The following is a 130,761-nucleotide window of genomic DNA, read 5'->3' as shown; positions in this document are numbered from 1 at the left end:
GATACTTCCATCTCTGAGGTGTAGAGGAAATCCACCAGTTTACGCAATGTCCCAATCTTTAGCCCCCGGAGCTCCAGCATCACCTTATGTCCCTTGGGGGGCATTTCTCGTTCCAAGCGCTCTGTGAAGAAGGGGCTGCAGGCTGACAAGATGCAACAGTGAGCTGGAACAGTTTCCCCTGCAAAAAAAACCCCACCATAATTAGCAGATATCATCTCAAATGTAATTGGGGCCTTCAAAACCCCTTAACAAGGGTTGTTCCCCATGAGCTGTCTCTGAGGTGCTCTAGCCCCCAATAAATTTTCGGATTGTATTTCTGACATTTTTCTCTTAATATGTATACTAGAGGGATGCTAACAAAATGACTTTACTACATAGTGTGGGCTACAACTTTTCTCAAGAGACACATACACTCATCAAAACTTTCCCTGGGTAAGTATGATCTTGTGTATTTCAATGGGGCATGCTTTAGAACAGGGGTATCCAAAGTTTTTGGAAGGAGGGCCACATCGACTCTCTGACACTGTGTCGGGGGAAAAAAAGAATTAATTTCCATTAAAATTTGAATAAATTTACATACGTTTACATAAATGAATATATTAAAGATGAACTTATATGAATGAATGAAGGTCTTGCAATAGCTCAAGGCCTATAAAAGGCCTTGCACAAAGCAAGGCTGGCCTTTCCTTTTCTGCCTCTACTGCACCACAGACATGAAACAGCAAGCAGTGGAGGGAGCCCTCATCCTACAGCTCACGCGAGAGGTCAAACAGTGGCATCTTAGAAGAATCACTTTGTGGCATCTTAGAAGAATGCTTTGTCAAGTGGTCAGAAGATTGACGTCAATTGGCGAAACATTCTTCTAAGATAAGAAAAGACAGAAGGGGGGAGTAGATGAAGCATAGTTTAAACCAGGGGTGTCCAAAGTTTTTGGCAGGAGGGCCACATCATCTCTCTGACACTGGGTCGGGGAGGAAAAAAGAATTTATATTTAAAATTTGAATAAATTTATATGTTTACATAAATGTGTATATTAAAGATGAACTTATATGAATGAATGAAGGTCTTGCAATAGCTCAAGGCCTATAAAAGGCCTTGCACAAAGCAAGACTGGCCTTTCCTTCGCTGCTGCTACTGCATCACAAATATGAAACAGCAAGCAGTGGAGGGAGCCCTCATACCACAGCTCATGCAAGAGGTCAAACAGTCGCCCTCATGCTGAGAGCAGTTGCGTCGGGCCAGTGTGGGCTCCAGCACATGACCTGAGGGCCAGAGGCTCATCAGAGACTAGGGGCTCCCTGAGGGCCGCATTGGGAGTCCTCAAGGGCCGCAAGTGGCCCCAGGGCCGGGGTTTGGGCACCCCTGCTTTAGAACAATTCACAACAGAATGGAATTCATATTTCTTCATGGATAGGCATGTTACAAGCCAAGAAATTCCATTAATATTATATTCATTAGACTATGCAAGACACATGAGCCAGCCAAAGCCAAGTACTGTGAAGCCCCATTTTATATTTCATGGGAGAACTAACAATACATTTAAATCTTTTCAATGAAATCAAGATTTCAAAATGCTTGACTTTGACTGGATTGTGCCTCATGTCCACTACATACTGCTCTAAAAGCATCAACATTCAGTACAATAAGACATATCGCAGCTCAAAAGAACGTTAAAAGAGCTCTGCTGGATTAGGCCAAGGGCCCATCCTGCTTCCCAAGTCCAGCTTGCATCTGGCATTCAGAGATAGGCTACTTCTAAAACCTGGAGGCTGCAGAAAATCATCATGAATTGTAACCCGTGACGAACTTTGTCCTCCATAAATCTGTCCAATCCCCTTTTAAGAGGTATCTAGGCCAAGTTCATGCCTACCTAGAAGTCACCTCCTCTGCCTTTTAAGCCTTTCCTCCGAATTTCAGATGATTGGAGACATGTTGTGGTTATTCAGTGGTAAGAACACTGCATGTGCACTTCACTACTTCAGATGTCGTAAAGCTGAACCATGGCCCTGAGAGTAGGTTGTGGGGTTAAGTGTGCACTTTAAAGCACTGATCACACCCTATGCAAGCCACCATAGGAACCTGAAACACAGCCACTTTTGGTAACTATGCACAGCCAAGGTACTAGTCAGGATTGGAAGAATATTTGGAATGCTTAAAGCTGTCATTAGAATTGTAGGTGCCAGCCTGTTACAGAACTGAACAAATACTTTTAAAGTCATGAGCACTGGCATAGAATTTTTAGGCACTCAGGTGGTCATACACCTAGGATTTTTCAGCCCTGGTATCAGTCAACACATCCTTATCCTAATCCCTTGCAATTCTACAATTACCTTCTGCTTGAAGGACAACATCACAAAATAAATCAGCCCTCTGCTGTCGATGGAGTTGCAGGAATACCATGCGGAGCAAGCGGGAATTCCTATATAGAATCTTGGAATGTGCAGCAGGAGGACCCATAGCAGCAGAACCCTCTCTTCACTAGGTACCAGATTTCTGTAAAGTGAACACAGTTTGGGAATGTAGTTGCCTTTCTCTAGTATTGCTCTTCACAGTTGTGCAGTGAATGCCTTGGCCTGCTTACTCAAAAGCCTCAAATTCAATACTCCCAAGTAAGTATTCCTAAGACTACAGACTTAGCTGTATGTTATAATTTTAGCTTCTAGGGAGCACATTTGGGCATGTTTATTTCAGTTAACTCTGCCAAGATATGCCTTAACCCTCCCACCCATACAGTCAATGACTCCCAAAAGCTATTTTAGTTTTACTATAGTGAATAAATGCATTTTGGTTGTGATGTTCATAAATGCCTCAACGGTCTGGAAGGAAGTTCAAGATACTGTGAGCTGTTAGTATTAGCATTTTTCACTCTCCTGCAATACCAAACATAGTAGTGGCTTAAATGATAAAGGCAAATATGGCAATATTCCTTTCCAAAGTACAAGACCTCAAACATTCTGGTTTCAGTCAGGGCTCAGAGAAAGATTACAGAAATTGAGTCTGAATAATACTTGCAACCAATCCAAAGATTTAGGAAACAAGACAGCCCCAAAATCAGAATTAGTAGATTTTAAATCTAGAAAAAGGTTAGGAAGCCCAAATCTCCTGAATAGTAAATTAAGCTTGCCAGTATTCCGTTCAAAGCATCACAGCACTACAGAACATATCTATATTATTTAGAACCTTACCGCTCCATAGCATATACATGAAATACACCATGCATCACTTACTGTGAAACATTCAAGTTTTGATTTTTTTAAGTAGGAGATGTAAGATTCAGGAATAATTTAAAAAGCGTTCTGAAGTACCGTACTTCTATGTTTACAGTGGAGGAAAAAAAATCAAAGCAAAACACTCACCATGTTCAGGACATCAACATTCAAGCTGGTGCAAGAAAGAGCTCTGAGGATGCTATCAACTGAACAACCAGCCTTCTTTGCCAGATTCAATCAAATAAGCTGAGTTTGGCTAAGAAGTCCACCCCATCCTCAAAGGCCAATAATTTAAGAGGGGCAAATAGGGAGCACATAATCAACATTCTTTAAAAACAGGCACAAGAGAAAAAGGAAATATGTATGTGAGTATTTCAACAAGAATCTGGAGGTTTCTAAAAGACCCACAGAAACTTATTTTGGTTTGATTTTCCTCTGACAGTCACCTGGACAACAAAATGTTCAGCTTGATATAATAAATGAGTAACATGCCAGGCTGGCTCTTAATCAAATACAGCAGTTGTTATGTATCTGCATTGATTCTGCTGAGACATGCATCTCAACAGATGCTCATAATTATTTAGAAAATATGATAAAGCACATTTAAGTACAGATTCAGCTGGCAGATTCTAAGAACATAAGAAGAGCCCTGCTGGATCAGGCCAAAGGCACATCTAGTCCAGCTTCCTGTATCTCACAGTAGCCCACTGTTTATTCTGTTTATGCACCTAAGGTTCACAGGCTGACACATTAAAGAAAATAAAGCTTTCCTTATTTTTCTGGTGGGATATTCATGGGAAATAGGGTAAGTTGCTTTTATCCTATCTGAGGCACTTTCAGATGGCAGGATTTGCATTTCCTGACACACTGAATCAGCATGCTGACACCACCAACTCCTGAACTTTTAGTCTGCATAAGCATAGAATTCTTCTCTCAGTGAGACCCTTCAGTCACTAGCATGAAACATCAGCAGAAACCGATCTAAAGCCACCTTTTACCAACCCCGATAGTGAGAACCAGAGAGTGGTTAAAGGATGTGAAGAAGCCACCAATCCATATTAACATAATTCTATGCAAGTCTACTCAGAAGCAAGTCCACTGTTTTCAATAGGGCTTACTCCTAGATAAGTATATTTAGGACTGCAGCATACTTGATCTCAAAGAGGAGTCTTAAATCAATGTTCTATGATCCCTGTCTTTAGTGGCACTGCAGGTCAAAATTGAAGAGAGGACACATCTATCAGTAATTTTCAGTCCAAGGGTAAAAGCACTGACAGCAGCGGTACAGCATAGTTTTGGGTTTAAAGCCTCACCCACACCAAAAACAGAGCAGACACCAAAGGAGGAAACAATAGCTCAATTTCTACCCATGTATTCAGTTACTAAAAAGCACAACTGTTTACAGTATTTTTATATATTTTTAAAGTTGGAGGTGTTTTGTTTTATTGTAATTCTACAGTGTTTTAAACAATTTTCATCCACCTTACCATCAAAGTATGCTCCACACCAGCAATTTTCAACCAGTGTACCACAGCACATTGGTGTGCCATGAGTGGTCTGCAGGTGTTTGGAAAAGGGTAGTTTATATTAGTAGGCCATTGGGGGATAGAGAGCCCCCCCCAAGGCATGGTGTGCCTTGCCAATAATAAAAACAAAACTGATGGGGTGCCTTGACAATTTTAGCACCTTGTCTCTGTTTAAAATTGCAAATCCTGCCATCTGAAAGTGTGTCAGATAGGATAAAAGCAACTCTACCCTATTTCCCATGAATATCCCACCAGAAAAATAAGGAAAGCTTTATTTTCTTTTATGTGCCAGCTTGTAAACCTTAGATGCATAAACAGAACCTGCCAGCTGAACCTGTACTTATTTTAAAAGATTTAAAAGGTTGAAAATCATTGCTTTGCAGATTTCACATCCAAGTGTTTTAAATTGTTCTCGTGCACCCTTGTGTACAACAATCATGTGCACTATTTTGGAGAAAGTGTGTATAATACACACACCCAAAATTGGGAAACAAAATGCAACCTACAAAACTCTATTAGCTGCTGCCTGTGTGCTTGATAAGCCCTTAGAGGCTGAAACTCTAAAGAGGCTTACCTGAAGGGAAACCCCACTGAATACAGTGGCACTTACTTCTGTGTAAACATGCTTGGGATTCTGCTGAAATAAAGTGAATGGAGTAGAGAGCCTGCACTAAGAGAAAGCTCATGGCCTTCTACCTCTGCTGCTCCATTGCTGCATGCAACAAGCTACCCTCCCTTAACGTCCTTCCCTTTCACCCCTTCCTCCCACAAACTCCATCCCTTTAAAGTGCCTGCCTCCACCCCTACAGCACCTGCCCCTGAAGCACACCTGCCCTGGACGGCCTCCCAGGTGAACAGCCCCAGCTGCAGCGCGTGCAGGGACTCTGCCCTCCCGCAGGCATGCGCGCGCGCCCCGCGCACACGACCTTCCCAGCCACCGAGGAGGAACAAGTACCGGCACGCGCGCCCCGCGCTTCTCCCGGAGCCCGGTCTCAGAAACAGCCTCCCCATTGGCTGTGGCCCCAGCAAATAACAGAGGGTGCTCGTTTTGGGCGGGAAGCACAATTGCTGCTTGGAAAAGAGTGGGAGGAATGCGTGGGCTTGCAAGGCGCCTTGCAGTTGGCGCTCCCTTTGGGAGCAGAGCACAAAAGCGTTAAGGCTTCAAGCCTATCCACACTTACCTTGGAGTAAGCCCCATTGATTTAAATGGGACTTACTTCAGAGCAGGCATGCATAGGCTTGGGCTCTAAAACACATTTTCCTCCACCTTAAAGGCACCTGCCCTCATCCCTTTTCTCATCCCTTATAGCAGGGATGGCTAAGGCTGCAATCCTATCCACACTTACCTGGGAGTAAGCCCCATTGACTACAGTGGCACTTACTTCTGAGTAGATCTGCACTGGATCAGACTCTAAAATTGCATTCGATAACCTTCAGATATTTGAGAGCCACAATATTTCAGGAGCATAAAATTCTTAAATATATTTTGCCATCATGAATTGTTTGGTTCATTTCCAGATTCAGGAATGGAAAGTGAACTTGGGTCTTAATCCAGTGGATCAGTTTATACCTGATAAAGAGTTACAAAGCTTGAAAATGTCTTATTCCCCTTTAATGCAGAAAGGAGCTCAGCCAGCATATTTCCAAGAGCTGCATATTACATGTCAAAGAGCTGCATATTTGACCTTGTTGGCATCCTTCAGTCTCAGAAGACTATGGTATAGCACTCTGAATAGTGGTTCTGGAACAGTGTCCTCTCCAGTGCGCGAAGCCTGGGTATAGTAGGTATGGAGGATTGGCTGTTACCCATGCAGCAAATCCCCCCTCTCCACGTCACTGAAATGGTCCAATGGAAAGGCAGAGGCCAATATGGTTGGTTCCAGCAGGAGTTGCCAGAACGTGACTGTGTTCAGCCATGAACTGCCTCAGGGACTCCGGCTCCGGATTTTGCCTTGACGTTGACTCCTGAAGCCTTTTCCATAACTGGATGTAGCCACAAGGCAGTGGAAGTTTGGGATCAGAGTTTTCTTTCTCTCAGATGAGCTGCCTTCCCAGGCTAAGGAGTCCCACCTACCTGTTTAGTAGGTTTACCTAGGCTGTTTAGTCGCCTCTTGCGACAAGTACATTTGATCACCCTTGGTTTATACTCTTCTTTTGCTCTCTCTCTCTCTCTCTCTCTCTCTCTTTGCAAAGCTGTCAAAAATGTCTGCTTTTAGCAAGGAGTCCGAGAAGTTGAGCTGACCACAGGTTGCCCAGAGAGTATCACTCAAGAGGCTGGAACAGTGTTTCTCAAACTGTGGGGATGGACCCACTAGGTGGGTTGCAAGCCAAGTTCAGGTGGGTCCCCTTTCATTTCAATGTGTATTTTATTTTTACTATATTAGACTTGATGCCAGGATGATAAGTGACTGCATTTGGGAAAATGTTACAGATCTGTACTTTTAACTATAGTGTTCTGAGACTGAAGGTTGCCAACAGTGTGTACTGTATATGTTTTTAACAGTGATAGTCAGTGGGGTTTACTCCTGTGTAAGCATGAAAAGGATTGCAGCATATGGGATGTTCGGGGTTCTTTTTAAAACAGATTAGCATCTGCTTGTGAGTGTTAGGCAGCTTCTTTATTTTAAATAATTTTTTAAACTTATATTTATTGTAAACTTTTAATTTACTTACTTGATTTGATTTTGTTTTAAGAGGGGGTGCTAAAAATTTTCCTGCTTAATTATGTCACTTCTGGCCAAGACATCACTTCCAGGTTAATAACATCACTTCCAGTGGGTCCCAACAGATTGTCATTCAAAAAAGTGGGTCTTGTTGCTAAAAAGTTTGAGAACCACTGGGCTAGATTAGAAGATTATTCTCTCATATGTAAAGTTATTTGTAGGATGAATATCTTTTAAATCTATTTTGTGTGGACCTGGGATTTTCAGATATACACTGACAGCCCAATCCTATCCAATTTTCCAGTGCCGGTGCTGCTGTGCCTATGGGGTATGCACTGCTTCCTGTGTTGGGGGTGCAGTCACAGAGGCCTCCTTAAGGTTTGGAGATATTTGTTCCCTTAGCCCGGGGCTGCATTGCAGTTGCACAGGTGCTGGAAAGTTGGATAGGATTGGGCTGTGAGCCTATATTCAGTGACCTTGAATACTCTCAGTCATACCAGTCTGGAGGTATGGCTACCTTTACAAAGTAAGAGATTTGAATTTTCTTCGTCTTATCAGCGTGGTGTTGTTTGTTGAGGATTAACCTTGCCCACATCTTATTGGTGGATGAAATATGACACACAGGTAAGAGAACAGTATATCCTGAGCTGCCACCTCCTTTTCTTCTTTAAACAAATAGCAGACAATAGACCTTCTTAACTGAGCATATGTTTAGTGCTTCTTTTTAAAACACTTTGTTTTTTAATTCTTGCTCCCTATTGACCCAGCTATGAGGCAACCTGAAGCAGTTTATGTCAGTGATGGAGGAAAAGAGGGTGGCAGATTTGGAGTGCCCTTCACCCTGAATCTGCTGCTGCCATCTACCTCCAGTCTGCCACAGATGCAAGTTGCAGCACCCTGTTTTCCTGAGCTAGAAATGGATCATCCCTGCATCTCCCTGGTGTTCCTAATGCATTTTTCATAAACTCGGCACTGTGGGACTTCCAGATTTATTTGTGGATTTATACCCTGCCTTTCAGTTAACATTATTCCGGAGATGGCTCACATCAATAGTATAAAACATACCAGGAACTGATCCTCTAACTCAGTGGTTCTCAAACTTTTTAGCATCTGGACTCACTCTTTAAAATGCCACACCATCAGGACTCACCTAACTTTACTAGACTTTTTTTTTAACGGTGGTTTTGAAAAAAATTATTTATTTGCAATTGATATTTAGGGCACAATCCTAACCAGGTCTACTCAGAAGTAAGTCCTAGTTTGTTCAATGGGGCTTACTCTCAGGAGAGTGTGGCTAGAATTGCAGCCTTAATTTATTTGCTCAGAACTTGATCCACTTCTCGTAATGAAGCAGCCCTAATGAATAGCCTCAAGGCTTGATGAGTTTAGGGCCCAATCCTATCCAATTTTCCATGCCATGCCAATGGGATGTGTGCTGCATCCTTTGGTGGGGAGGCAGTCACAGAGGCCTACTCAAGGAAAGGTAACATTTGTTCCCTTACCTCAGGGCTGCATTGTGGCTGCACTGGTGCTAGAAAGTTGGATAGGATCGGGCCCTTAGTTATGTGACCCAGCCTTCCCCTGCCCCCACTTCCTGCCACTGATGGACTTGGGGGGAAAAACAGGAAAAAGGTGCTAAACCATTGATCTTTCTATATTTTCACAAGTTTGCAAACTGCAGGAGCTCAGCTGTTTGCAGGGCAGTTAGCAGCTATCTGATTTTTGAATAGCCTCAGGGCTTGAAGCAATTATCTAATCTTTGTATCAGCTGTGTTTTCATTGGAGGCTCTGCAGGGACCCACAGTTTGAGAAACACTGATCGAACTGAACTGGTGGAGGCCCAGGCAATGTTATAAGGGGAGCAAAGTTCTTGTCAGGTGGGGAAGGGAAAGCAAGCTTCTTGCACCTGCTTCATACTCTGGCCAGTGGTGGGTTCAAGCTGATCTTCCCTCTACTATGATGTTCATCCAGGGAAGCAGGGTGCAACCTCCCTTAATTTAGTTTAATCTTAACATTTTGATAGTGCTTTCTGAGTGTGCAAGGCTGTATTATCTTGATGGTTTTCTTACCACACCCTGGTAAGGTGAGATTGCAATCCTACACTTACCTGGGAGAAAGTCCCATTGACCTCAGTGAGACTTACTGCTGAGTAGGCATGCATAGAATTGTGTTGTAAGTATTGTTCTTCCTGTACTTCAGGTGAGGGTGAAAGGGAGTGGCTGGCCTAAGGCCACTTGCAGCTTAACCTTAGGCATATCTGCTCAGAACTAAGTGCAGTTGTTTTCAGTGGAAACAGTACCTCTGAGGAAAGTGCATAAAAGTTTGCAGCACTAGTGAGCTCATGGCAGAGGTAGTACTGGAACCAGTTCAGTCTCTTAGCTGCAAGGCTTAACAAGCTCATGAATGTTACAGTGTCTGTTATACTGTTTTCATTTATTGTTATGCTGCTTTTGAACTTGAATGCTTTTTACAGAAAGGTGAGAAATGCTGAAAATATATATTCCTTTCTTCCTCATCTGCTCCCAAAATATCCTCCAATTTCATCATGGGATTTTATTATTATTATTATTAACAACAGTATTTATATACGCTTTTCAACTAAATGTTCACAAAGCGGTTTACAGAGAAAAATCAAATAACTAAATGGCTCCCTGTCCCAAAAGGGCTCATAAATCTAAAAAGATGCAAAAGAATACCTGCAGACAGCCACCAGAACAGACACTGCTGGGGTGAGATGGGCCAGTTACTTTCCCCCTGCTAAAAAAAAAAAAAGAGCACCCATGTGAAAAAGTGCCTCTTACCCAGTTAGCAGGGGTTATTTTATGCCTTTTCTGCTAAATAAGCAGGTGATGCTTATTGCATTGAGCTAGTTTCCAGATAAGCACCTGACTCAGACTGAAACCTAACTTCCAAGTGGAAAAAAAATTGAGGCTAAATTGCCCATCATGCTTGAGGATATTTATGGAAACTTTTTTCCTTTTATCTATGTACTTATGTAAAATATTGTGAGATTTGTTGGAGCCAATTAGAAGCAGTATTAGAGCAGAACAAGTAGCATTCTGAACAGGGAGGTGCTGATCAATGCATTTTCCTCAGACAAATTAAGTATGAAGTGTGTTTAGGCAGCTGTTAACCTACAACTTGTCATCACAGGGAGAGAGAGAGAGATTTATGAGTGCTTATGTGACATGCTATCTCAAGAACTACCAGTCCCAGAGTTCTGTGTGCATAGGTGGGCGGGGTGGATTAGAGACATTGATCCCAGGAACTTTGGAATCCAGTACTGCTCCTAGGATTTTTGGATTCAAAATATTCAGTGGTTCTCAAACTTTTTAGAGGCCCTAGAGGCTGCTGTCTGATTTATAAATGCCAAGGAGTGCGGCTATAATGGTGATTGGGCTGCAGTGCAACCCCTCTCCAAAAGCAACTTGTTCATTTATTTATTTACAGTAGAACCTCCAAAGTTGCCCCCCTCTCTCTATTGACCGCCTTCTTAAGTTGACCTAATTTGCACAGTATGGACTGACACTGCATATACACTATGGGAGACCAACCTCTCTGTATTGACCACCTCCATAAGTTGTATCTTGACCACTTCGACCATTGCACAGAGTATTAATTTACCCTCCGTAAGCTGCCCACTAAATGCGATACTGTGGGCCTATGTTTTGTTTGGTTTGTCCCATCTTGGAAAAGCAAGAAGCCATATGACAATCCCTCCCCTATGCCTGCTAGCATGTGTGCGAAGGGGTTTTTATAGGTGGGCACACTGCACATAGCCGACAGACCTGTGCCGGCTGCCGATTGTACCTGGACATGTACCAAGTTGTGAGGGACATGAGGTTGCTTGTACATAGTGAAGCCGCTGTCCTTTCACTTTGGTTCCCATCACCAGTGCATTACTTTACACTGATATTGAAACACAACTGCTATTTTGCTGCCTATTCTCCCAGTTTGGAGAGATCCTTCTGGAGCACTTCACAGTCCCTTCTGGTCTTCACCACTCAGAAAAGTTTACTATCATCCACAAACTTGTCCACCTCCCTGCTTATCCCTGTTTCCAGGTCATTTATGAAGATGTTGAAAAGCACCAGTCCCAGGACAGATCCTTGAGGCACTCCACTTTCCACCTCTCTCCACTTTTTTTGTCAATTGCTCATTGACACCCACTCTCTGTTTCCTGGTCCTCAACCAGTTCCCAATCCATGAGAGGACCTGTCCTCTTATTCCCTGACTGTGGAGTTTTCTCAACAGCTTTTAGGGACCGTATCAAACACCTTCTGGCATTTAGTGAATCTGAGGAGACCCAGTGGAGGCCAGGCAGCCTAAGCAAAAAAGTTTTTTTTTTTTTTTTTTTTAGCTGTTGGGGCTATGTAACATGCTACATGCTATGGGCTGGCAAGGGATAGCATTGGTCTGCCTGTCTGCTATGAAACCAAGTATTTTTTTTTAACTTACAATTTTTTTTTAAGCTTATGAATTTTCAGGGTTTTTTTTTTTACACTGATTGTGAGCTGTTTATTCTCTGTCTCTTGATAGAGATATAGATGATATAAATAGTAAGCATCACAAGAGGATCAATTCTCATTGATATTTGCAATAAAACTTTTTAAAAATCCACTCCAAATAATAACTTGGCCTTGCATTTGTTGTCCTGGGAGCTAAACATAATAATTAAACGCCTTTTTTTGTATGTTGACCACCTCCCTATGTTGACCATTTTCCTCCAGTCTCTTGGGTGGTCAACTTAAAGAGGTTCTACTGTATTTTTTACATTTTTATATCGCCCTTCCTCCAAAGAGCTCAGAGCGGAGCAGTACACAGCTGCTCCCCCTCCTTTTGTCCTCACAACAACCCTGTGAGGTAGGTGAGGCTGAGAGAAAGTGACTGGCCCAAAGTCACCCAGGAAGCTACATGGCTGAGGGGAGATTTGAACCTGGATCTTCCAGGTCTAAGTCCACCTCCTTTAACCCTTGATACATATAACCCAATCTGCCCTGTCAGTTTCACATACCACTAAGTACTTGCCCTGCCACTTTCCAAAATATACTCCCTCAAGGCATAAAGAACATTTACCTAGTTCCAAAGACGACTGTTGCAATGGTTCAAACAGCTGGCTGCCTACATCAACCAAATCTTGTGATGACTCTTCCAATGCAGAAGGTACTGTCTGTGGGGAGGAAAATCCTCCAGGATGATAGCAGTCTCTTCCTCACCTCCCACTTGTGGCATGGCAGTACACTTCCTCTGCTGCACCATCCTGTGGCACTCATACAGGATGTGACTAGTGTTCCTACTAAGCTGCACAGCCATGTTACTGAAAAGCTTTAAGCCAAGCTCTGTGCAGCATGACACTCAGCAACCCGGAAGTTCAGCCATGATGCATGATATCATCACAGAGCACCCAGTGACAGTGTAGTGACACAGTTGCGGGATCACACTGGAAGACAAGGGGTCCATGCACTGGTGCAAACATCTTACTGAGAATATATGATATGACCAATCCCATGATCCATGCAAAGGATCTGGTCAAGGATGTCAAAGAAGGGCATGCTCATCTTGGAGCGCCCAGAAAATACCAATCAAATGAGTTTTCCAACCACATGATTAGGAATTTACAGATTAATAAATGAGAAGTTACTTGGCTTGTTTCATGGGGGAAGGGGGAAACTGATGGATAAGGAAATCCATAGGGGTTCTGCATCCAAATGTGCGGTTGTTCAATAGGAAATGCTTATTTTCACATGGTTTTTTGTATTTTTGGTCTGGGTTTTAGTGGGGATGGCTGCCTAATTGGGTTAAATGAAAGAACTTCTAGTGCAGTCCTGTACGGGATTCACAGGGCTGAATCTCAATGTATTCAGTGGGGCTTTTTTTGGGGGGGGGGTAATATAGAGACTTCAGCCTGAAACTAATTCAGTAGACTTTTGGCTTTAGGGCAGGCCGATTGTTGGTGGGCTTTTGCAAGACAGTATTACAGTATTTGGTTATGTTGCACTGTGCAGTTTGATAGTCATCCAACAGTCAATCATTATAATAAATAAATAATAAAACTTTATTTTTATCCTGCCCTTCTCCCTAACGGGACCCAGGGCGGCTAACAACATATTAAAAAACAGATTTTAAAAACATTAATACATAGCAAATAAAAACATTTAAAACACATTACAGAGGCCATAAAAACAGTAGTCAGATTAAAAGACAGAATAAAAGAGCAAGTCACCGAGGAATCAAGCCTGTAAAAAACGAAAAGATGTATAAAAATGTTAAGAAGGCCAGAAATCAGAAGGCTTGTTTAAACAACAGTGTTTTCAGGCCTCGCTAAAAACTCTCAAGAGAGGGAGCCATTCTCAAATCAAGGGGAAGGGAGTTCCATAATGTTGGTGCCACTACCGAGAAGGCCCTATTTCTTGCAGCTGCCCCCCGGACCTCCTTGGTGGCGGCACTTGCAAAAAGGCCTTCTCTGATTACCTGAGATGGTGAGCCGGATTATACGGGAGTAGGCGGTCTCTAAGATATCCTGGCCCAGAGCAGTATAGGGCTTTAAAGGTCAAAACCAGCACCTTGAATTGGGCCCGGAAACGAATGGGCAGCCAACGTAGCCCCCGGAGAAGCAGACTGACAGAGTCAAACCGCCTGGGTCCGGTGACCACACGGGCCGCTGCATTCTGTACTAATTGTAGTTTCCGAACCATCTTCAGGGGCAGCCCCACATAGAGCACGTTACAGTAATCTAACCTTGATATCACCGTGGCCAGGTCTGCAAGATCCAAGTACGGTCGCAGCTGGCGCACCAGCCGAAGCTGAGCAAAGGCCCCCCTAGCCACAGCCGCCACATTATCCTCATTTATTACCTTTTATGTTTTTTATATTGGTTGCTTTGTCAATTTTACTTTTATTTAGTGTCTTTATTTGCTGCATTATCATATGTACTTTGCTTTCTGCCATAAATCAGTAAACTGGTGTATTTCAGGTACAACTGTGATATATGGCCTTTTCTACTTTAGTTCAGCTTTAGACCTTTGGGATGTAAAATGAACCTGACTGTCAAGTGCTGCCCACAATTTCCCATGCTCCATAGTCTTAAGGGCCAGATAAAATCTTGTCAGGCACTGGATGTCAGCCATAGGCCACCAGTGGTCCATCATCAATGATAGCAAAGAAATGTGGCAGATCAGTATTAAAATCTTTCCATCCATAATGAAATCAGGATGGCTAAAGCAATGCAAGCATATTTCTATAACCAAAATGAGCATCATTATATTTTGATACCTTTTCTTCAGGTGACATTTTAGTTGTTTCCAACTCTGTGATTCAAATTATATGCTGCGTGTGCCCGACTTCTTAGTCTGCTTCTGTATAAAGAATGCAACCCTGGGGTCCTATTCAGGAGTCCAATGAAGTCAGTCCAATTCTTCAGTTGCGCTAAAGGACTTTGGATCAAGACCTCACTGGACAAACATGCCATTACAAGCAACAGAGAATGCATTATTCCCCTACTCTGTCATTGCAGTCAAGCTGTTAGGTCATGGTTGGCAACTAGTTACTCAAAGCAAATAAGGCTCAGTCACTACCCTCCCCCTGCCTGCTTTTCAAACACTGTAAACTGTCCTATGCCTTTGAGATGGAGCAGGGAATCCAGTTAGATAAAGAATTTTCTTTCAATCTCATTTTTCAATACAAGCAACAACACTGTGGCCCTAAAAAGTGCTGCAGACACAAGTCCTTTTCATTTCTGTGGAATCTGCACTGCCATTGCACTGGGAAGATTAACTCAAAAATAGTTCATTCAGTGGACAAATTAATTCTTGTCCCAGGCTCCAACCTTCCTGCTTTTGCATTATTCCAAAGTTGGGATCTGCTTCCAGGATCCTCCTTACCTGGCCAGTTAAGAAGTGGTAGGCAGCAGAGATGGAGGAGGTAGTGAGTGTGGGGAGGGGGAGCAATGGGGCATGCACACACCAATGCATGCAACCCCCCCCCCCCCAAAAAAAAAGAAGAGTGGTGCCACTTCAGCCACCTATACAGCTTTGGCCAGGCCTGTAACAGCTTCTTAACATGCAGACATTTGCTGCTGCTTATTTATCTTTCTGAATTTAATTTGTTTAAAAAATTTTTTATTGTATTTGCTATTTGTATACACTGCCTTGTGAGCCCAATCCTATCCCACACCATCTTAAGCCATGCTGCCAGAGTGTGCGCTGCATGCTATGGTGGAAGGGGGTACAATTAGATGGCCAGTGAGAGGCAAGTAAAAAAAAATTTTTACTTACTTCCCAGTTGGCCACCTGATCACCTATGGATCTTCTTGGACCCCTGCTAGTTGTTTTGCTGGTGTAAAGTCTAAGGAGAGGAATGGGGTGGGAAAGGTGGTAACAGGGATAGGATCTGGCATGTGCTTTTGCTGCTGAGATACATTCCCTCCAGCCCAGTCCATGCCCCCCTGGCCTCCCCTCTCCTTGCCCCAGACCACTCACAAACCACCCTCTCCACCACCTTACTTAGGTCAGCAGAGCATCTGGGAAAGTCTGGCATGCATGTAGAGCCATTGGCCATTATTGCTAATGGTTCTGTTGTGCACAATGGTGGCATGATATTTGTGCTGTCACAGGGCCATTTAAGTCAGTAAATCAATAGATCTGCTGTTGTAAAAGGACCATAGGATTGGGCCAAAAGGCATCTTGTAGGAAAAATAGGGCTTATATTTCTCATACTACTGCTAATAAAGTTATTATAGTAATATTGCTGATTATTACAAAGTAATAATACCAGTGCTGTGAAAACTTTCACCTACTGGTTCCTGCTCATTAAAGGCACAAGACTAGGCCATGTCATTTTTCTAGTCTGTTGGCAATCCTAGATATGGCCATAGCTGGAAAGTATCATCAAATGAATATAGTACACATTATTTTCTCAGCCTTTCTTTGCTCATCTCTTCCCAGCAAAGTGTCCAGTCTACAAATCTATGCCAGGTGTTTGCGGAAAATCTAATTATACTTCTGTCTTGGCATATCTGCACTAAAGAGCACATTCCAAATGTTCCTAAAGCTTTAACTGAAATACTCACCAGTTCCAAAGGTTAAGTATGGATAAACCTGATATCCAACAAAGGAAGGGAAAGTCATGTGCTGAAATAGTACAGACACACCAACAGGTGGCACACTTCCTCATTCAGACCCTGATTTGTGATTCATGTTATATATATGGTCTAAGTGTTTTTCAACCAGTGGTATGAGTACCACTGATGGTACTTGAGGGAGTGTCTGGTGGTACGTGCAGGACCCCTGAACATCTGCTACTCGGCAGTGAGACTAGCAACACAATGTGACAAACAGCAGTAGGAGGATTGGCTCAGTGGGCAGAGATCTTAAGCATGCTTTTCTGCTCTTGAAAAAGTCCCCCTGTCCACTCTAAGCCTCTTACTGGTGTGTGTCATGACATATCTCGCCTCCAAACTCAAAAGTAACTGGCTATGATGTCACTTCCAGTGGTACTTCCAATAGGTGGATCACGCAAAGTTGGTACAACAGAGGACAAACATTAAGAAACGCTGATCTAATAACAGGTAGAGCAGAAGATGGGAATCTAGACTAGACAGTTTAAATTCTGTGAAAATAATCCCCAAACATAAAGAGTTGATAAACTAGTCAGTGTGACAGTATTATAGAATAAACTACCTGTTGACTACTATGACTGTGACTGTTTTTACTATGTGTAGCTGCTGGGAAGTGAGTCTATATACAGCATGCAGCCACGTAGGAAGCCAGACTTCAGCATCTGGCCATGTGATTGACAGCCCAATCTAACGTTCTAGCCTTTCTAGTACTGATGGTGTCTTAATGTAGCCCTGAGGTAAGGGAACAAACATTCTCTTATCTTGAGGCGCCTCTGTGACTACCCACACAATCACAGCAGGATGCAGCACATGTTCCGTTGGCATGGCTGCGTCCTACTGGAAAGTTAATTAGGATTTGGCTGTAAGTTAATTTTACCAAAACGCTGGTACTGTGCACTTCCAGTTGGTTTCAAGGGTCTGGAAAAACATTAACAGTGAATGGACAGAGACCAGAGATGACAGGCTTATGTGACTAGTCCTTTGTACAAAGGTCCTTTGTAGGCAGACTGCATTAAACTGTGTTCAGATTTTATTTTTAATGCCAAACATCAGCTTCAAAGTATGTGAATAATTACAAACACCAACAATTATGATATCCAAAATGTGGCTAGAAGCTGGAAGCCATAAATTCATGTGATCAGTGAATAATAATAATAATAATAATAATAATAATAATAATAATAAATAATAAATGTATTTATATATCGCCTTTCTCGGTCGTCAGATTTCTCCTCAGACTTTATTCAAGGCGGTTTACATGGGCAGGCTGTTCTAAATCCCCGTAGGGATTTTTACAATCGAAGAAAGGCTCTATCTTTCAAGAAGCACAACATTTCAGATGGATCTTTTTGATCTGGTATCACATTGTGGCCTCCGATTTCCTCCCACGCAAGCTGACAAGCAGCTCCTTCATCTCTCACATGGAGGGCAGCCATCTCTCACATGGAGGGTGTGAGCTTCTTTGCTCACAGCAAAGAGCAGATGGAATAACTTGGCACAGCATGTCAGCTGCTTCAAGGTCTCACCATTCACGTGCCGGTGGCCTCGAACTGGCGACCTGCAGATGTTATCTTCAGGCAAACAGAGGCTCTACCCTCTAGACCAGACCTCCTGCCTCCAGGAATGCAATATTCTGAAGAAATCAAACAAGGTGCAAACTACAGACGTAGTCAGCAGTAAAGCAGGGATGACTTGCTGCTGGTTTAGTTCCATCTTTTGGATTTCTCCCCCTTTGTAGATCTAGAAGGACCCACCCTCTTTGGTGTGTTCCTACAGGCTTTCAGAGAAGTGCTCTTCGCAACCCTTGGAGGATAGAACACTGCTTGGGAAGAGGACCCTTCTTTGTGTGAGACATATTGCCTAATGAGCAGCATGTCCCCGAAGTTTCAAGGCATATGCATGACATTACATGTTCCCTTTTACTATATCTGTTTTTGTGCCATACTTGTTTTTGTCTGTGTCTGTACAAATTACTGTGAATATGGGTCCTAAATAACAAAAGGAGATGGAAAAACTCATGGGAAAAGTGGAAAAACAGGTTAAATGTAAGATAATTTATCATAGTTTTCAACTAAAGCTTGAGGTGCTAAACATTATGGGATGCTAGAAATTCTGAAACATTTGCATCATCGACTTTAATTATTGAAGCTATACAATGTTGTTATTAAATGTTATTTATTCTATTTTAACTATTTCCTTATGGTATTTAGCATTTAGGATGGTTTTGGGGTGAACTTGGCTTTGGAAATCATTAGTTTTTGCCTTGGAATTAATGTAATAACTACTCGTTATTCAGATTTTCACTATAAGGGCTGTTTTCAGGAATAGATTAGTTACATATAAAGATGGAAAGGTGTACTGACAAAATATTACAATAGGATATATCAATTATTGGTAGACAATAATGAGAAAAAATGTACCAGTAATAAATATGTAAACCACTTTGTGAACTTTTTGTTGAAAGTATATAAATATTCTTAATAATAGTAATATAGCAGTGCTTCATATATATTATAAAAACAAGTCAAAAAGTGATTTGATACCAAAGATTCTCAGTAAGTACTTGCCAATATGAATATAGTACCTAATTTTCTGTCTACCCCTAGAACTATATGTAAATAATTTAAAATACACACATTTCTACCTATATTTTTTCCCAAATGCAAAGTTGTGCTTTAGACATGGCACCTTACTAAAAAGTTGCTTGATTACATCTAAGGACCCGAAACAAGAGAAAACACCAAAACAGTTTGAAAAATGTTTTTCCACAATATAACTATATCCAGTTGCACTGAAAAAAGATTACCATCATTAATAAATAATGCCTCTAAGTATCTGTAGAGCATATTTTTCTCATGACTAAGCAATTACAAAAGACAGCACTTGGATGTCAGAAGTTCCAAAAGGTCTGCAGCCTAATACTGTATACCTATTATTTAAAACTTAAAACAGTGATATGAGGCTTGATTCAGCATGAGTAAGTCTGGCATTGAATGTGTATGAGAAACCTCATTAACGCTGAATCATGGTTTCCAGCACAGCTGAGCACAGCACAAGAACTATGAGAGCAAAGTGGCTTACATCATCATTTTATGTCCATCTTCTTTTTATTATGGAAAAATTGGAGAGGTGCCCAGGGGTTTGAATTTCCCCTCTATTCATGACCAGACTGATTGCATAAGCAATCCAAGCAGTTGTTCGAAGGCACAGTTCTTTTCAGGGGCACTAGTTAGGCTCTGTGTGTGTTGCAAACTACCAGTGAATCTTAATGTCTGTGTGTCAGACTGCTGTTGAAAAAGGTTGCAAGAAACAGACATCTCTCTGAGAATGTTGAAATTCTGTTCCCTGGAATGGCCGGGCTAGCGGTATTTTCATTTTTGCCAAGAGTGAAAGCAATGACATTGTTTTTGGTTCTGTAATCATGAGGGAATGTCCATCATGTACCGATCTGTGGGAATTTCTAATTGCCTCATCTCTGGGAACAAGACAGGCTCACACTCTGCTCAGAAGCATATGACTGTCAGTTAATTTAAGAGTCATATTGTCTGTATCACAATCTTAGTTACAAACAATATTGAGTACAGACAAAAAGTCTTATGTTTGCAGACATCTTTTGCTCCTATGGTATCCAGTCAGAGCTGGAGGGGTGAGTGTGGAGAGAGCAGTGAAAACATATAGCATTGTCTGCAGTGAGATGCAAATTCTTCTATCAAAGAATAAGTTCTGCCACCCACCCACCCACCCAGTAAAAGACAGACACCTTTCTAATTATACTAGAAAGCCGGCTGATTCAAAGCCAAGGTCAGTGGTAAAAATAAATCTGTCTACATTTGTCTGCCTGGCAAATGTCTGTAGGCAGCAATTAAAATCTAAAGTGGACACATTGTAATAATGCCAGGAATATATTAATGAGTGTTAGTAGTAGTTGTAGATGTCACCAAGAGACATTTCAGTATAATGTATGAGTCTAAATTATTTATGTTATACCGTTATGATTTATGAGGGCATTGATTACGTGTGAATAGTTTTATTTTAGAAAGAACACAAGTTGCATATTATGTATTTGCGATACTTTCTATTTGTCTTATATGCCTAATATATTAAACAAAAATATGACTGGCTGACTGATTCCAACCAAAGTTTTAATTCAGGTTGTCACAATTTTGTGCTGTGACATTATTTATCTTCATAATCAGCACTAAATTCCATTGGACTTTTTTTTTTCCTTTGTACCTTGTTACAGATTTAGGCCCAAATCCTAACCAACTTTCCAGCCCTGACACAGCTGTGCCAATGGGGCATGTGCTGCATCCTGCAGTTGGGTGGCAGTCACAGAGGCCTCCTCAAGGTAAGGGAATGTTTGTTCCCTTACCTCGGAGCTGCATTGCCCTTACCTCAGTGCTGGAAAATTGGTTAGGACTGGGTCCTTAAGCTGATTAATTTATGCCATTGAGGACAGTGTTTCGCTAATGTCATTCTTCTCTTGAAAGTAATAGAGCTGCTTGAGTTTTTCATTTTGCATAGGTAGGGGGAGATCGAGGTCAAGATGGCTGCAGTGATAAGTAGCTAGTGACCAGTACCTACCTCCCTGCTCCTGATCACCCGTTTTACTAGGTAGACTGGAAATGAACTGGGAAAAGATAGTTTGCTGTCACTACCCAAAGCTTCGCCACTTTTGGAGGAACCTCCCTCTCAGTAAGGCAGAGACCTCCAAAAGTTAAAATCAGACAGTAAAGGAACACAGGCAATCTTGAAGACATTGTAACCTGCTTCATTCCAAGAGAACTGATACTAGGAAAGCGTGACAGAAAATGTACAAGAAGTTTATGAAAAGTCTGCAAAATATCAAAGGATATAAAACAAGAAACTGATAATCCAACAGTAACAGAGAAAGGGAGTGGGGCAAACAAAGGTTGGCAAGGATGTTATAATACAAGTGGCATATAAAAACAAAACCAGATACTTTCCTTATTTACTCAGGCTGTTCCAAGTTCTTGGTCTTTGCACCTACTCTTTAGCAGGATGGGCAGGCGAGCCCCCATGCAGTATCAGATGCTTCCACAGGACCTGGGCAAATGAACAAAGGGGGATAAATGACCTCACCTTTTAAAGCCTGTTGGGATTCATTTATGGGAGGGTGGGTCACTCTTGGAAATCTGTTCATAGAATCAGAGAGTTGGAAGATTATTGACTCCAAGATTGACTCATCCCAACACAGGTAGTCCACAACTGCAACATTCCATGGCAATCTAATCTCTGCTTAAAGATTTCCAGAGATTGAGTGTTTACTACCTTTGGAGGCAAACTGTTCTACTGCCAAGTAGTTCTTACCATCAGAAAATTCTTCCTAATATTTTTTTGAAATCTGCCTTGCTGTAATTTGAACTAATTTGTCCTGGTTCTACCCCCCCAGTGCAACTGAGGCTTCTCAGTCTAATAAAGTGACTCAAAGTCAGGTTTACTGGTCAGTTGAGGAGGAAGAAGATGCTGAAACAATAAGCAACACAATAGGACAAACATGGCTACTGTTTTTCAATGATTCAGCAACCCCTTTAGGATGCGGAGGCATCACAGAAGCCTCTGAACCAGAACAGGATTGTGATTGCCAAAGAGAGCTGTTTGGAGCAGTGGGAAGGCCTGGGCTTCAAGCGCTCTGCACTCTCCAGATGGCCAGTGCTAGCCCCCAGGTTTAAAGCCCCTTGATCATGGTGGCAATAGCACCACAGTCAATTCTTGGCCACACACCTTAAGGGGGAACGGCTTCCTTCCGGTTCCCCTGGTGGGGTCATGACCCACCAGTTTGGGAACCACTCCCTAATCATTCCCTAATGACTGACAATTTGTATGTAGCCACAACACTATTTCCTAGATTCCTTTAAAACTAAATGAATCTACGAAATAGTGTTGTGGCTACATACAAGTGGCTACATACAAGTTGTCAGTCAAGTGGGCAGGAGTTCTGGTCTAGAAGGTTGAGCCTCCATTTGCCTGAAGATAACATCCGAAGGTTGCCAGTTCGAGGCCACCGGCACCGTGAGACCTTGAAGCAGCTGACAAGCTGAGCCGAGTTATTCCATCTGCTATGAGCGTAGGAGGATGGAGGCCAGAATATGCGACCAGATCAAGAAAGAAACATCTGAATGTTGTGGTTTCTTGAAAGATAGAACCTTCTTTCAAATTGTAAAAATCTCTACAGGGATTTAAATTGCCTGCCTATGTAAACCGCCTTGAATAAAGTCCGAGGAGAAATCTGAGGACCAAGAAAGGCAGTATAGAAATACCTGTATTATTATTATTATTATTATTATTATTACTACTACTACTACTACTACTACTACTACTAAGGAATTCTGTCAAACAAACATCCCTGACCAAATATAATAGTTCTCTGGACAGCCAGTTAATTAAAATGTCACCTTAAAATGTAGATATACCTATACCTCCTTTATCATAAAATGTAGCTAGACCTATACCTCCTTTATCATACTAATCAGGGGCTGCCCTAGACCTGAAGTGCCTGAAGTGCTGGGTGACCAGATACAAAGGAGGACAGAAGAAGAAGAAGAAGAACTTTATTACGGTCATAAGACCAGCCACATGCAATATATTATGCATGCAATATATTATGATTAAGTTTAAAATGATAAAACAGTTTATAATTATGTTTAAAACAGTTCTGAGGTAACCAACAACAGCTTCCAGCCATCTCCCCTAAAGCAATTCCAATATATCTAGCAGACTATGCTCTAACTACAGAGGTTCATCCATATTTAAGATCCTTTTCCTAATGCCCATTGCAGCAGTAAAAAATTTAGCGACACTATATGTAAACATAGGATTGGAATCAGATAACAGTACATACATACATTGTTGCTCTGTGCAACCGAAAAATCGGCCAATCAAAGGAGAAATAAGTTCTTTACGTATTTTCTTGTAATATATACACCGCAACAGAATGTGTTCGGTTGTTTCTATCTGTTCCATTCCGCATGGGCAAAGGTGCTCTGCCCAGGGGATCTTTTTATACCGTCCCTCCTGCACTGCTGAGGGTAGTGCATTAAGCCGGGTCAGAGTAAACGCCCTTCTATGTCTAGGCTGCTCCAGCTGGGCAAAATAAGGTGCTATTGCAACCTTATATAATCTATCCTCGCTAAGAAAAAATTCTGGGGCACTGCTTAAGTCATATTGTCTCTCGTTATCCTCAATATACTGCTTAATGATTTTCTTTGCCTGTTCCATTCCCATGGTTAACAGAGTCGATCTAGAGAGACCCAAGGAGGCAATTTTTTGGACCCATTTCGACTTAAAAGTGTCTTGCAGGATCAATGGTACAAGACCAATGGGAAGGTAGAGCCTTCTTAGCCAGTACATGAGAGTTGCGATCCATATCCTGGCCTCGATTTTAATTTGGCCAGTTTCCAGTCTTAGTTTTACGTTGGCGACATCTCTGGGGACTCCTAATATTGCCCTCAGGAACTTTGATTGAACACGTTCTAGAGTTGCAATATTAGGAAAGGAGCCCAATAGGGAGCCATACATTAGTTGAGCTACTGCTTTTGCATGAAACAATTTTATGGCTGAAGGGATATAATGCCCCCCCCCCCCCCCCCGTTCTCATAAATGGTGATATTGCAGCAGAACTTCTCTGGGCATTTAATGCAACATAATCACCATGCGCTTTCCTAGAGCAATTAGATTGAAAGACAACCCCTAAATATTTAAATTGGTGGATCTGATCGATTCTATGCTGGTTAATCATCCATGTTCGCATTATTGGCCTTTTAGCAAAAGACATGATTTTGGTTTTTTGAAAGTTAATTATCAGATCTTCTTGCTCACAATATAAACAGCCTTCACAATGCTCTTCTAAGCCCAACTGGAGTCCTAGAGATGATTGCTGCATCATCAGCATACAATAGTGTTGTTATATGTCTTCCTGCGATTTTTGGAGGATGAAAGTTAATATCTTTTAACTGGTCCACCATAGAGTCAATAAAAAAGTTAAACAAAAGTGGAGCCAGAAGACAACCTTGTTTGACTCCTTTTTGAGTTTGGATGGTTTTTGTAAGATGGCCGCGAGCACTGCATCTTACCTTAAGTGAGGTATTTCTATAGAGAGCCTGAATGAGTTGAAGGAGCCGTCTGTCAATACTAGAAGCCTCTAATTTCCTCCATAATTTGACCCTTGATATTGAGTCAAAGGCTGACCTGAGATCTATAAAAGCTACATGGAGTGAGGTTGCTTTGTCAGAGGCATATTTTTCAACAAGAAATTGTAATATCAAGCAATGGTCAATGGTAGAATATCCCTCTCTAAAGCCTGCCTGCTCTTCTGCAAGTATCTTCTCCTCCTCCAGCCAATCTTTAAATTTCTCATACAAATGCCTGGTATATAATTTAGAAATAGTATTAAGTAAACTAATGGGCCGTAGTTTGCAGGATCATCTCTATTTCCCTTCTTAAAAAGGAGGTCAGAGTGCCTGCCTCCATTCTGGTCAGGGGCAGGAGTGGGTGAATCAAGTTCGGGAGGGGGCGAGATCAGCGGCAGCCACATGTGCAGTATGCTATTCCCCTTCCCAGGCCCAATCTGCCAACACAGATCCACTTGGCTTGTGCCAGCTATTTAGCTCATGCAGGTCTGAGTAGACCAATTGAGCAGGCTGCAGTTTAGCTGGGGCAAAGGTACAAATATCCCCTTGCCTTGAGGAGCACACCAGCCTTCCAGCTTCCCCCTTAGGATGCAGTGTGGCCCGTGCTGGCTTCACTGCATTGGCGTGAGTGGGGGTGGATAGCACTGGGATTTAGGACTGTTAATTTAGGAATGTTAATTGCACATTGTCAGACTATTCAGGTAGTCATGTTGTTTAATCCATTTAAACTAGTTAAATTTTAAATTAGTTTAATTCTTAATGAAAATTAAACCTCTTAAGATGGCACTGATTTGGTTGAATTCATTTAGAAATTGATTTGTTTAAATTCTTACACTGTTTATTCCCAGGCCAAACTGCCAGTCATATTGGTGATCCCCTGATACTCCAACTGCACAGCAGAGTTTATTACAGTATTTGAGGGAGAACTAGAACAGTGGATTAGAACATAAAGAACAGTCTGGGCACTAATTACATTAGAAGAAACCCTATTTTTCTATGCTGCATCTTCATCAACATTTTTTATTCTAAGGGCGCAACCCTAACTATCAGTTAGGCCGGCGCACAAACATGGTTTAAAGCACGTTTGCACCTCCTTGTGTGTTGGCTGGGCTGGCACAGTGAGGTGCGCCAGCTCACAGAGGCTGCATTCAGTTGACACGGAGAAGGGAGGCTGCGCCAGCTGAGCTTGGCCAACCCAGGGGTCTGGGGAGGGCGGGGAGGAGGCAGAAGGGAGGCGTTCTGGGGCAGGGGGATGGCAGATCAAGGGTGTTCCAGGGCAAGCGGGAGGCGGAGCTGGGACCCAGCAGTTATGCCAGATCCCAGCCCCGTTTCCTGAGCAGCACAGAGCAGCTCTAAGCTGCTCTGTTCTCAGATTTGCATGATCTCCTGAGGTGGCTCAGGTACAAGGAGACTCATTGGGGCTGTGGTGGCTTACCCAGGGGTAAGGCTTTCCCTTACCTCCGGCTGAGCCAATTCTGGCCCCAATCGTGTGCTGGATGCAGCGCAGGCCTCCTGCCCTGCCTGTTCCAGTGCAAGATAGGGTTGTGCTGCACGTTAATTAACATGGATTAACTACTGTAACTACAGTCACAGAAGTTCTGTCCATATGTACTCAGTGGAATCCTCAGTATCACAAATTTGCCTAGGAATAGGAGGGAGCTCTCTTTTGAATTACTCTTTCACCAACTGGATGTTGTTTACAATAAGGTATCAGAAATGTGTACTAAGTGTATTCAGAGTTCCTGTTCTTGCCCCAAAGGGAGCAATTTTTTTTAAAGTACTGGATGTCAAAACACCTCTGAACACAAGTATTCTACCTTTGTTTTGTGAAGAAACCACCATCCTTATCCAATGATGGTCTAGCCGTGCCATGCAATGCAACTCTAGGAGTGCTTCCTTGAAGGTAATTCCCACTGTGTGCAGTGGCACTTACTCCCTAGTAATTCGTTATTCCCTAGTAGGTAATGCAGCTGTCTCACAATACAAGCCTGAAGTAAGCATCATTAAAGTGAATAGAACTTAATTTCAGGTAAGTGCATATAGGATTGCAGCCTAAGATAATCTGGTGATTTTACAGATGTCACTCTGGCTGAACAACCATATGAGATGAGATCGCAGAGAGTTACTATGGGGACAGACTTCAGTTTTGCTCTGGGCTCTCTGATTTGTGTGCAAGACAGGACCTAGAAGGCCAATCCTGATGAATGTCCCCTGCTATATGGCATTTGTCATACCTCCACTCCCTTCTTGTAACGTGACAGATCTCCATGGGCTTGCGCAGTAGATGTGATCCAATTCACAGCACAAACTTGGCATCTCCTGCATGCTTTCTGATGGTGCATTTGGGTGTTATTGATGTCAGTGATACTGAGGATAGGCACTGACATGTGTGGATAATGCATAATGCTACAGTGAACATTAAATGTTCATGCATGTGCCTTAATAATTATGGTTCATCAGAAATTTTTCTAATTTTGTTTGCTCCAGGTCTGGTAATTGGTCAAGAGGATAAAATTCTGGCCAGGGATGTGCCCACTGATAATAGGGATGTGCCAGAGTCACTGCACCCGAATCGCAAGTCTCTGCTTCCTTGACTTGACTAGCTTGTGAGTCATAATGGGCGGCTGATGCAACTTGTTCTGAGCCTTTTTAAGAGTCATTTTGACTCGAGTCTTTACAAGAAACAAGTAAAAGTGCAAGTCAGGTGCAGCTCTGCAGAAAATACAAAGGTGCTTGAGGGATGTTTGTGTGTCAGATGCCCTGACACAGTGGCATCGCTAGGGGGTGCGGGCTGCACCGGGTGACGCGCCGGGGGGGGATGCGCCCTGGGGGGAGGATGCGGTAAAATCACTGCTTCAGGAGCTACCCTGTCATGCCATACACCATTGGATGCGGAATTCCCAGCGGAGTGCAATGCAAAAAACAGAATTGAAATAGCTCCTTTCCTTCAAAAGTTATGGCCAAAAAACCGGAAAGAAAAAATGCATGGGGCCCTCTGGAAAGTGAAAGTGAGCTGTATCGCGTGTTTACTCGTGAGTAGGCGTACTTGCCATAGTCCGTCGGAAAGGGCAGGCTGAGAGGAATCCAAGGATGTCGAATGGTCCTGATCCAATGAATGCAGCCCCCAAAAACACCCGAGAAGGAGGTCCCTCCCTCCCAGTCTATGGAGCCCTATGGAAAGCAAAGCAGCCTCACGGTTGTGTTTACTCGCAAGTAGGCAGACATGCCTTGGCTGGTGGTCAGGGCAGGCAAAGGGGAATGTGAGGACACCAGAATGGTCCCGATCCAATGGAGCTGGAGTGCAACAAATGCTGCAGAAGGCATCCTCTCCCCTCCCCCACTAAAAAGGACAAAAAAGAGACTTGAATGGTAAAGGGAATGTTTCTATTTTGCACTTGCAAAGCCAGGTGGGTCTATCTTGATATTCTTGAAAGAAGAACTTTAAACTGGGCACTGGGGAGGGCTGGAAATCTCACTGATTCTTTTAGGGGGGTTGTTATTGCAGGCAGACTACAGAGCAGTGATTTTCAACCTTTTTCATCTCGCTGCACACTGGCAAGGCACTAAAATGGTCAAGGCACACCATCAGCTTTTTATAACTGACAAGGCACACTGTGCTGTCGTTGGGGGCTCAGGTCCCCCAATGGTCCTATTGATAAATAACCCTCTCCCAAATTCCCATGGCACATCTGGGGACCATTCATGGTTGAAAATGGCTGCTACAGAGTAAGCTCCATTGACCAGAGCAGAAATGCATAGGCTTGAGCTCACAGGCTGCAATTCTACCCACACTTTCCTGAGAGTAAGCCCCATTGACCACAATAAGACTTACTTCAGAGTAGATTGACTTGGAGGAACAGGACTGGCTCCCCCTTATTTATTTCTTTTATTTTAATTTAATTATTTATAATTATTTATTTTAATTTTCTTGATGATGTCACTTCTGGCCATGACATCACTTCCAATGGGTCCTGGACAGATTGTCATTCTAAAAAGTGGGTCCCAGTGCTAAATGTTTGAGAACTGCTGCAATAAGGTGTTAGTAAGTTGATGGGGGGGGGGGTGACTCTACAAGTATTCAAAATCACTAAAATCACAGTTTGTAAGAATAATACCATCATGTTATATATCAATCAATGTGTAATTTCATGCAGAATGCAATGAAACAAACCACATTGAAATATCTGTGTTCTAACAAAAGGTACAGCCAAAAAACCAGTAGGGGCGGGGTGATGGTACATCACCACCCCCACCACCTGGGGTGTTGCCCTCCCCACTGCATGGGGTGACACGCAGGCCTCCCGCACCTGGTGATGCAAATCCTAGTGATGCTACTGCCCTGACATTACCATCCCATCTGCATTCAGTGATGTGTTGAAGTCCTTCATTTCAGCCACCATTTTAATTTCATTTATATAAACAAAAGCTGAGCTACTTTTTGAGTGAGTGTAGCAGTGCAGAAAAACTATTGGTTCCTTACGAACCCCAGCAATGACCCCCCTCTATTCACATCACAATTCCACTTTCAGAAGGAGCACCAAGCAGCATGTCACAGATGGACCAACTACTGTCTTCTGATTTCTCCTACCAGCCTTGTTAAACCTTCCTCCTTCCCTTTACCCCCCCAGCCCCTGACTCCTGGAACCAACCTATCCTCCTCCCACCATGTTTGCTGCTCACTCCAGTCTGAATGCCAGCTTCTGGATCACTCCATGACTTGCCCCATGACTTTCACTTCTGTGATAACGAAATAAAACACATAACACCACTTTCTGCACTTCTCATTTTTGTAAAACAAACAAAATCCGCAAAATCCACAAAAAAACAAACACAATTTTCTAACACCTCTATTTATTCTCTAACATATCTACATGAATGTGGCTGCATCTGCTGACACTATACCACCTATATCACCTACCTAGTATAGTTTCGAAGTGATTATAATTTATAATTATAATATATAAAAATGCGTCCCTGGAATAAAAACACGCAACACTGCTTTCTGCGCTTCTAACTTTGGAAAACAACAACATCCATGAAAAAATAAAATCATTTTCTCCCACCCCTACCTATGAGGTATTTCACACAATGCAAAACCAGAAAAAAAAAATAGTAAGCAAGCACACACAGACACAAAACTGAGCTGCGGGCACAAAAACCAAGAGTTTTGTGACTTGAATATCTACGAGTCGTCTCTTTTCTAAGTCTCTGCCACGAGTTGTGAGTCAGAGTCCAAGTCAATGACACACATGATTCGAGTTCCCACAAGTAATGAAAAATGCATGTTTTCAAAACTTGAGTCGAGTCTTCAGAACTAGAGTGCCCATCTCTGCCTGATAATAATTGGAACTGATTAAGAAATGTGAGTTTGAGGCAAAAAGGCAGGCACTGCATCCTTGGTAAGTATGAGGAAAACTCAGAAAGGTAAGTTGGAATAACTCTTTTGGCTTTATAAAACAATTACTTTGGTCTATAACAATTGTAAAGTGTGTAGCTGAGTCTGATTCAAACTCAAAATTTTTATCCTAAAAATTCCAAACAGTTAGAATTATCCTGGGGAATTCTCTAGGAATTCTGACCAATATATCTGCTTGTTAACCACATGTCAGAATTCAAGGGCTGAAGCTGTGGTTATTTGATCAGTTACACTTAAGAAGTTTTATGAGTATTCAGATGTTTTAAGATTATGTTGTAGTCCTAGTACATAAAAACCCCTATAGGCAACCAATTTTCCATTTTGACTGTAAACATTTCAATATCCAATATATATTTTTTCCTTCAATCTCTCTTGGCACCCTTCAAAATGTTCCTTTCTGAGCCATTCCATTAATTCGCCTGGAATGTATTGCAATTTCCAAGTAGGGCTGCAATTCTATGCAAGTACTTGAGGGTAAACCCTATGAAACAGACAGTGCAATCCTGTGTGTGTCTTAGAACTAAATCACAAGTCCTCTTGAATTCAATGGGATTTACTTTAAGGTAAGTGTATACAGGATTGCAGCCTTAGTGGGATGTATTGTCTAGTTAGTTTATATTCATAGGCTTGATTTGTATCTATGTTTAATACTACAGCCCTACCTGAAAACACTGAATAAAGTAAAAAAAAATAGAATAAAAAAATATATCAAACCCCCCCCCCCCAATCAAAGCAAGCATTGCACTGTACAAATTCAAAACATGGGCTAATCAGAGAAACAAAGAAAAATTGTTTTTCCACTGAAGTGGGATGGCAGCAGGGAGATGTAAATTCCTTACTCATTGTGGACTTGAATTCATTTTCTTAAGCACATGCAAAATAAAGCCTGTCAGTTGATGGCAATTAAACAAAGCACCCAAGTTCCTATAGTCAAGACTTGATTGCAGATAGCATAATGTGGTCTTGTCGATTTCAAAGGAGCCCTAATAGAATCAAGATCTAAAACTGCATTCCTCTTAAAAAAAAAAAAAATCCCTTGTCTTGATAGGCTACAAGCCTATCAACACTTTCCTGGGAGTAAACTCTATTGATTATAATAGGACTTACTTCTGAGTAGATATGCCTAGGATTGGGCTGTTACTTTTATATGGGTGGCACTGCTCCTCTCCTCCACGCAGGAGCTGGAGCGCTCGTATGCAAAGAATGGGGAGGGGGGAGAGGGGAAAAACCAGCAGAATAAATGAAAATGTAAGACTGCAATCCTAAAGATTTCCAAAAGGAGCAAGTGCTGTTGAACTCAGTGGGCCTCAGGGAAGACGACTGAGTGCACGGGACGGCTGTAGTTCAGCACACGCCCATAGAGTAATGCCTTGCACATGGAGGGGGGGTGCTATTTCTGAGTAAGCATGCATAGGAGCGGCCTGCAAAGGTACTATTGTCTGGATCGCTGAGAGATAAGAACTATGAATAATGATAAAGGACAACCCTGATTGCCCCCCGCATTGTCCCCATGCAATCAGTTGGTGTGGCTGCTTGGAATATGCAGCTTGCAATCTAAAGAGCAATCACACCTCCAGCTTTTGTTCCCCAGCTTGTGCTTGTTAAAAGTTGTGCTTCCTTGTGTTTCCCCTTTTATGTGTATTGTTCTTTATTTTTTTTTTATTTTTTTTGTGAGTGTGTGTGTGTCCAAGGCAAGGAAAAAAAAGAAGCCAAGCCATGCTACAATGGAGTTTCCCATTGGATGCGCTGGCCTCCCTGATTGATGCCTGCCTTCCATTGGAGCCGTGCGGAGGCTGACATCACTCCGGGCAAGAGGGGCTGGGCTGGGCTGGGCTGGAGCGCACGGTTGGTCACCACCCAGCCTGCTTTGCCTTTGGCTGGGTGCAACTTCCATTTTAGGTGTTGGTGCTGAGCAAGGGGGAAAAGAAGCCAGGGAAAGGTCCCGCAGGAAAAAGAGAAGGGGAAAAGGAGGAGCAGGGAACCTTTGCATGGTTTTTATGTCTTTTTAATTAGAAATAACTCACTGGGACAGATTTCTCTCTGGGATTTTTTTTTTTGGGGGGGCGCTTTGTTCGCAGGCTGCACGCTTTTTCTGGGCTTTTTCTTGTGCTCCTTGTCCTCTTGTGTTTGCAAAGAGGCACAAAAAGGCTTCTGGTTCTGCACAGTCCTTGATCCCAAGTTGTCAGCCCCAGTCACCCAAGGCAGCGGGGTAAAAAGCATCCTGGAAGGGCTGCGTCGGAGACTTTCTTCTTGAGAACATCTTGCTTTCTTCCCCCATCAAGCCTTCACTGAAGAGAAGCCAAAGTTGCCTGGTTAGCATCCATCCGTGCCAGGGGCTGCGCGGCTCCCGAGGGAGAAGGAGAAAGCCACCGCAAAGGTAAGGCAGTGGGGCAATCGGTTCTCTTCTCTCTCTCTCCCCCCCCTTCCACTTTGATTTCATCGGGAAGGTCATCTGCACGGGGAGTGAGTTGCTCTGCGGGGCTCTCTGCTGCGCTCTCCCTCCCCCTTCCTTCCTTCCTTGGGGAGCTTGACGGAGAGGAATGCGGGCGAGTTCCTGGGGAAGTGGGCTTGACTTCGCGGTTGCAAGAAGCACTCTCTTGCCCTCCCCCCCTTCCTCCCTGAAAGACTTGCTTGGGACTGTGCAGGCTTCCTCCGTCGAGGCTCCCCGGCCAAGCAGGCTTCCAAGGGCACAGGGCTGGGTGGATCCCCGGTTGCCTTCCCCAGGTGCGCCTGGGTGGGTGGGGGCCGCTGTGCTGCCACTGGGACGCGAGCTCCAGAGTGAGTCAGAACTTTCCTCGTTGGGGGTGGTGGTGGGGACAGTGCCGCACTTACAGAAAGTGGGAGTCCCTCACCTTTTGATCGTGGAAGGTGAAGGCTACACAGAGAGAGAGAGAGAGAGTCGCGTCCCCTTATTGGGGGTGGTGTTGGTGGCCTTGAGTGTTCTTTTCAAAAGTGACTGGTGGCGATTGCAGAGGCGCTGAGCTTTTGGGGGGCTAACAGGCTGAACTTGGAACTACTTAGCGAACTTTGTTCTTGCAGCCCGCTCTGACTTGTGGCTGGGCTCAAATCTGGGGAGTGTCTTTGGAAGCAGGAATGTTGAAAGGGGACTGGCGCTGACTCGTCCTCCAAGAGTCACTTCTTTTGGGTCCAGTTAAACTCTGCTTGGAGGAGTCTCTGCACTTGGAAGTCCTGAACAGTCTTTCCCTAGAGGCTTCCTGAACTCTTGAAACGGGATTCTGGGGACTGTGTTTGCTGACATTCCTACAGCCCCACCCCCACGATTGCATTTTGGATGTCAGGGCGCTGGCTCTGTTAAGTCTTAAAGTAACTGTACCCTGATGGCACCATGTAAATAGGTGCTCTTTCCACTGGATAAAGTTTGGGATTTCTTGTTGGACTTTTGATGGCCATTGGCAGAAGTTCCTGGGGACCCTGACCCAGCAGGAACCTGTGGTTACTGGGTGATGGGGAAGATATGCCTTGCCAGCCACATGTTATAACCATTTTTAACCTCTGTGCCAAACATATTGAGAGTATGAACATTAAATGGAGAAGGGAGGTTAAAAATGCAGCTGCTGGAGGAGGAGGTTGAATGTGCCTAGAGACCTGTTCTGTGCCATTTTTGGTTCTTCCTGTTCTGTTCCTGTCCAGGTCCTCCAAGGTAGCCCGTTCTGTGAAATTACAGTAGTAACCTTTCTTGGCCACCAAGCCCATCAAGAGAGCTTGCTCCCTGTGGAGGCGGAACACAAAGGCACTTCAAAAAGGATCAGGGAGGGGCTGTCTGTCTTGGGTCTAATAGCAACATGGTTCGGTTTATGGTTCAGCAGGCACCATGTAGCGCAACAATCTCTCTTTAAAAAGCTAGAAATCCTGGGTTTTTGTGGTGAGGGGGAGGTGGGGTGAAAAAATGCATGTAGCAGAAAAAACTCATCTCCTCCCCCCACCCCACCACAAAGGAAGCCTGGGATTGACCATGTATCCTGCCATTCCTTTCTTCTCATGAGACCCAACATAAATGCCTTAATATGAGAGGGCAGGTAGTTTTAGGGGTTCTAGCCAGCATTGCCCACTTCTCCTCCTCCTCCTTTTGTTATGTTAACCATGACACTTAGGCTGAATGTACATTTCCTGGAGTGGTGAATAACAGTAAGAGCCTGGGTGCTTCTCATTCTTTTTGTCCAGAACTTGAAGCTTTGGGCAAGGGGGAAACATTGAAGTGAAGGGTTGTTCACAGTGAAGCTAGCAGACTGTAAACAATACATCTCATTTTTTTGGGTAGTATTTGTTTTATCCAAAAAAGGGACAGTTCAAGGGAGGTTTGAAGATGCAGAATACATTTGCTCTAAGCAGTGTAAGTGCACTAAATCATGAGTAACTTTGACTCTGTGTTTGCTTCCTACATGGATTACATCAAAAATATTTTGAGAGCAGGTTGGTGATGCTGGGATCTTGATATTGTTGTGAAGAGTAGTAATTTGTACACATTGCCTATGAAACATGATTGCCTTTGGAAGAAGCAAGGTTCACCACCTCAGTAGGTACCTGACTTGCTTCCGCTTGGGGTGGGGCAGGGCTCTAGGCTGTACACATGCAGAGGGGATTTCCACTACCTCCATTTTAAAGAGAACCATGGCTTCTCAAAAGTCTGTGGGGAATCTGTCACAGCTGCAGCTCATTCTCTTTCAAAGGAATTCTTTAGTAAACTCAACTATTCAGCCATAGTGATGTCTGAAGCTGGTGTGCTATCATGGACAAGAGTGTTGGATTAAGTGGACCAGGGTGCAATATGTCTCTTCCAGAAATTCACAGTCATTCTTCCTGTTGTAGTTGGGAAGTGCAATTTAGGTAGAGATTAAGGATATCTTTCAAGGTGGTTGTGAGGATAAAATGGAACAATGCTTCGTACACCACCTAGAGCCTCTTTAGAATAAGTGCTCCAGGTTCTACCCATTTAATCTGAAGGCTCTGCCTCTAACTCGAAAGGGACATAAATCTCTAGTATCCTTTGGCTGGTTGCTACACTAATGGCATTCCACAGGGTGTGTCATTAGCCTACTGTAGAAATCTGGAATGGACTAGGGATTTGTTTTTCTGCCTCTGCTGGGTGGGGAAGCAGCAAGGTTGAAAATCTGAGAATAGGGTGTAGCAATGCAAGGCAGGACAAATGTGTCTTGACAGCTCTGTGGTAGGAGGAGGAGCAGAATTGGAAGAGGCAGTGATGTGTAACTTGCCATATTACTTGCTTCCTATCCTTCCACTGGCTCTAGATGGGAACCTTTCTCCCATTCTTTCAACATGTGCTAATAACACTTTTTCTTTCTATAAAAGAATTGGCAAATTTGGCTAGGGTGGCTTCTGTTGTAACACTGTGTGTGTCACTGAAGAAGTGGGTAGGAGGAAGGAAGTGACATGCTGGGAGATCTATAGCCGTCCACTTCTTTAGATGAGTGGCTATTCATGTAGTGGGAATCTCTGGCACACATACACCACTTGATTCAAATAGACAACAGTTGATGTCGATATTCTGAACAGCAAGAACTTCTGGAATGAAGGTAGGATGAACTGAGGAGTTGGGTACTCTTTATGCTCTGCCATTGACTTCAAACTCTTGTCTGTGAACCAGTTTGCTTTCTAATTCTGTGTTTTAAAGAGTTTAACACACCAAAATTTGCTTCCAGGTCCTTTTATCAAAGGGGCTCACGATGGTGATGAGCCCTTTTGATAAAACTTTATTTTAATTCATATGTTTATACCCCACTTATCAGTCAGGACTGGTATCAGTAGCTGGAAGATCTGATGGGTTTAACGAATTACAGTGCAACTATTGCTAGCAGGAGCATTGGGATAGACAAACTGACAAAACTGAATGAATGGACCATGATCCTGTAATGTGAACTGGATAACTTCAGCAGCTTCTGTTCTGGTCATTGGGTGCACGTGGAAAACATTTTATGAAGAATCCTGACTACGTTTTAAGTTTTAAACTTAAAGTGTTTGTTCTTAAGTGTTCAAACTTAAGATTGAAAAGTGTTGCAAAATTGCATTCTCCCTAGATCCTGCCTTGGGTCAAAGGGGGTAGTAACAGTGATATAGAATAGCATTTTGATTCTCGGTCTGCTAGATAAACTCCTTGACAGATGATATTTAATGGCAGCGTTGACCAAGAATTTGAATGATCTTTAGACAAGTTTAAATGGCAGTTGGTGTAGTCCTGTCTGGCTCTCAGAACGTGAAAACTGGAGATCTAGAGTAGAACACCCCCTTGCCTTGGTGTCACTGAGGTCACTAGCATTGAGGGGTGGTGATATTGTCAGTGATGACTTATTACTGAACTCATCCTAGAAATAAGGTGATGAAAGATTTGCTGAGGTATTTCCTAATCGGAAATTGTAAGCTGCCTGTTGAGCTATTTTGAGTGTAGGGACAAGGAAGGCAGGTGGGCAAAGTTGATGGCTATCATTATTGGTGTCACTGAGTGTGGGTCACAGCTGTCTGACTTGAGGAAGCACAAACCATGATGGCTGTTCCTTCAAGTGGGGTTTCCTGTTTTGCGGCCTGTAGTAACCACAAGAAATGAAAGTGGGCAGGCATATTCAGAAAGCAATGACAGAGTGTTCACATTTTCTCACTGTTCACCTTGTCTCACTCATTTTTTCCTTCCTTCCTCTTGTGTTTCTTTCCAGTCCCCCCATCACACTGTCAAACTTAAATGGCAAGGAAATTTTGTTTTAAAAACTTTAGTTTGTAAGCCCCTTGGACAGAGCACTATTTTTGTTTCTCTTACTCTAGAGGACATGGATAGCCATCTCTAATGTTTGTTATAAAATTTATAGGGAAATGCTAATTTGTAATTGAGAAACGCATGCTTAGTCTTTCTATAGCAGCAAGCTTCAGCATTTATTGATATCTTGGCACATAGGCTGGTCCAACAGCAAAACCTATCAGGATAACTGATCCAGTGAGTGTCTATAACTAATCCATATAGTTGATTTCAGCTTTATTACAGGGGGAAGGGGTAGACTTAATTTTCAGGAAGTGGCATTCCCATTATAGGGTAGGGTAATACACCCTGATATACAATCAGGGTATATACAATCTTCCCTTTAGTTGCTGGGGATCCTGGGAGAAGGGAAGCCAGCTGGAATAGTGATGGCAGCAAGAACAAACCAGTACTGACAGCAAAGCCACTAGTTCTCCCCCTTGTATTCCCTGAACCACAGTTTCAGGACAAATGTCGAGAAAGTACATGTGATGTGAAGGCTGACTTGCTCAAACTGATTGTGTAATGATGGGCTGAAGAACTACTGATGGTTTTCATTGCCACTAGGAAGGCAATCCCATGCCTCTCTCCTAGTAGCAGCCCAGGTTGCTCTTGTTAAATGGGAGAAAGTCCTGTGACGTGCCCTTCGGCAGTTCTTCAGCTTACAGCTGGTGCCAGCACCCACATTCTTCAAACAAAGCCAAAAGCTGACTGAAGCTTGCCAGACAGTTCTCCTTAATGTGGCTGCCTACAGTCTCTACATATGAAACACCATTTTGGGGAAACAAGCTATAGAAAATATACATGCTACTGTTCTGCTCATGTTGTGCATTCTGGTTAAAGACTAAAACCAAGCTCCAACATTGTTGTGGCCTTTGGGGGTTGAGTCTCTCCGTCACTTTTTAGGTATTCCTAAAAATGTGAATCCATCTTCAGTTTAGATGTGGTATGTGGGCAAGACCTGGGCATATTTGGAAACATATTGTTCATTTGTTCCATGTCAGGGGTATTTGTGTGTGTTTGGAAAGCTGGAGTGTTGTGTATGGAACAACCTATGAGTTAAAAGTTGCAGATAAAAAGTGTCCCATCTTGTATAGAAATGATTCTTTGTCCTATTTTTTCTTGGAATATACCTCTTTAGGGGTCTGTCCTTTCTACGTATACAATACTATATTAGGGCTCTTGTTCTCCTCCTTTCCTTTTCCCCCTTCAAATTCTTTCTGGGGGGAAGTCTTGCTTAACACAGCCAGAAAGCAGCCCTGTTGCAACATCAATGCCTTGATGGCCTTGGATCTCTTTCCCCCTCTCTCCCCTTGCTGAAACCAGTCCCTCCTAATAGAAGGGCAATACATTGTAGTCCTCTGCATGCTATTGGCACGCCCCTTTCCCTGCCCTCTAGAGTAGTACATGCATTCTTCTGAGCATGTTGCTGCTTGTGCTTTTCTGCCACTGTATGAATCAAGCTGGTTTTGCCTTGATGAGGAGGAAGCCTGTGATACCTGCTTCTTGTTGGCGTAAATGTCTTGTCTGAGCCACTCCCTCCCTAGAAAATGGAAATGGATGGGAAACAATTGGATTATCCAGACTGTCTGTCTCTTGACTTCCCCTTTCACTGCCATTGCCTTTTACTTGATGATGCCCTCTTTGAATGGCTATCTCAGCCAGTGACACACAGAAAGTGTCACCCCAGTTCTTGCAGCTCTTGAGCAATAGGTCTGTGTGAAAGCTTGCCTGAATAATTCACAACCGATCTTAATCTGTGGCAACTCCAGAAACAACAATGATATATCATAACGTAGTGATTGTCATAAGGCAGTAACTGAAGTTTCGCATCTGAGTCACCTAGTTGGTGGGAGTGGGAGAAGGGGAAGTCTCTTGTATGAACTTTCGTTATTTGGAGACCTTCAGTGCCTAGGATAGATGGGACTGAGGTATGATCTGGCCAGTAGAAGAGTAACTTTAAAACTGTGTATCTGTGGTTTGGGAGTGACTGTATTCCTATTTCTAAACTTGGGGGGGGTGTGTGTGTGTGTGAAGAGACTAAGCCTCTTAAGAGGAAGCACTGAAAGAAAGGCATCCAGCTTCATATTGACTACTAGGGGTTGGGGTGCGGATGAGAATGGACGCATGGTTATAAAATACCATTGTTTGCAGCTGTAAAAGAAAGTAGAGGTTACTGATACTTGGATAAATAAGCATGGTGGTTTGATACTGTACTGTACCTTTAAAACCTTCTTTCTCCTCCCTTCTGACAAGGTAAAAATCCAATGTTCAGAAGGCAGTTTTGCCTTCTTTCCTGTAAGCTTCTGAACACAATGTCATTTCTTGTCTGACCAGGAAATGCTTGCTTCCTTCCCTGCTGCCTGAACAACAAAGGGCTTGAAAGCTGTTTGGATGTTTCCTCCCTCAACTGAAGAGCTTCTACAAGCCCTTTTTGCGTAACCCATTTTTGCCTGGCCCACAGGTGTATACATTTGGTCCATGTTGCGTATTGCAACGTTGGGCAGAAATGGCTTAAGCTGCCTGGCTGCAATTCTAGTTTATTCAGCTAGTTTATATCTTGGTCAGTGGCAGTTAATTACTGTAAAAATGTGAAATTTCTTGCTTCGCTGAGTTGTTTGGGTGCATATTTAATGGACAACAAAATGTTAGAGGAGCATTTGCCTTGTCCACCTTTACTTCAGTGAAATAACTTGCAAATGCTGAAGACCATCATCTGAGGGGTTGAAACCCTAGGCTTTATATATCTTCCTATACAGTTCTCTTTTTGTTTAGACTTTATGTTTCAGTTGGTCTGAGAGAAATCTGAGGAATCTATTGAATAAAGGAGGCAGGGTTGAAATGCAGAGGTTAACACCTAATATTCAAATGGCTAGGAGACTGTACTAATACTTGCATTTGGGGCATGCTGTACAGAATCTCCATCCTTTTTTTATGGAATGCATAACGGATGCATGGGAGGTATGTGGGAAGAGGTATTTCTACCTTACGCTCAAAACATAGAGGGTGACTCCTCAGAACATTTTAATCACTACTCCCATATCAAACACTTCTTTCCGTGCTGTGATGAAATAAGATTTCAGTGGTTTAACCTGCTAGGCAGGGGAAAGTCTGCAAAGTGTATGGGTGGGGAGTATGCCTTCTGGCCGACACTTTGAGTGTATTCATATGATTTTGAAAGTAAAATCTGGAGACTTTCATGGGAAAGTTACTGTGAAAGTTTGAGAATAGAAATATGTCACTGACTTAAAGTTTCCCCACAAGAAATTATTCTCAATATCTAACAAATGATTTTTATTGGATCAGCACTGGAAGTTGTTGTTCCCTGCCAGTTGGATGATAAGAATTTTTCATTGTCCTGCCCTTTAGAGTATGTGTTGTTTAAATATGTGTCCTACAGATCTGATATCGCCTGCTAATAATGCAGGTCATTGGTTTTCATAGTGAGAACTTGCACTCTTCCTCCCTGAATGGATGCATATCATGACAGAAACAAATGCAGTGTTGCAGGTCAAACAGATGACTTTGTTTCTAGTTAACTTTGCTCAGAACTGAAATAGCTTGGAATCCACAGCAGGTCAGCGTCATGCAAGATTTGGTCTTGTTCTTGTGCAGGCCTGTTAATGTATATGCTGCACAATGGACCTGCAGTACTTGTTGTTCCAGACTTCTGCTATTCCTGTTTGTTGGCTGAATTTATCTTGTTGTTTACAGACCATGTTTCTTTGATCTTGCATATAGATAAGGGGGGAAAAGGAAATGGTCTGGACCATACAGAAATGACGTGGAATTTGGGGACAGGCAATCCAAGTGGATAGGTAGATTTGATAGAGTGCCTTGATTTTCTTTTGGAGAAAACACAACTCCTTACTACATTACAGAAGTATGTCCTGCACCTAGTAGGTGAAGGTTTGCTGTCCTACTCCGGAAGATGATGCAATCTCTATAGTTGGCTGCATACTTCATGCTTGGATAAACAAAATCCTCCACCCAGTGAATCCAGAATCCAAATTCTGTGCAAGAAAACCTGAATTCTATAAGTTACACAAATTATGTATGCAAGACCCTGAAACCTCCCCTGAAATCATTGGCAATTCTATGCAGCAGCTTTTCTTCAGCAAATTTTCAAAAATTCAAAAGTAGCATGGTTCATATGTTTCATAACTCTCTGCCCTTTTATGAAAGTAACTTGCTCCTAGCTTTTTTAGATAGTGAAAGTGAAATATGGACTCAGTTGCAGCATATATGGAACCCTAATTATGTTTTGGGTCTTCTCATGCAAGAAAGTCCAAGTTGTGCATTTAAAATAGGATTGATATAACCTAACCTAATATTTGCAATCCTGCAGAAATGGTTTTTTCAATGAATGTTGAAACTTTTGGGAGAGGGGTGGCAGAGTAGAATCTCGGAGAGAGACTTGTAAAGAGCAGTAGAGTCTTTTCTTCGACTAGTTCACAAGTCTTTTCCAGCTACTGCTGTCAAACGCTTAAGGTGACTTTTTTCTGTAAGTACATGTGGGACCTTGGTATCCACTGATTTGACTCTCTAGTGATACCAAAGTCCACCTTTAAATGCCTTGTAAAAGGGGGGAAAAGCACCAAAATCCAATTTCCTACCTTCATGCTGGTGAATAATTATAATTTCATTCCATTAGATTCCATTATTCACCTCATCTAGTGGGTGAGTGCAGCACAGTGTCTATACCAGGGGTGCCCAAACCCCGGCCCTGGGGCCATTTGCGGCCCTTGCGGCCTCTCAATGCGACCCTCAGGGAGCCCACAGTCTCCAATGAGACTCTGGCCCTCCAGAGATTTGTTGGAGCCCGCACTGGACCAACACAACTGCTCTCTGCGTGAGTGTGACTGTTTGACCTCTCACGTGAGCTGCGGGATGAGGGCTCCTTCCACTGCTTGCTGTTTCATGTCTGTGATGCAGTAGCAGCAGTAAAGGAAAGGCCAGCCTTGCTTTGTGCAAGGCCTTTTATAGGCCTTGAGCTATTGCAAGACCTTCATTCATTCATATAAGTTCATCTTTAATATATTCATTTATTTAAACTTATGTAAATTCATTCAAATTTTAAATGTAAATTAATTCTTCCCCCCCCCCCCCGGGCCCCTGACACAGTGTCAGAGAGACGATGTGGCCCTCCTGCCAAAAACTTTGGACACCCCTGGTCTATACCAATGCATTCTGGGGTGAGAACAGAGGAGCAAGAAACCTGGAAGTGGGTCTTTAAAGGTATTTTTTCATTGGTTTGGTATCCACTGATTTTTTTTTTTTATCCACTGAGGGTTCTGGAATGGAACCCCTGTGGATAACGAGGCACTAACTATAATGAGATGTTGGGGCTAACTGAGATCCTGAAGATGTCGATCGTGCCACAAAAAATATGTGGTCCTTCACCTGTAGAGAGCCATGGAAGATACCACAGTACTTGGCTGTTTGGCTTAAAAGCAGCTTAATTTTGACATGTTTCCAACTGGATGCATTTGTGCAATCAACAATCACTGTTGTCCCTCCTTTTGAGAAGTAGAAGCTGATGCCATGGTTCCTAAAGCAGCTGTGTGCAGGAGGGGATACTTCCTTCATGCAGTACTTTGCTCTTAAGGTCCTGTGTGTGGGGAAAATCAACTGTTTCCAAATGACTTGGATGCATCCTCTGTAGAGTGGAGACATTAGATGGCAGTCATCTGAGGTGAATGGATCAACACTTTTGGTAACCTCTAGATCAGTGGTGCTTAAACTGTTGTGCTTAAACTTAAACACAGGAACCCACTTTTTAGAATGAGTCTGTCCGGACCCACTGGAAGTGATGTCATTAACCTGGAAGTGATGTCATGGCCAGTAGTGACATAATCAAACAAGAAAATTTCTAACATCCCCATATGACCAAATAATATCAATTAATTAATGAAGTAAGCAAATTAAAAGTTTATAATAAGCATAAGTTTAAAAATTTATTTAAAATAAAGAACCCTCCTAATGCTCCTAAGCAGTTACTGATCTGTTGAGAGGAAAAAAAGTTCCCCAAACATTCCAAAGGCTGCAATCTTATCCATACTTAGTTGGGAATAAGCTCCACTGACTATCATTGTTAAAAGCACATAAAAAGACAGGTCTGTAACATTTCCTCAAATGCAGTCACATACCATGGTAGCATCAAGTCCGATATATAAAAAATAAAATACTCGTTGTAATGAATGGGGACCGACCCGAAATTGTCTCTTGACCCATCTAGTAGGTTCTGACCCACAATTTGAGGAACGCTGCTCTAGATCAATTGCTGTGTCCCAGAGGTTGGACAGCTAAATGGGGGACAGGTGGTTGGGTGTCCAGAAGCAAACAGTAGCTGCTGGCTATCCAAGATTATCTCCTCCCACAAACAAGGTCCTGAGTTGATCCTGTCTCATGGGCAGATCTGCCTCCCTCTATAAGGGGTCAAGGTTGATGTAATGGTGGAGAGAGGTATAATTTCCAGATTGGGGTTTGAAGTATAAGGTCTAGGTAAAGTGCTCTCAAAGAGATGTTCTCCCAAATACCACACCTTTTCTCTTCTCCCCCCCCCCCCACACATGAAAGAACATGTAAAATTGAGTCAGCTGGGTGTTGGCCAGAGAAAGAAGCCACTAGGGATTCATTCTGTGAACAGTATCTAGGGAAGGCTAGAACTCCTGGCAAGTGCAGCTGACTGCAAAGGACTTTGCTCCTGTGTGGCTGATAGGCAGAGCCTTATCTCCTAAGAACACCAAGACTCTATTTGTCTTAGAGTTATAACAGAAAGCTGGATTGGTATTGGGGGTGTGGTTTTTTAGTAGGGCTGAAATGAAACTCCTGAAAGTGCGTTGAGCAACTGGACGAATTGGTTAGTGGTGTGCTGTGAGTCCCAAGGCACCTTTGGGTTGCATAGCACCTTTGATGCCACTGAAAAGGTCATGCCTAAGGCTTGAAATGTTACTGTAATGTGAATATTGGCTTGCTTGCCACTACAGGAAATGTAGAAGTGTATCTTGAGGAGTGCAAGCAAACTTTCTTTCCCCCTCCTTGGCTCTGCAGCACCCTGGAAATTCATTTCTAGGGTCCTCAAGGATAAGGGGGAATTCAGCAATGATTGCCCCCCCTGCATAAATGCAAGGGCCTTAGATTTTTGCACAAGAGGCACTTAGATACAGGATACTGTGTTGATGGGTATAGTTTTCCAAGCATATAGATAACTGAACAAGGATTTTCTATGTGCCCATTGTCTATTGTACCAAAATTGCTGTTTTGCTGCTGTTTTCTCTGCCCCCCAATCGCTGATGCTTCAGCCGCAAGCCAAGCCTCTTAATTGCCTCTCTAGTCAAATCCTACACTGGGTTCTGGAGGGGGGAAGGAAGGGAGTCAGGAAGGGTTGTTTTGCCTCTAATGTGATAAGGTGCTGTACTGGATAAAATGGAAGCTCTCGCTGCTGATTGGTGGCCAGGCTACCCTGGAATGCTCTGGCCCGTTTCCCAGAATCCAGTACTCTGTGTTTGTTTGTTTCTGAGCCCAAGGTCTGGTGCTACTGTGACAGGAAATGGGGAAGCTGGAGTGGAGGGAAGGGGTGGGGGGGAGAGAGAAGGGAGACGTCTGTGTATGTGCTGTGAAATCCCTTTGTTCCCAGAGCTCAGCTGCAAATTCCCACAGAGAAGAGAGTAGCCTTTGTGTGGCAAAAGGATTTCCAACTTGTGAAGCTCCTATGCTTTGAGGCAAAGAGTGTGACTCCAGATCTCATCCATCCAGATCTGTGTTTGGGGATGCAAGAGACTGCATACAAAATATCAGTGACATATCTTTCTATGATTATGTATAAATTGTGGGAGCTCCCATGCATGTTTGGCATGACGTACTATGCAAGGCAGTTGACGTTAGAAATATTCATAAAAACGCTCTTACCGTTACAGGAGCACATACCAGCAACAGTATAACTCGGGTGGTAAAAAGCACAAGTCAGGAGGTCTGGCTCAGTTGGTAGAGCTGCCGTCTTGTATGCCTGAAGATCTGAGGCTGCCAGTTCGAAACAACTGGAAGTACCCGAGAACTGATGACATGCTGATATACTGATGAGCTGACCCTAGGTGGCAGTCGAATGGACCAGAGAGAGGCCAGACAGGGAAGGAATCCAGCTGGAAAGAGGAGTTCTATGACATACTAGAACTATTAAATTGTAAAAATCCCTGGGGGGGGGGGGGAGGGTTTAGAACAGCCTGCCTATATAAATGGTCTTGGATTAAAGTCTGAGGAGAAATCTGATGACCAAAGAAAGGCAGTATTTAAATGCCTGCATAAATAAATAAATAAATAAATAAATAAATAAATTTGTCCTCCCATATCTAGATATGGTATAGCTATTGTGCACTGTAGCAACTATGCTTACAAGTGAGGTGTTTGATCATGTAGGCACTCCTGGCAAGTGTATATAAGGCTAATATATAAATGCACTACTTACCACTGCTGCAGGGGTTGGGGAATGTTTGTACTGGTGCCAGAATAGTCTTCAGTGGCTTCAACTGATTCACTAGCTTTCTGCCTTGCTCTTTAGATGGAGGCAGAGCCTGCTGGCTTTCAAATAACAGCTTGATGTTTGTTTGTGATATCCATGCCTTACCACCATTGTCTTGCCCTAGAACTAGCAAGAGAACTGACTCCCAAATCACCCTGGTGCATGTTGAAGGTTGTGCTTTTTAGTTGCCGGTTAGAGGTTACTGTGTTCTGTGCATCTGTGAATTCTAATGCTTTCAGCCCCCCCCCCCGGTCTGTAGTGCTGTCTCATCTGTCCATAGCCAGAAGCAAAGTATATCTCACCTTTGTTGTTGCTTATACACCCCCAAGAATGGTGGCTGTATCTTGGCCTTGCATTGCTAAGCTCATGGCTCCTGCTAAGGCAGCCCTCAAAGAGCACATACAAACCTTTCTTTGATTGTCCAGAAGGACAGCTGCCCTGCAGCCAGATTGCTGACATACCACTGGAACAATCCCTTCCCTCTATTCTGCTGCCGACTGGGCACCATTTCCCTTCCTGTTATATGCTCCGCATTCTCCCTTCCCCCTTCACCTTGGAACTGCTACTCCCTTCCTGAGAGACTTGGGGTGTGACCATGGTCTGAACAGACGGGGGCTTCTGGTGAGTTCCCTGCCTTGCCATTGTTTCTGTGGAGTGAGGCTATTCTATGTCTGTTGCTCATGTGTGAAACTCTGTGTTCTGGTGTCTTTTTCCTAAACATAAGACTAAGCACACTTGATCACTGTGTTTCCAGTAGCAGGAGAGTGTTAGTTCTGGTGTGGCTTTCTGAATACATTGAAAGATCTCAAAGCTACTGTTTTTGCATGTTACTTCCTCCTATTTCTCCCCCCCTCCCCACGTTGAAGGTCCATTTTCTCTAGGCTTTGGACAAACAACCCTCTCCTACCTTTTCAAGTATTAAAATCATTCCCCTTCATCATGGAGTTGTACTGAGTAGTCTTTTGAGACTTGATAGATTCTTGTTGCTTGCTTCCCCCTTAATCTCATATATATTCTATCTAAATTGTAGCCCTTGTTTTCCCCCAGCCCTTATCATTGCTTTATCATCTCTCTCCTAGCTGCTTAGCTTTCCCCTTATATGGCCAGGTGAGGCTTGTTTGGGTGTAAGCTGGGACACTGGTAACTTTCGAGAGTCCTTCCTGATTAGGCATGTAATCTTCATCCCTTGAGGGTGCTGTGTGTAGGTTAGGGAGCCAGATGAGTCTCTTAAAGAGATCAGATCAACTAGTTCAACCAGTCTTATGTGTATGACACAGGTTGGGGCGAAGCCTTGCCTTTCTGCCTTGGGCCAGTTCTAATCAGTGAGGGACACGCCCTGCATGCAGCCCAGGAGCTGTTGCTGAAGTCTGGCCGATTGCAGAAAGGACTCTGCCTGCCTGGTGCCCTTAACATTCTTGCCTGCATAGGGAGTGGCAAAATGTTCAAAGTCCAGACAAATTAACAAACAAAGCTATCGCATGGGGCTCTTTCTCTGCATTTCACAAAAGGAAAGTGCTTTTTCTGTAGAAACAGGAATTGGTGGAGTATGGAAGTGAATCTTGAAACGAGTAAATGGAATACAAACCTGGAACATACACTGTCTTACTTGCAGTACAAAAAAAGAAAAATTCAGCCACAGAGGATCTAGGTTTTCTGCAGTTGTTTGCTCTCCTGGATAAGACACTACAGGCAAGGATAATGAACCTTGTGTGTTCTGGCTATTTGACTGCTTACTAGAATGAACAGATGCCATTGTTGACTAAAATGCTATTGCTATCCAAAGATGTGCTCCTGGAACACACACTTTCTGTCTTAAGGTGAACTCTGAAGCCTATACAAAGCATATAAACTAAGTACAAATGAATGTGTTTATGTACAATATGCATCTTCTGCTAGTTAGATGAATCTCATGGAGATTCCTCCTACCCCTTGATCCGACTTCACACACATGCACTATATTTCATCATCAAACTTGCTGACCAACACATTTCAGTGGTCTTCCTTGCAGCTTCTGTGGGCTAATAAGGATATCCACTTCTTAGTAAAGGCTTAGGTATGTAGAGACAGAAGACAGTACATTGCTTCCACCTGTATCCAGGGTATAGACACCTGTCAGTACTGCTGTAGAGGTTGAACAGAATCTGCACTATCCTGTTAAGAGCAAATTCCTATTCCTCTGACTCAAATCCTTAAACATGTTTCTCCCAAAGTTCTAGAAGTGCAAGGGGCTGGCTGAGGACATTGAATAGTGAGAAATGGAGCAAGTGGCTTAGTGCACAGCTGTGCCCCTGTTTTTGAGGATATACACTGACAGGACATTGTGTGAGAGGTCAAGGGCTGATATTGTAAGCATGGTGAGTTAGGGGGAGTTGAGCAGCAGTGGGGATGGATTAAGAGGTTGAAGCAAACTTCTTGTGAAAGTGGGTGTTGAGAGGCACAGAGTAGGGGAAGGGTTTTTCAGCAAATAAAGAGGGGGGAGACTGGGAGTAAGGGCCATTTCTCACATTCTGTTGCAGAAAACCCAGGTACAGCTAATACTGGCTCCCTGACTAGACCTGTATGAAAAGTGATTATTTGCATTTATATTTCTTCATATTCATATTTAAAAATATGAAGAGGCTTTATGGAAATTACTGAATATGAAGAGAAGATTGTGTGTTCCCTACTTGTTAAGAGTTGGCCAACCCAGAAAATTTGTGCCTCTGTTCTCCCCCCCCCCCCCAGCCCTTGCCATGTTCTCAAAACTCTTGGACACATGAATGTGACAGGATAACATGCATACATCATTCACAAATGAATCCTAGTTGAAATGATTGTTTAATCCGTTCAAAGCTGTTGGTCACTTGTGAAGCTGGAATTATGCCTCTAATCTAATGAATGAATCCTAGGGTGTATTGATCCTATTGGGGGGGGGGCCAAATTCCCAGGCCAAATTCCCAAATTCCCTGGCCAAATTCCCAGGCCACTTGGAAATTCTTCTTTGGGCAGCTTGTTTACATGGGAATGTAGGATATTAATTGCCTAGATCTGCAGGGAAGTGTCCACATCAGGACTGTATCAAATTTGGCTTAGTGCTTGGGGGTGGAGAGATTCTATGGAGCTTGGGGGTTTGTGCTTGGGGGCCTCTAGTTTCCTGGTGCTGCTTTCACATTGGGGTTTCTTGGTGGCCTCCAGATGAGGTTATGACAGGAGGACTCAAATGTCTGTGATGTTTTAATGAGAGTGATTTAATTTGTTTGCTTATTCACTGTTCTTTGAGTTGAGTGCAGTACTTCCATATATCTGCTTTGCTGTATGATGCTTCCTCTGAGGACTAATGCAAGATAAGAACATGAGCTATGAGCTAGAACATCCATGGTTTATTAGATTTTCGAAGGCTACTCTCCTTCCCAGCGTCTGTTCTAATGTGTAATACTGAGGTTAGGTCACTGAGCGGTTGTAACAATTCCTGGAGTGCATGTGAAGAACTTTCACATACGCTTAATATTTAAACTTTTAAATGGATCCTTTTGAATGACCGTGAGTGATTTCGGTTTTTTTCTGTGAGAAGGGCATAGAGAGGCACAGTTTGAGGTCAGATGTGGAGAAAAATTGTCCCTAAAGCTTTTTACCCAGTTGGTCTCTTCTTGGATAACACATATGGTCAGTGGCATTGTTCTTGTACTTGGGGTAAGTAAATATTGGTTAATATTTTGCTTTTTGGCCATGAGACTTCAGGGACCTCTTCCATTGTGCGTTCATAGACGTATTGGCAACCATTAACGCTGCATATTTTTTTAAAAGTGTGAGAGAAGATGTTGATTTTACAGTTTTTAGGCCAGTGTCTATTAGTCATCTCTGTCTGAAAGCACCTGAGACACTGGATTTGGCAAGAGTATCCAAGGAGGTTAGCAATTACCTAGATATTTGCTGTTAGCTACTGCTGTTTACCTGTTTTGTGACTTGTACTTGCTGTTTTTATATGCAGTTAGTACAGGTGGAGCCTATTTATCCACATTAGTTCCATTCTGTGACTTGGCACGATTAGCAAAAAATGCGTTGTGCTAAATTCCATAGAGTTACGCAAATACACTGCAGCCTGAACTTCCTGATGGAAGGAAACTAAGGCAGCTGTTATCAATCCCCTCCATACTCAGCCCTCCCCATTGCCAGCTGCCTGGCTTCTTTCACATGCGCTCGCGCTCCACCTTGCTTCACATGTTCTGGCTACAGAGAAGGCCTCCCCTTCCCCTCTTCAGCCTCTTTGCTGGCTCAGGGGCTTCAGGATTGTTACTGTTCCTTTGCAAGGGGAACCTCTTCCATGGCTCCAGGGCTATTTCACTCCCTGGGGGAGGCAGAGCCTTTTTGCAGTGTTTTGGGCTGCCTGGAAATGGAGCAAGAAAAGGAGGCAAAGGTGTGTGTGACTTTTGGTCCCCCCACCCCATTCTCGTTGAGACAAATCCACAAATAAAAAATCCGTGGATAAATAGGCTGCACTTGTATAACTGAAAATATTTGAGGGATGTCCTTGTCTGAAACTTACACATGTTCTTTGAAAGCTTCTTAGAATTGTAATCCCATGAGCATAAAACTGCAGTTCACTAGCACTTCCACTTTTCCCACAAGCAAGATGCCACAGTGTTGTTTGTTGGGAATGGGGGGTTCTTGAATGGTTCCCATCTCCATTAACGTCAGGAGTGGATGTATGCTTGGTATTCACAATTGAGCTCTAGTAATGAGATTAAAGAGTTAAGCAGCAGCGATATGGCATCCATCATGAACATGAACTACTTGATAGGCACTGCAGTAAATGTCAAGACCTCCATTTGGAAAGGCTTTTGAAATTGTTCTGATCTCATCATGGCTCTTGTACTGTCCATTAGCTTGTATAGAATGAGCTTTTTGAGGACACTGTCTCCTTGCAAGCTTAGCCATAGAAAATGAACTTGTGTTAGCTCTTGCTGGAGCAATACAGATACACTCTTAGTAGAGAAGGTTGACTGGTGGTCCTCATTTTGCAGAGCTATGTGTTCTTTCTTGACTCCCGTGTTTGAATGAATCTAAAATTTAAATCATACAGTTGTTCCCAAACTGTGGGTCAGAACCCATTGATGGGTCGCCAAAGGGTGATGGAAAAATCTGATAACTAATTTCCTGAAGCTATTCAAAAATCAGTTTTATGTAGCTACTAACTGCCCTGCAAGGAGCTGAGCTCCTGCAGTTCATGAGCATATGTAAATATAGGGAGATAAATGTTGTGTGTCTTTCTGGTTATTATAAATAAAATTATTTCTTTATAGATCTCCTTTTTTTAAAAGTTTGATAAACCTAGGTTTATCCTAGGTGGGTCCTGATAGTCTCATTTTAAAAAGTGGGTCCTGGTGCTGAAAAGTTTGGGAACCACTGTCATAAGTTTTGTTTTTTTTTTTTGCTCTGAAAAATGTGGAATCTGTTCTTGCAAGGCAGAAATGTACTGCTGTGGTCATTGCCTGCCTGCAACATATAGGTTTTGCTTACATTTTCACAGTGGCTGCATTCAGCCATAACTTTCCTACTGTGCTTAAACTTTGTCTGACATGCTGGTGGTTTGGCTTGGACTAGATTAGCCAATGTCGACTCTTGTGTGAGTGAAGTCCTGAGTTTGTAGGGTGAGATTTTTGAATACTCTGACCAACATTCAGGCTGTCTGAATTTGTACTGATGGAGTTCAAACATTGTCCTCAAAACCTGAATCAGTGACGAGTGCAGAAGCATGAGGACTTCCAGTTTTGCTTTTAAAAGGTTGTACCACTAACCCTTGATTGGTAGGGAAAACCTGAAGAACATGCAGTTTCCTTTACATATGGTATCTGATTCTGAATTCACTTATCATAGGGAATGTTTTTCCTTTCTGGCTCAATTTACAGTAGCTCCAATGATGGGTGCCTCATTAAGCAATTCAGTCCCCCTTGGCAAGAAGTAGAGCATTATATGAAGAAGGATGACTTGTTAAGAACATTCTTGCCTGCCACCTTAAACTGTAAGCTGAGCTTCAGTATGCTCCCTGTTTATCTTTTTGGAAAGCCCTGATAGCTTCAGAAATCTATGTCCACACTCTGTAGGTATCTTGGCTTATGGTTTTGATCTCTTGAGTTGTATTAAATACAAGTCGCAACATGAGGTGTCCAGGGACTTCCAGTCTGGGGCATGACAGCCTTACAAATGTCTTTTGCAATTCCTGATGTGAGGGGGAAAGATCTAAATATGTATGACTCATTCAGGGAAGTTGGTGGGAGTTGCTGTACTGTACATACAAGAGTGCTGTAGTCACAGCCACATGATGTGGGGGCTCCTAACTTAGGGCAAAATCCTATCCAATTTTCCAGTGCTGGTGCAGCCATTCTAGTGGGGCATGCACTGCATCCTGAGGTGGGAAGGCAATCACAGAAGCCTCCTCAAAGTATGGAAACATTTGTAGTTGTAACCAGTTGTAACAATTGCAGCTGTAACTAGTGCTGGAAAGTTGGATAGAATTGGGCCCTCAGTTGCCTGTCACTTTACACATTTTATAAAAAAGAATGGAGATGAAGGCTGCAGTTTATGCATGCATTATTGGCACTAAGCTCTACTGATCATGGGACTTGTATGTTTAACAAGAAGTATGGTGGTGACAAATGCACTTTTTATCTTCAAAAAACAGTGTGAGCTGTTGGACATAAGCTAAAGACCATTTTCATCTCCTTATGAACTTGCATATCTTCTAGCTGGTTGTGGTTGCAAGTAGGATACAGGAGTAGGTGGCCTTATTTAGCAATTGTGTTCATAGGAAAGATTAGTGCAGTGCAAGATGAGCCTGTACTGTGTTGGGACCCACTTGTTAAAAACATGCCTTTGTGCCTTCTTGGCTTGGTTCTGATCTAGGCAAAAAAGCATGCTTAGATTTGGGTGGTGGTGTTCACTCCCGCAGCTTCAAGCAGTTTCTGTACTTGCCACATTTGGACAAAAGTACAGTGGAACACAAGGACTCTCTTCTTCCTCACTATGTTCAGTTGTCTTCCTCCTTTGTTTTGTACAGGAAAAGGCACACCAGCTGAAGGACTCTGACAGTTACAGCAACTCAGTAGGCCTCTTTAGGATCTCTGCTGTAGTTTCTCACTTCTCCAGGGAGCACCTTTAGTCAGGCTTTGTCCAAATTAATGAGATGTGAATGGCTTATGGCCCATTGGTACCGAAGAATGATCCCAGAGTTGTCTTGTGTAGCATGGTGGTAAATAGCATGAAGAGTGAGTTGAAATTCCTGTTCAGATGTCAGTGGAGTGTGAATTTTCTAGGTGGCCTTGGTGGCTACTCAGCCTCTCAGATTCAGTTTCTTTTTGGTGGTAAGGAGATAATGTTGGCTTGCCCTGTAGGCCTTAAAGTTAGTGAAATGATGGAGTACTTTAAGCACTTAAGCAAAGTTCTGTATAAATATATGGCATTATCCATACTGGTTAGTATTGCTGAGGAACTTGTAGGTGCTGCTTAGTGATGGGGAAGAATGGTTCTGTTGGTGCTCTATCTTTGAAAAAATCTGAATCTTATCCTCTATCCAAAGAATGTAGAAAATGCAGTGAGATGCTTATCGGATAATTAATGAAATGAAACCATGGCCTGAGTCACAGGCAAACCCTGAACTGAATCTGTTTCTTGAAGTCATAGATGCCTTATCCTCTAATTGCCAACTCAGAAGCAACCCCATTGTTAGCCTTCCTCAAAATAAGCAAAAATGTGTGACTTTTAATTGATGCAGGTTTCAGAATTAGTGTTATTGTACAGAACATGTGCACACCCCTGCCCTGGATGTATGGATTTGTCCTCAGAATTGCTAATGCAATGTGTGTCCACTTTGAAGTGCTGTTTTTCAAAGCATTGAGCTCTAAGAGGGGGCACTGGGAAGCCTGGGGGCTGTAACTTTGCACATATTGCCTTCTGATCTTTTGAATGGAGGAAGCAATGCAGGAGCACAGGAAGGAGACTTGGTTGCTTTGCTAAAATTGTCTCCCTACTGCATAGGCATTAACATACTGTATTTAAGACTTAAACATCCAAACATGTATGTGTTGGACTAACAGTTGGACCGCTCTAGGCCTTGAACTCTCATGACTGATGTGGTGAGCATTGGGGCATGGACTTGAATATAAGCTGTGTTAATAAGGAACAGGGTAGGTTCCTGTATTGGATGGAATCTAATTGGGCATTTCCTCTTTAGTAATTGTGGGGAAGGACTTGTTTTTCTGGTAGAAGAGAATTTTGCCCTGTCAGCCTATGTTGTGTCTGTGTACTATACAGTGTGCCTTCCTTATCCTCCCACCTCCTCAGAAGACCTCTAGGATGTGACCAGAAGCCATTCCCGGTAGCATCTGGGAGGTATTCTGAAGTGTGGGGAGACCTGCAGTCCAATCCATTTGCTTTCCCCGGCCTCAAACACCCTGCGGACAGGATTGGAAGTTGTGGGTGCAAACCGCAAGTGGCTTCCATTTGCGTCGGATGCCCATAGAGTGGGCTGCAGGCTGGCACAACCTCCAAAGGGCCTGGTGCAGCAACAAAAGTAATCAAGGTGCCAGGACCCTGTCTACATCTGGGACAAGCGTCAGTGGATTTTGATATCCACGGTGGGTCCTGGAACAAATCCCCTGCCAATACGAGGACTCACTGTTTGTTCTGTTGGGTTGTGGGTTTGCTCTTTAGCCTGTGACTTGGTCAATAAATTGCACACTCTCAGTCTTTAAATATAAATGGTTGCAGCTTTGTCTCCTGTCAGTTTTTCGTCTTGCAGCCACAAGTATGCCCTAGAGCTTGGGAAGAGTTGCAAGTGTCACATTGGACGTGCATTGTTGGCATGTGATATCATTGCACAGTACCAAAGCTGATGATGGACTTGGAGCTAGTGGGCTGCCCACAATCTGCAGCAGTCCTAGAAAGGAAAGAACAGGGAGTGTTTTTATGGCCTCTTCCAGACCTTGGATGCATCTTTGTTGCAGAGCTACACTGCTTTTGGCAGAGGAAGATTACAGGGTGGAGGCCATCAGATGGCAAAGCATGAGACAGTCTAAAAGCAAGCTAACAATACCTTCTGGGTCAAAGTCCTCTTGGTGCCAAGGTGTCTGTTCTAAAATGAAAAAAGCGAAGAATTGCTGCTTTGGCAACTAAACATGTGACTTAAAATGTGACAATGTGATGTATTGCCCAGCAAACCAAACTTCTGTAGTTGGTGATCTACTCAAAATGTTATCCTAATGTCGCCATTTTCAGGTAGCAACTATTTTTATGCCTCTTTTTAAATGTCCTTATTTGCAGTACTCAAGTGATGGAACAACAGTTTCAGATTTGAAACTATTGATGACCCTCCATCCAGGGCCAAGCTCACAATATAGAAAAGTGTACTGTAGTTCTGCATATGTTCATACTTTACTGGCATAAGGCTATCTTGGTAATGTACACCAGACACTTCCTCCCAGATCTGTCTCTGGTATTTTAGGAGGGTTCTTTTGCATGAGTGTGACGCAGTGGGATTTACTCATGAGGAGATGGGTAGGGCTCTACGTTGATGCTGTTGGACCATTGCAAGATGGGTTTGTGCATTCAGATAATGGTTCTGGGATTCTGTTACGTTTCTGTCTTCTCTCCCCTTCCTAAATTTCCGCTTCAAATAGTTCTGTTCATGACCTTATGTATAAAATCTGTTTTAAGGGCTGATGTCTCACAAACACTGTGGGAAAGCGAGTTGAAGTGCTATCTGTCTTGGAGACCAAACTAGTCCAAGCATGTTGATCTTGCCTTGATTCTGCTGGATTTTTTTTCTAAAACTCTGCCTAAACTAGCATGCTTGAACAAGTTATTTGGAGGTGCACTTTTGTTCTGGAGGGAACCCCCTGCAGCCCCCCTGTATCTGTGTTCCATCATCCTACCAGAGTGTTGATATCAATTCTTCTGGGCCCAGAGTTGACAACTTCAGACATGTATGTAGAATGTATCCAAATGATGGTGTGGAATAGTGTTACTTGTAATATACCGCCCCTCTTCTTCCCACTTCTATCTTCCACGGCCTTGGAGCCAAAAATTTCCATAATGATGCCAAACTAATAATCAACTTTCAGAAAACAAAGTCATAAACTCCAAGTACAAACCTGGCAATAATTATCAATATCCAAGGATGGAGGGTAAAAACATGGAGGTTTAGTTTTTTGTGTATGTTAGGAACTTATTCATGTTAACCTGAAGAAGGGGGTGTGTAGACATCACTCTGGAACCTCTCATTTCACTGCAGTACTACTGCTAGTGGGAAAGAGTTCATTCTACTACAGGTCTCTCTTTTCACAGTAAACTTCACTGGTTTTGTATTATGAGTGACACTTTCATTTTAGTAGTTTTATTGTGAGCCATTTTGAGTCTCTTGAGAGAAATGGTGGAATACAATTGTTTAATTCTAATTTAATCCTAGATCCATCCTTACTTCCTTTGCTTCTTTCCTTAAGTTCACATTTGTGTATAACTTATTTTATCTCCTTCCTGCTGTGTCTGCAGCCTTTTTTCTCCTGCTTCCTTGCTGTTGGTGGCTGGGCTGCTTCTCCCATGACTTTCTGCACTTAGACCAGGCTGTGCCTTAGCCAATCAAATCAGACCGCCTTCCTTCACAGGTGTGTATTATATGGAAAATTAATCTTAATGAAATATCTGCTGATGTGCTGGGTTCTGTTCTTGACTGACCATGAAATGTTGGGAATTCCTCCTGTGGTAAGGGGAGCAGAAGTCCCAGGGTAGAATCAAATGTGGGTATTCTCTCCTTCCACTTCCCCAAATCCACTATTCTGTCATGCATGGATTGTCTTTTTAAAAAATACAATTTTACAATTTCATTGAAGTGCAGTGTCCCAAGCATTCCTGTTTGCTACACTGGCATCATCCCTCGGATGGGGGATCTATGTAAAACAGCTTGCTCTTATACGTACATCTTGGCCTTACAAGAACTGCCAGCAACATTAAGGCTGCACCATCGGCTTTGAGCCAATAAGATGGTGGAGGAAGGATCCTTGAACTTGTTTGAAGAGTACCTTAGCTTTAAAATCCTGAGGTTCTCGCAGTCCTTTTGATTCTTGCATATAGATGCTTCTCCTTGAAGTTTTGCTGCTTCCCAGCCATTGCTTCTCAAATGTTGTATATACAAGGCTGTGCACATTTTATGAAAAGGAACTGCACATTTTTGTCCTCCAGATCATCATAAATCCATAAATGTAAACTGGATAGACCCGGAACCACCATGAAGTAGTGGTTCTCACGTGGGAACGTAGTCTAGGAATGGTATGCACACCATTACATGTGGTAAACGTTTCATCTGTGAACGTGGTGGGGAGCTGTAGTTTCCTGCCGTAAATACATGTGTCAAAACAAGGTGTTGACACTGGAACCCATCTGGAATTGTATCTCTTCTTGCCAAATATTTTGGTACATGCCCCTCACCTTGTTGCCTATATAGCCACTGTTTGGCTGGATTGTAGATAACTTAATTTCTTCCCAAATAAGCTTTTAAGTGGAGGAGGCTATATGACACTGGTGGGACTGCATAAGATTAAAAACATGTAAGTTCCTGTTCTGGAAAAAAGGACCTCTGGTTAGCCAGACTAATTGGGTCTGGAAGTGCTAATGTTGTAGAATTTGGAAATTGGAGCCAGATTATACAAGTCACACAAATACTGTAGGTGTTCTCTTTATGATATAAATAGGGTAACAAATAGTTCTTGGTTTGTGTTGGAAAAACAGGTTCCTTCTACAAGTCTTTCTTGCAGAGACTCCTAGTGCTAGAGCCTTAATCTAAATGGTTCATGAATCCTAAATAAAATGTAATCCAAACTTTCCAAGGCAGGATTCCCCATGCCATGCAGAAAATATCCTCTTGCATTAACCTCCCTCACCCTGCTCATAGTCTCCTGTGCGCAGTATGAGATTCAACAGTGTGCATCATGCTGGAAGGGTACCCACATTTGAGGATATTGTTAGTATCCTAACATTAAGTAAATCTAGCCACATGGGAAGTAGAAAAGTCCTTACTCTGCCTAGGACAAACTTCTTCCTCAGCCCCAGTTTAGTAACTAGTTAATTTCTGGGTGCTTGTGCCTTTTACACATGGCTCATTGTCATGAGGCCTGTCAGAGTTGCAATTGTTGACCTTAGAGGCCAATAATAATAAATAATAAACTTTATTTGTATCCCGCCCTTCTCCTTGAAAGGGACCCAGCGCGGCTTACAATAGAGCTGAGCTGTTGATGTTCAACACTTCCTGCTCTGCTTGTCTGGAGGTGGGAGGTGAGTGGGTAATTGGGTGGAACTTGACTTTTCAGGTTGATTTTCTTTTTTAAATCTCTCTTTCCTGACCCAAAATCTGTCTTCTTGCTTTCTTCCCAACTGAAGTGAGGGGTTCCTTCTCCCCTCCAACCCCCTTTCTGTGTGACGCCAGTTCCACAGTTCCCCGTGGCATCTCCCTGCCTTGCACCCTCTCTTCCCCCGTGTGGGGCCTTCACAACCATGGATGACTCAGAAGTGGAGTCGACTGCCAGTATTCTTGCCTCCGTCAAAGAGCAGGAGGCACAGTTTGAGAAACTGACACGGGCACTGGAGGAAGAACGGCGCCATGTCTCTGCACAGCTGGAGCGCGTTCGTGTCTCCCCACAGGATGCCAACCAGACTATGGCCAACGGCACCCTCACCCGCCGGCACCAGGTAAAAATGCCTCAGGTGAGGTGGGCAAGCAGGATGCTTGTCTGCCTTTGATTTAAGTGGTGCCTGCTGGAGTGTTGGTTTCTGTTGGATATAGGTTGTGGAGCAGCTTGGTCCAAGGGCCCTTTGTTGCTGTGCTTCAATAAGCGATCTTGCCAGTGTCTGTTCAGTGGCAGGCCTCAAAACTCTTGGTGATGGAGAGATTAAATAACGGAGTGTTTACACCAGTTTCACGGAGCCTGGCCAGATTTTGCATGCCTACACTCACTAGGTACCATGAATGCAACAGCCAAAAGTACCAGACAGCTATTTTTGTGGTGGATCTACAACTGGAAAGTGGAGTTAGTTCTGGCAAGCTGCTGTATTGGAGTTCTCCCAATATAGCAGCTACTGTGGATTCAGCATGATCTTCTTGCTAATGGGGGAAAGAGGAATTGGTCCTACAGTTTCTTACCTGCTGCTTTTTTGTGGTCTCATGCTGTAGCTATACGGTCTCAAAACAGCAGCTGAGCTACTCCTTACTCGTATATCTAGCAAGAGGAGGTCTGTAAACAGACAAACTGAATTACTTGCTGAACTATGGAAGACCAGACAACAAAATGAAGTGGTACTTACTCATAATGGTACTATTATCTTAAGACTAAAGGTAAAATGTTTCTAAAGCATCCTCATATTCAGATGTCTACTACTGAAATTGGAAACATGCAAGGATGAAGGAAATGCCAAAGTGGGGTGTGGAAGGACCCTCGGGTGACTTGTAAACCTTTTAGCCCAAGTTCTAAATCTTGCTCTTTTTGTTTGGTTTCTACTGGATGTTTGCATTCTGTCCTCCATCCTAAATGGTCAGCAGTTTCAAATGAGTGCTTGTATTGAGCTTATAGTTATAATACAAGTAGTGTTTTCTGGGTCTCACTTAGCCCAGAGGCTCAAGATCTGTGTGTCAACAGGAATAAAACTGGGGTATATGCAGGAAGAATGTTAGTGCAAGTTTAAGTGTCACTGCACAGACTCTGCTTTCAGTTCTTCATTTTGTTGATGGTGGTTAGGTCTACTGAATAGTCCTACATCTGTAGGCTAAGAAAGGGGCTGGGACTTCTGAGCTGTTGTATCTGTGGGTTGGGCAAAGCACACTCTGAACTCTTTAGACACATATAAGTCTACCTTGACCATTACTGTAGTAGGAGCACTTGGGTGATGCCAAGCAGGGGTAAATGTTCTTTTAAATATGCATCACTCTTGGCCTGTAAACAAATGGATAAGAGGTTTTTGTACATGTTTCTCTTCTCTTAAGGAACTATATGATGCAACCAGTATGTACTATTGTACACTCAAATTGCACCTGTCCAGATTTGAACCTCTTAATGTAGGGGCATAGTCACAGAGGGCATGCATGAAGTGAACTGGAGGGACCTGGTCGAACTTGTCACCTTCTGTAACCAGAATTTTCTCTGCAAACTTTGACTCTGGACACAAGCTCATAACCATTTTCTCTTGCAGAACGGCCGTTTCCTGGGCAATGCTGACCTGGAGAGACAGAAATTTTCAGAACTGAAACTCAACGGACCACAGGTAAAGGAAAGAGCTTAGAAATTTCCCTCTAACAAATAGCACTGGCTCATTTGAAGGTTGTGGTGCTGTTTGCCTCTCACTTGTGGAGTGGATCCTGCCTGGTATTTAGATGCAAGACTGATGTTTGGCTACATCATGTGCCTTCTTTCTGTTACCAAATTTGGGCTTGCAGTTCTTACTGACAACTTTGTCAGTAAGCACATGATTTGGAGGTGACTGTGGATGTAATGCAGACGGCAGGTGTGAGTTGCTTGCACTTCTACTCTGTCAAGTTGAAAGCCACCTGACTGCTCAGTAATCCCAGCTATGGTGTGAATAGTGACTTGGATTCTTTGGTTCAAAAGCTTTAGCAAGCACTGTTGAGCTTTAACCTGCACAAGTCTGTATGTTCATTTGTGTGTATTTATCTTTTAAATAACAGGAGCTACAAAATTGGATGGCTGTTTTTCATTGCTTACCATCCTGTATCTTGAGTGGACTTTGCAGATGGTGTCTGACTTCTGGGGAGTCCTGAGTCCATTGTCTAGTGCCTGGATGGAATTGAGCTGATGTACTCTTATCTTCATCTCCCTAGGACCACAGTCACCTCATATACAGCACCATTCCCAGGATGCAGGACCCAGGACAGATTGTTGAAGAGACTTACACTATGGAAGAGGACCCTGAGGGTGCCATGTCTGTTGTTTCAGTAGAGACCTCTGATGATGGGACAACTCGCCGTACAGAGACCACGGTGAGGCGCTACTGATGACTTAACATGTAATGTTATGAAATGTGTCCTTTCTGTCAAAACTGAACAAGAAAGAAATGAGGCTTGTGCGAGCCCTACAGTTCACATAATGGTGTATCCTTTTTTTATTATCCTCATCACATGTCAACTGTTCAACCAATAGAGCTCCCAGGAGGGCTGCAAGGTAGCATGTTCCCTCTCTGTCCCTTCTTCTCCAGCCTAAGTGCCATTAACAGTTATTGGTAGTGATGCTGGCCACTGTTTAAGGCAGAACTGTGACTCTGTAGCCACATGCGGCTCTTTGATATATGATGCATAGCTCTAAGAAATGTATTGACTGAGCTCCTTTTTGCTTCACAATTAACCCATTTTTGCCCATCCCACAGCTGTACATTTTTTATCTCTGTTGCATATATGCAACATTGGGCAGAAATGGCTTAATATAAAAGGTAAATAAGAAATTTTCAAGCTTTATATTTACTAGGTATAAACTGAGAGTCCACTGGATTAAAATATTAGTTTAATGGTTATGCTGAATAAATATATTTAAGAATTTAAATGCTGCTTTTAAATATTGTGGCTTTTGAACATCTGAAATTTATTGTATGTGGCTGTTATGTTAAGTAAGTTTGGCCACACTTGGTTTAAGGTAACCACAATGACTCTTCAGTCCAGGATCTGAAACAATGACTCTTCAGCTGAGCAGGAGGAATTTGTGCTCTAGAAAAGGTGTGTACGACCCAGTCACCTGCTTCCCTGGATCATGGTTAAGCAGTTGGCAGTTTTGCACCTATGCTGTCCCAGATGCCACAAGAACCTACAGTTCTGTCTGCCCTTGCAGCTATAAAACTACAGAATAGGACGTAACTTTTAGTCATGTATACTGGAGGACACGTTTATCAGTAAAGCAGCAGACAGAAGGGTGATCTCAAACAGTGTTCTTCCACCTTGGGTTCAGGACGCCAATGGGGTCATGAAGCCTCAGTTGTAGGGTTGCAGCAACTTACAGGAACAAAAATGATGGATGACCACTGAACTAGAGCACCATCAGGTAAAGGGGAAGCCATCTGGTGTACCCCTTCAGGTGCCAGTGATGTCTCAGTCTTGCTGAGATTCTCAAAAATTTTGCTAAAATAGCTTTCACTTGTGCCAGGCTTCGTGGTAACCTTTTCTGCTCTCTCTAATAAGAATCTTTGGTTACAGTGAACAGTGCTGGGAGGGCATTACGGGGGCAGGGAGTGGGCAGCGATGGGGATGGGAAGTAGGCAAACGGGGTCCTTGGTCAGGGCCGGATCAGCGATGAGGTCCCCAGTCTCTTTTGGAGTCATGGCAAAAAGATTGAAAACCACTGATTTAGAACAAGATGGCTGCTGAAACTGAGTATGTGGTAAAGGAGGCTGAGCAGAGCAATGTCCAGTGGAGCTAGTGGGTGGGAACAGTATAAGAAAGGATCTGTAATTGGAGTTGAGCCTTCTTACTAGCATGGTTAGGGAGGAACTGCCAAGTGTCTAATGGCTCATGATGAACTCTCTAGGTCAAGAAGGTGGTGAAAACAATGACCACACGCACTGTACAGCAAGTCCCTGTTGGTCCAGATGGGTTACCTGTAGATGGCTCTCAAGTAACCAACAACTACATCCAAACCATGGATAGGAACTTCAGGAAAAACACCAATGGTGGCCCAGGTGCCTACATGAGCCAGCCAGGCACAGCCACCCTCCCACGAAACTACCACTACCCAGATGGTTATGGCCGTCCATATGAAGATGGCTATCATGGCAGTGAACACAACTATGGCAGCCTGTCCCGTGTGACCCGCATTGATGAGCGCTACCGTCCTTCAATGGATGGTTACCGGGCCCCAAGCCGTCAAGATGTTTATGGGCCTCAGCCACAGGTGCGGGTAGGGGGTAGCAACATGGACTTAAACCGTTTCCACCCAGAGCCTTATGGACTGGAGGATGACCAGCGCAGCATGGGATATGACGACCTGGATTATGGCACAATGCCAGAGTATGGTACTGCCAGAAGAACTGGGACTCCCTCTGACCACCGCCAAAGGCTCAGGTAAGCTTATGTGGATAGACATTGTAGCAGTCCTTTGCGATATTTTGATGGTCTTGGTGTTGTCGGTGTTCTTAATAGAAAGATGGTGAAGTAACTTTACCACCTTCTGCCCCAAAGATCACTGGTAACGTAGTTGTCAGTCACAGCCAAATCTGCTATAAACCTCGTTTTGGTAATTTTGGGATGTGTAGAATCTTGCTAGAGGAGTCAGCTAATCTAAAATAAGACCTTTTTTTTCTTTTTTTTTAAATGCTCCTTCCAAGGAGAGGCGGGGTGTGTGTGCATGCAGATGCATGTGGCCTTCAGGGTCCAAGATTGCCATCTCTGCTAAGTAAAGAGATGGTTTTTGTAGTCACTTTCTCTTACCCCCAAGTGAGCACACTTGCTAATACCCTTGAACTTCACAAGTGATAAACACAGTTCTCTGTATTGGTCAGTCTTCTCTACCTAAGAAGAAATTCCAAAACAGATCACCTGATTTTGAATATCTCCAGTGCTTGAGTCAAGCAAATCTAGTATTTCTAGCACTTCTGCCTTCCCCCTTCCCCCAAAACCTCTTACTTTTAAAGCTGCTCATGTTAGACATTGGTATATGATGCACTGTTGACTATAGCATGTTTGTCTCCCTGTACTGTGGTGATGAGTTAAGCCAAAAAACCCTGTTAATGTGCATGCTGTTGAAGGATCTTCGTTGCCACTATGTTGGAACTGGTTAAGTGGCTACAGCAGCGTAGAATGTGTAACCTGAGTCTAGTTCTCTGGGGGTGATAAACTGGAGTCTGACCTTATCAATTCATACAGTAGGTAGGATTTGCATAACTTCCTGGATCAAAGGCTGGACTAACTTTCTTCTCCTTGACATCAGGAAATGGTTTTGCTGTTTCCATCTGCTCCTTGAAGTGTACAGCTTAGGTGTACCACCTTAGTGAGAATTAGATCCTGAACTGGAACTCATTCAAGGAAACAGTAGTATTCTACAGATTTTGCCCTCCCCCCCCCCCAAAAAAAATCCTTCTCCCTTGCTATGTACTTACGAGGTTCCTTTAGTTTAGGCAAACCATTCCAACTACAGTGCAAAGATAAAACTAATGTGCTTTGCAGGGTTGTTGCAGAAGTGGTGGAATTTGTGAGAATTGCTGTGCAACTATTATTATCATGATAGTATACCTGTGGTTATGCTAAGGTGCCTTGCTTCCTCCATTGCTAGTGCATTTTGTGCTTATTAATACTCTACTGTTAGGTTTGTGGGATCCCTTCTTTAGGAGCCCTCACAGAGTTGGGTTATGGAATGCTCAGAGCCAAGGGCCTCCTGGGTTCTGCATAAAGATTCTGAAACTATAGAACATCTCATTCTAACCTAAGTTAGTCTAGGATACTGTAACCATGTCATGTTTTGGATGCTGCCTCAAATGCACAATTGGGTGGCTGCTTTCGGAACTTGGGATGTGAGATTCCATTTTTTAAAAACTCCCTCATCCTGATTTGCTAGCACAGTCCATTTCAGAGGCATGGTTAGCAACACTTATCTTAAATTCTCTGACACCAGAGGATGTGGTTGAAGCTTCTGGTAAAATGATGCAGGGCAGTGGTGCTTACTCAGCACAATTTCTGTTCCTTTCCTATAGTTTAGTATGTGATTTGCTTCATGCCAATTTGTGGTCTCTGTCTGTCCTTTGCCTCCCTCTCGCAGCCCTGTGTTCTGAATTTCAGTCCTCCATCCTTTAACAATCTGCCCACCCTTCTGTCCTGCGTTCTGTAGCTGTAGTGAAAAACATAGATTAAAGGTGCACAAATTGGCCAGTTGTGTAATACTTTTCACTCCTGGGCTTGTTGCTTTCTGGGAGGGAAGAATTCCAGTCCTAGTGGTTAGCCCATGAAGTATGCATCTTGTGTAATGGAATAATCTATTCTGGTAGCTTTTGACGTGGCTAAGGAAAGGTAAAGTGGATTCATTCCTCTGCTTGACCACTTGGCTATTCAGATATGCAGATTCTTATCTGAGCAGAGTGCAGGGTACTCTTGCCTGATTGGCTTTCTTGATTGTTCAAAACTGCAGTGCTGTCTAAAATGGATGTTGTTTCAAAGAGATGGATCCTATTTAAGGCGGGGGTAGAAAAAGTGTGAAATTTCTGAATCTTCTAGTTGGTGCCATAGATTGTGTTGCCTCATTTTGGCCTTAGGATATCAAAGCAGTTGAAAGGGAGTCCTGAATCTGATTTAGAGTGTGTTCTCATTAAACTCTCCCTTTCTCAAAGCTGTCTGCCTCAGGGACAGGACAGGGATGAACTTACAGATGTTGGTGTAGTGTCTATCTTCCTGTGAGGCAAAGAAGAGCGGAGGGGTGTCAGATTCAAGTTGAGGGAAGTGTTAACCCTTCTCTCAAAGAAGCACTGATAGTAATTGGAGAAGGGGAGCGCCATTGACTGTCTTGATACAGAAGACTTACTATCTTTCAGCATATGTTTTTGGGTGCTTTCTGTCCAATGTCATTATTTAAACCTCTTCTAAAGCTTTCACTAATTTATCTGCGCTCATTCAGCTGCTTCTACCCTATGAGGCCTATGGCATTCATAATTTCTGGCCGTTATACTCTTGAAGGAAGAGGCTGTTGAAGGTGCTGGGAAAAAGTGATATAAACTGTCTTCTCCCCAAAAATCCTGCGTTTGTGTTGCCTTACCAAGCCCAGGTAGCCATAGAAGGGAATAGTCCTTCTCTCCTGAAAGTGTTATCAAGCATCAGGCTCTGATGGCTCAAGAGACTGGTTTCCAGAAAGCCCAGAGGCTTTGCACTTGGACAACAAATAACTTTCAGAACACCCTACCCTTACCACAGATCTCCTGTGCCATGCCTTATTTGGCTTTATTTTCCTCTGGTAATGGCCGAGTAGGCCATTGCTTAGCAGAGCCCAAATGGTGGCTTTTGTACATTCATTTGTAGCTTTTCCCCTTTTCTCATCAAGACATTTCTGCACAAATCATGGTCTGGATGCTAGCATATTGTGAGTGGTACACTATGCCTTTTTCAGAGGCTGTGTTTCCCAAGCACACAGCAGATGTCAACAGTACAGAACAAGATGGTTGTAGAAACCACATCTGTAACAAGTTTGCATTCAGTTCTAGAAGAGTTTGTGAGCAAAACCTGTGACTGTGCACATTCCTTGGGATTTTGTAGGTGCCAGTGACAAGAGCCCTACAGTTCACCCTCTGTCTTAAATTGGCACTTTGCCCTTTCTTAATGTGTGGTGACCACTATTACTTAACATCATATCAGTCATAACATTATGGCCCATGATGCCTGAAAGCTCTTGATGGCAGATCAAATTGCCCTTTCATGAAACATAGTAGTAAAATTATTATCAGTGACCTGATGGGTAGCTGTTGCTGATGGCAGGTACAGAGAGAGAGACCACCTTGCTAGTGGTTTGGCCTTTTGAGTTGTCAGAGGAGTAAGTGCCAACTTTGTTCGACTTCCAGGTGAGGCCTGCAGAGTTCGGCAACCTGGATGTTTGGTGATATCATCACTGAACGTCTTCAGGCGGTGTCGTGATCCTTCACAGCTGCTGAAGGGGCCCACACTGGCATGGATCCCTTAGAGCAGTGGTTTCCAATCTTTCCTACACTGCAACCCACCTTATCTGGGTGGTGATCCTGGTGGTGCCAGGGGAGGCCCTAGAGGCCTTTTCCAGGTTGTGCTCGGCTGGCGACACACTCTGCAGGCCTCGGAATGGCCTGCAGAAACTCTGAAAGCAATTTAGGGTTTTGGAAGGCAAACTGCAACTTGCTACTTGCCAGTTTATACAATAATATAAAAATAGTGCATATGTCCTGTTCTGCCTCAGCCTTATCTGTGACTTTATATCAGCTGCATATGAAAGCTGCTCCAGTAGAATCTGCATATGTGCACTTTGATCCTGTCCTCTAGCCTGCCAGTTGTGAAATTGCTGTGCTCTTTGCAGACCGATAAAGAATGCAGAAATCTGTGGAATTCATGTGGTTGTCATTTTTGGCTCCTTGTTGCTGCCTTAAATACCATCCTGACTTAAGCCTGATTCTTTTTCTAGGGGAAGTAACTAACAAGATGGCATCTTGGCACACTCTTTTTGAGTAAGGAACAATGCCATTTTCGCTTTAACCATCCTGATGGCAGTTCACCCCTGTGAAGGAGGCGTTAATCTCCAGTATGTCCTCTAGATCTAACTGGCTGTGGAGGGCTCATTAGTGTTCTGCTAAACTTCATAAAGCATGCACCAAACATCTGATGTTGATGTGATCTGGCATACGTCGCTGTACAGGCTTGATTCCCTCATGTTCTCATTTTCACACAGAGAAGTTTAGGCTATTCTGGGCCAGTTTGCTGTTGCTTTGAAAATATCTGGAGATTGTGATGCAGTTTCCCCAAAGCAGCTGCCTGATCCACCAGGCTGTAATAATCTCACTGTTTGAATTCACTTTGTGAATTGAAAGTGGGAGTGGATGTGTCTTACACCCCAGTGAATACAAGAGAGATGGGTGTGGAGGGAGTACTGCCTGCATCTCAAAACACAAACTCAGAACACTGCTAATGTTGAAACAATTTCAGGATGGGGAAAACAACTGATAACTGGTGTCTGCCTCCAGAAGGCATCCTCCAAGTGGCCTTTAAACTTCCTTCCCTCAGGGACTGATTTCTACATAGATTTGTCTGAGGAACTGGCATGTCCCCATCTTGTGCTTCTCAGAAGATATAGGATGCATTCTCAGTTAACACTGAGAACTAGGACCCTTGGGTTCCGCTGTGGTCCTGAATTGACTCAAATGGACTCTGTGCTCATCTGCCTCTGTACCTTGCAAAGGTAGGTGACAGTCTTCTAGGGTAGTGCTTCCCAAACATTTTAGCACTGGGACCATTTTTAAATGACAATCCAATCATGACCCAGTATTTCAAGTGTTAATCACAAACTGGGCAAGTTGCAAAGTTGTTTAATGTTTCGAAAACATTTTGCAATCCACCAAAAATTGGCTCATGACCCCACTGGTGTGGGTTCTAACCCACATTTTGAGAAACACTGTTCTAGGAAGCTTGTCCGCCATTGCAGATCTCCTACTAGAAGAATTCAAGAAAAGCTTAACAGGAACACAGTTTGAAAATCACTGGTGTGAAGTAATCCTTTCCCTGGAACTATTTTGGGCAACGTCATCTTCTTTGGGGGGCTGTGTGCTAGAACAGATAAAGCAAAAGCTTCTTTATTGAACACAGTTTGCAAAAGACAGAAAGGAACCAACTTGTGGTGGTGTTGACTCTCATGAAATTGAACTGGTGAGCTGACTCAAACCTTCATTTGCTTGAAAATGAAGTTTATTTAAAACAGTTGGAAAATGTGCATCATGCCCTGTAAACTTCCATGGTTTTGTGTTTAGGGGAAGGAGAAAGAACATCATGGGGTGCAAGAGAGAACAAAGACACCATGGCCTCCTAGCTTTATTCTGAACAAGTTACTTGCTTGTGTCAGATAGGAGGAGAGGTGCAGGAGGCAGTGACAAATGATCAGTGAACTGGGGCAGCTTCCTTAAGAGGAAGGGTTACAGCATTTGGTGCTCTTTTGTGTAGGAAGATGGCAGCTAAGCACGGACATGATCGAGACATATAAAATTATACATGGGCTGGATAGATGGGAGTTTTTTTTCCCTCTTGCACAATACCAGAACCAGGGGACATCCACTAACCTGAGTGGTAGAAGTTAGAACAGATAAAAGGAAATATTTCCTTACCCAGTGTATAATTAACCTGTGGAACTCTTTGCCACAGGATGTGGTGATGGCACTTGGCCTAGATTCCTTTAAAAGGTGACTGGACAGATTAATTGAGGAGAAGTTGATCACAGATTACAAGCCATGATGTCTAAAAAAATTCTGGATTTTAGAGGCAGCAGATCTCCAAATTCCAGATACAAGGGAGTGGCAACAGGGTACAGGCATCATGCTGTCTTGAGAGCTCCCAGAGGCACCTGATGAGCCACAGTGAGATATAGGAAGCTGGACTAGATGGGTCCTGATCCAGCAGGACTTCTGTTTATGAGAATTCACACTTCTGGTGAAAAGAAGCTTTGTCTCTTTGGGTGCACAAGAACAGCACAAGCTCTTTAACTGCAAATAACAAAGCACACACTGAAAAGTAATCTGAGGATATAGATGACCTGTACAGCTAGATAACTGCTCCAGGTGGTGATAGGAGTGATCTTAGGTGTGCTGTATTTGGCAACGTAGGCACAAATGACGGTGTTGAAGATGCATTTGCTTGCAGGATTTCCTGATAGCCGTCTGAAGAGGTTGTTGGACTGTTCCTGAAGCAGTCTGTGAGATGTACATCCTGGCTCATCTTAAGAGTGGCAAAGCGACCTTGCAGACTAGTTGGTCTCAAGATGAGGAGTATTTTGGTGATGCTGAAATGATTCTTGGTTTCCATCTTGGGCGTAGGTTTTTGTTTGCCTTTTGAAGAGGGTACAATTTCAAATGATCATGCTTGGAAGCAAGAACAGCTGAAGTGATTCTGATATAACATTATCTGCATTAAAACATTAATTAGTGACAAGAGCTTGGCTAACTGGTTGCAACTCGGCTGGCTGTGACTTTAAAGACCTGTATTGTAACTGAGTGTAGATAATGTCCTAGGCTACAGGTGCTGTGCACGCTGATCAAATTGTTGCATTTTAATAAAGAGGAGGAGGAGGAAAGACAGGTCGGACCGGTTTTCATATTCCACAAATAGGAGTGTGGCGCTGATTGTACACACGCATGCATTTCAGCTCCCAAAGAGCAAAATATGTGGTTGGTGTAACTTAATGGCTCCTTCTTATATTATGTTTCCAATGGAAGATGTTTAAAGAAATGCATGGTCATCCAGTGCATTTAAGCCAAATTCCTGATCAGTGAAAGCTCTGCTTAGCCCCACACTCTTCTAAACTGTTCTCATAAGATGCTGTTTGTTTTTTCCACACCCATGAATATTTTTTTAATTAAAGGAAAAAGTGATCTTTTCTAAGTAGGAAATCTCAAGGTCCCAGAACTGTGTATGAACTTGAAGTAGCACAGATTATATACACGAATAAGAAAATGGAGTCTTCAGGGAGTTGCCTAAAAGGATTAGGATGACTGTATTCCAGGAGGTGCAAAGCTTCTGCCCCTTTCTATGATACAAGAAAAATGTCCTCTGTAAGTTTATCCTTGTGACATTGCAGGGAGGTGCTGCATTTGTGGAACTTCTATTTCCAGCCCTGTTGGAGAAACCCCAATAGGTTCGCTGCCACTTTGCTCCAAGGGTATACATTTTCATTTACAGCAGCACAGCTGTTCCCAAACTGGGAAACACCAGCTGTTCCCACCAGTGGGTTGTGACCCAATTTTTGTTGAATCGTGAAATTGCCAGTGCAGATTAGGCATGTGCGTCAAGGATTAAACAGGCTGCCTCTTGTAGGGGCACTGCTCCCCAATCGCCATTATAAACACCCCTTGGCGGTTATAAACCAGGCAGCAGCCTCTAGGGACCCAACCACTACACTAGCGCCTTTTCTGGTATGTCTCAGTCGTTCTGGAAGAGGGGCGCTGGAGGAGGTGCATCAAAGTTAGAGTGGCCTTAGCCGAGCATAGCTTCCAGTATGGCTTTTGTGGTCTGCCTAGACGAGATCTCTAGGGAAATCAGACCTACTTGCCTTCCCCCTCCACAAGTATTTCAATATGAGAACTCTTAAGCGACACCTGAAATCAAGTACAGGGGTCTCTGTATCTGCAGATCTCTTATCCACGGATTCACTACGGATCGGGTCCGTGGGGGAGTCCCCCCGCATGTGCCTCTTCTGGATGTGCATCCATGGTTTCAGTTAACTGTGTGTGTGGGGGGGGGGGGGGGGTCTGGAACGGAACCCCTGTGGATACAGGTGCACACCTGTATAAGCCCAAATACTTTTTAAAATGTTGCTTTTGAACAGAGTTTCAGTGGCTCTGATTGTCCTGATACAGCCTTGGTATTGCAGATAAATTGTGTCATTGAAATTGAAATCTGACTTGACTATCTTAAAAGTTTGGGCCTGGCTTAAATTTTTCATGCATGGGAGTATTGCTGTTTAGAAGATGTGGTAGAACAAAGGTGTGGAAGAAGTCTTGACCAATTTATGTTGAGAGTGGCAAGAGCAAGTTGACTGACTTACGATAGTGTGGTTGGGTATAGATGCCCTCTAATTAACCAGACTGGAATGACTTGTAAGAGCAACCTACATCTTGAAAGGCAAAAACAGCTGACTTGAATTTCTTAACAAATATTAGGAAACATCCCAAGTGACCACAGTGGCAGCAAAAGTAAATTCTAGTGTCCAGTAGTGCATTTGTCCTTTAGGTGTTGCAGGTTCTTCTTCCCAGAACTGTGGGCTGCTACGTCTATGATTGGGCTGCTGCATGCTCAGTCAAGCTATGGATGATGGATCAATATGTTCAGTGGCCAACCAAAATGCTTAGGGTTGCCTAGACCCATTCCTTCCTCTCTCAGGAGGAAGTCTTTTTCCTGATGATATGCTGAACCTCAAATAGTGTGAGGTTGGGGATAATTCCCTGTTCAGCTTCAAGGGGGCGGAGATGAGAACTTGACTCTTTCTTGCTTGGATATGGGGGTGAGGAATCCTTCTTGCAAGTTACACTGAATGTCAGAGGTCCTCAGAACCCTAACAAAATAGCAGGGATGGCCCTTGCCCACCTCCTGGTTCCCAAGTTGAAGAGAGAGCCTGGGACTGGAAACATGGTAGCAACACCTCTCCTAGTTTCAGAAGGGGTGACTTGTCTGCTTTGACTCTGTGCTTCAAGGTGCTCAGAAGACCTTGGAAGTGCATCACCAAGACAAGGATAATCCTCCCTGCAGCTCCACGGCTGGGAGGAAGGCTGGGGTTTGTCACACTTGCCAGGAACCAGTAGTGGCACAGTAGCTCTGGCAAGGAAGGTGGAACTCAAGGTGGTGTCTGAAGTGCCTACCTAAAGGGCTATGATCTTCTGTAGCTCTGGATTCTTTGACAGCAAGGGTTGATAAGGTGTCTGTTCTGCCTACAGCCAGACCCAAGGAGGATCATTCAGTATGATGCTGGGACCTGGTGTCTCCTTGTTGGAAGATGTTTATACTGCCTGAGAGAGATCACAGTCAGCCAGTAGTCCTGCCTGCGAATGTCACATAGCAAGCGCAGTCTTTTGGACTTTGCTTCTGATATGCAGTAATGGGCATGCTACTGTTGGGCTCCTGTATTACCTTGTTCTTTTTGGCACCTAGGAACTTCACAGTGCCTGACACTTGGAAAAAGTACCCCTTTTCTAATCCTGGTCCGAAAGGTGTTTTTTTATGTCCAAAGATAAATGGGGCCAGTTTTTGTTTGTGCAAGTAGAGCTAGTTTCAGTTGTATAAACAACTTGGCCATCTTTCTTTCTTTCTTCTCCATTATAGGAGTTATGAGGACATGTTGGTTGATGACTTATCTAGAGGAGATGCATATTATTGGGCCCCACTGGCCCAACATGACAGAGTCAGTTTAGCAAGCATGGACAGCCTACGGAAAGGAGTCTCTGTTCCAGGCAATTGGCGTCAGCCGGAGCTTCCTGAAGTGATAGCCATGCTGGGGTTTCGTCTGGATGCTGTGAAGTCTAATGCTGCCGCTTATCTTCAACACTTGTGCTACCGCAATGACAAGGTGAAAACAGAAGTGCGCAAGCTGAAAGGCATTCCAGTACTAGTGGGGCTGTTGGACCACCCCAAGAAGGAGGTGCACTATGGAGCATGTGGGGCCCTCAAGAACATCTCCTTCGGCAGGGACCAGGACAACAAGATTGCCATCAAGAACTGTGATGGTGTCCCCACTCTGGTGCGACTGCTGCGGAAGGCACGTGATATGGATCTGACTGAAGTCATTACAGGTACGCGGACAGGGTTGGACTTGGGAGTGTGAGTTCCAGAGTTCTTATGTTTAAACTAATGTGCAAATGTGCTGTGTCATAGGAACATTGTGGAACCTCTCCTCTCATGACTCAATAAAGATGGCCATTGTGGATCATGCCTTACATGCCCTCACAGATGAGGTTATCATTCCACGCTCTGGATGGGAGAAGGAGCCCAGTGAGGACTCAAAACCCCGCCACATAGAGTGGGAGTCGGTGCTCACCAATACCATTGGCTGCCTTAGGTAAGTTGGAGCAGTTGTGTTAGCTGAAAGTGTGTCCCACTTGGAAATAACTTTGCCCAACAGTGGGACAAAGATCAGTGAAGATGCTCCTTTTGGGAAGTCTGGAGGGAATATCTGTCATCTAACCAACTGGATATGCAGTCGCTGGAGACTACTGAATTGCTGACAGGAGGCCTCCGTTCTCTGCTGTGGAGTCTGAACCCTACATTTGGGGGATGGTTCCAAAGCAGATGAAGCTTTTTCTGGTGCCTTGGTTTTCTTGCAGCAACAAAGCCTTCCTAACTGTGACTGGGATGGGCAACGTCCAGATGAACAGCATGTGATCCTTAGCTCATTATGGCTAGGAAGGCAGTGTGTATTGGTGACTTTAACCTCAAGGTAGTCAAGAAGTGTGCTAAGACTTATTGTGCTATGTGATGTTGACGTTGACACTACAGCAGAGAAATATTCTCTTCCCTGCCCTTCTGTATGGATAGAAATGGGAAACTAAATTAGAAGAAAGGGATTCCTATCTTGCTTTTAAAGGTCATTACTTGCTGGTGTATCCATTCTTTCAATGTTTTTTTCCTCTGTAGAAATGTGAGTTCTGAGAGAAGTGAAGCACGCCGAAAACTACGGGAATGTGATGGGCTAGTGGATGCCCTCATATACATTGTCCAAGCAGAGATTGGCCAGAAAGATTCAGACAGCAAGGTAACAAGGGAATGGGAAAGGCAATAAGATCCTTGCTACAATTTACCTTTTGGTTTGAGGAGTAGCTTGTTGGGGCTTTTCTTCCACACTCCACATGGTTCACTCCTTTGTCTCCCCTCTCTTCATAGTAGGAACTGTTGGCCCCTCCCCCCCCTCCATTTTTTTCTGGATAAGGAGGTGCAGCATTTGAGTGGAGATCTGAGACTTTAAGGGAGAGTCAAGGAAGAGTCTTTGTTTTCATCTGATACTCTTGGCATCACACACTGCTGGGAGAAGTCGGAGTATCCCATGAGTATCTTTCTCCATCTTATGGCTCTATGGCCCCTTCTGGATTCGGTGTGCCTCTGAGCACCACTTGCTGGGAGTACCTGTGTGGGAAGGTTCTTTGCCTTCGTGCCTTGGTTGTAGGTGTCCTTGAAGCATGCTGCTTGCCACTGTGAAGTTAGGGTGCTGGATTGGTTGGGACCTTGATTTAATTCAGCAGGGCTCTTCCCTTGTCTCAGGGAATCCTATTCACTATAGATCAATAGTTCCCAAACTGGTAGACTGTGACCCATCAGCCATGACAGCATTCAACCCTAACTCCTTAAGTGGCAGGGAGGAGGGAGATGGCAGCAATCCCCAGGATCATACTGCTGCTGGGGACAGAAGGTTTTCTTTTTTTTTTACAGAAGGAGGCTAGTGAGTGCTAGCCTCCTGGGGATGGTGCTGGCTAAAAGCGAAAAATTGCAACTGGAAACCATTTTTTTGTGATTGCAAAACCAAAGTGGTTTCCAATCACAATTTTTTTGCTTTTTAGAGGCTTGGGAAGCCCTGCGGAGGTGTCCACAAGGCTCCCTGCATCTCAGGAGGCCAGGGATCACTTTGATAAGTTAAAAAAAAAAAGCACCCTTCTGTTCCTGGCAGCAGTGTAATTCTGGGGATCATGTTACAGCGATCCCCTTGCCCCCGCAAAAACTGACAGCTGTCCCAAAGTCTGAGTAGGACTTTGGGAACCACTGCTATAAGGTATATTCCCCCCTCCCAGAGGTAAGAAGGACCTTCTCCACAGCTGTAACAGAATAGGTTGTGGATGATGGCTTAAGAAATCTGCAAGCTATTTGGGACCATCTAGAAATTCCCAAATGTGAGAATACGCTAGGAAATCTAGCTTGGCATCCCTTGCCCTCAGTTTCATACAGAGTGAGAGAGCAAGAATGGACAATCTTCTCATTGCTGGAAGCCTACTACTTTATCCCAACCAGTGAGCTCCACACTCGAGTAATTATAGCCCCTGCCCTCTTCTCCTAACTTTGTTTCTAGGATTCTTGAACAGTTCTAATACATTTGTATTCCACTTTCCCCTCCTGTTGGGAGGTTCCCAGGAGGACTTCAAGAACACCATGACAGAAAAACTAACAATCATTTCAATCCCAAAAACTAGGAGAATAAGTGGGTATTTAACAGTTGTCAGAATGTTGGCAGAGAAGATGCCATCCTAATCTCCCTAAGTAGCAGCACTATGAAGTGCTGCTATGGAGAAGACAGTCTCCCATGTTCAATCAGTTGAGCCTTGGCTACCTTGATCTCTTGTCCCTTCACTGATCTGGCAGAACGTAGCAGCCATAATCAGTGGCACAGCTCCTCTTACTGAATGAGTTACAGCAGTGGTTCTCAAACTGTGGGTCGGGACCCACTTGGTGGGTCGCAATGCAATTTCTGGTGGGTTGCGAGAAGCTGGCAGCCGCCATCTTGGAATATGGCAAAAGACCTGGGTGGTGCCAGTTTGGAAGTGGGCAAAGCCTGGGTGTCGCCATTTTAAACTTCACCCAGCATTGCGAAGTAACTGAGGGCGGCTTTCACCTGTGCAAAGAAAGCAGCATGCTGCTGCCTTCCAGCTGGACCTTCCTCTGCACTTGGAGGCTTTTGGGGGGGGGGGGTGCGGCAAATCGCGGAGTGCAGGCAAAGGAGGACAGGGAGAGACTTGGAAGAGCCAGCCAGGCTTCTCCCCACCAACCTCTGTCAGCTCAGCTGCCTGGACGGGCTGGGCTGCCTCGGGGTTGCAAGACAGAGCAGCTTCCCCCCCAGCTGGACTGGGGCAGTCCCGCATGATCTCGCCTCTTGTGAGCCTGTCTTGAAAGCAGCATCGCTGCCGCCACCGCCCCCCCACTGCCGATTGCACCCCTTATGGTACTGCTGTCCCCTCTCTCCCAGCACTTCTTCTAGGGCTCCTTGCAGGAATCTCCTCCTCTGCATCATCTCTCCCTCTCTGCAAGCCGTGGTCCTTTCCTGCCCTGGCTAGCATGTCCTCTCTTTACATCTTTGCTGGGGTGAGAGGGGATCCCTGGTTGCCTGGCTGCCAAGAAAGCAGCTAGGAGGGGGGAGGCAAGCCTGGTGTGTGGGGGAGTAAGCCCCATTACTTACCTGGGAGTAAACCCCATTGCCAGTAATGGGAGTTAATTCTGAGTAGGCATGTTTAGGCGAGCAGCTGAGAGGGGGAGGTGAGGGGAGATGTCTCTCCTTATCTTCCTTCTGAGGGGGATACTACTGTTCTTATTTCCTTTATTTACAAAAGCTCAAGCTACTTCTTGTATTGAGGTTCATGAGTAGGGTGCACTTGCTTCTGACCAGTACTGAGCACAGTATCAACATCCACATCAGTGTTAGTTTCAAGCGAAATACAAGAAGTATTATCATTATTAACAGTATTTATATACTGCTTTTCAACAAAAAGTTCACAAAGCGGTTTAAGTAGCTAGACATTTTGTAAATAAAGACGGAAATAAAAACAGTAGTAAATACACAAATATTTTGTTCCAGATGTTTTATTTTTATTCTTTTTGCTTGATAGCAATAGTAGTGAGGGCAGGAAGAATTGCAAGAAGCTTCTGAGCTGGAATACTTTCACTTGTCATTTATAGTTTGAGTTCCTAGGCAGGAACTTCCTGCTTGATGACATCACTTCAAGTTCTGACATCATAGTGATGTAACTTCCTGTTTGATGTCATTTCTGGCTATGACATAACTTCCAGGTTGATGACATCATGTCGGGGGGGTCCCCAGACAAATTGTCATTCTCAGAAGTGGGCTAAAAAGGGTGAGAACCACTGAGTTACAGTATGCTCTGTATTTGAGAGTCTTGATTTGTGTCGGCACCTCGGGGTTGTTGTCGACTACCAGACCAAAATCTTCTCACTGAGATGTAGAGCACTTTCGGGGCTACTGCTTTCTTGCTCATTCAAATGTACAGTCTATGAATCCATTGACTTAAGCATCTAACTTGAAGAACTGTTTTTTTGTCAGCTGGTGGAAAACTGTGTCTGCCTTCTGAGGAACTTGTCCTACCAGGTGCATCGTGAGATCCCACATGCAGAGCGCTATCAGGAAGCCCCCCTCAATACTGCCAACAATGCTGGCCCCCATGCAGCCAGCTGCTTTGGTGCCAAGAAAGGCAAAGGTAGGTTCCTCAGTGCCTGGGGCTTGTCCAGCTTTGTAGGTGGCAAAATGAGGGAGGGAGGGAGAAGTTTTACATTGACTACTTCCAAGTCATCCTTGACTTCTTGGGACATGTTGCTTTTTATCGAAGCCTTCTGTAGCTGTGTTAACTTTCTGGCTCTCCTCTCTAGCTCTCAAGACCTAATGTCTTGTATGGTGGGCTTTTTTGTTTGGTGTGTCAATCAAGGTGATGGATGGGTCTTCAACTAATTTGGGGCCTGTTTCCCCTTCTCTTTGCTTTTCTTACAAATGGCCTGTGATCCTGCTGGCACCTCTTCTCTCTTGCCTCCCTTCTTCCCTGTCCTTCTCTCCGCCCAGACGAGTGGTTCTCAAGAGGTGAGTTGAGTGCTTTTTTTGCAGATGCTGGGGGGAAAGCATGCAGCGTTCTTGCACGGGGCATTGTAAGCTTCTTTCCGATCTTTACTCCACTCTTGCCAATAAGGGGGAACTAGTCTAGTAGTGCAAGCAAAAAACATGTTCTGTGTGCGAGAGGGACCTTGTGCTGCTACTTTTTTCTTTCTTGGGAGAGTTCCTGGTTCTCTGTTACATTTTGAACACTACTAAGGAAGAGAATCTGTCAGGGATAGGGGACTGGTGAGGATTGATTTTAAGCCACTTCACATGTTACACTAAGTTTCTTGAGATGTACACTTCACACTTTTACATTTACTCTTAAGAGTGAATGTGACAAATCTTGTGAATGCATGTATTGTACATGTCAGGAGCCACAGTTGGTTGCAGTTCCCTGTTGAGCGCACATTCTGGTTTACTTCTCAATCTGTGAAATGACCCTTATTCTTGCATGAGAAATCTAGAGAGGAAGAAAGGCATGAAAATGCCTCTGAAAACAGGCTTCTATCTTTGTAGTCCTGTCTGATTTCTGTAGGTACTGTCTGTTTTGTTTTTTTTACAAAAAATTTAGGCAGGAGATTCAGCTCTGCCTATTTCACTAGTTGCTCTTGTCAGTAATAGTTATCCCAATCATGGAAAAATATTAGTTCTCAAGTTGTTGAATATGAATCTTACAAAAAATGAACTTTGCATCATTTTGTTCAGGGTCTGTCTTGGTACTGCTGTGGGTGTAGAATATCTTGAATTGACAAGCATGATGTATGTTTCTGGATCCAGAGAGGGAGAGGGAGTGCAGAATCATTCTTCTGAATCTGAGGGAAAGGAGCAAAGATAATGATGATGCTGGAAAAACTCTGAGATTTGAACTATTGTCAGTCATAAAAGACGGGACTGGGGGGAGGCAATTTGGGCTTGGAATACAGTCACTCTCTATGCTAAGTACTACTGGAGTGACAAATGTCCCTTGTTAACATATATCTTCTATCTGTGTCTTCCCTTTTAAGCAGAATAATGTGTAACTTTTAAGTAGGTAACTGCTATTCCCTTGCTGCTGTGTAAGCATGTCAATGTATCTGAAGAATTTCTCCCTTCTAGTGTTGTCCCTTCTCTTTCAAGGTAAAAAACCTGCAGAGGATCCCTCTACTGATATAGTGGACTTCCCCAAAAGAACAACCCCTGCAAAAGGTACTTCTCTTCCTGGCAATGATGTCTCCAGTGTAGCGACTTCTTACATGTATACCACATATTCAGCTGTAACTGAGGCGAAGGACATGAGTCATGCAGTGTTGAGACATGTTTTATTGGGGGTTGGGTGGAGGGACAGACTTCAATTTTAAAAACAATCCCACATCTAATAAAGGTGTGGTGCGCAGGTGTGCTGGAAAGTTGGCTGGCCTTGCTCTGTGGCCTCTGACATGTGACCTAAATGGTGTAACAGCAGTGGCAGCGGTCCAGCTAATGTAGATTTTGCATAAGCTACAGAGCAGAAGAGGGAAAGCTGTGCATTGCTTGCTGATGACTTGCAAAATCTGGAAATAAAAGCAACAAGGACTGTTATAAGGTAAAGCAGAGCTACGGGTTACCCAGTCTGGTGTGGATAAACAACTATAAGTACACATCTTGAGACAAAGCAGTTTGACAGGATGTCTTGGATACTGGCTTGGGAGAAACGAAGGTATCTGAGCAACTTCATAGGCTCCCAGCATGCTTGTGCAAGAAGAGTCCTCTTTTCCTCCAGTTCTTGATAGACTTCATGTGTAACTATCTTTTGCTAGGCTATGAACTCCTCTTCCAACCAGAAATTGTCCGTATATATATATCGCTGTTGAAGGAGAGCCAAACCCCTGCTATCTTGGAGGCCTCAGCCGGAGCCATTCAGAATCTGTGTGCTGGCCGTTGGACGGTGAGTGACCACATGAGAGTTACAATTATTGCAGATGATTCATCTGTTGTAGTCTTTTAAAACAAAGGGTTGGGCAAAGCAGAGGAAGGGCTCCATCCTGTTGTATGGGCTTGGATGGTGTGATCATCCCTCATGTCCCAAAGCATGTTGAATTGGACTAACTAGCGTGCATACTATGGATATAAAAAAAGCAGATTGACTATTTTTAAGGTAGGCTTTGTCCCCTTGGGAAGAAAAAAAAACTGAGGGGTGTTCTCTGTTCTTGGAAATGGCATAAGAGCTGTCAGGGTTTTGTAGGAGCCAATGCTCTTGAGCCACACCCCTTTAGTCACTGTCTCTGACCACAGATCTTCTTTAAAAAAACTGTTGCAGAACTAGAGCATTTCACTATTAAGGAACAATGTTTTGGAAATGAATTTGAATTTTACTTTAAAAAGAAAAGTGTAATTCTTGCCCCAGCAAATGAAAGGAAATGCTGACTGGTTCTTGTGGATCCTCACAGGTTGCAGCCTGACAAGGACGTGTAGTAACAATGGAGGGGCTTAATATCATGCACCTTTCCCCCTCTTGTATAAGTGTTAAAATGTGGAGGCTGGCCATAGTATGTATCTTACTCTGTATCTATCCTGTCATAGAAGAAAAGTTTACTTTCCTGTTCTTGGAACATATTTTAGGTAGTAGCTGGACTCAATACAGCACCATAAAATGTCCAACCCTGTTTGCAAGCCTTCTGAGAGGCTTGTAGGCAGTAGAAGGGAGCATTCCTGCTACCTGTACTTCTGCATTAGAGAGATGGTGCTCTGTGGATCATTCTTTTTGGTTTTCTCCTCAATCCTGCACCACCCATTCCATTTCGTCCCTTGCTCCAGCACCCTTTTCTTCCTTTCTTTGTTTGTTTAAACTTTCAAACAGGGCTGTGGAGTTGGTACACAAGACCTCAAACTCTGACCTCACCCAAAATTGCTTCTGACTCCACAGCCCTGCTTTCAAGGCTGTCTGGCTTGTTCTGTTTGCAGCTGCCTGGAGTTCCTAATTAAAGGAACTAGGGAGGTGCATCCCAGATTTAAGAAGCACCTGCTGTTCCTCACTGTGCAAATCTAGAGGAAACAGATGTGAGTGAGGAGGTTGCTTGAGGAAGGGGGGAAGTTCAGTCTTTGGTGCACTCTGTTCTCTGTTTAGGACAAGGAACTAGATGCTCGGGCAGAGTGAGGCGATAGCAGGAGAAAGCCAGGGGCCACACAACGCAGCTCCCCCTCTCCATTTCTTTTCCTTTAGAGTAGTTTTTAATGCATATACAGGTTTGGATTGTTTGTGCTTGGCGCATCCAGTTTTGAAGGAAGCAGTCGCAAATAAGTGCAAAGCCAGAACTTACAAGCTCATCACATTAGTACTCAATTGTACTATTCCCTCTGTTCCCCCATCTTTTCTTTTGCTGTTTCAACTATTGCAGATTTGTCTAGCATCCTAGAGGCCTTAGTGACACCTCTGTATCCTCTGTAAAACCAGAAGTGAACATTCAGTGTGCAGTGGGGGGGGGGGGGTGTTCTTGGCACATGCAATTATTTCTCCTGTGTTTTCAGATTCCTATAAATACCTCAGATTTTTACTGATTTTCTTTCTGGTCCAAGCACACACAGGATAACATAGGTGCACCTCTCCACATCATCATTTCCAACCATCACATCCTGCTACTTTTGGGGTTTTTAAGGGGTGTCTACAGGATTTGGGGGCTGTCAGTACACCTGGGAAAGGCGTTTTTCCCAGGTGGCCTCTCTTGGACTGGACTCCTTAGCTTTGGATGATGGCAGCAACTCTGTTCTTGTAGTTTGCCCAGTAAAAGGAAGGAAACGGAGTGTTAGACACTAACCGCTAGGTATTATGTCCTGATCAGCCCACAGGCTTCTCTTAACACTACTTTTGTGACTACTAGAATCTTTCATCTGAGAGGAATTTCTAGAATGGAATACTGAAAACTGAAGTTAATATTAACTGTTAAAATAAGCAGTGCTGGTTTTGAAAAGCATATATTAGTATAATAATGGATTGGTTGTGGGTTTTGACCAAAGGGAATGATGAAAGGGATATTATGCCCACCCTTTTAGAAGGGATGTGGGGGTACATAGGTAAGGGAACACAGAAAGGAAAAGTAAAATGCGTTTTGTTCTTGAGGCATGAGTAATGTTGCCAGTTCTGTAACCCTTATGTCAGCCTGTGTGTCTGTGTTGTTTGCAGTACGGGCGGTACATTTGTGCTGCATTGCGCCAAGAGAAAGGTCTCTCTGCCATTGCTGACCTTCTGACCCATGACAATGAACGTGTGGTAAAAGCTGCATCTGGAGCCCTACGCAACCTGGCAGTGGATGCCCGCAACAAAGAGCTGATAGGTGAGGCAGGGAGGAGAGTGGACGATGGTCTTAACACTTTGCATGTGGCTCAACTTGTCTCAAACATTGACCCAGCACATTGTCATTTAAAGAGAAGGCTGAAATACACACATTTCTCTGGCATGTATATATGCACTCAAGTCAAGTCTTGAAGAATGTAAGATACTGGGAACACAAATGCTTAAGGGCCCAATCCTCCTATCCAACTTTCCAGTGCCTATGCAGCTCCATGGTAAGGAAACAAATGTTCCCTTACCTTGAGGAGATCTCCATGTCTGCCGTGCCATCACAGGATGCAGCACATGCATGCCCCTTTGGCAAGGTAGAACCAGTGCTGGAAAATTGGATAGGACTGGGCCCTAAGTCAGATGATCTTTGACTGTGGTGTTCAGACAGTGTGCTGCCTTTGTAGGAGGCCCTCTGATCTTTAATCAGTAGTGCAACATTGAAGGCAAACTGTCTTAAGATGCCCAAAGTTGAAGCCATTTAATACTTTTTTGACATTTCCCCTAATGAAGATCATCCTAACTAGATTCATGTTGGGATTTGATACTTCCTGTTAAGCATAATACAAGCATCTTGTATCCTGCTTCTATCCTGCAGCACTTTTGATGATGTGGGTTTTATTAAAAAATATTTACATTCTGCTTTTCAACAAAATGTGTACAGTCAGCCCTCATCCATGGGCCCTGCATCCTCAGATTTGACTTGACTGGGATCTTGAGCCCGTGTTGGAGGGCCTCCAAAGACCTCCTGGATACAACCAGAAGTGCCTTTCAGAAGTGTCTGGGGGGCCTTCTGAAGCATGCAGAGGTCGCATGTAGCTTCCTTGCACCATGGAAGGCCTTCTGGAGGCTTCCAAAAGACATTTTTGGTTTGCAGGCGCTATGGTATGGGGGGGGGGTTGTCCTGGCACAGAACTCCCACAGATACTGAAGGTCCACTGTATTCAAAATTGCCTTGAAAATCCCTGGCATCTGGAAAATGCATACTGTCTCTTTAAAAATGAAGCACAGGCAGGGACAGCAGTTTCATTCTTTGATCTCAGGCTCCCTCCAGGGCATGTCTTTATGTAGAATGGTGGGTGGAAAACCATCTGTACTAGTTAAAGTGCTGGCTTTTTGTTTTGCTTTCAGTTTGCCAACTGTGTGAAGCTAAATTTGCAGGAGATGTGGGCCGACTCTAGTTCACTAAAGGGTTTACATAGCTAAAATAAATGATTTTTATTCCAGTTTTGTGCTGTTACATTAAAATTAGCCTTTTGGGTCATTCTTGGGAAGCACTAGTTCCGGCTTGTGAAAGAAGCAGACATTTGCAAGAAATAGGGCAAATGAGTGAAGAGCTTTGAATCCTACAAGAACACGATTACTATTATATTCAGCCTTTCTTTTATCGCACTTGACATAAGTGTCTCAAGCAATTAAAGAGCCTGGGCGTGGGTGTAGGTGCAGGTTGTTGAGCAGGGTTGAGACCAATTATGCTTCTTTCTTCCACCCATCTCTGTTCCCAATGTTCTCCTAACTGACTCTGATCTACTCCCACCTCTAGGTAAACATGCTATCCCCAGTTTAGTGAAGAATCTTCCAGGGGGACAGCAGACGCCAGCCAAGAACCTCTCCGAAGACACTGTGGTATCGGTGCTAAATACCATCAATGAGGTCATCCTTGACAATTTGGAAGCTGCTAAGAAACTGCGGGAGACGCAAGGCATTGAGAAACTGGTTCTGATCAACAAATCTGGGTGGGTGCTGACCTTGATGAGGCAGGCTGAAGGTGCCCCACACGCTTCTACAGAAGTGGTCTCTCATGCAGAGGCTTACTGTTAATACTCTTGTACGTCTTGTTTCCACCTTCTAGGAACCGCTCAGAAAGAGAAGTCAGAGCAGCTGCTCTCGTATTGCAGACAATCTGGGGATATAAGGAGTTGCGGAAGCCCCTGGAGAAAGAAGGGTGGAAGAAGTCAGACTTCCAGGTATCTGGGTGCTGAACGAGTGTCGTGGCAGAACTGTCTTGGTTTGAACATAAGAACAGCCCCACTGGATCAGGCCGTAGGCCCATCTAGTCCAGCTTCCTGTATCTCACAGCGGCCCACCAAATGCCCCAGGGAGCACACCAGATAACAAGAGACCTCATCCTGGTGCCCTCCCTTGCATCTGGCATTCTGACATAACCCATTTCTAAAATCAGGAGGTTGCGCATACACATCATGGCTTGTACCCCATAATGGATTTTTCCTCCAGAAACTTGTCCAATCCCCTTTTAAAGGTGCTTTTGTTAAACTCCTGACTGGCTGCCTTGCCCAATAAATGTGATTTGGAGATGGGGTTGATAGTTCTGTCATGGGCTTCTCCATCAGATACTGCCTTATATTGTAGTTAGATGTCCCTCTAGCCTATTTTTTCTCTCATGCACATTAAGTTGAGAGTATTTTTCGCTCATACCATAGAAACTTGTTCAAGCTAACTGAAAACAGAAACCCTTGTCTCATGGCAGCAGCTCTGCAGCATGGAGAGCTGTAAGGAGAGCCAGCTGCCAAGGTATGCTCTCTGCTGTAGAGCTGCCTGCAGGTCTATAGTCTTAATGAACCAGCAGGTTCATTCTTCTTTCTCCCTGTCCTCTCAGTACATCCAAATATGGTAGACACTCAGATGAGTAGTCAGTGGGCTACTTAAACCCTGTGACCAGTTCAGGTTCCTGGGGCACATTATACTTGCTTATTGGAAATGATGACCTATTTTATGGAGTTGAGGCATTTCCCAGCCGGAAGAAAGTAAATGTTTTTAATGCAGGGAAACTGTGGCTTTGTGCAGTGGCATTTCCAACCTTATAAAGGAGCCACTGAGTTGCTTTTGCATTTGTGAAACGCCCTTTGTAAAAAGCTTTGTATTTTAAAGAAGCATCTTGAGGAATGCCCGTGCAGCTCGAATGGAGGAAAACAAATCTTTTTCTTGAAACCAAATTCATTTCTGTCCAACCAGTTTAGAGACACTTATCTAACAGTGGGTTAGACCCCTTGCCATGTTGTGAACTTACATTTAGGTGTCTCATCTAGGAAGGGTTTCTTGCCTCACCTCCTTGCTCTTAAGTGAGGGTGTTGTATGTCCCTCTGGGGAGTAGGTGCTCAGTACTTCATGGAACAGGTGGTCCTTGCATTTCACAGATCCTTACCCTTTGAATGTTCAGCAGAAGGGTTCAAAGAACTAAGGAGCTTGTGTGTGGATCAAGCCTGCAGTTGATGTGCACAGTCTTTACTGCGCATGTCCTCAGCAAAGGCTTGTTTCTGTAATTCTTCTCTTTCCTTGTCTGAATCTTGGTGGTGATTTGATGCTTTGAAGACCTCCAGGCAGCAGATGGCAGCATATGTTTAAAAGTAGTGAAGATGGGTTTAGGAAGTGAAGCTCTGTCTAATGGCAACACCATTACATGCAGCACTTACCTTTTTTAGGTGCATCTGAATAATGCCTCTAGAAGCCAGGGTGGTAACTCCTTTGATGATAGCACCTTGCCCCTCATTGATAAGAACCAAAAAGGAGGTAAGTACAAGAGTGGACCTTCTGATGCAGAATGCTAAGAGTGACTACCGGAACGGAGCCCTATTTCATATATTCTTTGTGGGTTCATAGTGTGGTAGAAAGTAAGTCCCTTCTGCTTTCCTCCACACAGATGAATGAGTTGGGGCTTTGTTCTGATACAGCAGGCAAGGCCTCTTATTGGACTTTAGTGCAAAGGGCGACAACTTGTAGGTTTGCATGGTGTGTGGGGGGTGGGTGGAAGAGGACACAGGGCTCTTCCATGGCAGGAAGGCCCCCAGCTCACACATTACCAGGGCACAGTCTCTTGGGCAGTAGATAAGTGATGTATGCAAAGAGGGCTGAATAACACAAATGTAGGCCTTTGCCTATTTGTACATCCTTGGAACCTTTTAAAAAACAAAGCAAAAGGGCACAGTTCAGGTTGAGTGTCGGCTGTTGGGGCGCACTTGATATTGAAGGATGACAAGAAACCCCATGTTACTATGTGGGGTTCAGACTCCTAAGACTGCAGGCCTTCAGAATGCTGACAGGGCTTACCCTTTTGAGTACACTCTGGGGGGCGGGGGGTACAGGGAGTGGAGTGCCAAACCTGGTGCATAGAAGATGAAGTATGTTGGGGAATAGGCCTTCTCCCTGACACTTGGGTTTCCTCTGTGCTGGGAGTCAGTACATAAAATGCCTACAATAACTGTATAAGCTTGCTTGTAATATTTAGAAGGCTGGTGAAGGACACTGGAGAATGTTCTTGGCTGTTTGCCTTGAGTTTGAAGCCTAACTGAAATGTATTTATTGGAAGATTTTAGCTGGTACAGATTGAGCCTCATTATTCCAGTGGGTCCATTAGCACTAAAGCAAATCCATTTAAAAAACAAAGTTCCCTTGCTCAGGTGATTTAAAAACAGCCTTGCTGACCTTTGTGATGTAAGATAAGAGTCATTAAGAAGACAATCCATCAATCAGTCCTCCTCTAAGGACTTAGAAAGGCACTTCACTCAGCCCCTCCCTTCACCGATACAAAGTGTTCACCTTCCTTTCATGTGCTCGGGGATGGGAGGGGTCCCCTGGAGAGACACGATTGATGGATTGTCAACCAGCTGCCCCCTCTCTCTCATTTACAAGGCTGTTAAAGGACTGTTCAGTTTTTAAAACTGATTTTAAAGGGATGCATTTTTCCCCTTCTCCAGGAATCAGCACATTCCTTTTCATGTGCAGGGGCCATTCGTGTTGAGTCAAGTCAGTGTATAAAAAATCCATGTATAACAAGGCTGAACCTGTATTTGAGTTCTGAAGAGTGTGTGTTGGTCAAAGGGCAGGGTATGAATTGTTTGTTTTTTATTTAAAAGAACTAAGGCAGTCAGTATCTTAAACTTAAAAAAACAACACTCCATAATTAAAACCATGAAGTTGCCATTTAAAATAATAGTTTTGGGAACAAGAAATGCCATCTAAGAAATCGTGCAACACTTCTAGCATGTTGAAAGGGGCTGTGCAGGATTTTCCTGCTGTCTATCTTCTCCTGGTGCTTCTGCTGTGGCCCTCATTGCTGGTGGGGCTTTTTACCATTTAATCAAAACTAGGAGTAAAATTTCTATACTTCTGATTTTTTTCTTATTTTTTTTCTTCTGTTAGACAAGAAATCCTCTCGAGAAGAGATTCAGATGAGCAACATGGGACCAGGTATGGAAGTAGGCAAGAGGATGCTGTATTATGGTTGGATCTGACAGGGTGTGGGTGGGGTGTGTACACCCTTCTGGATAGTTTCCACTCCCTCTTTTTCATGTGTGCTAAGCCTTGCCTCCAAAACCTGATGAGGCTCAGTCTTTGCCATCTAGTTAAATCCTAGGTGTTCTTCCACACCCCAAGCTGGGGAGATTGAGATCCATCTTGTGGGATTGTAGCTGTAGAGCGTGTATTGGGCTTTACTGATGGAGCTAACATCCTCCTGCCAGCATGTTCTTATAGCTAGGGTTCTAGCTCTGCTTGAAACAAGTATGCATCTCTTTTGCCAGCATGTGGGTAAAGGTATTTGCAGTACTGCTCCTGGAGTTGTGGCATTATTTGATTTCACAGTGCCTGCATCTATATACAGTTGGCAGACATCTCCCCTTACCCATTCATTGGGAGACTGCATTAGTCTTTATAGCCTTGCCAAACAGGCCTGGCATTCATGCTAATGTTTCAGGGCTCTTCAGGCAGCTAAAATCCTTCTACCTACTAACCATAGTCTGAAATCAAGAGGGATGGAGTATCTTAGTGTGTATTGTACCCTGGGATCTCCCAGATGTGAGCAGTCTTCTGGTGGTGATGACATGGGTTGAGCTGTGCCATTTTACCCAGCAGTTCCGTGGAGCTACTGAGGGACAAAGGAGAAGAATACTAAAGAAGGGTAAGAGAGTAATTCTGCTCTCACCCACCCTTGCCCATGCCTCGGGTTTTATGTCTGAAACTTGTCGTACATTCTGTTCCCAAGAGTTTAGTATGCACAACACTTATGCACTGTGTAAGACTGTCCTAAAGCAATACTCTGCATGCACTCGTCTCCTGCTCTTGCTGTGGATAGTGGCAGGAAAGGACATGGTGCTTATTTTCTGGCTGGTCAGATTTGAGCGTATGAAGCAAGATAGCATGTGTCCTCCCCCATCGTTGTCCTCAATTTGAGAACTGTGAAGCGCTCTCATACCAAGTGGTGTCCTTCATTTCAGATAACTACCCTACACTGAATGAGCGAGACCATAATAGGACATTGGACCGATCAGGCGAAGAAATGGAATCTATGAAGGGCACACCATTGATGGTAAAGACCTGGCAACTCATTTGCTGATGCCTCTGAACTCTTCCTGATCAATTGTTGGGAAGTGGCTCTACGTGCTGAGGCAGAAAGAGTAGTGAGGGAGGAGGCAAGAGAAAAGGGGCTGGAACCAATGAAAGTGAAACCTCTGAGATGTGCTTGTAGGCCAAACATTTCTGCAGTGTGGTTCTTTTTTTGAGAGTTGCTAAGATGCCTGTGAAGTAACTAACTAACCCCGTCAACATTTCTGCCTTCAACTCTACCTCTCCTTCACTTCTTCCAGTGGCTTTTCACTTAGACAACTTGTCCCTTTTTTTCCTTCTCCTACACATGTGACCCCCTACTAACAATACACATGTCCACAGCAGGAGGAAGGGCAGGAATCTTTTGAAGAGAGTGACCAGTTGCTTTACCCTCCTATGGTATGTTCTTGCTTTCTGATGTGCTGTTCTGCTTACATTTGTAAAGAAGAAAAACTAGCTGGCGGAGCAGACCAATCAAACCTTCATTGGGACAATCTGGGCATTTGCTTAACCAAGCTGCTTCCAGAAACTTGTAGCACTTATGGCTATGCGGTGTTTTGACTACTAATTTATCATGCATCTGATCTGCTTGCAATGTCTTAAGCTGCTTTATGCTGCCATTGAATTGTAGCTAACACTGGCCTGTTCTCTCTTTCCCACAGCAGAAGATCTAGAATCACCAGTCTGCCTTCTCTGTTTTTGGTTTATAAAATAATATGTATAACTCCTCATGGTGAAATGGACTGACTTCTTTTTTTAAAATCTTTCTTGGCACACAAGTCCAGCCACTCCGCCAAATGACTGCCCCCCCTGAGCCCACGGCGCCGTGGCCTCCCTGTAGGTGGCTGCACATCAAATCCTCTGGGCACTCTACTCTTCTCTACCCCCCCCCCCGCCCCAGCACAGCAATTTCCGAAGACCAAATACTTCTGATGGATCTCACTAGAGAAACAAAGGCAGATACTTACAAGTTCCTGCTGCGTCTACAGCAGAAGATGGAAGCCACTGGTGCGCATGGATCTCAACTTTGAACTCTACCGTACTGGAACTAATTTTTCTGAAAGAGGAGTTGGCTCTTCTCATAGAGGAGCATGCCAAGAGAGAGAGAGAGAGAGTCATCTCCTCCTCAAGTTTATAGAATATATTTTTGTGTGTGATCATTTTTTCAACAAAGGATGCTGGGAATACTGGAACATTCCTGGTGGTGGTGGTGAGGGTGGGTGGGGGAATAACAATGGAGGGAGCAGCTTGGGAGTGACTGCATCTGGACCATCTGGATGCAAGATGGCCTTAAAGAGTGGTGTTTTTGAGGCGACAGCCCTCTAGCCTTATAGGCAGAAGAAGAATGTGATTTGCATTTGGTTTTCTCCTGTTTTCACTGTGGCTTCTTGGTGGTTTAACCTGAGATTGTTGAGTGTGAGTTTAAGGAGCTATTTATTTGTGGGACAAGAGCAGCTTGGGGTGCAGGGCTTTGAAGGGAGAGGAAAAGAGAACAGATATGTCAAGTCTATGTGGTTGGAAGGGCAGGCATCTTCATGCCTAGAAGCAACCGTGTTGGCCCTCCAATGCGGAAGATGAACTGAGGGGATCCGTTTAGGTCCATAGTTGAGCTGTCAGGTGGCTGTGAAATGCAGAGGGCTGCTGAGTAGGAAGCTTGGTGGGGGCAAGTGTGTGAGGGAGGTGAAGGTAACTTGTAAATATTTGCCAATGTCCTCCCATGCAGGCAGGGGAATGAAATGGTTATCTGTCATATTTCCACGTGCCTTTCTTTGCCACTGTGAAGGAGCTTGGTGCTTTTGCTAGTTTTGGTTTGGGAGGAAGGTAGACTGCCTGGGCTGGAGAGAAGACTTGTTTTTAACCCTGCTCTGTCTCTCCCCTGAATTTCAACCAGGATCCTGATATCACCTGGTGAAATGACAGGGGTTTGGGGGAGTGGGGCAGACCAGACTACTAAAGGCTTCTGGGCTGGGGAGGGAGAGGTGAAGAGTGTCACAATGCACCTTAATAGCTCGCCTCTTCAGGGGAAAGGAGGAATGTTGTGATCTGCTTGCAGGTCTTTGTCATGATTTGCAAGGCAGCAGCAAAGGGGACAGCACTGACTGGCTGCATTTTTCTGCTGAAGAGAATTGTGGTCTTCCCCCTCTCCCCCCCCCCAGTTCTGCCTAAGCCCAGTAACTGGAAGGAACTCTGTTGCCCTTGGCTCCTGGGGTTGTCTCCAGATTAGCAATCCACATTGCACAAGACGGCAGGTCTGAAACAGATACTTTCTTGGTGCCTCTCATGCTCCAGTCCCAGCACTGCTTTTCCTTTGAAGGGGGAAGTAGGAGGGATTAAACATGCAAATCAGCCTTTTTAGGGATGAGTCACTCAACTTTTTCTAATGTAGAACACTATTTCCTTTTTTAAATTCCAGTTGAACCAAAAATACCCTTCCCCACTGACCAATTCAATACTGTAGGGGGAACTAACTCACTGACTTCTTTTTTGCTTTTCTTTTTGCACCCCTGGGGAGGGGAACATCCTGCTGTTCTTTGAGTCCTGCGCTCGCTCTGTAATGCTTTTAAAATGAAATGATTTTTATATAAATAAAGTTTTAAAGTGTGTATTTGTTAAAATGGAATTGCCTTATCCATATCTTGTTACATGAGTCTGCTTTTTTGTTGTTGTCTCTCATGAGGGACTCCTGATCATCTACACACAGACTTCTCTTGCTGCCGGTCAGTGTTCCTGATCATTTCTGTCGATGTTGTAGTAGATCCAGTTGGAAAACCCTGACCATGTGCCATGAATAGTCACCGTAAAGCATGTTCTGAAAGCTTTTACAAACCCTTCCTGATGGTCCTTCCCATTCACCCATTTCCCCTTCTTAACATTTGAGCACATTTAGCCTTGATTCATCCTGTCTGTCTGACTAGGATTCTGTGAAGCAACATGGCCAGGGCCTGCCAGGACCTCTTGATGCAGCAAGTCAAATGATGTACCGGCCTCTGCTCCTCCCTTTCTCCAGTGGTCCAGCTCAGCACTCTCCTCCCTTCCACATTTCCTTTTCCTTTCTGCCCCCTTTTTCCTCTTACATGCCAAGGAGTGGGAGGAGCAGTGGAGGCAAGTAGGAGGACAGAGATGAGTGCCCCTCATCAATCTGCTGCCTGAGGCAACTGTTTCAGTTGGCCTCATGGATGGACTGGCCCTGAACATGGCTCATAACTTATTGTTCCATCACCACCTGCAGAATGTGCTCCTATTTCTGATCCTGCAATAAGAATTCTCTTAGCCTCCTTACCCAACTGAGTAGGGGGAAGTGACTTTTCCTTTGAGCCAAGCAAGTATAAAATGGAACACAATGTAGCCGAAACAAAACCTGGTTCCTTGACAGTTGCATCAAGCAGAACTATGCATGAGCCTCTGCATTTGGTTCTGCAGTTTCCTAAACTGGAATTAATAAGAGTAAATGTTTGCAAAGCCTCCTGGCATACAATTTTCCCACTTTGCCTTCCCTCTTGAACTCTTAAGTATTTAGGCTTACATTGGAACTGTGTCCAACTTTGGTGCCACTTCTCCAGTGTCTTATATACTGTGCATTTGTGTTACTCCTCAAAGTTAGAGCTTGGGCTGAAATCCAAATTGGTGCGGTGCAAAAGAGTGGGAAGAGGCAGGCTCAGAGGTTCCAAAGCAGAGTTTTCCTACCCAAGCAACCAGTGGAGTAGACCTGGTAGTCCGTAATACTTCGGCTTCTATTGTCTTCTGGCCCATTCCTGATGAGGACTGATTCTGTGGTCCTGATTGCCTGGCATCTAGAATGCTCTGTGGACAATGTTACTGGGGGGGGGGGGGGGGGAGAGATATTCCCGAGACTAAAGGGCATTTTTGGACAGAATTGGCAACCATTTGGAGAAACAGGTGTGAACAGACAGATTCTCCCAATATTCTTTTTTTTTTTTGTGAGGAATCAAACCTTGTCATTCATGCTGAAATACTGAGAACAGCTTTCTGAGAATAGCACATATGAAGCATTCTTCTGCCTGGCCTAGTGTAGTCTCTCCTCAAGTAGCAGTAGGCCTTTCCTAGCCCTGCCACGTAGAAAAATTGAATGAAGAATGCCAGAAACTTGTGTCTTTCTGTGAGCATGCAAACCATGTGTGCCATCACCAAGCTATTCTGCTGTATTGGCATTAAAAACTTGGTGGTTTCTGGGTTTATTAATTCAGGCTGGTGGCACCTCATTTTCCCTCCTTGTTGCATTCTCCACCTTCCCTGCAACACATTTCTCAGATTTAACTGGCAGGAGACGACTTTTTCACACATGCACTCTTGTGGTTTCTCAAGTGCCAGTTTGAGAACAGAGTCGTACAATCATTTGTTTTTAATTTCAAGTAAAGGCTTCGGGCTTGAAAGGATCTACTAGGGAGAATGCTGTACTTGCCCAACAATATAACTGTGGGCCAAGTCGTATTAATTCCAACGCACAGCAAGCTGCTGTCAACAACCAGGATAATTTCTCTGATTTACCTGCTTTGCAAGGTATTTGGAGAGTGAAAGGGGTTGTTTGCTGTTTTAAAAAACAGTTTTAAGACCATGTGGGATTGAGGAAGTTGTAATGCTTTGGTCTAGGGGTCCATAAACTTTTCGACCGAAGGGCCACATCAAATATCTGGCACAGTGTCGAGGGCTGTAAAAAAATTAAATATAAAATTTAAATAAATACATTAGAGATGGAACTTAGATGAATGACTGAAATGGGCTCAAATGTCCAGGATTTCTCCAAGCACCAACACAGCCCGAGAAACAAAACACACACACTTAAATGGACCCTCATTTCCCCCACTCTACAAGCACAACTCTGGTTGTGTTTGGTCAACTGGGCCAGAGGCTCTCAGGGGATCAGAGTCTGGTTGCAACCTGGATAGAGGCTTCCGTGGGTTTGTGGAGACCCCAAGCTAGAGTATAAAATATGCATAGCTCAGTCTGGAGTAGAGTGGCACAATTGTTTCCGTTAAGGGGGACTGTGGGGGGAGGCATTGTAACTGATGTGTTGGGAGTCTAATTCAATGGATGGAAGGTGCACTGGTCCCAGACATCTAGCAGAATACATAGCTAAAAACACTTAAATGGCTGTCTCACACAGGTACCACTTTCAATAGTTCAGCGCCACCTCCTGTTCACTCGTGGAATTGCAGCTACTGTAGAACAGCATGTTCACAGTGGAACATGGCATGGAACAGCTGCCACTGGTGCACCAGCCAAAGCTGAGCAAAAGTCCCCCTGGCCACAGCTGCCATGGTGTGATCTAGGAGCAGCTGTAGACCTAAGCCACAGATTTGCTGTTTCCCAAGCAGTGGCTAGGGGGGTGCTGGGGGTAGCTGTTGCAGCAGGCATCAAGCTTTAGGGGGACAACAAGCTGAGTTTGACAATAGTGACCAAAATTGTGAAAGTCTTAGTATTATTCATACATATCATCATGTTATATATCATTGGAAAGGTAATTTAATGCAGAATGCAATGAAACAAACTGTATTGGAATATCTGTATTCTATCAAGTTATGGCGAATTAACCAGAAAATGAAAATGTAACTGCCTTAAAGAGTTAAGAAAATCCAGTTTTTGTTCTATATTTTCTTAACTCTTCTGACTTATAAGATTGATTGTTCTGAGAGTCAATGAAATATTATGTTATTGACATGTTGCAATGACACAGCATGAAACCAATAAGGTGTTGTTATGAGTCAGCTCTCATTTCCATGTATCATAAAACAGTTACCCCTGCTAACTGGGTAAAAAGGCACTTTTTCAAGTGGTACCCTTTTCATATTTAGCAGGGGGAGAATAACCATCCCTCTTTACCCCAACACAGTGTCTCAAACTGATCAGGGACACACTTTTCATTTATTTACTTAATTAAATTTGATTTGTCTGGGGAGGGGGCGGCTACAACTCTTCTTTGACCCCAGGTAGTAGATAGTTGCCTTAGCTATGCCACTGACTGGGGGGAGGCAGCAGAACAAGTGGGTGGTGAGCTGCTGGGGGGAGGAAGTGGATTCCTCCCAGTTTTCACTTTTTAAAAGCCCAGGTGTGACATCACTTCTGGGGCAACATTCTGAGCTTGGCACTGGGGCTACATGATCATTAGCTACGCCACTGCTCCCAAGCTATCTACCTGTTCCTCTAGAGGGAATGCAACCCCATTCAGGTTGATACAACCCCATTCAGGTTGATACTCTGACACACTGCATTGTGGATTTCTATTACTAAGAGGATCTCTGTTATGTCCAACTTTAATTTGTTGGCCCACATCCAGCTCCCAACCACTTCTAGACAACTAAAACCTCATTAGCATTAGGTGGAAACAAGAGACAGAGCTCTCAGTGTCATCAGCATACTGATAACACCCAACTCCAAATTCCTGGATGACCTCTCCAAGCAGTTTCATGCATGGGGGACAAAATAGGCTCCTGTGGCACTCCACATGCCAAAGCCCAGGATGCTGAAGAGGCATCCCTCAGTATTGCTTTTGGTTTCTGTCTCAAGACCCCGTCTAGCCAACCATAGGAAACCATGGTCACTTGTGTTGAAAGCCACCAAGAAGTCCAGCAGAACCAACTGGGATGCTCTCCCATCTAGTCCCCAGTGCAAGTCAGTGACCCAGGGCAACCAAAGCAGTTTCCAGACTGAAGTTGGATTGAATGAAATCCAGATTATCGTTTTTCTTCCAGAACCATCTGGAGCAGAGATGCCACCACCCACTCCATCACATTGCACAGAAAGAGAGAGGGGTTGAAACTGTCCTGGAATTGTCCAACACAGAGGGCTCCACGGCAGGCTTTTTCAGGAGGGGTTGCACCATACCCATTGTCAAGGCTGTTGGTAGCACCCCTAAAGAGATGGATCAATTACTCTCCCCATTCACTCAGCCAGAACCCTGCCCCCCCCCCCGTATAGATCATAGGCAAAAGCTGGTCAAGCAGGCAAGCATGTCTGTGTGCTCCAGAGGATCCTGTTCACATCCTTGGACAATACTGGCTGAAAAGAGTCTATAACAATAAGACTGACAATTTGTATATTGTATTGTATTGGCAACCTTCAGTCTCGAAAGACTCTGGTATCGCGCTCTGAAAGGTGGTTCTGGCACAGCGTCTAGTGTGGCTGAAAAGGCCAATCCGGGAGTGACAATCCCTTCCACACCGGGAGCAAGTGCAGTCTGTCCCTGGTCTGTCTCCCTGGCTATGGGCCTTCCTTCTTTGCCTCTTAGCCTCAGACTGTTGGCAAAGTGTCTCTTCAAACTGGGAAAGGCCATGCTGCACAGCCTGCCTCCAAGCGGGCCGCTCAGAGGCCAGGGTTTCCCACTTGTTGAGGTCCATCCCTAAGGCCTTCAGATCCCTCTTGCAGATGTCCTTGTATCGCAGCTGTGGTCTACCTGTAGGGCGCTTCCTTGCACGAGTTCCTCCATAGAGGAGATCCTTTGGGATCCGGCCATCATCCATTCTCACGACATGACTGAGCCAACACAGGCGTCTCTGTTTCAGCAGTGCATACATGCTAGGGATTCCAGCACGTTCCAGGACTGTGTTGTTTGGAACTTTGTCCTGCCAGGTGATGCTGAGAATGCGTCGGAGGCAGCGCATGTGGAAAGCGTTCAGTTTTCCTCTCCTGTTGTGAGCGGAGAGTCCATGACTCGCTGCAGTACAGAAGTGTACTCAGGACGCAAGCTCTGTAGACCTGGATCTTGGTATGTTCTGTCAGCTTCTTGTTGGACCAGACTCTCTTTGTGAGTCTGGAAAACGTGGTAGCTGCTTTACCGATGCGTTTGTTTAGCTCAGTATCGAGAGAAAGAGTGTTGGAGATCGTTGAGCCAAGGTACACAAAGTCATGGACAACCTCCAGTTCATGCGCAGAGATTGTAATGCAGGGAGGTGAGTCCACATCCTGAACCATGACCTGTGTTTTCTTTAGGCTGATCGTCAGACCGACAATAGGACCAATATAACAATAGGACCAACAGGTTCCTGTGAGACATTCATAGACATTATCAAGGCAGAGCCTAAGGGCCCAGTCCTATCCAATTTTTCAGCATTTTTGCAGCCATGTCAACAGGATGTGCATTGCATCCTGCGTGGGGGGGGGGGGGCAGACACAAAGGCCTCTTCAAGGCTGCATCTGGGGGCTGCATCGTAGCTATATCAGCACTAGAAAGTTGGACAGGATTGAACCCACAGTTGTGGCAGATGCAAGTAATTTTATGTGTGGTGCCTACCCAAAATGTCCCAGCAGGCAATCATACATTTCTCTTACAACTGCAGGCTCCATACTACCCAGAAAGGCTCAGTTGGATGGCTCTCTGCAGATGGAATTAAAATTACAGATGGAATATTTAACTTTAATGGAACTTTAAATGAGACATCAACCAAAATTCTGGACATGATGGGAGTCAAATAGGAGAGCAATGATGGTATCGCATTTCATATAGATGGTCCAGGAAACTTAATCTATTGTCCTTATTCTATTGATCCTCTAAGGTGATTGTAGCAACGTCAACATGAAATAAGTTTGCAGTGTAATCTTTTGGAAAGTTGGAGGATCTGCATCCCAAGTACAGCTCCACCTAAATACCTGGTTCTTGGTCTCCTTGGCCTAGTAGCTTCTATTTTTAATTTTGATGCTAAGCATGTGAATTCTTGTGAATACAGCATGACTGTGCATGTGCCCTGAAGCCATGTCGCAGGCAGGCAGTTCTGACAAATCATAAGTTGGCAACATACTTGCTGTAGAATAATTGCTGGGTCCTCTTTTGTAGGGATTTCCAAAAACTTGGTGTGTTCTTTCCTGAAAAGGTAATTCAGGAGAGGATCCTTTTTTTTCCCCTGGCTGTATAGTCAAAAGACAACCAACTGGCAAGTTTACGCTCTGGGTACAGATACAAAAGAGCCCATCCTGCAACTTGATGGCTTGCAGAAAGTTTTAAAACAAAGCCAATAGAGCCCATTGCACACAGTGGGACTTCTGAGTAGACATGCATAGATTTGGACTATAATAATAATAATTATTATTATTATTAACAGTAATAATTTGGGAATATACTCTGTAATGTTAGGGGTTTGTTCTCTTTTACCCTTTTACTCCTTAAGCTTCTGCGTCCATATTGTTAACAACTCCTTTTATTTCATCCATGCCTTGTTTTTATCCTTTGCCTGTTTCCATGCATTGTTGCATTTTTCTTTTCTTGTCCATTAATAAATGACTTGCGCTTTTTCTTGGTGTGTGGGCTTTTTGATCTGGGACTGGCACTTTCTCTGGTGCAGCTTCTGTCTGCACTGTCTAGTCATGGGTGGTGGTAGTGAAGGTCAGGGCCTAGGAGAGGGGGGTAAAGGGAGTCATTTGTACCCGGGCCCAGGGTCAGAAAGGGGGCCCAGGAGCCAAAGGAGGGGGCCCAGAAAGTTCCTGGGACCTGACATTTTCCTATGTTACCTGAACTCGCTGCCAGCGCATAATTCTGGGGTACAACCATGTGCATGCAGTGTTAACTGCTGCTGCAGGCCATACACACCAGGCCCAGGAAAACATCAGTGACCATCCTTAAAACAATGTCAAATCTGGGAGGAAACTGGCCTGCTATAGTAGCTCTTTGGCTGGTGGATCCCATAACCATGAAGGAGCGTATAGAAGCTCAGGAACCCAGTTGTGGGGCTAAAACTGCTGCAGAAGTTCATTTTGATCCATTCTAATGTAAGCCTAAATACGATGATGCTAATTTTCTGCAATCCGTTTTCTATATTGCAAAAATTTCAGAGAGGAGTGTGTTTGGTTTTCCATATTACTTTATCTAGCTGCTAATGCCGCATGGTTGGGTAGAGCTGGACTCTGCATCAAGAAACCTAGCAGACCTGAGTTCCAAAGACTATTGTGGCTGTCAGCACCCTCCCCCACCCTATTGCCCACCCCCGTTCTACCTGCCCCCTCCTCTTTGGGAAGCGGCCCAGAAGAAACTTCGTACCCCCTGCTAAAATTCCTCTCGTAGGCCCTGGTGAAGATCATTTCCCAATAAATCCCAGCAGAAGAGTGAGTGAATAACAGAGAGTGGGGTGTCAGTTGCCGGGTGTTGCAGTGGTAGAAAATGAAACTCTGGAATGCAGTAGGAGTGGTTCATTGGAGTCTCAGTGACTGCTGCTAGTACAAAACTAACCTTCGGAAACAAAATCCCTCACTGATCTATCCTGTGCCTTCAACACTCCAACCTGGCACTAAATCAATTAAAAGTGATGGCTACTTGTCCTGTCATTATTGTGCAAGAATCTTCTCATGGATCCTTCTCTTCAAGGCCTCCTTGACTTCCTTGTTTCTCAGACTGTAGATCAGTGGATTCAGCATAGGGATGATGATGGAGTAGAACACTGACACAACTTTGTCCTGGTCCATTGAATCGCCTGTACTAGGCTTGATGTACATGAAGAAGACTGTGCCATAGAATAGTGTGATGGCCATCAAGTGGGAGGCACATGTGGACAGTGCTTTCTGCTGCCCTGCCGCAGAGCTCATTTTCCCAACAGTGACTAGAATATAGGTATAGGAAACAACAATGCCAGCAAATGTTGTGACAGTAGCCAGGGCAGAGAAGACATAGAGGACTTTCCTTGCTTGGCCAGTGTCTGCACAGGCAAGCTGCAGCACTGGAGGAATGTCACAGAAATAATGATTGACAAGGTTGGGGCCACAGTAAGGAAGCCGGAACACGTTTTGAGTCTGCACTGTTGCATTGGCAGTGCCCAAAGCATAGGCAACTGCTACCAGTTTCACACATGCACTTTTAGGCATGAGTTGGTGGTAGAGCAGGGGGTGACAGATGGCCACATACCTGTCATAGGCCATGGTAGCCAGCAGAAGGCACTCCAGGCTGCCGTGCAGGACTAGGAAGGCCATCTGTGCCACACAGCTTGTGTATGAGATGGACGTGTCGGTGGCAATGAGGTCAGCTAGCAGCCTGGGAGTGACCACGGAGGAATAGCAGGCATCGATGAAAGAGAGGGCACTGAGGAAGAAGTACATTGGTGTATGAAGGCTAGGGTCCGTTTTGATCAGGGCTATCATGCCCAAGTTGCCAGTTAAGGTAACAATATAGATAAACAGGAAGATCCCAAACAATAACGGTTTCAGGTGTGCTTGTGCTGTGAGGCCCAGCAGAATGAAATGTGTCACAGTGGTGTAATTTCCTTTGGCTGACATATCTCTGTGTTGCACCTTCAAAGAGAGGAACAGAAATTACTTGACCAATCACTGGGACAATGTCTGGATGGACAGCTTGGTCTAATCAGCCGTCTTGTGGCATAAGCCTCTTACCCACCCTTTGCTATAGCTGTAATCTTCCTACACAGCAGCTCACTTGATCCAGGTTGTTACAATAACAACAACAACAACAACAACAACAACAGGTATTTATATACCGCCTTTCTTGGTCTTTATTCAAGACTTTATTCAAGGCGGTTTACATAGGCAGGCTATTTAAATCCCTTATTAAATAGGGATTTTTACAATTGAAAGAAGGTTCTTTCTTTCAAGAACCACCACATTCAGGTGTTTCATTCCGATCTGGCTTCACATTCTGGCCTCCATCCTCCCACGCTCAGAGCAGATGGAATAGCTCGGCTTCAGCTTGTCAGCTGCTCCAAGGTCGCACGGTGCTGGTGGCCTCGAATTGGCGACCTTGTGGATGTTATCTTCAGACAGACGGAGGCTCTACCCTCTAACCAGACCTCCTGCCCGTGCCCCTCCTTATATAGTGCAGAAGAACACTGAGAGTGAAAAACATATTTTGACCTGTGCCCATTGCTGTTTTAAGGATTAATGTAGCTCAGGGGCACCCAAACCCAAGCTCTCAGGCCATTTGTGGAAGCTTGGGAATCCCCAATCCAGCCCATGAGGAACCCTCAGTCTCTGAGCCTCTGGCCCACCAGAAACTTGCTGGAGCCCACACTGGCCTGACACGACTAATCTCAGTGTGAGGTCTAACTGTTCAACCTCTTGCGTGAGCTGTGGGTCAAATTTTCCCTCTGCTGCTTCATGTGTGAGAAGCAGCAGTGATGGGGGGCCGGCCTTACTTTGCGCAAGGACTTTTATAGACTTTGAGCAATCACGAGACCGCTTTGGGCTCTCTGGAGCCACCCGTGTGCTTGCAACCCTTCCTATGGAGAAGAGAAGAACAGTGAGTCTTGCTAGTCTTGAAACACATTCCTAATTGGCATTATTTTAACCACCTCCTTGTCCCATGTGCCTCATTGCTTCTGAAGTTATTTTACCTCCTCCCCCTTTCTTGCTTGGTCTGTTTCTTTGGTAAAAACTGAGGCCAGGCTTCAGATTGGGTGTGAATGCAAGCCGTTTGCTTCTAGCTTTATTGCCGGGATGGGGAACTAAGAGAGGGAGAAAGTGCACATATGAGTGAATGAGGAAAAACACACAGCTCCCGGCCTACTTCTAAGTTTGTTTGCTGCTTGTTGCGGGAAGGTGGAAACCAGCAGCCCAATCCTGAGCTCCTGTGGCACGCAGCTTCAGCGGCTCCAAAAATGGCTGCCGCAGCATCCTACACACCACAGGCTATCACGGGCAGCACCTTGGGGGAAGGGGACTTTTGTCCCCTTCTCCCGGGTAAGGGAAGTAGCCCCACAATGGGGCTACTCAATTTACCGCCGACCAAAAGGTCGGTGGTAAGGTAAAAGCGTTTGTGTAGGGCACCAAGCCCCACGTGAACAAAGAGGATCCAGTGGAGCTCCAGCCACCATCCTTCCCTGTTCCCTCCCCCTGGCACGCCTCCTCCCCACCCTCCCTCCACCTGCCTCCCCCATCCCCAGAATGCCTCCTCCCCACCTACCCCCCACCCCCGCTTACAGTGCCGCAGCTTGGTGGATTGTATGACTGCCGAGCGGCAGAGGCATAGCATTAAAAATCAATCATGACTTATTTAAATTTATTCAAATTTATTTAAATTTTAAATGCCAATTTATTTTTTTGGCCCTTGACATTGTGTCAGACATACCCTGCTGGAATTCCAACATCCCACCCTGCTGGAAATACCCTGCTGGAATCCATCATCCCACCTACTGTGGGAAGTGAAAGAATTTTGTCCCTGCAGCTCCACTCATCAGCAGGACTTGTCACTCTCAGCAGTGCTTATGCACCAACTCTGTCGTCTCCAGCAGAAGCCAAAGACAAATTCTATGATGACCTGGCCACCACTATCAAGAAAGTCCCCGAGAAAGAGTCATTGTTCATCCTTGACGACTTCAATGCTAGAGTTGGTGCTGATCACAGTTCGTGGCCCACTTGCTTAGGTCAGTTCAGCACTGGGAAGATGAACGAAAATGGCCAACGCCTGCTAGAGTTTTGCTGCCATCACAGTCTCTGCATCAGCAACACCTTCTTCAACATGAAGCCCCAACACAGTCTCTTGGAGACACCCACGATCAAAGCACTTGCACCAGCTCGACCTGATTCTCACCAGACACTCCAGCCTTCCCAGCATCAAGATCACACACAGTCATCAGGGTGCTGCCTGCGACACTGATCACTCCCTGGTGTGCAGCAGAGTGAAACTGCAAACAAAGTGACTATATCACACGAAAAAGGAAGGAAGACCTTGCATCGACACCAGCAAGATCCGGGATCAGGGAAAATTGGAGGAATTTGCACAAGCGCTTGAGGAAATTCTTCCAGGCCCAGCTGATGCAAATGCATCCAACGGATGGAAACATTTCAAGAATGCTGTTTACAGCACTGCCTTGTCTGTATTCGGCAAGAAGACCAACAAAATAGCAGACTGGTTTGAAGCCCACTCTGAGGAGTTGACACCAGTCATTGAGGAAAAGAGGAGAGCTCAAGCAACACACAAGGCCTGTCCCAGTGAGCGCAACCTGCAGGTCCTCCGAGCTGCTCGCAGCAAAGTCCAGCAGACTGCCAGGAGATGTGCTAACAACTACTGGCTCCAACTCTGTTCCCAGATACAGATAGCAGCTGACACACAAAAGGGGATGTATGATGGTATCAAGCAGGCCCTAATTCCGACACAGAAGAGAATTGCCACTCTGAAGTTTGCCACAGGCGAGGTCATCCAAGATTGGGCGCAGCAGATAGAACACTGGGTGCAGCACTACTCGGAGCTGTATTCCAGAGAAAACGTAGTTACTGAAGAAGTGTTGAACAACATTGAGTGCCTGCCTGTGTTGGAGGAGCTTGACAGTGAACCAACCCCAGAAGAACTTCACGTGGCCCCGGACTCCCTTGCCTCTGGCAAGGCACCTGGGAAAGACAGCATCCCTGCAGAGGTCCTAAAGTGCTGCAAAGAGATCATTGCCACTGAGCTGCATGAAATCCTCTGTCTCTGCTGGAAAGAAAGGGGAGTACCGCAGGACATGAGGGATGCAAACATCGTCATGCTGTACAAGAACAAAGGCGACAGGGGCGACTGCAATAACTCTCCTTATCTCTCTCCTTATCTTGGCATCTCTCTCCTTATCGTTGTAGGAAAGCTGTTTGCTTAAGTTGCACTAAGGAGGCTCCAGGTACTTGCAGAGAGCATCTATACAGAATTGCAGTGTGAATTCTGAGCCAACAGGTCCACCACTGATATGGTATTCTCCCCTAGACGGCTGCAGGAGAAATGCAGGGAACGACGACAGCCACTCTTTATAGCCTTCATAGATCTCACGAAGGCTTTCAACCTGGTCAGCAGGGATGGCCTCTTCAAGATTCTCCCCAAAATTGGATGTCCATCCAGGCTCCTCAGCATCATCAGGTCTTTCCACAAGGACATGAAGGGCACTGTAGTCTTTGATGGCTCCACGTCAGACCCCTTTGACATCCGAAGCGGAGTGAAGCAGGGCTGTGTTCTTGTTTCCAACCTTGTTTGGGATTTTCTTCACTGTCCTGCTGAAGCAGGCCTTTGGAACTGCAACAGAAGGCATCTATCTCCGGACCAGTTCAGACAAAGTTCTTCAACCTCTCCAGACTGAGAGCAAAGTCCAAAGTCCAGCTGAAATGTCTGCGTGACTTCCTCTTTGCCTATGATGCAGCTGTCACCGCCCACTCTGCCAGCAGCTCATGGATTGTTTTAGCAAGGCCTGCCAAGACTTTGGACTGACGATCAGCCTGAAGAAAACACAGGTCACGGTTCAGGATGTGGACTCACCTCCCCGCATTACAATCTCTGCGCATGAACTGGAGGTTGTCCATGACTTTGTGTACCTTGGCTCAACAATCTCCGACATTCTTTCTCTGGATACCGAGCTAAACAAGTGCATTGGTAAAGCAGCTACCACATTTTCCAGACTCACGAAGAGAGTCTGGTCCAACAAGAAGCTGACGGAACATACCAAGATCCAGGTCTACAGAGCTTGCGTCCTGAGTACACTTCTGTACTGCAGCGAGTCATGGACTCTTCGCTCACAACAGGAGAGGAAACCTAACGCTTTCCACATGTGCTGCCTCTGATGCATCCTCAGCATCACTCGGCAGGACAAAGTTCCAAACAACAAAGTCCTAGAACTAGCTGGAATCCCTCGCATATATGCACTGCTGAAACAGAGATGCCCGCGTTGGCTTGGTCATGTTCTCCCGTTTGAAGAGGCACTTGCCCAACAGACTGAGGCAAAGGGGCAAAGAGAGAGAGAATGCGTATGTGTGAGAATCATAGGCTGCAATCCTAACCAATTTTCCAGCACTGACATAAGGGCAATGCAACTCCGAGGTAAGGGAACAAACATTGCCCAACCTTGAGGAGGCCTCCATGACTGCCTCCCGACTGCAGGATGCAGCACATGCCCCACTGGCACAGCTATGCCAGTGCTGGAAAGTTGGTTAGAATTGTGCCCATAGTCTATTACACTTTGAAGGAACCTTGGAGGCCATCTAGTCCACCCTCCTGCTCAGTGCAGGCAACTGCTACTGCATTCTTGACAAGTGGCCATCCAACCTCTGCTTGAAAGCCTCAAATAAGGGAAAGCCCACAACTGCATGAAGCAGACTGTTCCAATGCTGGACAGCTCTGTAAGAGTGAGGACATTCTAGCCTTAATCCATTTTGCTCTAGTTTCAACCTATTGTTTCTAGTCCTGCATGTAGGAACCACAGAAAGCAACCCCCCCCTTTCTTTGGTGTGACAACCCTTCAGATACTTGAAGATGGCTATCATATTTGCTGTTAGTCCTCTCTTTTCCAGGCTAAGAATACCAAGCTCATTTGAGAATGAGAGAACGATGGCTTTTCTGTACATATTGTGGTGTTTGAATCTTTCCATAAGAAGCTTTAAAATATACATCATGCAGTAGTGGCTGGTGCTGGTGGCAGGTTACTGGGGCCCCTAGGTCAAGGCCTGCCTGCCTCCTGTTGGTACGTTAGATCTCCCACTGCCCTACTTGATGATTCGGGGGGCCTGTGATGGTTGTGGTCCCCTGCGTAGAGTCCAATCTCATGCCACACCTAGTCACAACCAGGGGTGTTGAATAATTATCCCCAACTCAATCCTGACTCTTCCTGTTCTTTGTCAGGGACTGTGTTGGGAAGGGGGGAAATATGGGAGGGAGCTTGGCTGATGCTATTCATGTATTTAGGATGTGAAGCATTTTAGAAGGGGAATCCTTATTGTCTCACAGAACATCACCAAATCCCCCCCTTTAGAGGGACTAGCGTCTTCTGGGCAGTGAGATGCACAAATGCTCTGTTTTGCAGTGTGGAGGGCGGATGTGGAGGGGAGCTTCCAAGCTCAAAGTCTTTGGTTGCCATTAAAGCTCTTTGGACTCAATCAAATTCTGTTGCTCTTGGCTGGCATACCTAGGCATAGACTATCACTTTTTATCTTGCTTAACCATTTCTAAGAGTTTTATCACTACTTACCCTGAGGCCTTGGGAATAGGGTGTGTTAAGAATCTGACAAGATTGGACTGTATCTGGGTTGGAATTCATCCCTTTTTTTTGGTGCTGCCTGATGAAAGGGCTGTCTCATGTGAAAACTTGCTTACTATGTGAACAATATAGGTTGGCCTAATAAAAGCAGCTTTGTACGTCTCTGTTAGAGACGAATATCTATGATCAACTTCACTTTGCCTGCTTCAGCATGTCTGACTTGCATTTCACTGATTTTTTGATTAACAGGCTGTTGGCTGATGGAGGTTTCAAAACTAGAAGCACGAGCCGAAGCTGATCTTATTTGCTTGCAGGGCATATTGATGCACAATCAGCTTGTGTGTGTTAAATGGTAAGCTTCTGAAGGCTAAAGGACTGAAAGAGTTCATTTTTAGGGTGCATATGGTTTTTGGCATTTTGCTATTAATCTCCGATTGTAAGTTTGCAGTTCAAAAACGTTTTGACACTAATTGATTGGATGTACAAAGCTGCCTTACACAGTCAGACCATTTTGTCTGCCAAGCCAGTATAGTCTATTTGGACAGGTAACAAACTGCAAGGTCTCATTCAGGAGCCTGTCTCAGGCCTGATACCATGTGAGGTCTTAAGCAGAGATGTCAAAGATTGAACCAGAAGATGTATTCTCCATCACTGAGTGATGTGCCGTTAGACACACACATATGTGTCAAATAAGATATCCCTATCTTAAATCCAAAATGGCAGTATGCAGGTTCTGGAACAAACTGAGTCAATTTATGGAAGCTTTATTGTGAGTGCAACTTTCTCTATACTGTATAATTCCATTTAACTGTCTGAAACTCCTGTTTTATTTCTAGTTCCACATTCTAGTAGGTTACATCAGGCAAAATAAAGTAAAATTTTAAAATGTGATGGATGCACCAAGAACTGTTCTTCTATCCCTCCTCCGATAACCAGGTATACATTTTAATCTTATTCCTAATAAAAATATTCTTATCATTTGGAAGATGCTCAAGGTCTGACTGACTTCTGGTGGAAGAAATTCCCACAGTTACTGAGTTCTGCACAGGTTGGGTGCATGTGTTATGGAAGACCTAAACTCAGGCAGAGTAGTCTAACATAAGAACATAAGAACAGCCCCACTGGATCAGGCCATAGGCCCATCTAGTCCAGCTTCCTGTATCTCACAGCGGCCCACCAAATGCCCCAGGGAGCACACCAGATAACAAGAGACCTCATCCTGGTACCCTCCCTTGCATCTGGCATTCTGACATAACCCATTTCTAAAATCAGAAGGTTGCGCATACACATCATGGCTTGTACCCCATAATGGATTTTTCCTCCAGAAACTTGTCCAATCCCCTTTTAAAGGCGTCTAGGCTAGACGCCATCACCACATCCTGTGGCAAGGAGTTCCACAGACCGACCACACGCTGAGTAAAGAAATATTTTCTTTTGTCTGTCCTAACCCGCCCAACACTCAATTTGAGTGGATGTCCCCTGGTTCTGGTATTATGTGAGAGTGTAAAGAGCATCTCCCTATCCACTCTGTCCATCCCCTGCATAATTTTGTATGTCTCAATCATGTCCCCCCTCTGCACCAGATTGTAGGGTAATGGTGCCATTTTTGAATATGCCATGTAGGAAACTCCAGACAAGTAAGTTTACTTGAATGACCCCAAGGGGGGGGGGAGAAGAGTCCAGTTCACTCCCTACTGTGCGAGTATCTCCATTTGCAGGTGTGTGTTTCTAACATTTTTTGTTGTAGAAATGAGAGCAGATTTTCCCTGCCTGAAGTGATCCAGTCCAGTCTACCATCTCAATTCTAATTCATTCTGCTACATGTAGACCTGGGCTTGGTGTGCTTCTCTTAAGCATTGTTTGGATGCTTGAGTAGCAGCATTGCAGAATGGCTGGAAGTGACAGTTGTACAGGACATTGAGAGGGAATTGTGACTACTGCAGGAGTCCTTCTCTGGCAAACAAAATATTTGATTAAAATTCATTCAAAAACCTTACCTCCCAGCTTTAGCAGCTTCTCAGATTCTTCTTCAGCATCATGATCATGAGCTTGATCACATGAAAATTGAGGGTTCTAATTGGCCCTCTTGGATTGGTCTGTAGAAGAAATTCTCACAGCAGTCTTAATATTGCTGACGTGAACTTTTTACATCTGCTCTTGGAATATTGAAGGACTGTTGTTGAGAGCAGCCGTGACATTCAAAGCATGGTTCTTGACTGATTCTTTGAATAAGCACCCTTTTAATGTTTTGTGTTGTGTTTTTATAGAACATCTTCTAGTTTCAAAGGACTTCCTAGCACTTTATCTTCAAGCCTCATGGGGTCTTTTCTTTCTGTTTTGTTGAACGCTGGTTTGTGCTCCTTTGTGCTCTTGGGAATAGAGGAATGAGTTCTGAACAGACACTAGGGCAGTGCTGTGAGTTTATAGTCTAAACTAGTCTCTAATGTGCACTTATTGGTTGAATCAGAGTTACTACTGGTTGTTACAGGAGCAGAAGCGGGCAAAAAATACGTTAGTAAAATCTTAGTGTTAAACATACCCACTTGTAGTCATCAAGGTGGTCAATTCTGAAACTTACATCGAGGGAAGATGGGTGTGAAAGATGCCTTGAAGAAAAGTCTGATAATGGACGTAATTTCTGTAGCAATAACAAGGAAAAGCTCCTTTGCAAGATGCAACATATGCACAGATACTGACGAGGTCAACACTTTGATGTGCTTGAGTTATCCAACACACTTGATTTGAATTTCAGACTTATTGATCAGTTTCTGGATGCCTGCTTTATAAGTACTCAGGTCCTGCACTCAGACTTGTAATCCAAGGGTGGAACTATGTTCTGCATTCTGGAAAAAAAACTGGCAAAAGATGTCCTTGTGTTGTTATAAGATCCATGGAGCGGCTAGTGTTGCATCTCTTTGCCTTTTAGTTCATGTAATGTACACTACAGTGCAACGTATGACATTATATAATTCAGCTTGGTGTCTTCAGCTTCCTGGGAGGCACAATGTGCTGTCACACTGTATTATTGTACATGCTACAAGGAAGTGAGGGCAATAAGAGATGGAATGATGACAGCTTCCTACAATGGATAATGAAGTGGGGGGTGGGTGGGAGTAGAAATGCATCTGAGAATGGTAGAAATGAAGAGGTTCGTTCTGAACAGGCATTTAAATACACCAATGAAAGGAATTCAATAGCTAGGAGGTACCTTCCATTCCAGTGGTGTGAAGGTATGGGGGGACAAGGCAGCGAATGAAAATTTAATCCTGATAGAAGACAAGTGGGGAGAAGTTGATAAATGGAGGAATTAAGGGCCCAATCCTATCCAATTTTCCAGTGCCGGTGCTGCTGTGCCAATGGAAAATGCACTGCTTCCTGTGTTGGGGAGGCAGTCAAAGAGGCCTCTTTAAGATATGGGAAGGTATTTGTTCCTTACCTTGGGGCTGCATTGTGGCTGCACTGGTGCTGGAAAATTGAATAGGATCGGGCCCTAAGACATTTGAAAGTTAAGAGAATAAGTTTAATCCAAGACAAATATGAAGAAGAAAGCTCATGCAGCAAAGAGCAAAAGGAATACCATGAAAGAAATAAGAATTCAAGATGGGGGAAAGGATTAAGAGACGAGGCAGGAAGACTGAGCAAAACATTGCTCCAGGCAATGTACAAAACAAGAGTTTTATCTACATCAAATGTAAAGTGAATTTTATAGCTATTGGAAAGATGGAAGCCATCATTACGTGGGGGACTGGCCTTGGAGAAGAAGTTTATTGGAGAAGTTTATTTGTTGAAACAAAATTCTTGGTAAGCAGTCCAAGATTTGACATTCCGGTTGTCGTAGGAATATAGGAATCTGCTATACTGAATCAGACCATTGGCCCATCTACACTAAGCCCCCGACATGTGTATTAGTTAGGATCCAGGGGTCTGCATTAAAGTTGAAACATACACCACTTGGAACATCCAACTCTTGCTAGCCCAGTACCATCACAACTGGGAGAAAGCACCACCATACTCTGCCTGCACAAAAGCACCAAACACAGTCATCCATAACTCAGGGAGCCAGTGAACTGCCCACACTGAGTAGCAGTGCATCTCCAGGGTTTCAAGCAGGATTTTTTCTCTGCTTCATGTGGACATGCCAGGAATTGAACGTGGGACCTTCTGCAAGCAAGACAGGTGCTCTTCCACTGTACTATGGCCCATCCTGACAAATGTTTCTGTAAATGAGGAGTATTTACCAGATATTCACGGCCAACAGTGAGCTAAGCACAGTGAAAAATCAGCCTGATGAGAGGCCATAATGAGCACTAGTTGGACAAGGTGGAAAAGGAGATGGATGAGTAATGGAACAGCTATATTGATAATGAAGGCGAGTTTAATGTTGAATTGCGTAGGGTGTGGAATTGCAGGCAAGGCTACACACTCACTCTGAAATGATATTCCTTACAATGAGGGTTGAGGGTGTTTGCTGTGCTTTCAGCACAGGCAAATTTGATAGTTCCGTTGTCACAAATAGTTCACTTTCTGGTGATATTTAGGCTTTCACTACTAACAAGAATCTTTAATGAAGACCAAGGCTGGATTATGGAAGAAGGGGTGACTGAGAGACACAGTCATCAAGTCACGTCGGTTCCATGAATATGTACACAAAGGAGGAGTTAAAAGTTCACAATCTTCTGGTTTTCTCGTATGGCTTTTACTTTCATGTGCAGGATGTATGTTCACCCCAGAACTGTGCACAATTGCTGCTGGACGCTTCCTAAATGATTTGCAGCTGCCATCACTGTGCTGAGAAGCTTGACCAGCCTTAAATATCCTTCATGACATTGTAGGCTGATTGCGTTGGCCTCAGGTCATGACTTGATATGAATGAGTTGGACCTGTTTTCCAATAAGCTAATCAAGGGATAATTGGGATGTGATTCCATCACCCACAGGTAACAAACTGCAGATCTCAAGGGTCCTCAACTGAAGTTATACAGTATAGGCCCAGCATTTCCCATCAGAGGCATGCTTACAGCTTCAACTATCTTCTCCAAATTGCCTATTGAGATAGCAAATGGCATGACTGCTTGTATTCAGAGATCGGTGGTAAATGTGACTTCAGTTTTGGGCAGGTTGACAAGGCACCACTGAATGGACAATCATGCAACATCAACTAGATTCTGATTGCAGACAGTCCAGGGCCAATTAACACTGTAGGTAAAATTTCTTTGCGGCGAATATTGTCCCCTGTAAAACAAGGTTTTTTAGAGTTATTCTTATTCTTCCCATTGTAAACTGAAATAAACTGGGTCAGAGCAGCACCACATGAAGATCCATGCTTTGTTTCTGAAATGGCTGTATCTCAATGCCTAGAAGGCTAACCCTGTAATTTATATTTATTTATATTTATACAGGTATTTATATACTGCCTTTCTTTGGTCTTCAGATTTCTCCTCAGACTTTAATCCAAGGCGGTTTACATAGCAAGGCTGTTCTAAGCCCCTGTAGAAATTTTTACAATTGAATAGTTCTAGTCTTTCATAGAACTCCTCATTCCAGCTGGATTCCTTCCCAGTCTGGCCTCTCTCTGGCCCTTTGCCTCCCACACTCCACTTGACGGCAACTCCTCTCTGCCACCGAGGGTCAGCTCATCAGTATATCAGCGTGTCGTCAGTTCTCAGGTACTTCTGTTTGTTTCGAACTGGCAGCCTCAGATCTTCAGGCATACAAGGCGGCAGTTCTACCAACTGAGCCAGGCCTCCTGCCCTCCTCCTGTACAGTCCTCCTGTAATCTAAGGTATGTGGGGAATCTGGTCCTCTCTGTCTCTGGTCCCAACTTGCTATATAATCAACACAAGCACAATTTTCTTGCACCAAGCCTCATCAGATGGTAACAATTGCTGTAAGTAAGCTCTTTAAGACAAACAAGGTGAACGCTCAGTATGCATGATCCGTTTCAACTGCAGAATACTGTGTTAAGTTATAAGTGTAGATTTTGGGTTCTACTTCTGTTTAGGATTCTAGTCTCCGCTTTGACTTGGAGAAACAGCATTGAGTTCATGCAGCAGATGGAAGATCCTGCCTTTTTGTGCTCTGGGAAGGTCACAACACTGAAATGAGTGAGAATGAAATAGATGATGAAATCTAGCACCTTTGAATACTCAACAGCTTGAACCACGAAGTAGAAGTTAGTGGTATGAAAAGACAGACATGTCGTTTGCTTGTCAGGATGGCAAGAACAAATTGCATTAAAAGCCAGCAAAACCTCTGAACCGGCCTTGGCACTGGCTTTCTGTTAAAGCTGTCAAACTCCTGTTGCTCTACATTGCACAGTGACATGAAAAGAAGTAATATAATTGCAGTATCTCTGATGATTGTATCACAGTGCAGCTATGGGGAGGATCCAGAAGGCAGTGTGGTACGCATGAAGTCTTTGTTCCAGTATTCAGCATGCTCAGTTAAAGGTTCTTTGGACAACTTGATATGCAAGCGTATCATGTGAACTCATGTCTTCTGAGTAGACATGCATATGATTGCACTGTTTATTCCATAGAGATAGCACAAGAACTAATTAACCTAAAATGTTAAATTGTGGCATTTTATTATGAAAGGTAAACCTGAATGTTACAAAGTTATCCTTGATTTTCTTTATTGGTTTATATTGCTTTGGAAGCATGTGGTCTTCCTTGTACTCCTCTCAAGCCTAGCTCTTTATGTTCATTGAATTCTGTTGATCTCTTGCCTTGCCTCGGTCTCATAAGAACATAAGAAGAACCCCGCTAGATCAGGCCAAAGGCCTATCTAGTCCAGCTTCATGTATCTCACAGTGGCCCACCAAATGCCCCAGGGAGCACACAAGACAACAGGCACAACCTGCGTCCCGGTGCCCTCCCCTGCATCTGGCAATCAGAGGCAGCCTGCCTGTAAAACCAAGAGCTTACACATACCTACTATGACTTGTAACCTGTAATGAACTTTTCCTCCAGAAATTTGTCCAATCCACTCTTAAAGGCATCTAGGCAAGATGCCATCATTACTTCCTGTGGCAAAAATTCTGGTCTCTTTAATTTTGGAATAATGTTTTTGATTCTTGTTAAAAATGGAGAGGAAAAGTGTGTGTTCACTAGCTGGGGAAATCAAATATCAAAATTGGGGAAGGAAATACTCGGGTTCTACAATGAGCAACAGAGAGTTCCTTTGTCTAAAATTCACAGATAGGATGTTGACATGGAGGCTGAAGTGAGATCTCTCTATGGGGAACTTGGATTACATCTGCAGCTTAGAGTTGACTTATAGAACCACAACTCAGTGATTTTGGAGTGCTGAACAGGTATTGCAAATGCATTTTGGCAGATCTTCCAGGATGTGCTGAATTATTCTGACATGTACACAAGACAAGTTCAATATATAAATGTGCTGAAAAGCTGAGTCGTGTTGACTGTTGTATACAGATGTTGTGAGTTTACATCTAAACATATATACAGTGAAACAGAATTACAAATGGTGAATTCAGGTGACCGTTCAGATAAAAGAAAATGAAATACCCTCAAATGCCTTTGAAGTAGTTTTAAAACAGTGATTCTAAATCTCTCCCCCATCTGGTCTTCTGTTTCCCTCGCTCTTCTTTCCCCCAGCTCCTGCCTTTGATGCTGGTTGCATAGGCAACCCCCAAGAAGATGCTGAATGGCACCTCAGCCCCTGAGTTTATCTTGTTGGGCTTCCCTGAGCTCCAGGAATTCCGCTTCCTCTTGTTCCTCACCTTTCTGACCATCTATCTCTTCACACTTCTTGGCAATGCCCTGATCATTACCATCTCAAATGTCGATGTGAGCCTGCACATCCCCATGTACTTCTTCCTGAGCAATTTCTCATTGTTGGAGATATGCTTTACTACAGTCACGGTGCCCCGGCTGCTGGAGGACTTCCTCACTGGCTCCCATGCCATTTCCTTCCAGGCTTGCATTGCCCAGATGTATTTCTTCTTCTTCTTTGGTACCACAGAATTCGTCCTCCTGGCTACCATGGCCTATGACCGGTATCTAGCTGTCTGCCACCCACTGCAGTACCCACTGCTCATGGACAGCCGTGCCTGTGCCTGCCTAGCCTTGGGATCCTGGCTGAGTGGCTTCCTGACACCCTTCTTGCCCATCGCCTTCATCTCCCAGCTACCCTTTAACAGTAGCAACCAGGTCAACCACTTTTTTTGTGATACGGACCCCATCATTAAGCTGTCAACTGGCAACACCTTCATGGCAGATATGATGGTCTTTCTGGTCTCTGCAGTGATTGTCCTGATATCATTCCTTCTGACAGTGACCTCTTATGCCCTGATTGTTTCTACTGTTTGCCATATCCCATCTGCTTCTGGAAGGCGTAAGACCTTTTCTACGTGTGCCAGCCACCTCCTGGTGGTTACCATCTTCTATGGCACAGTCATCTTTATGTACCTCTGCCCACACTCTGGCCAGACATCTGACATGAACAAAGTGGTATCTGTGTTCTACGCTATTGTCACCCCTATGCTGAATCCTATCATCTACAGTCTCAGGAATAAAGATGTAAAAAGAGCTTTGGAGAAGTTACTCAACCAAGTAAAAAACAAGTATTTGAGGCACAGAGGGAAGGCCTCTTTATTGTAACGTTGTTGTGAACCTGTAATTGTCATGGATGAGGGTTGTGACACTATCTGTGAATTTGTACAGAGGAATTTTGAAAAAACAAAACAAAACACAGTGGTGATGGTTGAAAGGTGTTTTTATTTCACATTAAAACTACATTCTTGAGACCTTCTAATGAGGTACAATTGTGCACTAAAAATGTCATCTAACGATAATTTAAACAACATATCAGCACTTTACATGCATTGAGGAATTGTCTTCAAAGCTGTCCTTGGTGGGGCTAATTATTGTTGCAGTGGCAGAAGAAAAATCAACACAACAAAACCAAGTTAGAAAGTGTTTCTTAGGAATAGGATATCTTGCTACTGTGAAATGGGCATCTTAGCCTATGTTTGCTAGGTGCCATGTATGTATAGGCAAAATAAACACTTCTGCTGCAAGCAGAACACCCCAGGTCTCATTGATGTGTGTAATAGTGTGGGTGGGTGGTTCATGTGAATGGTTTAAACACCATAGTATAGGGGTCTAGCATTTGGACAGAGCTGAGTGACTTAATTGGTGACTTCCACTTCTGCTGGTTTTGATAATTTCAGATCAAACCATTGTTTAACTCTTCTCCATGTAGTAGACAAATGCATTTTCAAGCAGGGCTTAGGAGAGGGGGGTAAAGGGGGTAATTTGTACCCAGACCCAGGAGCCAAAGAAGGGGGCCCAGAAATTTCCTGAGATCTTACATTTTCCAGTCTCACCCAGACTCACTGCCCATGCAGGATGCTGAGGGCATTACTGTGGGCACATGACGGCGACTACTGCCGCAAGCCATACTCACCAGGCCCAGGAATACATACATTCCTTAACCGTGTCACCTCTGGGAGGAAACTGTCCTGCTACAGTAGTTCTTTGGCTTGTGGATCTGCTAACCATGAAGGAGTGTAGAGGAGCTCAGGGACACAGCTGTGGGACTGCAGCTGTTGCAGAAATCAGTTTGGGGTACACAGGACACTTTCGATTCTAGTGTGAGCCTAAATACAATGATAATAATCTCTTGCAATGATTTTCTTTATTTGAAAGATTTTAGAGAGACTTAGGAGTGTGTTTGGTTTTCTGTATCTAGCTGCCAGCACTGGACAGGCAGGTAGACCTGAGCTCTGCATTGGTAGACCTGAGCTACAAAGACTATTCCAACTGTTGCCACCTTCCCCCTGCCTGTTTTGCCCTCGTTCTGCCACTGTACCCTCTGATAAAATTGCTCTCAGAGGTCCTTTTTTCAGAAGAAGAGATCTAGCATAATCTTACTAATGTGCTAGCTTTCTATAGGTGGTTTTTATATATGGTGGAGCATTTGGTCATGCAATCTCTCTATCAAGCAGTCTGAGGTCATTTAACAGAAGTGGCACCACCTGTCAGTGCTGATCATATAACTGAGCTAGATAGGTAACTGCAGATGACTGTGGTGATCATCACTACACAAGAAGCCGCTTGTCAGTGTTGTGTCTGTCCATGGGGTGAGGCAGTGATTTGCCTGTTAGAAGGTGGTGAAGCAGCAGGATAGAACATTCTTCTCCATTGTGTGGCTGGATGTGACAGAGACTGGCTTCTCAACTCTTTTCTGTTCCTGTAGGAACTCCAAGAGAAGTGGGCTTCTGTATACACTGTATACTGCAACTCAAGCTGTGAGTATTGACTGCAAGGTTTGGAAAAGAAAAAAGCTCAAGTTCTAGAAAAAATTGCAGGGGCTGCTGGACTTATGGCATGGCATGGTGACCATCATGCTCTTCTGACTTATGGCAAGGGTCTTAATTGCTGGTTGCGGAAGCACTCTGAGGCTGCTGAAGAGGGAGAAAGATGCCAAAAGTATTTTTGCTTGAAAGAGCAGGTCTTAGAAGGGAAACCTCCTAATGTCATGTGGATGGTGCTAAACTGGTTCTGAAAGAACTGCAGCCTCTTGTCAATGACAGGTCCGTCCCCCTCCCCCCAGAAATATTAACTGTGAGAGGTAGCTGGATTACAACTGCAGGCTGGGGGGAAAAAACCTTCCTTTAGAAAAACAGTCAAGAACAGCCAAACTACATGTTTATCCAAACATATTGTTTGACCTGGGAAGAATGTGGGTGAAACATTTTTCCCTGCGCTTTCTGTTCCCACCCTTTTTTTTGCCACGGACAGAAGCCCTATCAGATCTTAATCCTCCATGGAGGACCAACATGTGAAGAGGGAAAAGGACACATTACCCAAGCACTCCCTGTCCCTGCATGCAGGTAGCTTGTTTGAGTGGGCAAGCACTGAACACTGGGGTGGCCAGGGAGCATGTTTGCATGTTCCTAGCGAGTGAACTCCCATTTGCCTTCTCCCTGTGATGGTCCTCCATGGAGGACTATTGCCCAAAGGGGGCTATCACATACATGCAGTTGTGTGTAGGGTCATGCTTTGGATTGGTTCATACATCTACATTCATCTGTTGGTAGCTGTAGTACCAAATGGGGACTTGCATGTGTGAATGAGCCATTGTAGATAACATGGCCAAAGGAAGCATGTGCATCAACTCACGTAATCTCAAACATAGTACCATTTAATGGATAGCTTACACATTTGGTTGCAACTCTTCAGATATGAATGATGTACCCGTTGGAAAGGAGCCAAATGTCAGTGGCAGAGCACATGTTTTGAACATATGAAGCTGCCTTGTACTGGCCTGGATTTTGGTTCAGCTAGCTCAGTATTGGCTATGCTGACTGGCTAAGTAGCTCTGTGGGGTTTCAGAGAAGGATTGTCCCAGCTCTACCTAGAGATACCAGGGCTTAAACCTTCTGCATGCTAAGCACATGCTCAACCCCATAGTTTCATAGTTTGGTTCCTCAATCCTAAGATAATTTGACACTCAAGAAGGTATCAATTTCTGCCACCTATCCATGCCAAATTCTGCTGCCCCCTACCAGTGTGCACAGAGGCATATGGCAGTACTCCCTTGCACCTGCATCCCATCGTCAGCCAGTACCCACCCACCTCTGTGCCATCCAGTACCCTCTGTCCTCCAATCGCTCTAGTCGTCCTCCTCAGCTGCTGGCGGGGACAGTCCTGGGAGTGAAACCTCTCAGCTCCCAGCCAGTTAGAAGGAGCAGGAAAGATGCCCCCCACAATCCACTTGCTTTCCAAGTGAGGTCAGAGCAGCAGCCAGGCAGACAATAGCAGGGGTGGGCACCAGTTTGCCACCTCCCCCATCCACCACTCACAGCAAGCATTTTGACAGGCCACATGACTGGACTGCCCCATGTTCAACCCTTGGCATCTTTAGTTCACAGGAGTTCTGGCTCAGATGTGGGGCTGTGAGGGACCTCTGACTGAGACCAAGGTCAGCCATTACCAGCCTGAGTAGATGATATGGAGCTACATGAACAAATGATCTGACTTAGTATAGGACTGTTTCACATGAACCAACCTCCTGAATGTCAATACAACAAAGAAGAGCAGAACTGGGCACGAATGACTGAACCAAACAGTTGTGCCCTTTGCCATACTTTATGACAATGCTGCTATTTTGAGTTCCACCTGAAGATTTTTCTCAATTACTAAAGCAGTGAGCGCACAGATCATGCTCTTACCTGTGTGCCCTGGTGTTCCCCAACTACTCATTAGGCAGACAGCAGAAGCTATCAGAGACTTAATTCCCTGGAGCCTCTAGTAGGGCTGCTCCTAGTGAGACCTCTTAGTGAGACATGGATGGCTCTTGTGTCTGTTCTCAGCAGTCCACACACACTCACCCAGCATTTATGACTGTGAAGAGCAATATGATCTAAAGAAGAGAGTTGGTTCCAAGCAACTTCCCTTCTACAGGGAGAACAGCAAGGAAAGAAGATCTGGGCAACTGTGTCACGATGGTGAGTACTACTGAAGGATCGTGGATTCTAGGGAATACACTGAAGCTACCAGGTTTCATGAAGTCTTGTCCCATCAACAGTCTTGGCCTGTTTCTTGTTTCTAAGGCCTAGAAAAGGGGTGCTCACACTTTTTTGGCTCGAGAGCTACTTTGAAACCCAGCAAGGCCCAGAGATCTACCAGAGTTTTTTTTACAATGTTCGCGCCATCATAACATATAACATTTATGTGTACAATGTATGTTGGTGTACCTTGAGCCCCACTGAGTATAACAGGACTTACTCCTGAGTAGACATGCCTAGGATTAGGCTGTGAGGCTGCAATCCTAGCCACACTTACCTGGGAGTAAGCCCCATTGAGTTTCCTCCCAGAGGCACCTGAAGGGGGGGGGGTCGGCACTCCGCGATCTACTCATTTTGCCTCGCGATCTACCGGTAGATCGCGATCCACCTATTGAGCACCCCTGGCCTAGAACATATGTTGTGGCCAACATGTGGAAGCCAATTTTAAATTCTGCACCTGATAGCTGTCACCCTGTGAGTTGGCCCATTTTCTCCATGGCATCACCAACTTTTTTCAGCTTATCATGCAGAAAACTGCTTGATCTGTGTGACGCACTGCTGTGCACAAATGTCTCATGGCATCTCTGGAAGTAGTGACTTACATAGGATGGCCTTATTGTGGGCACCAGTTATAAGAATGAGCGATATCCAAAGACTGAGTAGGGTGTCTAAAGCCATAGTGTATGAAATTTCACTTATGTAGCACATTAGTTGAGAGACAGTTGTGAATCGGGACTTTCCTGATCAGAATCTCACCTCTGTCATAAACACCCTAAGTGGCCTCAAGCAAGCCCTTCCAATTCAGTCCCAACATGGGGATAATGATACTTGTCTTACAGCAGAGGTTCCCAAAATAAGGCATTGTGACGCCCCAGCCAGGGAAGCCCCGTCTCTGCCCCCTTAAAGGGTAGGGCGATGGCAAATGCAGCAAAATGATTGCCACAATTGCACTGCTGCCACGGCCTAAAGGGTTTTGTTTTTTTTTACTTAACCCTGGCAGTGCTGGCCCTCCAGAAGGTGTGGGGAGCCCACAGACACCTCTGTAGGGCTCCCCAAGCCTCAAAAAAGCTAAAAATAGAGATTGTGACCCACTTTCAGTTTCAGGATTGCTGTTTTTAGTTTTGAGGCTTGGGGAGCCCTACAGAGAGGGTCTGTGGGCTCCCCTCACCCTCTGGAGAGCCCCCCCCCCAAAAAAACCTTTTGGTCCTGGCAGCAGCAGAATCATAGCAATTGCATTGCTGCCTTCAACCCTCCCTCCACAAACACTTACAGCCCTTACAAGGACTTAAACTCTTAGAGAGTTTGGGAACTACTGCCTTAGAGGATTGTTGAAAAGATTACATCAGAAATACATTTGAAGCATGTAGCATTCTCAGAAAGCATTATACAAATATATAGTAGTTGTACAGTAGTAGTAAATGATTTGGGTTGTGTCTTCCTGGTCTCCAAAGTTAGTTGACCTAAACCATAAGAATACCTAGCCCATAGAAAACTCAAACATGCTTTTTCATAATTCTTAACCATTTGATAACCGGTATTCATCCCAAACATTACCTTAAAACTTGTTTAAGCCTTAGTGAGAGCTCATTGGCAATCAACCATTTAACTTGCAGATAGCTGGGTGTAAGAGGAAAAATTGCCTGCCATCATTTATGTAATGTTGTGTAGCATTTGTTACTGTAGGGCAGACACTACTAAATCCCAAGGAGATAATATCCTAGATGTAGAACCTTACAGTTAGAAGAATTCCAGACTTAAGGCAGGCTCCACCAGCCACAAAGTATGTGTCAACCATCATGCTCTCCACCTCCATATGCCTCAAGAAGAGGATGTATTTCAGAGGGCTAACTATGATAGTCTGTTGCAGTAACAACAATTAAGGGTCCTGAGGTACCTTAAAGACTAATGGGCCACCATAAAAGCCCACATTCTTAAAGATATGACTATATCCTCAGTTGGCAGAAATATATACATGTTCAGAGGTGCAAAAGAAACATGTGGAAGCAGTGTGGCTGTTGATAGACATGGAATAGAAGAGGAAACAACAGATCAGATGCATATGCAGAAGTCTGGCAAGGTTTAAAGAAATGAAAGATGGTGCAGGAGGATTCAAACTCAGAAGAAAAGAAATGTGTGTTAAGCAACAAGGGAGTGGTAACCTTAAAAAACTCTGGTGCATCAATTTTTTTTTTCTTGGACTAATGTATGTTGTAATCGATGGCCAATACCCTCATGTGTAACCTGTGTAGTCCCAGCCCTAAGTCTAACCTATCTTCCTTACCTGTATCTGTAATAAACAAATAAACTCCATTACAAAAAACAAACAAACAAACAAACAAACAAAAAAACCTCTGGTGCATCAGGGGTTGCACTATTATCATTGTACTTAGATTTAGAAGGAACCTATGTATATAAATGGTGACACACATTCATCATATGAATGCTTGCATTTGTTCTTCATATGTATATACTTCATATGCATTTGTTCTTCATATGTATATACTCCCTTCCCCTTGACTTGAGAATGGCTCCCTCTCTTGAGACTTTTCAGCAAAGCCTGAAGACCCTTCTGTTTAAACAAGCCTTCTGAGTTCATGGCCTTTTTAACATCTTTTCTACATCTTTTAGTATTTTTTACAGGCCTGATCTGCTGCTTTATGCTCTTTTTATCTGATTTTTTATCTGACTACTGTTTTTATGGTATCTGTTAATGTGTTTTTAATATGTTTTTATCTGTTGTTAAATGATGTTTTTATTTTGTTTTTAACATGCTGTAAGCCGCCCTGGGTCCCTTTAGGGAGAAGGGCAGGGTATAAATAAAGTTTATTATTATTATTATTATTATTATTATTATTATTATTATTATTATTATTATTATTATTATTATTATTATTATTCTTGAAGTGTGGCGGTGGTGTGGATTTGACCAAAAGGCAACACAGGCAAGAAACTGTTCCACTTACCTGTTCCTTAACTGGGAGTTGCATTAAAATGTGAGTTGGATTCAGGGCCTGGCTCCCTACTCATCTCTATTCATGAATGTTGTAGATGATTAGAAGCAGCCACCTGCATTAACTGGGGAATGCAACAAGTTCAGAGAGGGCCCAGGTGAATATTGTGAAGCAGAGAAGTATCTGCATCGGCTGTGCAGAAGAAGGAATTTTAGGCACAAAAGTCAGAAACTGGGGAAACAAACTTCTTCAGAGTGGTCCCAAAGCCTCTAGGCTTCTGTTGAGAGGAATCCAGATATTGGAAAACACTTTTGGAGAAATGTGTGGACAACTTTCACTTAGGCAGGATATCTCCTTTCTCCGTTCTTTGAATAGGAATTGTTTGCCATAATGTTGAAAGTTAAACATTTACAACACATTGCATCATATTGACCAATTGGGCAAAGAGCATTTATATGTTGACACATGCTGCATTGACCCCAATCATCAGACCTTAATTCAGGCCAAAAGGGTTTTGTACAGTTTTATGACTAGACCTTGAACTATAGGTAATAACTTTTTAGGGTTTAGGTGGCCAGACTTTATGTAGAATCAGGCTCTCTTAGGTGACCAAGGACAGAAGATGTAGAGTAACTACATCAGCACAGCGTCACCATTGTTCAGCGTGTGATTCCCTGGATGATGTTTTGTGGGGAAGCATCATTAAAATGTAATGCCAGTCTCTGGAAAGTGGTGTTTGGATGGGGCACTCATGGTTCTGAAGGCTCTCTCTGAGGAACTAAAAGAGAATTCCTAATCACCCTGCCCAGCATGGGCGTTTAAAGAAAAACAAATTAAGTTTTCATATACAATATTTCAATATAACAAAAGAATGGAAGTTGAGGCATTGGAGCAGAATGGGAGGCTTATAGAAGTCTCTGTGATGTCCAGATCTAGAGCTTAAATCAATCTGCAATTATATATATCAGTATGACTTTAGATTAATCTCTAGCCTTTTGTGTTACTGTGCAAGACTTCCCATTTTTAGATATTAGTTATCTCTATAATAACTACTCTTTAGAGAATTGTAGTCTCCATTTTCTTAAACAACCCCATGGTTTTGCGGAAAAGATTGCAAAGCCACATCCCCAGGATTAACCCATTTTATCCTTTTCCTGGACCAGCCAGCTTGGGTGTTGGCCAATAGCCCATGCCTATTGGAATTCCCACTTGGCTGGACTGACCCTTCAGTACTAGTGGTAGCATCAAATTGACCATCAGGGGTAGGTGGGGTGCAAGGCCAGGGCCCTAGCAACCTGACATTGACTCTGATCTTCAGATAACTCTGAGACATAGTTTTTACTGAGAAATAGAAACTGGCTCAGAGTTACCAAATGTGCCTTATGGTTGGCCTGAGGATTTAAGCCCAACACACTATATCACGCCACATGGGGTCTTCTGGCATGTTGCCTTTGATACTCTTCTGTGGAAAGATTTAGAAATATTGGGATAACTTATTCATTTAAAATCTACATCTTACAAATGTTGAATGTTTATGATTCACTTTTCTGTTCTCCCCTGTTCTTCCCATGGGCACTATGTTCTAACACCTCTGTGATGTCCTCCAGATGCAGCCCCCACCTGAGAACTGGACTCTTGTCACAGAGTTTGTCATGGTCGGCTTCACAAGCAACCATAAGGGGCGCTTGCCTCTTTTTGGCTTCTTCCTGGTTACCTATGTGCTGACCCTGACAGAGAATAGCATCCTAGTCCTCATTGTGGCAATGGAAAGGCGCTTGCACACACCCATGTACTTCTTCCTCATCCATCTTTCATGCTTGGACATCTGGTACACCTCACTCACTGTGCCCAAGATGTTGGCTGGCTTTGGATCCCTTGATGGTAGAAGGATCTCCTACTCTGCCTGCTTAACCCAGCTTTATCTTTTCACCTTCTTGGGTAGCACTGAATGTTTTCTGCTAGCAGCTATGGCTTATGACCGCTATGTGGCTATCTGTGAACCTCTGCGTTACCAAACCATGGTAGGTCGAGGCACTTGTCTCCTGTTGTCTGTCAGCTCATGGCTAGCTGGATTTCTCACTCCAGCATTACCTGTTTACTTCATGTCACAGTTAGTTTTTTGTGGCCCTAATGTAATAGACCACTTCTTCTGTGATGTTTCCCCACTCTTGGTCCTCTCATGTACAGATGTTTCCTTGAAGGAGATGGTTGACTTCCTGGTCTCCCTGTTTGTACTCATGGTGTCTTCCTCTGTCATTGTGATGTCATACACCCGCATAATCTCCACAGTGCTGAAGATTCACTCCTCGGTGGGGCGCCACCGTGCCTTTTCAACCTGTACTGCCCACCTGACTGTGGTGTCCATCTTCTACGGGACACTTTTCTTCATGTATGTCCGAACGAAGGTTGCCTCCTCTATCAACCTTAACAAGATTGTGTCAGTGTTTTATGCAATTGTCACCCCTGTGCTTAACCCCCTAATCTATAGTCTAAGGAATGAAGAAGTGAAAAGTGCCTTGTATAGGGTCATTTCCAAGCTTAAGCAGACAGCAATGTGAGAAACAGCTGTGCTTCAAACAACAAAGCTGTCTTTTTGGGAAACTGAAGAATAAAAGTGCTCTTTCCGGGCAAGGTCTTATCTTCCTTGCAACTGCTCCTAGTTGACCCCTTGAAGATTGCTTTCCTTAGTTTTAGAATAGTTTTTGTAACTTGGATTCACCATGTATTAAAAGGGGACCTATCTCAAAGGACTATTGCTAGTACAGTAACAAATGACATACAGTATTTATTTTCTTTTTTTTAACATGCATAGTTTGAGCTTTTAATACTTCTTTTAAAAATGAAACTAGCATATGTGGGTGAGGGGGCTAACTGACAGGGAGAGGAGAGCTTTAGTTCTTTCCCTTGCCATGGTTTCATTTTGGATTGGGGCCTCATATGTGCTATTCTCCCTCAAAGGTAGCTTCCATTGGCCTCCAGTCCAAGGCCTCTGTGGTTGTATTATAGATATTTCTAAAAGGGGAGGGGTGGGAGTGACTGATGATGATGATAAATAACTTTATTTTTACCCCAGCTTTCTCCCCGAAGGGACTCAAGGCGGCTTACAACAGGTTAAAACAGATTAAAAACATAATTTAAAAACAGATAAAAGCATATTAACATGATGGGCCTCTTGCCCTAAGAATATGTATATACTGCTTTTCAACAAAGTCATTCACAAAGCAGTTTAAAAAGAAATATTGTAAAGCAATAAAGATCAACATATACCGCAATTTGCATTGGTTTCAGAGTCACTCATACACCCAAGTCCAACCCCACAAAAAGTTGGATTCTCTTTCCTGTGTAAATGTATGTAAATTGTATACACTCCCCCCTTATTTTACATAATATATTATTCTTTAGCTGATTGTGGGACAGCCAGTCATTTATGTAGGACATGGAAATTCTACCCTTGACCAGGTGTTGCTTATGTGTTTTTAGGTGACGCTATTATTTCAAGCATAAGGACTAGAAGCTTTCTTAAAAACAAAAAGATTCTTGTGTAGTTCAATTCTGTGCCTAAACTCATAGCCTTGACAGAGTCTTCCTGTACGTGCACAAAGTTGCAGAATACTCAGTAGCATACTAAGGGCAGGGCAGAGAAGAGCAGTCCACCCTAGGTGCATACTGTAAGGGGTGCCAGTGTGTCTGTCCCTTCAAATGCTGGCTAGATCTGGCCTCATCTGTGGAGAATCTCAAAACAGAGGCCTCATTTACCTGGCATTTGAATGCCAGGTAGACCTGGCCTCCCCAGGGGATTTCAAGGCAGAGACCAGATCTACCCATGGCTTTCAGCAGCCACAGGCAGGACAATGGGAGCAGTCTGCCCCAGGTACCAGTCATGCTATGTACACCATTGATTCAGCTACAAGGCTAGTGATGTCCAACATGGGATACAGACAATGGGTCAGTATAATGGACAGAAGAAGATCTAGATTTCAGCCCCTACTGAAGCTGTAAAACTCTCTGGGTAAGACAGATTCACCTATCTCACTGGATTGCTTTGAGGATAAAAGGGGATAACGCCATGTATGCAATCTTTGGGGGGGGGGGGGGAAAGAGACACAAATGTGGTAGTGGCAAGAACTTCCTTGATGTTTTTGTAAGAGCTGCAGGCCAATCCTCCTTTGTCACCACTCAATTCTTATCCCAGCATAAACAACATATTGCACATGGAGGACTTCACCCTTATAAAGATGCAAATCTGGCTGAGCTCTGAAATTCAGGTTTGGGTTGATTGAACTGGCATATGGAGACTGTCCCAGTTACCACATTTCTAGACACGGAGAAGCCTGGCATGACAGCAAATATTTGCAGGTAGCCTCCTAGTCATTTGCTGTTTGTTGGAGTAACTTCCCCGAGTAGAGCAGTAAAAGCAAGTGCCCACAAGTGCACACTATTCATTTTCCAGTGTGTTGGGTTGCACAGAAACAGTTCTAGTAGGAAGAGTGTTCAGCATGGAGATGAGTCCTTTGCTGTTCTTGAAAAACCACACAAGGCAAGCTCATATACATGTCTTCACTGGAGGCCATAAGTCTATGGAGGATTTCATAGCAAAGCATCTGACCCCTGGATGGTAATTTCCACAATTGCTTCAGTCCTCTTACAATTTGTCCATTAGTTCATTTATTTTCTTGTTGATACATACCCTGCACATGCCCGATCTCGTTTGATCTCGGAAACTAAGCAGCTTCAGGCCTGGTTAATACTTGGATGGGAGACCGCATGGGAATACCAGGTGCTGTAGGCTTATACCATAGTCTTTCAAGACTGAAGGTTGCCAGCCAACCAACCATTTTGATCAATGGGATAGGCTACATGTTGGAAGAGATTTTTGTCATGCAGAATTATTGCATCTTTTCCCCAAATCTGGATGGCTGTAATCCTTTCTCATCATTCAAACTGTGCAGAGAGCATTACAACAGCATATAATATATACTGGTGTTGCAAGGCCAAACAGCCACTCAAATAAGCAACTCAGAATGACTCGGTACACAGGGATGAAGGTTCACAGGCTTTTATCGAATTATATACAATTGGTCCACGGGACCCATGTCCAGATCATGGACCCCGTCTGAACGGTGGTCCTTAACTTTTATGCCACACAATCCTTTGTCTGAAAATCTAGAATTCTCATTTGCTGAAGGTTTGACATCATAAATGGGGCTTAATTTTAATAGGACATAGATAAAATACCATTTACATACAAGATGGAAAATAGGTGGGCAACAAGTGAGCAAAACCATTGATTGGCTCTTATTTACATACAGGTGGGGTTTCATCTTAAAACTTTGCCAAAGTTACACAATTTCCAAAAGTTTCCAAAACCAGTAGGGTTCGTTGTAACATTATTCTATCCAACACTGACCCCCCACTCACATTTATTAGTTTAATTAGGGACCTCTTTGAGAAAATGTTTTTATACTATCCTTATTAAAGAGAACACACAAACACTTTAACATGGGTGTGAAGATCTTAATTTGGCAGAACCTCTAACCCATGTATTGACTTTTATTCCTTTAAACCCCTTTTGCTTGGGCCTGAGGTATGAGTGGCTTATGTGAACCAGAATCTTTTAAACATCCCTTTAACAATTTTACTATTATGACTAGTTACCTTGCATATATTGGTATTGAAGGCCCTATGACCTTTCCCTTTGTGACTGGCTAGCACTTATTAAAGTGTAATAAGGCTTCAGCTAGTTTCTTGTGACTTTCCTACACTCCAACTCAAAACAAGCCAAATAGTACTCTGCATATGGGATTTTCCCTCAACAAATCCTATTACATAAAAACCAAACTGCTTTGAGACATCTCTGCACTAACCCCCCTCTCTTATCGCCGGTTGTTATTCACACAAAGACTCTTTCTTAAGGATGGTCCTGTTTATCTAACTAGCTGTTCTAAACTCCCCTCTGCAGGTGCCTGCCAAGAACATCCTTGCCAATTATATATGTTGGTTACACCTTTAAAAGCAAAGACTAAATATTTATATGTGTTTTTCCTTCTTTTGAAAACTTAGAAGAATAAACAAGTGACTCCTGTCACCTGGCATGGAGACCTGGGCACCTGCCAAATAGCCCGTTATCTCTCTGGTTGCCTTGGTTGCCACTCTCTTATTCTCAATTCTGTGAAACTAACAACTTCTAAAAATAATTTCTCCTTCAAGCAACTTGTCTTGTTCTGTCAGACTAACTATGATTTTTTAGCTGGAAATGCCTTTATGCTTTAATAAAATCAGGCAGTTAAAACTTCTTATGCTATAGCAGTGTGATTTTTCAAACTGTTGTATTTGTTTCTAAAAATCAAGCAGCTCTCTCTTCTGTTGTGCATATGCTATAATATTGAACAAATTCTTAGTACTCTGTTTATACTCTATTGGGCTATCCAGGTCTAGGGTCAAAGGTCACATTGCCTTACTGGGACCAAATATACTGTATGCTATTGTGATGGCCACTGAGCATGCTTCTGTCAGAACATCAACCCTACTCTTTTTGTGGATGGACATCGTATAATCATGAAAAGTCTACACTTATACTGTAATTTGTTTAACTTTGGATAAAACTTCCCCTACTATTTATAACTGACTGTGCTCTATAATCATCAGACTGCAATCTAGGAAGAAGAAATGAATCATAACAATGAACTTTTCCTACTAAATTAGAAAACCACCAGATTCAAATTTTAGCTGATGTGATTTTAGAATTAGGATAATGGTGAAGGTTTGCCTTGTTTCCCGGCTTAAGAGGTAGAGATTGCTAGCACTTTCATATGTTCTTTTCCTCTGAGCCATTTAACCCACTGCACACTGTTCACCCACTTTGTCTTCATTGATTTCAGTTGGGATTGTCATCAAGTGTAAGTCTTCTGTGTGGATAATTCAGGCAGCCCAGTCCTATGTGGGCCATATGCTGCCAGAACTAGCATTCAGGCAGCTTAAGGTCCTCTACGGCTGTTGCAAAATGCAACATGCCATTTAGAGCAGCTGGGTCATCACCGCAAGTGGTGATGGCATCCCGCTAGTAGTCCCTGAACGTTCCCTGGTGCCAGTAAGTGAGTGTGAGGGGAAGGAGGGAGGGAAGGAGGAAGGGGGAGGCAATGGGGGCTGAATGGGGGAGCAGATCATGGACTAGAAGGGGGCAATATTGGTGGTAGTGCTGCTGCCAATATCCTATCCCCCTTCCAGGCCTCAGTCCAACTTCCAAGGTCCTATTGTTTTCAACTGGGCTTACTCCCAAGTAAGTGTCCATAGGATTGCAGCTTTAATCCTTTCTCTACCCACCATTTTTATATCCCAGCAATATAAACATATGTAATTGACAGTACTATTGGAACATAAGTATTGGACCGTGAAGGATTCCGAGGTGACAATAGGCTGTGGAAACCCAAAACTATGATGAAGCCTTTCTACTAGTGAGTTTTCTTACAGCACTCTTTAGCTCTTTATTTCTCAGGCTGTATATAACAGGGTTGAGAATAGGGGTACCAAAGATGTACACTAGAGGAACAAAGTGATCCATCTCATCAAACTTTCTGGATTTTGGGTGCAGATACACTAAAGAGCCACAGCCATACTGTAAGAAAACCACCATGAGGTGAGAGGAGCAGGTGTTGAAAGTTTGGAGCTGGCCCTTCCTTGAGGGTATTTGCAGGATGGTCCTGATGATACAAATGTATGAAACAGCAATTAACAGGAAGGGGACAGACAATATGGTGACACTGCCAACAAACTGGGCAATCTCCACAAAGGCGGTGCTAGTACTAGCCAACTTCAGCAATTGATTCACATCGCATAAAAAATGCTCAATCTGGTTGGAGTCGTTAAAAGGAAGGGAAAAGATCAGGGCAGTGATTTCCAGGGACAATAGTCCCCCAAGGACTAGCGAGGCAGCCACTAGCCAGACACATCGCTGCCAACTCATGATGTGAGCATAATGTAGAGGGTGGCAGATGGCAACATAGCGGTCATAAGCCATTACCACCAGAAGGAAGCTGTCAGCACTGCCCAGGGCTATGTAGAAAAACATCTGGGTACCACATCCTCCGATGGTGATGCTCTTTCTTTTTTGTATGACGCTCAGTAACATCTGAGGCACGACGGATGCTGTATAGCAGAGTTCAGTGATGGAAAGAGACCCAAGGAAGATATACATGGGAGTATGCAAGTGGGGGTCTCTCCAGATAGCTGCTATGATGAGCAGATTACCTAAAATGCTGACTACATAGACCACAAGCATTCCTGTGAAAACCAGGGCTTGCAGTTGTATGTTGTCAGGGAAAGCCAGGAACACAAATTCTGTGACTGCACTGTGGTTTCTTGGTATCATCAAGGGAGCTTTCTTCTGACAAAGAAAAAGGAAGAGATAATAAAATTATCAAAATCATGTCTTTAAAAAGCAACAGAAGATCTTCTAATCTCCCTGTAATTTCAGATGCATCTGCTTTAAAAAGAATTAAAATCTCTCTCTCTTTTGAGCAAGAAAAGTATTTTTCACTCACATGTTCTTCAACGTAAGGAAGAAGCTACAATATTGTTACAAGACATGGTAGTGGTCATGGGTAACGATAATTTGCATAACATTTATGGAAATTCTGAGAAGTTCTAGGAAACTGTGAAAAATAAGAACAGTGACTGATCTCTCTCTGCAGAAAAGGTAACTAGCCTCTGATTGATATTGTCATTTATAGTACATTCCATCTAATTGTGTCAGATCAAGAAAGGCACAATATAATATGCTTTCTACTGATCTCTATCCCAAAAGCTCCATCAGAAGTTTTAGAATATCAGGTATTTCTGAACCAACTCAAAATTATCTGGTTCAGTTTATTGTCTATGAATCTTGTGATTTGAGATGGAGTTTACAAAGGGCTGCTTTAGTTCATAAACCTGGATCATAAACCCAATTGCTGCCAGACAGACAGAGCTGTATTTCTATGTGCAGTTATAATCAGGGGCCAGTGGTACTCCAAAGTGTATTCTATTTGATGCGCAGAAAGCAGTCATCTCTTTTTTCCTTGTTCTTTTTTACTTATATGGCTAGAGAACTCATGGTAGAGGTTAGATAAACCTAGGACTTCCTTTTACTAGAGGTGTTTGTTTCCATTGAGAATGGTAGGATTACAGCCTATGTCTTACTGAACACAACTGGCAGCTGAGTAAAATAAGTAACACCATTTTCAAACCCCTCTAAGCTTCTACTTAGAAAGTAATTCTACTTTCTAAGTCTAATCACAAAAAAACCAGGGATGGGAAAATCCAGTGCGGCCTGAGTAGAGTCACAAGTCTCCACCCCCCTGCAACTGGACTTGAAAACGAGTCATAATAAGGGCACTTTCCGAGTTGCCAAGTTGCCTTTTCACGACTCTAAGACTCGAGACACCCGCTTTAAAAAACCTGCTTTGAAAAAAAATGGGGCTGCTGCTGGATTGTGTGGGAGTTCTCTTTAAATACTCCCCTGATGTTCCCACTTTTCTGTAAACAAGGTGGGAGGGTGTGGGATGGACTGTGTGAGAGCAGGGAGGAGGGTCACGCGCAGCAGCTGCAAGGTTTACCAGGATGACCCAATCCTTGGTAGCTCTACTCAGAAGTAGTCCCCTTCAGCCAGTCATTCAATGAGGCTCCCTCCTCCTAAGTAACAACGGAGCTCATAGCAGCCATGCCATGCAGTTGGCAAGCATGATCACTACAAACCACCTCCCTCCTCCTCCCTGGGCTTCTCTAGCCAATCGTAAGTCAAGAACCCCCTTGGGCTACTCCTCCTGCCCTCCCTCAGCCAAAGAAAATATCAGAACACCCATCCTTTGTGCAATGATCATCGGTTCCTTCCTTCCTATCAGAGACAGGCAAAACAGCTCACTCCTGCCTCTCCCCCTGCTCAGCTGCAGAAGCAAACATTAACCCTTCCCTGCCCCCTGGCTGGAACTTCCCTGCTGCTTGCCCAGTCTGAATGATGGCCCCATGAGGTTTTTCACACCACAAAAGCAGTAAGTAAGCATACCCAGACACAGGCAGACTTGAGTCCGTATGCAATGGGATGAATGACAAGTCAAGGAGCTCTTGACTTAAGTGTTTTTCTGAGTCTTCCACACATGCAACTTGAGTGTAAACGAGTCAGCAAAAAATGCTGATTTTTGCAACTCTAAATCCAGTCACAAGACTTGAGTTCCCATCCCTGCAAAATACTAAGAGTAATCCTTTGTTCCAGTAAAGTACATTTTCAAATTCAGAAACTTTTCTCTCAACATAAAATCTTCTAGTGAACTCCAATGTGCTTTTTTAAAGGAATAATGGAGTCTACTTTACTGCACTGTATTACATATTGCATCATATTCTGAGGACATTTGCAAGAGGGATCTGAAGGCCTTAGGAGTGGACCTCAACAAGTGGGAAACCCTGGCCTCTGAGCGTCCCGCTTGGAGGCAGGCTGTGCAGCATGGCCTTTCCCAGTTTGAAGAGACACTTGGCCAACAGTCTGAGGCTAAGAGGCAAAGAAGGAAGGCCCATAGCCAGGGAGACAGACCAGGGACAGACTGCACTTGCTCCCAGTGTGGAAGGGATAGTCACTCCCGAATTGGCCTTTTCAGCCACACTAGACGCTGTTC

At 44.0% G+C, this 130,761-nt stretch overlaps 6 protein-coding genes across 8 annotated transcripts in view; 3 read left to right on the top strand and 3 right to left on the bottom strand.

The window, feature by feature from the left end:
* Positions 1-2,457, bottom strand: part of BTBD18 (BTB domain containing 18) — a 4,297-nt gene extending 1,840 nt beyond the window's left edge. The window contains exons 1-2 of the mRNA XM_066620120.1: positions 2,331-2,457; positions 1-178 (exon numbers count right to left, since the gene is read on the bottom strand). The exon at positions 1-178 is cut by the window's left edge and continues 1,840 nt beyond it. Coding sequence (XP_066476217.1) covers positions 1-178; positions 2,331-2,457 — 305 coding nt within the window. The remainder of the gene's footprint in view (positions 179-2,330) is intronic.
* Positions 2,458-32,356: 29,899 nt separating this feature from the next.
* Positions 32,357-88,971, top strand: CTNND1 (catenin delta 1). Of its 3 annotated transcripts, none has more exons than XM_066611359.1 (20): positions 32,357-32,456; positions 55,879-55,991; positions 57,760-58,068; positions 59,563-59,634; positions 60,209-60,367; positions 61,899-62,431; positions 71,882-72,348; positions 72,431-72,614; positions 73,190-73,307; positions 76,590-76,743; positions 77,100-77,117; positions 78,249-78,317; positions 78,908-79,035; positions 81,268-81,418; positions 82,967-83,159; positions 83,276-83,390; positions 84,864-84,951; positions 86,581-86,628; positions 87,654-87,745; positions 88,428-88,971. In XM_066611359.1, exons 3-20 carry the CDS (start codon positions 57,874-57,876, stop codon positions 88,434-88,436), a joined length of 2,793 nt encoding a protein of 930 aa, XP_066467456.1. In that variant the 5' UTR covers positions 32,357-32,456; positions 55,879-55,991; positions 57,760-57,873; the 3' UTR covers positions 88,437-88,971. The 3 variants fall into 3 exon arrangements, with proteins under 3 accessions (XP_066467456.1, XP_066467454.1, XP_066467457.1); XM_066611357.1 differs by having other exon boundaries at positions 88,425-88,971; XM_066611360.1 differs by lacking the exon at positions 77,100-77,117 and having other exon boundaries at positions 88,425-88,971.
* Positions 88,972-98,028: 9,057 nt separating this feature from the next.
* Positions 98,029-98,970, bottom strand: LOC136644326 (olfactory receptor 5AP2-like). Its single transcript, XM_066620108.1, has one exon. The coding sequence runs from the start codon at positions 98,968-98,970 to the stop codon at positions 98,029-98,031; it is 942 nt and encodes a 313-aa protein (XP_066476205.1).
* A 13,323-nt stretch (positions 98,971-112,293) lies between these two features.
* On the top strand, positions 112,294-113,256 carry LOC136644321 (olfactory receptor 11L1-like). The gene has a single exon (XM_066620094.1). It carries the CDS (start codon positions 112,294-112,296, stop codon positions 113,254-113,256), a length of 963 nt encoding a protein of 320 aa, XP_066476191.1.
* Positions 113,257-120,263: 7,007 nt separating this feature from the next.
* On the bottom strand, positions 120,264-128,486 carry LOC136644314 (olfactory receptor 10W1-like). The gene is made up of 2 exons (XM_066620081.1): positions 127,582-128,486; positions 120,264-120,333 (listed from the first exon to the last, which is right to left on the bottom strand). Exons 1-2 carry the CDS (start codon positions 128,484-128,486, stop codon positions 120,264-120,266), a joined length of 975 nt encoding a protein of 324 aa, XP_066476178.1.
* On the top strand, positions 121,729-122,679 carry LOC136636597 (olfactory receptor 6Q1-like). The gene has a single exon (XM_066611754.1). The coding sequence runs from the start codon at positions 121,729-121,731 to the stop codon at positions 122,677-122,679; it is 951 nt and encodes a 316-aa protein (XP_066467851.1).
* Positions 128,487-130,761: the final 2,275 nt, after the last annotated feature.

The sequence above is a fragment of the Tiliqua scincoides genome, chromosome 1, assembly GCF_035046505.1.
Source record: "Tiliqua scincoides isolate rTilSci1 chromosome 1, rTilSci1.hap2, whole genome shotgun sequence".
NCBI lineage: Eukaryota > Metazoa > Chordata > Lepidosauria > Squamata > Scincidae > Tiliqua > Tiliqua scincoides.
Note: the sequence above shows the minus strand (reverse complement) of the source record. Positions and strands in the feature narration are given on the sequence as shown.

What these genes read in the sequence shown, in the direction of transcription:
- CTNND1 (XM_066611357.1), top strand. Translation starts at nt 57,874, where the DNA reads ATGGATGACTCAGAAGTGGAGTCGACTGCCAGTATTCTTGCCTCCGTC. An exon ending in AATACCATTGGCTGCCTTAG is followed by an intron (nt 72,615 to 73,189) that starts GTAAGTTGGAGC and finishes TTTCCTCTGTAG; the next exon opens with AAATGTGAGTTCTGAGAGAA. An exon ending in GATGAGCAACATGGGACCAG is followed by an intron (nt 86,629 to 87,653) that starts GTATGGAAGTAG and finishes CCTTCATTTCAG; the next exon opens with ATAACTACCCTACACTGAAT.
- LOC136644326 (XM_066620108.1), bottom strand. Translation starts at nt 98,970, where the DNA reads ATGTCAGCCAAAGGAAATTACACCACTGTGACACATTTCATTCTGCTG.
- LOC136644321 (XM_066620094.1), top strand. Translation starts at nt 112,294, where the DNA reads ATGCTGAATGGCACCTCAGCCCCTGAGTTTATCTTGTTGGGCTTCCCT.
- LOC136636597 (XM_066611754.1), top strand. Translation starts at nt 121,729, where the DNA reads ATGCAGCCCCCACCTGAGAACTGGACTCTTGTCACAGAGTTTGTCATG.
- LOC136644314 (XM_066620081.1), bottom strand. Translation starts at nt 128,486, where the DNA reads ATGATACCAAGAAACCACAGTGCAGTCACAGAATTTGTGTTCCTGGCT. An exon ending in GAGCTAAAGAGTGCTGTAAG is followed by an intron (nt 120,334 to 127,581) that starts AAAACTCACTAG and finishes CTTTTGTGCCTA; the next exon opens with AAATTCCTTCTTCTGCACAG.